The sequence below is a fragment of the Aquarana catesbeiana genome, linkage group LG05 (assembly GCF_042186555.1).
Source record: "Aquarana catesbeiana isolate 2022-GZ linkage group LG05, ASM4218655v1, whole genome shotgun sequence".
In the NCBI taxonomy this organism is placed as follows: domain Eukaryota; kingdom Metazoa; phylum Chordata; class Amphibia; order Anura; family Ranidae; genus Aquarana; species Aquarana catesbeiana.
The window spans coordinates 492,247,178-492,391,356 of record NC_133328.1 but is presented as its reverse complement, the minus strand read 5'-3'; the positions used below and the strand labels follow the sequence as shown (position 1 = coordinate 492,391,356).

Genomic DNA, 144,179 nt, shown 5'->3' with positions numbered 1-144,179 from the left:
TTCTGTCCAAGAAATTTAAATGAAAGCAAGAGAAAATCCTGACTTAAAATGGTGTCTCCATGGGGAGATTGCACCTTTACTGTTGTGAAATTATAATTTCTTCTGTACAGTGCAATATAAAAGCATATGCGGACCCAAATTATTCAATAGTGAAGTATAGGTACCAACATCCCTAGTCATAATTCTAGATGCAAATGATGGGACTTTCAAAGTACCAAATAAGTCTGGAATAACTGTTATTTATAAAAAGAAATCTTTATTTATAAATGATATAAAAAAGTACTCCATTAGTAAAATAAAATAGATTTTGGTACACCCCCCCACCTGTTAAGGGAGAAATAGTGGAAACTGGATTCTTGTAGAGGGAACTATATGCTATGTGCTTGGCGGGAAACAACATTATCATCGGAATACATTTTAAAGGGTACGTTCACCTGTGTACACATTTTTTTAAATAAAATGCAATCAGTGATCACCCTTCTCACTAAATACACAATCAGATTTCATAGTGTAAGGCTTTCTTTAGACAAGTACATAGGAAGGAGTGGACAGAAACACTCAGCTGTCAAGACTCGTTCACATCTCTGCATAGCGGGAACTCGCATTCCCACGAGTTTTTTTTGTTTGTTTTTTTAGCAAGGGGGTGAGCGTTTTGGAGCATTTTCACTAATCACACATAGGGCAGCCCATCCACCTGAATGTGCTACCCTACACACAGCAATCGCTTCAAAGAAGCTACAGAACTTTTTTTTTGAGTGGAGCTTGGTGTGTTTTTTACTGTGATTTTTGGTGTAGCGCCAATTTCACTTTCAGGCCCCATTCACATCTAGCATAGTGGGAGCACACATTTTGTGTCTTGTTTTTCCTGTGACACGCATAGGGTAGCCTGTTGATTTCAATTGGCTGCACTACATGTGGTTAATGGGACATTTTGGCGTTTTGTGGGTTGTGTGTTGTTTGCAGCATTTGCCCCTCGCTTTTTCAAATGGCAAAATATGTGTTTGCTTCTGTGTTGGTATGCTGTTAACAATTAATGGCACTGAAAGCGCAACTAGTAATTTTAGGTGCATGAACATGGCCATACACTATGCAATCTGATTGTATATTGTGTATTTAGTGAGAAGTGTTTACACAGTGTATATTTTGTTCCCAAGTCTAAATGTGGGGGGTGACTAGTTGGTGGATTTTTACTGAGCTGTACCATAACACTCTGATAATACCACCTCTACAATATAATGGTGCTTGGTGGGAATGTACATTTTCTTAGGAATACACATTAAAGACAGTTCGATGTGCTTTGGTCTTGAGTTTGGGCAAAATAGCAGTTTTGAAACGTTTTTACCTGTTTTCTGTGAATTAACACACATTTTACTCCTTTTTTCTTTTTCTTTTTTTTTTTTGAGATTCATCCCTAGGAAATTTTTGACATTTTCCATGCAACAGTTTACTGCTAATTTTGCAGTTGTTAGTGTCTGGGATTCATACTGTAATATAATGCTAAACTTAGTGGTGAATGACAGCCCACTCCCTCCCTCCTTCTTCATGCCCACTAACCAGCTAAACACAATGGGGGCAGGATATTACATCTTGATTGATGGTGGCTTCACCTCTCTGTTATTCTAAGACATCATCCACATGCAAAAATAGAAGGGACGATGTCAAACAGTGTTTGTTTAGTATCACTTTAAGCTAAAAAAAAAAGGCTAAGGCCCCTTTCACACATGCGGACCGTATGTCCGTATTTCATCCATCCGTTTTTGGATGAAATACGGACATACATGCATCCCTATGGGATAGTGGGTGTCAGCGGATGTTCATCCGCTGACACCCGATGTTGTCCGCCTCCGCTCTCGTCCGATTCTGCGGACGGAAGAAAATCCTATTTTTCTATCCGTCTGCAGAGCGGATCGGAGGAACACGGACAGACGGTCCGTGTTCCTCCGATCCCCCATAGGGGAGAGCGGAGATCTGACAGGGCGGTCCCTGCACAGTGTGCGGGTCCCGCCCTGTCATCTGCCTGCTCAGCTGGGGAAAGCGGAGCGATCCCCGCTGAGCAGCGGATAAACACGGGGCGGATCAACACGGATCCGTCCCGTGTGAAAGGGGCCTAAGGGTTTAATGCTACATTAAACTGGCCATACATCGAATCAAATTTTGTCTGAATTCTGCTGAATCAGCTGAAATTCAAGGTGTGAGTGCCCCTGCTGACATCCCCCAGCTCGACAAACTCCAAACTTCTGACAGTCATGGATGCCGCCTGTCAAAATACAATAGATGGCAGTGAGAGACTTGTCCATCTATGCTGTTTAGCATTGATGGATGAATCTATAGATTTCTTTAAGTGTATGGCCAGCTTTACAGTGGCCAGGCACAGAGGTAATCACTCATTACAAAGCTTCCCTGCTAAGTGTGACTGATTTGCACCACTGGGAAGTGGGACCTAGCTGGAAGTATAAAGGATGTTGACCATGAATCACATGACATATGTAAAGTTTTATACACTGTTGAAGTATCATATTATCCTCATTGCACATTGTGTAGGTATGTTCAGCATCTTGGCAGTGTGTTGATGTCTGTATTGTGGCTGGTCTTGGCACTCGTGGGAGACAAAATAGGACAGGCTAATAGCTCCTTAACAACTGTTCTTGAGGAATTGTCTGCCGATCTGCGTTACTTGGAAGAAGTATGTATCTTTGTTATTAAGTACTTGTAAAGTAATGTTGACTTACACGATTGCTGCAAACTGTCTGCTGACTGAAGATTGTCATCGTGATCACCCCTCATAGTCGGCATGTTGACAGTCGATACCTACATGGTAAGTAAAGAGAGAATTAAACAATAATGAAGGTGCATTGATTCAACGGTGTATAGAGCTTCACATATATGCCAAAATCATACACCTAATAGAAAAAAGTCTGCTATGAGTAAGCCTGTTCCAACTTGCTGCCATTGTGGTTTTACTGATAAACCATGGAAATGGCATGCAGGTAAAAGAGGAAGCATTCCTATGACACTGGCTGCTATATATATAATTTTGTGAACTGCCTGGATGCTTACACAAAAGAAGGCAAATGAAAAAGTTATAACGTAAAGTCTTTTATTGCGATCCAATCTTTTAGTGGGGCACAGAAAGTCATGTGATTGCTTTTAACTTTACGCAGGCTGTTTAGTTGTTAATCATTTATATTACAATCTGCCACATATGATTCCTGCTTTGTGAAAATAACTTAAATTCTTCAAACACTTTTATACTACTAAATTGTGCTGAGTTTACAGAAAAGGGGTACTTTGTATTGAAAAATGTATTGTGCTTTGGTAATGCTAATATGTTGTGAACTGATTCATATGAAGTATGATTTATATTTGTAGCACCCTCAAGGTACAGAGAAGGTAAATGTAGTTTGACTCCTGCGTAGGCAGAAGAGCTGGGGTTAATTTGTTGTGGCTAGCTGTGCAGAGCTCTAAAGGCTGGGCCTCTGATACCTCCCCCTGGCTTCTAGAACTGGCAGGATATTTCTGGGACTAAAGCCGCGTACACACGATCGGACTTTCCGACGGGAAATGTTCGATGACAGGCTGTTGGCGGTAAATCCGACTGTGTGTATGCTCCATCGGACAATTGTTGGCGGACTTTCCGCCAACAAATGTTGGCTAGCAGGTTTTCAAATTTTCCACGGACAAATGTCTGTTGTCAGATTTTCCGAGCGTGTGTACACAAGTCCGTCGGACAAAAGTCCAAAGTACAAACACGCATGCTCGGAAGCAAGGAGGAAGATGAGCTGGATGCAGTCGGTCTTGTAAACTAGCATTCGTAATGGAGAGTTAACATTTGTGACGTGGCAAATTATGAAATCTCGAAATGCGACGCACATTCTCTTCTTCTTTAATGGGATAACAATTTTTTTTCTAGTGATATCAAGAATAATATTATTATTTTTTTTTTTTTTGGGCAAGTTATCACAACACCATTATCCCGTAGTTTTTAAGATTTTACATTGCAACTGCCTACTCCCAAACTGTCATTTGAAGTAAAACACATAGCCAAGTATTATTCTCCACAATTTTTTTTTGTGCATTAAAAAAAGCAAACAAATAAAATTAGACATGTTATCTGCCAATAGAACTTAACCAAAAAGTGCATTCTATGCATCCAAAAATATAGAAAATATACCAAATCAAATCATTATTCAACCAAAAAAATTATGTCAAAGCAATAACTCCAAGGCCAATTATAAATAACACGTTATCTCCTCCAATTCCGCAACATGGTTGGTTGACGAACGGCCGTTCAGAAACAAACTGAAAAGTGCGAAATGAAAAGCACGAATCAACACTCACCAAACTTCTACTCACATGAAATTAGCAGAGGGAGCCCAAAGGGTGGCGCTAAAGAGCTGAAAAACAACATAGTATGTCACTACGTTCGTATTTGTTGGCCAACAATTGTGTGGCCGTGTGTATGCAAGACAAGTTTTGGCCAAAGTCCTTCGGACAAAAGTCCACGGTTTTGTTGGCCAACAATCTGATCATGTGTACGAGGCTTTAGAGGGTGGAGAAACAGAGGCTACAGCCTGAATATTCAGTTTCTACCAATCCCTTGGAAGGTAAAGGCCCAGAAGGTGGGAAAATAGGCCATAAATGTTCAGGAGCCTAGCAGTTAGTGAGTAGAGTCCATGGTCCAGTCGCCTGGAGGGGATTCCTGTGCTGGGGGGCTCTGCCCCTAGGCAGAAGGAAGGACAGGAGAGGAAGAAAGAAGGTGCAACTGGGAGTCTCACCCCTTCTTACCAGCCTCAGCTAGGCTTAACTGAAGTCATCCTGACAGACAAAGTCCAGCCTGTGTAGCAGAAAGCCTATACAGCAGCCTCTTGAACTTCAGGACTCACCAGTGAGTAACCCCAAGCCTAAATAGAGGGGACAGCAGGATGCAATATTTTGCTAAGCCATAACTAAGAGACAGTTTAGAGCTAATGCAAAGCTGTCAGAAGCCATTCTACACCTCTAGGTCTGTAGTAACCAGGCGCATTAGCATTTCTCCAAAGAGAAGCACCTGCATTCTACAGTTGGAACTTTTTGTCGCTGTTCTTGCTGTGCCAATAATCCTACGGGAGGGCAGTGTTGTTGATGTTAATAACTAGCAGCCAGAGAGATTAGCAAGTCCTACAGTTCTGGGCATCCCATACTTTCCCATTCCCCATCCAAATGTATCCTCTAAATAAAGAAAAACAAAACAAAAATCCCCTGGACTGATTATTGAGCCTATGAAAACTTTGCAAAATTCCTGTTGCCGGGCTGTATGTAAGGGGAGGGCTTAAAAACCCAGCAGCTCCTACGAGAGTGAGCAGTACATATTCGGGTAGGTACATTTTGAAGAATATTTAGTTCACAGTTGCAGTCAGAAATGAACAAAATATGTATAGTGAGTGAGTAGCAGTTTGTGAATTATTTTTTGCCAAACGTTGTTATGCTTTTCACTGTGCTGTATCAGCATGTTGTTCTTTCAGCAAGCTCCTAGCTTCCCCCAGACTAGTTTGTGACATGCAGTGTGATGTCAGAGGTGAATCAGTGTGAGACATTCCTGCACGGTGATTCATCTGTAGAAACTACAGTCTCAGTCTGTAGTCCTCTGAAATTGAAATAATCAAACAGTGACAGATCTTGGCAACCCGACAGGTAAATACAATAGTTCCCACTGCACCCACTTATGTTATTTCATGACAGTGCAATAGATTTCCTTTGATGATAACCTATCAGTGAAGTTATGCACCCCCACAGCTCCCAATCAGAAATCAACCTTTTTGCTCAGTAGTTTTTGTTTGCCTTAGATTACTGCACATTTTTGCTCATTGCATATGAATATTAGCACATACATTTAGTATCTGGAAAATGTCTCGACTGCAAAGTGTGTTTTAATCAGTTTAATCAATCACTTGAGTACAGTTACAATACAAAGCTAATTCTCATCTTCTGCTATGTAAAACGGACCCACTAAAGATTATTTCACCTGGATTTCTGCTTTGGTGAATGTGTTTAATTTATTAATTTACATAATGGAAACATCTTTCTTTATTATCCAAACTACCAATACCTTACCATACCACCCAACTTTCTACAATGATAAAGAAGCACACCTTTTAGCACATAGTATGTAAGCAAAGAACACGTCCTGCCACAGCCCCAGGTACAAGGACCATGAAGATCTAATATGCAGAAAATGGTTGGCTAAACCTTGATTTTTTTTCCTTTTATATTGTTTTTTCAAAATAACTAATGCAGTAATATAAAGGTTGGAAAAAAAAGTTTAGTGCAGCATAACACGTTTGGTAGTAAAATACATTTTGTATAGAGATGTGCACATCAGACCACAAAGAGGGACATCAGAGGCTGCAGGAGAGACTGAGGAATTTAGTCTCAAAAAAGGGACATTCCCTCCAAATGAGGGACAGTTGGGAGCTTGTAGGCAGGTGCAGTCTGCTGTCTCCACTGCAGGTGGCGCTCAACTGCAGTGGCAAGGCAGAGGGAGAGGAAGTCATGAGGAAGATGGTTAATCTATAGTTTCCTGAGTCACTGGGGCAGTGATCCGATTGGATACTGGCTGTCCATGTGACTCTAGTGGCCATCTTGTGTGTGGCAGAGTCTATTTAAGACCCTGGCCCCTTGGTTTTTACATTCGGGTGTGAGCAGTGTAGGGACAGGTTACCCGTCTGTCAGGGACAGTTTTAGTGGCAGGAAAAGGTTAAAGACGAGAAGGGAAAGCTTAGGGTTCGCAATTTCTTAGACATCTTCCCGTTTGGGTCTGAGACAAGCAGGCCACACTCTGCCCCTGCAGAGAGACTCTGTCGGTTCAGGTGTTACATGCTCCGCTACACGCTGTTCAAATTTGTGAGGGTCCTCTCACACCGTGTTTGTTGTGAAGTCTTTTGCTTTTACTACAATACAAGTTCTACAGATTGCACCTGGACTGTGTGTGAGTTATTATTGCTGCACCACGCTGCACCCACCCACAAGCTATGCCTTACTAACTTTTGCGTTTTTAATTTTAAATTTGAATGATTTTATTACACTTTTAACAGGGTTTTGTCTTATTTTCTGTATGTGTTATTCATTACACAAAAAGATATTTGTAGCTCTCAAGGTGATTGGCTCACCACAGACTCCACTGACAAAGCCACAGTTGCTAATGTGGCTCATTGCACTCCAGTGAAAAGAAAATGAATCATCACACTCCAAGTTTCAGCAACATTTCTTATATAATATACAGAAGCAGGGATCACATATGATGTGTTTTGTACTAAAAAGTGCTTTTTCAAAAAGGACTTGTGCAGTGATTCATTTCTAACCTAAAGCAGTATTAGGCTGGATTCACACCTATGCAGTTTTAGTGCTTTTTGCATTTTGCAGATTTGCACTACAGTCCATCTTACATGGTTTCCTATGGAACACGTTCTGTAGTGCAAATCTGCAAAATGCAAAAAGCACTAAAACTGCATAGGTGTGAATCCAGCCTTACACCCAAAACCAAAAATGTAATATATTGCAGCTTGCCAATCATTAGATGAGGTGACTGCATTTGTTTTCTTTTTTTTTTTAGGTATTTTCTCCTTTGTTTTCACCTGGTGATCTGGCCAGTAACACGCCTCCTTAATTAGAGTGCCCCCCACTCTGGATGAAGGAGCACAGGTGGCACCTTTGGACAGCAGCGTTGTCAGTCTGGGGGGAGGGGAGTGTTAGATGTACTAGCAGATTTAAATACACTAACAAACTGGAGCTAAACTCTAGCTAACTCTCTATAATCAGTTACAGCAAACAGCCGTAACCTTTTCCTTTTGGGATACGGGTTTTATATAAATATTGATAATAGTAAGCACCCCTGCCAGTGTAAAATTGTTTGTCCCATCCTTGTAAAATGATACAACGGGAAGGGAGCTTGTTCTTTTTAAAAACAACAGATTTACTGGGTGTATCACTAGATGAATATAGAAGAAAGAAAGACTAAAAAAGAAAGCAAATGCTGCCATCACACTTAAGAATCGATAAGCTGCAATGTAATAAATGTTTGCTTTTGGGTTTACCATTTCAGAGCATTTCAGCATCACTTATTTAATTTATTACTGTTTTTATATTTAGGGTGAACACCACTCAAAAGTTTTTTTTAGTGAAGAGGGGTTAGAAACTGTCAGGTGTTTATATGCCGATTGGAGAAATGTTCTCTCATTTCCTGTCTCAATGAAAACCAGGACATTGCTGTGAGCTGAATTTGTTTTTCCTTTGTGTTGCCATGAATAATCCATAAGGGAACCAGTGGCACTGCCATCAGTACTTGTAGAATCTCTACTGAAATACATGGAGAATGCATTCCTGGTATTTGATACAGAAAATTTGGCTCACAATGATGTTTTGGAAGTCAGTGGGATAGGAAGTGAGGACAAATCTAATCAAGTGGCATATACACTAGTAAAAGCACAAAGGAGAAGATAACTTTGCTCCGTCTAAAACCATAGCTGGCTGATGTTCCATTCAAATGCAAATCTATTACATATTTGCAGTGACTGCTCACTCTGAATTATTACTCTAGAAAAACGAGGGGATTGAACATATATGTTTCATGTTTTATAAAAGCATAAACAACTGTTTACTGTAGGACTTTTCATGTGCTACATTATCATGAATGTAAAGTACACATGCATAGCTCCCAACTGTCCTTGATTTGGAGGGACTGTCCCTGATTTGTAACAATGCCCCTCTGTCTCTCTTTCCTCCTCCTTTCCCATGGTGGCCTTCTCTGGACTCACTCCCCTAGACCTAGTGGACGCATGCGAGGTGGAGTCTGAATCCTGCTACTATAGACAAGGTTGCTAAACGTATTTCTAATTCCCGCCTAGCCACCTGTTCCCTGGAAACAGTTCCCTCTTAAATACTGTGGTTACCCTCTGACTCTATCCTATACTCTCTATCCCAGATCTTCAATCTCTCCCTCTCTTCTGGCATCTTCCCCAACTCTCTAAAACATGCACTAGTCACTAGTCACCCCCATACATTTGTCCATCCTTTTGGTCTGATCTATATAGTTGTATATAAAATGCACTTTTTATCTTTCAAAAAGTGCTTCCCAGTGCTAAACCTTTCATCCAATTTCTATATTGCTGCATTTGTAAATTTCCAAAGGCAATATAAAGGAATAGTAGTGGTTAAAAAAAAAAGCACTAGTGGGTTTAACTAATCATTTTAGTTTGTATAATTCACCTTTAAGGGGGCGTGGCAGGGTGTGTGCTATGACTACATTCTTTTGCTAATAGGTGTCCCTCGTTCCCATCTCAAAAAGTTGGGAGGTATGCACATGTACATGAGACGTCTGATTGCTAGTCATTTTTCAGAATCATTCCAGCATAGACACTTATGCCTGCATAGATGTACTGCAAAATAACGCAAATTCCTCATGAAATTGTACTTGTTGAATCATAACTTTGAAAATATTGTTTATTCAAGGCAGTCCTAACCTTGAAGCAAGGGGAAATGTATGCCTCGGGTTACATTTTTCATCCCTGGAGGAAGTGGTAGTATGTCTGGAGGGCATTAACACTTCTCAATAATGTTATCAAGGACTTACTATAGAGCCACTGCTGAATGAAGTGTAGCATTCAAATAGTGCTAAACTTTAAGAATACTACACCTTATTCAGCGACCTATGAGTTGCTTCCCTGTACACTCTGCAGTCTGTAAAAAAAAAAAAAAAAAAAGAAGACAGAAGCTCAATCACTTTACAATTCCAGGGGTCTGGTAACACAACAGCATCCATGTAAAATGATAAAGACTTTCTGCTAACATTCAGCTTTTTACAGTGTTTTTTACATCTCTCTTCTACTTCTCCTAACCTCTGGAGATATATCCCCAAAACCTGGGCCTCCTTTATTTAACAGTACCCAACACACCCATCACCCTGTACCCTCTGGCAGCATCTGTAATACACACAATTTAGTTTCTATTCCTCTTCTTCCCAAAACCAGCCTCCCCTTCTCCTGTGCCCCCTGGAATGCCTGGTCTGCCTGCAACAAACACACCTCTGTTCATAAGATCTTGGTCACTAACTCCTTTAATCAACTTGCTGTCACTAAAACCTAGCTTCATGAATCCAACACTGCTTCTCCTCCTTTCCTTTCCCATGGTGGCCTTCTCTGGACTCACTTCCCTAGACCTACTGGACGCATGCGAGGTGGAGTCTGAATCCTGCTACTATAGACAAGGTTGCTAAACGTATTTCTAATGCCCACCTAGCCACCTGTTCCCTGGAAACAGTTCCCTCTTAAATACTGTGGTTGCCCTCTGACTCTATCCTATACTCTATATCCCAGATCTTCAGTCTCTCTCTCTCTTCTGGCATCTTCCCCAACTCTCTAAAACATGCACTAGTCACCCCCATACATTAAAAGCCTTCCTTGGACCCCACCAATCGTAACAACCTATGCCCCATCTCCTTGCTCCCGTTTTCCTCCAAACTCCTTGGACGCCTGGTCTACAACCAACTTATTGAGAATAACCTTCTTGATCCCCTTTAGTCTGGATTTCACCCTCAACACTCCACAGTAACTGCTCTCCTAAAACTTACAAATGACTTCCTAACAGCAACAACCAATGGTCACTATTCTGTACTCCTACTTCTGGACCTTTTGGCTGCCTTTGATACAGTTGACCACCCCCTCCTCTCCGTGGCTGTGCTCTTTCGTGGCTCTCATCCTACCTATCCCACCACACCTTCAGTGTCACTTACAATTCTACTACCTCCTCTCCTCTTTCTCCGTCTGGGTCCCACAAGGTTCTGTTCTTGGACCTCTCCTATTCTCAATCTACACCTCCTTCCTGGGTCATATGATGGCCTCCCATGGCTTTCAATATCATTTATACACTGACGACACCCAAATCTAGCTCTCTACCCCTCAGCTCACTGCATCAGTCTCCTCACACATCTCTAATTTACTAACAGACATCAGTCACTTGCTCAAATTCAAACTGTCCAAAACTGAGTTCATAATATTTCCTCTCACACATGCCTCTTCCCCTGACTTCTCTGTCAAGATCGATGGCACAACCATCAACCCATCCCCGCATGCCAGGGTGCTAGGTGTTTTCTTGGACTCTGAACTCCCCTTTTGGCCCCACATCCTATCACTTTCCAAAGCTTGCCACCTCAACCTCTGAAACATCTCCAAAATATGGCCCTTCCTAACCAACGACACCACAAATCTCCTAATTCACTCCCTTGTCATTTTTTGCCTCAACTACTGCAACTCCCTCCTCATTTGCTTACCTTTAAATAGACTTTTCCCTATTCAGTCCATCATGAATGCTGCCGCCAGACTCACCCACCTTACAAACCGCTCAACGTCTGCTACCCCTCTCTGCCAATCCCTCTATTAGCTGCCAGTCACCCAACGTATTAAATTCAAAATACTAACATTAACTTACAAAGACATCCACAACTCAGCCCCCAGCCACATTACTAACCAAAGTCGCAAAATAGGAGATAGTCGGACAGATTGGAGTAGGGAATTCCAAAGGATGGCAAAGGCTCAGGAGTGTAGTTTAATCTAATTCCTGAGCCTTCGCATTCAATGTACTTTGCGCTTCTAACAGGTTCAGGCTTTTTCTTACAGTCAGCCCACCTGCAGCCTGCATTGTAAATGCATAATAAAGATGAAGAGGCATGTGCCTCTCATAACTGAATATTTCTATGCTGCACTGCACTTATACATACAGTGGAGATCACCAACTATTAGAATCAGGTAGTTCCTTAATAAATATAGCCAAGCTCTGTCCACCCCTCAGCAATTGAGATAACATAAATGCAGCACAGAAATAATCATTTATGGTTCCTGGTAGTGATCATGTTGAATCAAGCGGCCCTGTGGAACATATACCTCACTTTTTCTTATTTTACCTGGCTCGGGTGGATGTTCAGTTTGGCCAGACAGGACTGGACCTGTGCTTACTGTGTGTCTTCACAAATTCTGCCTCTTTCACAGGAGAACCCTGACTGACAGCAGATGCTTCCTATTTGTGGACAAAGTCCACACGTCTGTATTTAGACTTCTATGCCAGAACAGGCTCTTTAAGTGTGAACTGTAACATGATCGACAGCCCAATTGCAAGAATTAGAAGGAAATTACCCTCCCTCTTGTATTGCAAGGGATAAATCTAGGGATGCTGGAATTAGGAGAAATCCTTACCCTATGCCAGGGGTGTCCAATCTTTTTTCCAAGAGGGCCAGATTTGATGAATAGAACATGCTTGAGGGCCGACCATTTTGCCTGACATTCTTAAACCATTAAAATTTGGTCTAAGTGTGTCCATCCGAGCACTAATACACGGCCCAACAAGAATTCTCTTGCCTTTGTGCTGTGTGTGGTGAATAGATGAGCTTGGGCGTGTTATTTGGATATACCGGATTTAATCTGCTTATAACATGCACCTTCACTTTAAAAATGAAGTTTCAGGAAAAAAAATCTTAAATTTTAAATAAAGAACTGTGAAGCAAAATAAGGGTCAGTGCCCATCAATGCAGCCTAATCAGTGCCCATCTGCGGCCCCCACTCCATTGCCATGAATGTGGCCCCCACTGTATTGACATGAATGCAGCCCCCACCGTATTGACATGAATGCAGCCCCCACCGTATTGACATGAATGCAGCCCCCACCGTATTGACATGAATGCAGCCCCCACCGTATTGACATGAATGCAGCCCCCACCACATTAACATGAATGCAGCCCCCACCGTATTGACATGAATGCAGCCCCCACCGTATTGACATGAATGCAGCCCCCACCGTATTGACATGAATGCAGCCCCCACCACATTCACATGAATGCAGCCCCCACCGTATTGACATGAATGCAGCCCCCACCGTATTGACATGAATGCAGCCCCCACCGTATTGACATGAATGCAGCCCCCACCACATTGACATGAATGCAGCCCCCACCGTATTGACATGAATGCAGCCCCCACCGTATTGACATGAATGCAGCCCCCACCGTATTGACATGAATGCAGCCCCCACCGTATTGACATGAATGCAGCCCCCACCACATTGACATGAATGCAGCCCCCACCGTATTGACATGAATGCAGCCCCCACCGTATTGACATGAATGCAGCCCCCACCGTATTGACATGAATGCAGCCCCCACCGTATTGACATGAATGCAGCCCCCACCGTATTGACATGAATGCAGCCCCCACCGTATTGACATGAATGCAGCCCCCACCACATTCACATGAATGCAGCCCCCACCGTATTGACATGAATGCAGCCCCCACCGTATTGACATGAATGCAGCCCCCACCACATTGACATGAATGCAGCCCCCACCGTATTGACATGAATGCAGCCCCCACCGTATTGACATGAATGCAGCCCCCACCGTATTGACATGAATGCAGCCCCCACCGTATTGACATGAATGCAGCCCCCACCGTATTGACATGAATGCAGCCCCCACCGTATTGACATGAATGCAGCCCCCACCGTATTGACATGAATGCAGCCCCCACCGTATTGACATGAATGCAGCCCCCACCGTATTGACATGAATGCAGCCCCCACCACATTGACATGAATGCAGCCCCCACCGTATTGACATGAATGCAGCCCCCACCGTATTGACATGAATGCAGCCCCCACCGTATTGACATGAATGCAGCCCCCACCGTATTGACATGAATGCAGCCCCCACCGTATTGACATGAATGCAGCCCCCACCGTATTGACATGAATGCAGCCCCCACCGTATTGACATGAATGCAGCCCCCACCACATTCACATGAATGCAGCCCCCACCGTATTGACATGAATGCAGCCCCCACCGTATTGACATGAATGCAGCCCCCACCACATTCACATGAATGCAGCCCCCACCGTATTGACATGAATGCAGCCCCCACCGTATTGACATGAATGCAGCCCCCACCACATTGACATGAATGCAGCCCCCACCGTATTGACATGAATGCAGCCCCCACCGTATTGACATGAATGCAGCCCCCACCGTATTGACATGAATGCAGCCCCCACCGTATTGACATGAATGCAGCCCCCACCGTATTGACATGAATGCAGCCCCCACCGTATTGACATGAATGCAGCCCCCACCACATTGACATGAATGCAGCCCCCACCGTATTGACATGAATGCAGCCCCCACCGTATTGACATGAATGCAGCCCCCACCGTATTGACATGAATGCAGCCCCCACCGTATTGACATGAATGCAGCCCCCACCGTATTGACATGAATGCAGCCCCCACCGTATTGACATGAATGCAGCCCCCACCGTATTGACATGAATGCAGCCCCCACCGTATTGACATGAATGCAGCCCCCACCGTATTGACATGAATGCAGCCCCCACCGTATTGACATGAATGCAGCCCCCACCGTATTGACATGAATGCAGCCCCCACCACATTCACATGAATGCAGCCCCCACCGTATTGACATGAATGCAGCCCCCACCGTATTGACATGAATGCAGCCCCCACCGTATTGACATGAATGCAGCCCCCACCACATTCACATGAATGCAGCCCCCACCGTATTGACATGAATGCAGCCCCCACCGTATTGACATGAATGCAGCCCCCACCGTATTGACATGAATGCAGCCCCCACCGTATTGACATGAATGCAGCCCCCACCGTATTGACATGAATGCAGCCCCCACCACATTCACATGAATGCAGCCCCCACATTGACATGAATGCAGCCCCCACCACATTGACATAAATACGGCAGCCCCCACCACATTGACATGAATGCAGACTCACCATTGCTGTCAGTGCAGCCTGATTCATGTCCATCTGCAGCCTTGGAGGAGACAGGGAGGGGGCGGGACGAGCGCCAACAGATATACAGGAGAAATTCCTGTTTACACGGCGGCCTCTTTAATTGAAAGTCCCGCCTCCTATGATGGACAAAACAATTGTCCAATGGCAGCGCAGGAGACGGGACTTCCTTTTACACAGGACGCCGTGTAAACAGGAAATTCTCCTGTATCCTGTACGGCGCTTGTCCCGCCCCCTCCAAGGCAGCCAGCATATCTATCTTTTATGGCCCCCGGCGCTCGGGGATTCGTTGGGGGCCACAAAAGATATATATGTCAAAATTACCAGGCGGGCCGTCCGAAACCGGACCGCGGGCCGCGATTGGCCCGCGGGCCGGACTTTGGACATGCCTGCCCTATGCCATACTCTTTGCACTGCAAGGGTATATATTTTTATTCTAATTCCAGAATTTATGCTTTAAATGCAAATGACCACATTAAAGCGGAACTTTACCCATAACAACTTGATAAAAAACAATGTTCTTTATCAAGGGACATACATTCTACATTAATAATTTTGCTGCCAAAATTAGCGTGTGCTGTAAACTGCCTCCAGCATTGCTCCTGTTTCTTCTTGCTGGAGGCTGCCATTTTGCTAAAGCCCAGAGCCCCTGAACAGCAGTAACTGTTTCAAAAAAGTTACATTCCTGGAAGGCTGGGATTGCTAACTGTCATATTTGATTGTGTCTTCAACCAAACTGTCAAACTATCAAATGGCTGGTGTCATAACTGATCACATGTGCAGCACCATGGCAGTTGCAGATCAAACGGAAGCAGCATCATTGACTGTAAGTGCCTATTCACACCATAAAAACAATCTCCAGTTTCTACATGTGCGTTTTTAATGAGTTTTTTATGTGTTATGCAGTGTTTGTGGTTGCATTGTTGATGCATTTCTGGATGCATTCCAGCACTGCATGTGGTTCGAAAGACTCCTAAAGGATAGGAAGATTTCATTGCGCTTTAAGGCTGTCATCAGATCAGCCTCTACAAATTCGGTAGTGCCCAAAAAATACCTAAAAATATAAAGTAACTGAGTATGTGCAGAGCAGGGTGAGACAGTGTATTACTGGATTTTAATCAGTATAGGCACTTCTTTTTAATGTTTTACATACTATACTATACCTGCAAAAGGGGCCAGTCTGACATGATCTAGCAGGACTATATTTTCTGACTAAAGTTCTACTGAACAACACTGTCAAAGGTTGTAGATCTTAAGCCTGTCATAGACAGATCAAAATCCACCCAGTTCAGCAGGAACCGGACGAATTTTGATTCATCTATTTGTACTGAAGTCGATCGATCAACTTACTTCAGTACAACCAGTCTGTGTTTTTTTGGTACAATCACTGCTGCTGGTTATAACTGGCAGCAGTGATCATTGTATTCTGGTGGCAGGGAAACCTGGGATTCTCCCATCAACACTAAGTGGAGTGGGTTTACTAAAACTGGAGAGTGCAAAATCTGGTGCAGCTCCTGCACAGAAACCAATCAGCTTCCAGTTTTTTTTGTCAAAGCTTAATTGAACACACTGAAGTTAGAAACTGATTGGCTTCTAAGGAGAAGGCCTTCAAAAAATACAAGGTTGAGGGATCATCCTCAGCATTCAGACTTTATAAAGAATGCAACAAGAAATGTAAGGGTGCAATTAGGACGGCTAAGATTGAACATGAAAGACACATAGCGGAGGAGAGCAAAAAAAATCCCAAGAAATTCTTTAAGTATGTAAACAGTAAAAAAGGGAGGACAGACCATATTGGCCCCATAAAGAATGAGGAAGGACATCTGGTTACAAAGGATGGGGAGATGGCGAAGGGATTGAATTTATTCTTCTCCTCAGTCTTCACGAGTGAATCGGGGGGCTTCAGTATCCAAAACTGCAGTGTCTATCCCCATGACACATCACAGGAAGCACCTCCATGGTTAACAGAGGACAGAATTAAAATTAGACTTGAGAAACTTAACATTAATAAATCACCGGGACCAGATGGCTTGCATCCGAGGGTACTTAGAGAACTCAGTCAAGTGATTTCCAGACCGTTGTTCCTAATTTTTACAGATCTACTGACTGGAATGGTACCAGCTGATTGGAGAAAAGCCGATGTAGCACCAATATTTAAAAAGGGCCCAAAATACATCCCTGGGAATTACAGACCAGTTAGCCTAACATCAATAGTATGTAAACTCTTGGAGGGGATGATAAGGGACTATATACAAGATTTTAGTAATAAGAACGGTATCATTAGCAGTAATCAGCATGGATTCATGAAGAATCGTTCTTGCCAAACCAATCTATTAACCTTCTATGAGGAGGTGAGTTGCCATCTAGATAAAGGAAGGCCCGTAGACGTGGTGTATCTGGATTTTGCAAAAGCATGCAAGTTCAGAGGGTGGTGATAAATGGGGAGTACTCAGAATGGTCAGGGGTGGGTAGTGTGGTTCCCCAGGGTTATGTGCTGGGACCAATCCTATTTAATTTGTTCATAAACGACTTGGAGGATGGGATAAACAGTTCAATCTCTGTATTTGCAGACGATACTAAGCTAAGCAGGGCAATAACTTCTCCGCAGGATGTGGAAACCTTGCAAAAAGACCTGAACAAATTAATGGGTTGGGCGACTACATGGCAAATGAGGTTCAATGTAGAAAAATTTTAAATAATGCATTTGGGTGGCAAAAATATGAATGCAATCTATACACTGGGGGGAGAACCTCTGGGGGAATCTAGGGTGGAAAAGGACCTGGGGGTCCTAGTAGATGATAGGCTCAGCAATGGCATGCAATGCCAAGCTGCTGCTAACAAAGCAAACAGAATATTGGCATGCATTAAAAGGGGGATCAACTCCAGAGATAAAACGATAATTCTCCCACTCTACAAGGCTCTGGTCCGGCCGCACCTGGAGTATGCTGTCCAGTTCTGGGCACCAGTCCTCAGGAAGGATGTACTGGAAATGGAGCGAGTACAAAGAAGGGCAACAAAGCTAATAAAGGGTCTGGAGGATCTTAGTTATGAAGAAAGGTTGCGAGCACTGAACTTATTCTCTCTGGAGAAGAGACGCTTGAGAGGGGATATGATTTCAATTTACAAATACTGTACTGGTGACCCCACAATAGGGATAAAACTTTTTCGCAGAAGAGAGTTTAATAAGACTCGTGGCCACTCATTACAATTAGAAGAAAAGAGGTTTAACCTTAAACTACGTAGAGGGTTCTTTACTGTAAGAGCGGCAAGGATGTGGAATTCCCTTCCACAGGCGGTGGTCTCAGCGGGGAGCATTGATAGCTTCAAGAAACTATTAGATAATCACCTTAATGACCGCAGGTTGGACTTGATGGACTTGTGTCTTTTTTCAACCTCACCTACTATGTAACTATGTAACTATGGCTGCCATGCACAGCTGCACCAGATTTAGCACTAGTTTTAGTAAATCAACCCCACTGTGCCCATGGGGAAATCAAACAATTTTCATAATGTATGACTAGCCTTACTCTATATCATGTGTACTTGCCAGTGTTTATATAATGCCTTCTAGTACATGCCTTTCTTATTTTCTTCCCAGATATATCAATAGCTATCTTTATTGTTTTCAGCTGCAACAAAGCATACCGATAACAAAAAGTAATTAAAAGAACCTTTGTACTGCCGTATAAAGACATGCTCAGGACATTATACATGTATTGCACTAACCTGCAGATACTGTAATCACAGGTGTGGCTGTGAGTCATGGTGTCCCCATGGAAACTGTCTGTTTTCTGTATACTCTTTACTTTGTAGCTAGGGGGAAAGTGAAAAAAAGAGACGACTTATGGAATTGGCAAGAACACAATATAAAGTTCTTACTTTACAACTTTTGCAATACTTCAGTGAGAAAATATAATCATTAAGGTTAAGGTGAGAAGGGACTGAAGCAAACAAAAAGCCCTCCAACCAACCAGTGCGTAGCACAGTAAAGTTCTTAGAACTAAAATATTCAAATGTCTCATTCTGGGGTCAACTCACTATCAGATAAACACCACATGAAGTTTTTTCTTACCAGCTGACAGTTGAATGATCCTTACTGGTTGTTAGGATGCCGAAAGGTGCTGGCTCCCTGTCAACCAGTAGTAGCCCTGGGCTGCAGCAGTTTTAATTTGCATATTCATTAAATACCGAGTGACTAGACCAGGGATATGCAATTAGCGGACCTCCAGCTGTTGCAGAATTACAAGTCCCATGAGGCATAGCAAGACTATGAAAGTCACAAGCATGACACCCAGTGGCAGATGCATGATGGGAGTTGTAGTTTTGCAACAGCTGGAGGTCCGCTAATTGCACAACCATGGACTAGACCATGAGATAACAAATGTCTATTTTTTATTTGTGAATTGACATTAACCTCCCTGGCGGTATTCCCGAGTCTGGCTCGGGGTGGATTTTTCATACCAAAAGCGGTATCCCCGAGCCAGACTTCACAGGATCCAGGAAGAGTTTACTTACCTTGTCCCCTGGTTCCTGCGATGTCTCCCTGCTGTGATCGGTGAGCCGCTGTGTCTTGCTCGATTCACAGTGCCGAGCTCCGTTCCCTGCGAGCGTTGCGACGCACGGGGACGGAGTTCGGCGGTAAATTCAAAAGTGAAACACACAGTATAGATACAGTATACTGTAATCTTACTGATTACAATACTGTATCAAATAATGACACATCCCCTTTGTCCCTAGTGGTCTGCCCAGTGTCCTGCATGCAGTTTTATATATATAAAAACTGTTCTTTCTGCCAGGAAACTGGAGATTGTCCATAGCAACCAAAACTGTCTCTTTACATCAAAAGTGGTTTTAGACCAGCTAGAAAAAAGCGATAATAAATTAGAATCACTTGCAGAATTGAGCGATAGTGATTTGTGAGGAGATCCGTCATCAAACACTAAAAGTAACAAAAGCTACAATTCTGCAACTGAGCAAATTTCAGTGTTTTTGATTTGATTACATTATTATATAATTTTTATTATTATTTGTTATAATTATTTATAGTTATTTATTATATTATAATTTTTTATTTCGTTTTTCAAACTTTATCATACCCGGGATGTCTACTAGACTCTTGTTTGGACAGATTTAAGTGAACTATTCCTAAGAATTACAGGCCTACAATATAAAACGCCAAATTTCTGTGCAAAATAATGGTACCGCTTTCAGCACCTAAAATCTGAAATAATCGCCAGGGAGGTTAAGGTAATAACGCAAATTGCAAATGCAGTATTTAGCTGTAGTTATTCACATTTCAAATAGTGCATGCAAAAATTTCACACAAAACGCAATTTGTGCATGCGATTAACATTTGTGAATTGACTCCTCACATATGCCAACAATACAAGAATTATTCCTCATTTCAGGACAGTGAGCAGAGCCTGGCAAATCATTGCTTTACGTCCCAAGTAGCCATCTGCACACCCACAACCGCTGGTGCATAGTGCAGATACAGCCTAAAAATCCATGTTTTCCAAACGTCATACAGCTACAGTATCTCACAAAAGTGAGTACACCCCTCACATTTTTGTAAATATTTTATTATATCTTTTCATGTGACAACACTGAAGAAATTACACTTTGCTACAATGTAAAGTAGTGAGTGTACAGCTTGTATAACAGTGTAAATTTGCTGTCCCCTCAAAATAACTCAACACACAGCCATTAATGTCTAAACCACTGGCAACAAAAGTGAGTACACCCCTAAGTGAAAATGTCCAAATTGGGCCCAAAATGTCAATATTTTGTGTGGCCACCATTATTTTTCAGCACTGCCTTAACCCTCTTTGGCAAGGAGTTCACCAGACATTCACAGGTTGTCACTGGAGTCCTCTCCCACTCACATCACGGAGCTGGTGGATGTTAGAGACCTTGTGCTCCTCCACCTTCCGTTTGAGGATGCCCCACAGATGCTCAATAGGGTTTAGGTCTGGAGACATGCTTGGCCAGTCCATCACCTTTACCTTCAGCTTCTTTAGCAAGGCAGTGGTCGTCTTGGAGATGTGTTTGGGGTAGTTATCATATTGGAATACTGCCCTGCGGCACAGTGTCCAAAAAGAGTGGGATCATGCTCTGCTTCAGTATGTCGCAGTACATGTTGGCATTCATGGTTCCCTCAATGAACTGTAGCTCCCCAGTGCTGGCAGCACTCATGCAGCCCCAGACCATGACACTCCCACCACCATGCTTGACTGTAGGCAAGGCACACTTGTCTTTGTACTCCTCACCTGATTGTCACCACACACGCTAGACACCATCTGAACCAAATAAATTTATCTCTGTCTCATCAGACCACAGAACATGGTTCCAGTAATCCATGTCCTTAGTCTGCTTGTCTTCAGCAAACTGTTTGTGGGCTTTCATGTGCATCATCTTTAGAAGAAGCTTCCTTCTGTGACGACAGCCATGCAGACCAATTTGATGCAGTGTGCGGCGTATGGTCTTAGCACTGACAGGCTGACCCCCCCACCCCTTCAACCTCTGCAGCAAAGCTGGCAGCACTCATACGTCTATTTCCCAAAGACAACCTCTGGATATGAGGCTAAGCATGTGCACTCAACTCCTTTGGATGACCATGGCGAGGCCTGTTCTAAGTGGAACCTGTCCTGTTAAACTGCTGTATGGTCTTGGCCACCGTGCTGCAGCTCAGTTTCAGGGTCTTGGCAATCTTCTTATGGCCTAGGCCATCTTTATGTATAGCAACAATTCTTTTTTTCAGATCTTCAGAGGTACCATGAGGTGCAATATGGCTATGAGGTGCCATATTGAACTTCCAGTGACCAGTATGAGAGAGTGAGAGCGATTAACACCAAATTTAACACACCTGCTCCCCATTCACAACTGAGACCTTGTAACACTAACGAGTTACATGACAAATTTTATTTTATTTATTTATTTAATGTACTTATATAGCGCCGTCAATTTACGCAGTACATTAAATAAATAAATAAAATAAAATTTGCCTCTCTTTGCACTCACAACACTGTTTTGGGATCTTTTTGAGATTTCAATTTGTGTGGGGCACGTGCATTTCATATCTTAATAAGCAATTCTGGTGCTTGTCACAATGGAGTTTTTTTTGTATATGTAAAATCTTAACAAGCCCATTTCTTAGAGCACCTTATCAGAAAGCAGGGTAGAAACACATAATTATTTTGATTTTCTACGTACACTGCAAACTGAGACCATGACACATTTATAGAAATTGAGTGTCCATGTTAGCAGATCAGTAAGTGGATCTTGATCACTGGTTTTGTGCACATCTACGCAAGCATTAATGCAAACTCACTTTGCCAATGTACTCATTTTTCTTCATAGTGATTTATCCCTGTTGAACATGTCCTTTTTATGTTTGCAAGAAAGTTAATTATTACATGAATTAGCAGATTTTACTGCACAATTACTTTATATTCCACAAAATAGGGGACTGTAAAACAACAACAACATACTGTAAAGTATGTTACAATGTTTGGGTATCCTTCTAATTGATCACTGTTATATATAATTCCCTGCAGAATAATCATAAACAGGTTTATATGAGGGCAGTAGGAGTGTACTGCCGGAGCCGTGCAATTTCATCTTTTTCTTCACAGATTACCAATCACATTCAAATTCCAAAGGCAGGAAACTCATTGGTGGCTGTGAAAGCTGTAACTTTGCTAACGTTTTTTTTTTTAAATAAGCTTTATGTGGAATAGAGGAGGGTGTTCCAGCATCATCTGCAGGTGTGTTCCAGGATCACCAGATTACAGACAAAAGGACTGAATTGGACTGGTGCACTGAGATATGTAATATACACATTTTTAACAGTAGTTGCAAGATGCTAGCAGTTTGACCTATTCAGTAGATTTAGAGAGCTTGTTCTGAAATCTAACACTCACCCATAAGAATAATTGTATAAAACGAATTTCTTTTACATGCATTTCAGGGAGTAGGCTTTATTCATAGTCTTCTGGCAAATGTTGAATAACAGTTAAATAATATGTATAAAATAGTTTTGCATCAATGTGTTTTTGCATGTCACACTTACAACCAAATGTTAAATATGGGTGTGACAGTCCTCAACCAGACAGGTATTTCGCAAGAGTGTAGGAAATGCTTGGTTTTTGTAATACAAGCCTCAGTAGTTATTATCAGATTTAAGGTTATGACAATATTACATATTGCTTCTGTTGTGGAATGTTTGGGATTATTTTAAATAGTTAGGAAAATGTGTATAATTACTTTATTTCATATGCAATTGTGCTTGCCTTACAAACAGAAAAGTGGTCAAACTTATTCACCAAAAATTGAACATGTGGGCAATGGTAATACTGGGAAAAGGTTCATTGACCACAAAACTGAATTCATAGATTTGGAGGGACAATGGTTCAGTCACCCTTGTGCTGTGATACATATTATGTGTTACACAATCTGTATTTATGTACAAATATATGTCGTAGGTGATTTTTTTTGTGCCTGTCCAGATGGGTGGAGGTCATTTAGTATTTTGGTTTTTTTTTTACTTTTTTTTTTAATACCTAACTGTATTGCTATTACAAGAAGGTTTACAGCTGCCCATGTGATAGCATTGTGCAAGTAACTACTCTTTATGGAGACGTTGGAGGTCTATTAGACTTCCGGTGTCTCCCCTGTACTGTGCCAAGAACAAAGAGTCCTCTATCTGCTGTTTTTCTGGACAAAGCCAGGGAGGATCTGAGAGCTGTGAATCTGGAAGTGCAAAGAGCAGAGTGCATATCCATTTATTTTTTGTGTTCCTAGGCTTTCAGCAGTTGCTGTAAAGCCTGGGAAGCATGTGGGTATGGGGAGGTCATGTGTAGTGGAGGGACTGGCAATTTCCATGTCTGTAGAAGTGAACAGGCAGCTTTACAGCTGCCCTGCTCACTTATACATTAAAGTCCAACGCCTACTGATAGTGTTTAAAACAACCTTGTAGCTGTTGAGTTTGTCTGAAATGTCTTAATTCCCCAACATAAAGGAAACGTCCTTAGCAGTGAAAGGGTTGGCCTAAAGGTAACTACAGTTCTGCAATGTACTGTAAGTTTTTCAAACGGATTCCATTCTCTCTGTAGAGAGATTGGTGATCTTAGGCACAGGCTTTACATTTGGCATTGAATTATGCCCAAACCTTCTCGGTTCCACACAACCACGTTCGCTCCCTCCGATCCACCCCAAAAGGAGCGGGCATTGTTTTGGGGTGGATCGGAGGGAGCGGACGTGGTTGTGTGATCGGGAAGGAGTAGAGGACAGGCCGGGATCCCGCTGCTCGTATGACCGGTGTCGGTAGAGGGGAGCCCCAGCTGCAGGCAGAGTGCGGGGTAACAGCTGACAGCTGGAGGGGGAGGAGGGAGGAGATCTGCCCCGGACACTGACCGAGGATCTCCGCCAGACACGGCCAGTCTGCACCGTGCACGGAGGTTGTATATTTTTCCCAAGCCCCTTGCCCTAAACACACAAATCATGGTTCTGTCAGCAGAGGAGAGACAGATTGTGCATTCCTATTAGTTAGAAACAGCGATATGTCTCCTCCTCTAGTCACTCCCATCCCCCCACAGTTAGAACACATACTGAGGGAACACATTTAACCCCTTGATCGTCCCCTAGTGTTAACCCCTTTCCTACCAGTGACATTTATACAGTAATCAGTGGCTATTTTTAGCTCTGGTCGCTGTATAAATGTCAGTGGTCCCAAAAAAGTGTCAAAAGTGTCCGATCTGTCCGCCACAATGTTGCAGTCGCGATAAAAATCGCTGATCACTGCCATTACTAGTAAAAAAAAAAAAATAGCATAAATCTATCCCCTATTTTGTAGACACTATATCTTTTGTGCAAACCAATCAATATACGCTTATTACGATTTTTGTTTACCAAAAATGTTTAGAAGAATATATATCGGCCTAAACTGATGAAGAAATTTGTTTAAAAAAAAAAAGTTTTGTTATATTTATTATAGCAAAAACTATAAAAAAAAAAAAAAAAAAATATATATATATATATATATATATATATATATATAATATATATATATATATATATATTTTTTTTTTTTTTGTTTTTCAAATTTATCACTCTTTTTTTGTTTCTAGCGCAAAAAATCAAAAATGCAGAGGTGATCAAATACCACCAAAAGAAAGCTCTATTTGTGGGAAAAAAGGACACAAATTTAGTTTGGGTACAGCATTACATGACCGCGCAATTACCAGTTAAAGCAGCGCAGTGCGAAATTGTAAAAAGTGCTCTGGTCAGGAAGGGGGTAAAATCTTCCAGGGCTGAAGTGGTTAAAAAATTTTTTTTAAAAATAATGAATAGGCTCTGTTGTGCTCTCTCTTTAACCGCTTGCCGACTGGCTCACGCCGATATACGTCGGCAGAAGGGCACGTACAGGCAGAATAACGTATCTGTACGTTGCCCTTTAAGAAGCGTTTTGCAGGTGCGCGCGCGCCCGCCGCGACCTCCGTGAGCGTGATCGCGGGTCCCGCAGACCCGATGTCCACGGGGATACCCGCGATCGTCTCACGGAGAGGAAGAACGGGGGAATGCTTATGTAAACAAGCATTTCCCTGTTCTGCCTAGTGACAGGACACTGATCACCGCTCCCTGTAATCGGGAGCGGTGATCAGTGTCTTGTCACACATAGCCATGCCCCCCCACAGTTAGAATCACTCCCTAGGACACACTTAAAGCCTTCACTACCCCCTAGTGGTTAACCTCTTCACTGCCAGTCACATTTACACTTTAATCAATGCATTTTTAATTGCACTGATCGCTGTATAAATGTGAATGGTCCCAAAATCATGCCAAAAGTATCCAATGTGCCCGCTATAATGTCGCCACCATTACTAGTAAAAAAAAAAATTAATAATAAAAATGCCATAAAACTATCCCCTATTTTGTAAACACTACAACTTTTGCGCAAACCAATCAATAAAAGCTTATTGCGATTTTTTTACCAAAATATGTAGAAAAATACGTATCGGCCTAAACTGAGGAAAAAAAATTTTTTTTATAAATTTTTTGGGGATATTTATTATAGCAAAAAGTAAAAAGTAATGCGTTTTTTTTTCAAAATTGCCGCTATGTTTTTGCTTATAGTGCAAAAAATAAAAACCGCAGAGTTGATCAAATACCATCAAAAGAAAGCTCTATTTGTGGGCAAAAAGGACATCAATTTTGTTTGGGAGCCACGTTGCACGACCGCGCAATTGTCAGTTAAAGCGACGCAGTGCCGAATAGCAAAAAGTGCTCTGGTCTTTGGGCAGCCAAATGGTCCGGGCCTTAAGTGGTTAAAACCCTACAATGCTTTTTTTCTCCATTTACAAAATGTATTTATACATTTAATATTTAATTCAAGTAGTAGAACTAAAACGTATATCACACTTTTGTATAAGATAAGAGCAAGATTGATTTGAAAAGCTTGCTCTTTACAGGCCCTTCTTATCAGTTTAGGAGTGAAACTATTCACACCTCAGATGCAGAAGCTGAGCTCACTGTCCAAGCTGCACAACTCTCGGGTTTCTGTATTAACAGGAATACGGTCAACACCCTCTTCATATTGGTGCATAAGTCATGTGTCCCAATTAGCTATAGCCACTTCCAATCTTTAATCAGGAAGTGAGAAACCAATTATTGCCTATGGTGGTGGGGGAAAAAAAAAAAGGACATCAGACACACCTTTTACTATGGAATCTTATTATAGCCCCTTCTGCATTTGGGTTCTGATTATTTTCACTCTAAAACTGAAATTTTGTGCGAAGCATATTTTATTTATACACGTGTTGCTGACAAAATTGCAAAATTGCATACTTTTCCTTTAAAATTTAAAATCAAAGCCTGAAAAGTGTTCTTGCTTTGTAAGTGAGCATTTTTCTAAATACTGTGCAAAAAGGTTTACTGTTGTTTAAATTTTGGAAACCGGCAAACAGCCAACATACAAGAAAGCTGATACTGACACACCCTCCATGTCTGACAATTAAAAGACACTCCCTTAAAAGTGACCTAGCCGGTTCAGTTGGTTTGTGAGGACGTACTGTGCAAATCATCTGTCATATGTGCTAGGCGAATGGTGCTGATTTTCTCAGGGTCATCATACATTCCTCTTGTTATACATAGGATGACAAATATAACCACAGTAGCAAACTTAAGAAAGGGATAACTGTTGCATCTGGAAGAGTGGTAATAATTTGTCATCAAGTAGTAAAAAATATATAAATATAAATATATAAAATATATATATATATATATATATATATATATATATATATATATATATATATATATATATATATATATATATATATATATATATATATATATATATATATATATTACAGCTGGTAAAATAAAATAAGCAAACCTGACCCTTGTCAGTGCAAATTAACTATAACAAAGTGTCTCATTACCAAGGTGTCACAGAAGAAACATCTCATGATGGGTAAAAGCAAAGAGCTCTCTCAAGCCCTTTGCAACCTTATTGTTGCAAAACCTACTGATGGCATTGGTTGCAGAAGGATTTCTAAGTTCCAGTGAGCACTGCTGGGGCCATAATCCGTAAGTTGAAAGAACATAATTTCACCATAAACCGGCCACAACCAGGTGCTCCTTGCAAGATTTCTGACAGAGGAGTGAAAAGAATTATCAGAAGAGCTGTCCAAGAGCCAAGGACCACTAGTGGAGAACTTCAGAAAGACTGGGAATTAGTAGGTACAATTGTTTCAAAGAAAAAAATAAGTAGTAACAATAGGTAATTGGTCACCATGCAAGAACTTCAGGAAGAAATAGCATGTTGAAGCTTGTTGAAATATTTGCTGCACAACATTTAGACACCATGTTTGGAGGTCAAATGACACTGCACATCAGCCCAAAAACACCATGCCAACAGTGAAGTTTAGAGGTGGGAACATCATGGCGTGGGGCTGTTTTTTAGCATACAGTACTGGCAAATTTTATATCATTGAAGGAAGGATGAATGTATTAAGACATTTTTGAAAAAACTCTACAGCTATCTACCAGGGTGATAAAGAAGAAACGAGGGTGGACATTTCAGCAAGACAATGATCCCAAACACAAAGCCAAGGAAACTCTCAATTGGTTTCAAAGAAAGAAAATAAAGCTGCTACAATGGCCCAGGCAGGGCTAGAGTCCTATGGGAACGGCGTTCCTGCACTTTTTCCACAGCAGGAAAGCCATTCCTGTTAGCAGCCGCGTCCTGCAATTCACATGTGTGTCCTGTCACTGTGTTGTTCCGGAATGAAATGAGGACACACAGCCACCCTATACTAGCTGTTGCCAGAACTGGCTGCTAGGGCTGCCCTGCCTGGCGTCTAGCAACCAGTGATGTCATAATCAGGGTCTCAGAGTGAGGCAGAGAGGAGCAAGGCCTGCACTAGTGCTGCACGTCCACCCACCTCCTCTCCTTCTCCGGCCGCAGCACCCAGACAGAGTGACTTGCAGCCAGGGACTCACTGATGTTTTTTACTCACTGTGTCTCCAGTCTCCCCCCCCCTCCGCCGACCCCCACTTGTCAGCTTCATATATTATTGTCCCCCCCCCGACCCCCACTTGTCAGCTTCATTTATTACTGTCACAGTAATAAATGAAGCTGACAAGTGGGGACAATAATACACGCAGCTGACAAGTGGGGGTCGGCGGGGGGGGGGCAGTAATACATGAAGCTGACAATGTGGTTAAAATTTCATGTCAATAGCACCTTTAGAAATAGATACGGTATTTACCTAGAAAAATGGTGACGCCTTCAATACTTATTTTAACTGGGTTTTGGTTTTGACCACCTGGGCAATCTGAAAGGAAGTTTTCCTCTCTCCCTCCCTTCCTGCAGTCTTCTGGGACACGTCACAGGTCCCAGTAGAGTGTGGGGACCATTCACAATGTGCAGAGCGGTTCGCACATTTGCAGTTGCAACCAGGGTGTGAAGCCACAAGCTTTCAAAGCCAGGTGCCCACAGTTAAATGCCAGCACCGGGAACACAGCAGCAAGGGAAGGAATGGCTTGGGTGAGCACATCGCTGGATCGTGGGACAGGTGAGTGGCTGTTTATTGAATATCAGCAGCTACAGTTTTTGTAGCTGCTGCCTTTTACTAAACACAAAATTGTCTGGAGCTCCTATTTAAGTAGGTTTATCATAACTATGATAAGTTGGAAATTGATTGAATTACTTTTGAACAAAAATGTAAGTGAGCTAAATAGTGCTTTCCCTTTAATTACAAATGCTGAATCCAAACAACATACAAACCAAATAGTGGATCCAAACAATATACAAACCAAATAGTGGATCCAAACAACATACAAACCTAATAGTGAACATTTTGATCACTGAACATTTTTTTCTTTAGAAACAGTTTTGCTGACAGTGTTCTAGAAACAGGCTATTACCTATACATTTTTAAAACTTGGCTGGAGCCCAACATTTTGAATAGAAAATATGTGAACTGACATAGAAGAGCTTCAGGTATAGGGTGGGGTCTTAATCTGTGATGCTATGTTGCACGCATTTTAGAATCGAAAATTGCTCTAAAATTGAATCCACACCTATAAAAGTAAAACATATCTGTGTCTTAACATGTTATCCCAGAATGTAATTTCAGGATCTCTATTCATCTTTTCTTCTTTGCAAAGAAGTGACTACCACACACTTTAAATCAAGGACACACCCAATTTAGGTTGGATCGCTGCTGCCTGACCTTAGTATTTCTGGTCTACAGTATATTGGAGCTATATGGAACTATTCTATATGCATCCTAACGTGCATCTATTGTTACTGCGACCTTTAGGTTATATCATGTAACTAAATGTGCACATAGACATTGCAGTTTACTAAAACATGCAATATACTGTAGGTAATACTGTATGAAAACTGACTTACCAAGGTTAGAAGTTCTTCATCTGCTTGAGAAAAACAAACATTTAATTAGACTGATGCTACAGCAGTCAAAACACTATGATGCATTTAAAGGGTAAATCCAAAAACGCATTCATCTTTGGATGTGGTGGCCTCATTAGTTTTCTGTTTTTAATTTTTTTTGTTCTTTATTTTCATCTGGTGATCTTGCCAGTAACGCACTTTCTGTCTTAGGGTGGCTCCACTATTTATAGAGGTGCAACAGGGCATCCTCATACAGCAGTATTTTCTGCAGAAGTTAGCATTAGAATAACTAGTGGATTTAGATGACCTTTACATAAGTGACTAAGTGAATAAATTAAAGTGGAATTCCACTCAAGTACTAATTTTAGCCTAAATCTACAACCCCCCCAATTCTAAGGCTTTTCTATCTACCTTGTACATAAAAAGATTCCTATACTCACTTATTTTGAATTCACATCAGCCTGGTCACATGATTGGGTCACAGCGACGACTTCAGTGTAGAGGAGGGACAGCCAACCACAGATGCCTCATAGTAAGTCTATGGGTGATGTCATCGCCCAGGCTCTGCAGCCATTTTCAGATCTCTCATCTTCACTGAAGGCAGCCGCTGGAAAAATCATGTGTCTGGACCGGAACACCCTCGGCATAAGTATAGACTGCTTTCCTTTACAGGGTAGTTAGAATAGGCTTAAAATGGAGGAAGGAGTAGTCTTAGGCTACATTGACTTAGTTAGTATTTGACTCTACTTCCACTTGAATGCCTAAATCCATGTAACACTTTTTAGGCAGCTAGAGAAACATTTTTTTTCCCTTTTGGGATAAAGGTTAAATGGTTTGTCTCTACACTCTAACTTCCACAGCTTGGTCAATTAAAGGAAGTTGAAAATCAACAGACTTCATGACAGGATGAACAGGTAATGCAACTATGTTACAGGGGACACACAAAGACTACTTTGTTAGTGACACTGACAGTCTGCATCATATATGTCATTTTTGCCTTAATACCACTTTAAGGATAATGGTACTATTTACATACCTTTATGCAGCGCTCGCTTGTAGTGGTAGAAACAAGGTACAAGCAGGTTTCTTTGGTAAAAGTAATAACATCACGGTTTCATATATGGAGCCGTGGAACACTGAAACACATGACATAGATAAAATCAAGTACATTTCATACATTTTAAATGATGCTATGGGCTGTTTGGCTGGGCTCAAACTTTGTTCTGAGCTTAAAAGCTGATGCTACTGTATTTGGATGCAATTTTTTAAAAAGACTAATTTGAACATGATACATTAGAGAGATAGAACAGCAACTATGTTTTGTTAAACATGAAGCTATGTATAAGGCAATTAGTGGTATTTCAGGGCAGCATTGTAATAACTTGTACTAAGTTCTTCAATGAAAATAACCAGACTGTTGCTATGTACTACATCATATCTCCTGCTTAAAGTAGATCAAAACCCAATCACTAAAATCACATATTATGCTTCAATCCTATTATATCTAAAGCCTTAATTTAAAAATTACTCTTTCGTCCTGCCATGAAAGTCCTTTTTCAGGCTTGCGTGACAACTGTATCTCATTTGAGGTTCTGTGTTGTCACCCTGTCACACATGCTTCTGGTGGACACTACCATTGTCACCATTGTCACTATCAGAAAGCTGTTTCTGGAGCAATAATGTGTTGCTGAAACTGGAATAAGTGTGTGTAGTTAGGAAGTGTCTGAAAGAGATTGCAGGAAATCAGATATACAGAGATGCAAGAATAGTTCAAACAATATATTATTAAGATGATAAATACCAGATAGGATTTAGATCTATTTTAAGAGTTGTCATTGCAGAAAAAAATTCTTCTAAAACACAAATAAACTGGGCAATGTATATCTGTATCTGTAAATTTGTGTGCATCCATGTATGTATGTGAATAGAAAATGATGTTATTTTTGGTATCTCTTTTTTTTGGTTGTTGAATACTAAAGCTGGTCATGCATTCTTACAATATTTTCATTCAATCTATGGGCTGAAAAAAAAAATCTAGGGCTGGCCATGCTCTATAAAGTTTGATTGTACAATATTTATACAATCCTCTTTAGATTTACTAAAACTACTAGTATGGGGACAAACCTAAAATAATCCATTCAACAGTATCATGTGAGCCAGGCCCCTGTATTACACAGTTGATGGGTGATCTAAAAGAGATTGTACAATTAAATTGTATAGTGTCTGTTCAGTCTTAAAGTGATTGTAAAGTCTTGTTTTTTTTCTATAAAAATAACACACGTTATACTTACCTGCTCTGTGCAGTGGTTTTCACAGAGCAGCCCAGATCCTCCTTTTCTCTGGTCCCTCTTCAGCGCTCCTGGCCACTCCCTCATGTCGAGTACACCCACAGCAAGCAGCTTGCCATGGGGGCACCCGAGCTGCAGCTCCGTGTGTCCATTCAGACACGGAGCCCTGGTTCCGCCCCGCTCCCCCTCTCTCCTGAACTAACTTTGACAGCAGTGAAAGCCAATGGTGCTGCTGCTGTGTCTCAGCCAATCAGGAGGGAGAGTCCCAGACGGCCGAGCCACTCTGGATAGAGATGGGGCTCAGGTAAGTATTGGGGGGTGCTGGGGCAGCTGCTGCACACCGAACGATATATGCATAGATGCATTAAGATAAAAAAATCTTCTGCCTTTACAACCACTTTAAGCCTAGTACACACTGTGAGTTTTTTTTTTATTCAACCCAGCAGGCTAAAAAAAAAAAACTGAAGAGCTCATGAAGAGATCCTGTACTAACAATCCGATGTTACTACAGTGATCTCCACGTTGAGCTATTGTTTTCTGACAGGGGGACAGCCATTGACTGCCAGTGCTGATTGGATGCCGATTGGCAGACCTTTAATGGTCATGCCCCTTTGGCAGAAGCCGGACATTCGGCTGGCTTCTGTCAGACTGGCTGCCGTACACACGGGCCAAATTTCAGCCAAGTTCTATTGAACCGGCGGATATCGCTCGATATTCAGTCTGTGTGTATGGGGCTTTACAATCTCCTGCATCGATTCTATTTGGCATAGATGGCTGAATATCCTGCTATGTCTATTGCATTCTGGCAGTTGCCAGAATACCTGAAGAGCAGCTGCATTTGATTGGATGCTAGCACTGTTTGACCAAAAATTTTCTATCCAGCTCCTTTGATTTTTCAACTAAAGGAAATTGGGCGAGAGGGGGTCAAGAGCAAATTTTGTCCAGTTTAAATTTGCATAGTGTAAGGCCAGCTTAAGATTTAAAGCAAGAAAAAAAGCCTAAAATTACTTATACAGGCAATTGTAATAGCGAGGCTGTTGTCAAATGTAATTTATTTACCTGCAATGTCTGCTTTTGGGACAGTTCACACCAGAACTTAGTGCTGGAAAGGCATGATCCGTGCATGTTTCCTGCACTGCATTCAAAACACACGACCTTTGCAATCTGCTGTGGATGTCAATACATTGTTAATGGCACTCTAAACACAGATCACAAATGCAGTGCTTTTGCAGGCACCAGATGTTATACTACCGCAGTACCATGTGCTTTGGTTCTTCATATTTTTCAAAAGTTGTGTATGCACTACTTTTTGTGGGGTCCGGTGTAATTTGCAGCCCATTCAGATGAACGGGCTGCCAAATCACACTGTAAGGGAACGCACAAGTATTGAACAGGAAAGCGGATTGCATTCCTGTGTGATTCTGGTGTTAACGGGCCCTTATGCAACGATAATAACAACAATTTTAAAGTAAACCATATATTACAATAATATTACACAACAAAGGTTTATTTATTTAAAAGTGCTTTATTAAAATATTCTCGAAATACAAAAATATTGCATAAAGGTTTGTTCATAAAAATTCAGGGACATATATTTTGTAATGACAATAAATTCTATGGACAGACTGAAAAAACTTGCCAGTTATGCTTTTTTTGGTAAGGAATTAATGATTTGCTATAAAGTGCAAGTGTATTTTTAAATAATAGCATAAACTTTTAACTACAGAAAAAAACAACAACAATAGATAGTAACACATGCACTTACGGGGCAAGTCGCTCATAGCACAGATGAATGGTATTTTGACATTGTTTAGATTAATTCAGCTTTTCTGTGAATTATGGGAGGTGCAGCTCAGCAACAACTTGAATGCCCAGAATTCACAGGTCCAAACCCCACCTACATATAAAACGTTATGGACTTGTTCATGGGAAACAAAGGGGGCACACACAAATTGTATGCACTGAGCTTCTCAAAGGGTTTTTTTCATATAGTAGTTATTATGCTGACTTTCCTTTTAAATGTATTCTTTCAGATACAGTAGTATACTAAATTAAAGTATGTTAGTATACAGTATTTGCTGGCATTTGCTAGTTTACCTTACCTCACTGTTCTGTTTAGACAATTACACATTAAAATATAACAATTGCATATTGTTAATACTTTATAAACTGCATTAAAGGGACTCTATTACAAAAATCAAAATTTTAAATTAAGATATACCTCTAAAGAAGAAAAGTAAATACTTGCTTCCCCTGCTGTCCTTATTGCAGTACAGCAACTTCAGAGTCTCTGAAGTTTCTGCAGTAAGTGACATGTAAAGCTGGGTATACACATATCAAAATTTGTCTGGTTCAGCAGGAACTTGACGAATTTTGAACTATGTGAAGCCCAGTCTGTTCAACAGAAGACAATCGTTGGACCTGCTTCTGTCGAATGGTCCTGCTGGAAAACCAGCATTTGATCAGCCACTGGAGCCATTGATTTGTTTATTCTGACATTGGAGGCATCCCCACTGTCAGAATAGAGTAGCACTACTACAGTAGTAGAAGAGGAACCACAGAGCACTACAGGGAACACAAGAAACTGACACTCCTAAAAGTGTTGGTTTCTGCAGACTTTGGAGGCGACTTCTCTTTTTCGCATCAGTGTTTGGTGGTGGGGCAGCAGGAGAGGTAAGTATTTAGTACCTCTTGGGTACATCCGTGTTTTAGACATTCATCTTTGGGATAGAGTAGTTTTAAAATACATCTGTTGTGGGAGAAAAATGGAGGCTGCCTGCTGCCTTTTGAAAATACTGGCGGCCTGGCTGAAAGTTAGAGAAAACTCTTTACCTGTCAGGGGAGTAGAGGCTGTACCCTTAAGGCCTAAAGGAACACTGCTGCTGGTAAACAGACATTTAGAGGCAGTTGGCTGCTTTTTTCAGCTGCCCCTGAACTCATCCAATGCTATCTAATGTGTACATGTACACAGGTTCGTTTAATGTCGTTTTTAGGCAGTTGCGTTTAGAGGCTTTTCTTTGAAGGCAAAAAAATTAGCTTCCAATGCTTCAGACACTAAACGCCGCTAAACACAGCTAAAGTACCACGATTAGCCGCATTTCCTTTTATAGACGTTTTTCATTTTTGGCTATTTTGAAAAGAAAAAAAAAACTCTTATAAATGCAAATGTGGCAAAACGTGGCAATGTAAATGCGGCAAAACAGACGTTTTAAACGTTGGTTTTTATCTGTCAAGTTAAATCGTTCAGGAGAGGTTGTAAAAACATCCAATGTACATTAAACCTTACAAAGCATGTGTTCATTTTGTAGAGGTAATTTTAGTAAATAAGGTGTTCACATGGCATACCCAATTATGTACTAACAAAAATCCTCATTCATGATTTGGTATTCAAAATTAACATAGGGTCACCTGATTTACTAATGTTCACTTTGCAAAGTGAACATACACTTAGGCCCCTTTTACACGACAAGCCCACTCAGATCCACCTGTCCGGTTTTCCAGGCGGATCCGAGTGGGCTATCCATTGACTCCCATGGGCAGGCGGATGTAAGTGGACATGTGTGCGCTGACACCCGCTTGCCATCCGATCCGCTAAAATCAGACGTATGTCAATACGTCTGCCATCCGTCTTGGCGTATCAGATGAGATCTGATGAAAATGGACAAGCTGTCAGTTTTCGTCTGATTTCCCCATAGGAATCAGTGGGCTCTGACAGGTCCCTCCCTGCTCAGTGAGCAGAGATGGACCAGTCATCTGCCGGCTCAGCGGAGATCAAAGAAGCAATCTCCTGCTGAGCTGGCGGACTGCGCTAAACGGATCCGCTCCGTGTGGAAAGGGCCTTAGCTAAGTGAACAGCTCCTACTCCTTTCATTAATCAATGCCACTGACTGAGCTGATTCCCTGGCTGTCGGTTTGACAGCCAGGCATCTAGCATTGCCACCTACCTATTTCTCTCATGACAAGTTGCCTTTAAAAGCAACAGAAAAGTAAAACATTCCATCAAAATGTACAATAATTTTTTTTTTAAATAATAATATCAAAGTTCTCTTTCAAGTCTGTAATAAACAAAAATATTCCTGGTCTGACAAACTCTTGAGTAATGAATCCTTTCTGTCTAAACTGTAAACACAGAGAAATAAAACGTTTATTTCAATTTAAAAAAAACATACTTCAAAAGCTATAACATCACATATGACAAGCCAATTTGATGTGTCAAGTTCTCTCTTAACAGTAATTATCCAGGGCTTTGAGACAACCAACTAATTAAATTAATGAACTTGTGAATACAGAGGCATACAGTACATATTTTGAAAGTAAAATATATTTCAATTAAAACAATTGTTAGGTGAGATTACATTGTAGTTCTACACACAAACATGTTCAAACAGCATTAAAAAAAACTTTAAAAGAAGATTTTGTGGTCTATTGGGTTTTATATATCAAACATTCTGTTGCAATAAGCCTCTAGAAAGTTATATGTTGGTGGCATATACAGTACGAGAAGTCAGCCTATGAAAAGATGCAATTTATGTTGTTTTTTTTTTTTTAAATGTATTTGAAGAATTAGTCTACACTGTTGTTCTTTCATGCTTTAGAAGCCTTTCATTTTCTATAAAAGTCAGTTCTCGTAATTGTGGTATAGAGAACTTTACTTTGCCACTCTACTTTTTAGTAAAAATAGTTAAAACTTGACTTTCCTTATATTTACAAAATAATTATTTGTCAAACAGATTGAAATCTACAATGCCTGTATGCCCAAGATGCTTATGTATTAATATTACAAGTTTTTATATAGCTCCAACAATTTAAGAGGCGCTTTACTTATTGTACATTCACATCAGTTCTTGTCCTCAAGGAGCTTACAATTTAAGGTCCCTACCTCACATACATTCATACACATACTAGGGCCAATTTAGACAGAAGCCAATTAACCTACCAGCATGTCTTTGGAGTTCAGGGCAACTTCACTGAAACATCACCAAACATTGGTAGTAGTAAGTTAAGAGAGTTGCACTCGCTCTCTTTTTATCATCGGCACCAGCCAGTCATGTTCCTATAGAGCCTGTGAACTCTCTAGCTCCCAACCTAACTTACTCCCCACTTTGATTGGCCAGCGGAGGTGGCTCCACAGACAGTGTCTTGGTTGTTAGGTAGCGGATGACTTGAAACACCCTGCCTCCTTATGCCTTGCCTTGCCCCGTCTTTCTGTTTCTGACCATCTGTTGCATACAAATTCTCTCTGTGAATGCTGCCTGCTCTGATCCTTGCTTTGGATATCAATTCTGTCTCTGAATGCTACCAGGTCTGACCCTTGCTTGGATATGGCTACTCTCTATGAATGCTGCCAGCCCCGATCCTTGCTTTGGAATTGGACTTTTTCTTTAAATGCTGTCCTGCCTGTCCCTTGCTTGGATTTGGACTACGCTTTTGGAACGCAGCCTGCCCTGAACCTTGCATTGGATTATGGAGTACACGATCGGTATGTTAACGACCCATACATAGATTGCCTATCTTCTTGGGATCATCTGTCACAGGCACACTTGAAGTCTCCCTATGGGATTCTAGGCAGGCATCCCAGTTGTTCAAATATAATGCCCAAATCCTAGGAACATCTAAGTACTGGTAGGCACCCTAGCCTTAAGGGAAATGTGGCTGCTAAGGGGGGAAGCCATAACATCACCACACTATTTTTACAGACTTATGCCCTGTACACACAGTCGGACATTGATCGGACATTCCAACAACAAAATCCAAGGATTTTTTTTTTTTCCCACAGATGTTGGCTCAAACTTGTCTTGCAAACACACGGTCGCACAAAGTTGTCGAAAAATCGGATCGTACTGAATGCGGTGACGTAAAACACGTACGTCGGGACTATAAACGGGGCAGTAGCCAATAGCTTTCGTCTCTTAATTTATTCTGAGCATACGTGGCACCTTGTGCGTCGGATTTGCGTACACACGATCGGAATTTCCAACAACGGATTTTGTTGTCGGAAAATTTTATAGCAAGCTCTCAAACTTTGTGTGTCGGAAATTCCTATGGAAAATGTGTGATGGAGTCTACACACGGTCGGAATTTCCGACAACGACGTCCTATCACACATTTTCCATCTATCGTGTGTACAGGGCATAAGACACAAAACAGTTCTCTTCCAGTACATTTTAAAACCAATATCTTTAGTACTTTAGATAGTAGGATAACATTTTCATACTTACATAAACCCCAGTACCCAACCAAGGAAAAAATTCAAAACACTGACCTCTTGGTAGGTTTGGAACTTCAGCTAGCTAATCAGATTTTGATGACGCCTAGTAAAGAGAATACTGCTTATAAAACACCAAGCTGCGACACCTGAAGAATACAATATGCGGAAGGTCTCTAAACCATTGAGTACTAGTATGAACCATTGACCCTGTGCTAATAGGGGAAGGAGCAGGAACAAAGCACAGCCTCTGCATAAACTAACTAGGAATTCCTCTAAATTTAGCTGAATCGCAGTTCTCAGAACGCTTTCAGTTCAAGTATTTATAGTCAGAAGTAGCCTGATGAGCCTGAAGCAACTGTGGTTTACCTAAATAACTAGCAACAGTAAAATGTGTTTTATTTATTCTCAAAAAGTACAATAAGTTTACAGCACTGCATATGATGAAACTCCACAGTAATCTATCAACAAAAAAACATTTTTGCCTTCGCACTGTACATTATTTATAAGAGAGACAATTGTATTTCTTTATACCACTGTTTGCAACCAAGTGTGCTAGTACTCATTAATATGTATGTCCAGCCAAAATGTATTTTGGTTTAGTTTAGCATAGAATTGGGAAAGGTTTGGGGAAAGACTGTGGGTCTCCACAATGTTGGTTTTTGAAGTTAACATGCTTCTTCATGGGAACATTGATGTGCTGGTCATTTATCTACTCTTAAACCTATTGTGATACCACTGCTGGCTGAGCACCCTGATTGTTTTTAAAATTAGAGGTATGTGTGTTGTCCAGATTAGCTATTTATTGATGTCTTTGTCTCTGTTGCAAAATTTCTCTCAATTCCTGTTTAGTAGATCAATCGTCACCATGACTGTTAAAGAGAGGAAATGTATCTAACAAAGCACCATATAATAGTAAAATGAACAAAATGAACGGTTTTTATCCTTCCTTACTCTATAGAAAACTAAAGAAAAAAAATGTTTGGGCTGGAATTACAGTTAAGTGTTTAAATATGTATTTTCTCATTGGCATATTGATAAAAAAAAATTATAGGAAAGTCTAAAATATTTTTACTCATGAAATGATGTTATTTTCTAGAAAAAATACATATTAAAAGACTGTATAACAAGCTATAGTGATTTCAATACATATCATATTTACATTTGTATTGACTTATGCAAATTGATCCACTTCTCAGGAATCTAAAAAGAATATAAATGATCAGAATTGTATACCAAATGTTTTGGAGTTGATTGATAAAAATTTAGAGCAAAACTAAAGGAATTATTTTTCTCAGCTCCAAGTTTCTTGATTTGAATTCCTATATATATATTTAGGCTACTTAAGAATAAATTATTGTTTTTTTTTTATTTCTAAGTCTATGGACCAAAAATTATTAATAGTTATCTGTTCTTTTGTAAACCATACCACAACTGTAACAAATTTTTTTTTGTCTAGTAAATGGCTAACATTTATGACATTTTTATATTTACAGCACAGCACAAATGTACATATTTTACATTATCTAATTTCTTACCACATACTTGCAGTACAGTACATACAGTATCAAATATAAAGTAACCTTACATAAAAATGAATGTCTGGGGGAAAGAAAAAAATCTGTACTTCTATGCAATACATGCACATTATGTTTGTCCTTTCAAAGGGGCTACAAGCAGGGGCGTTACTAGGGGGTGGCTATTGGGGCTATAGCATTGAGAGAGGCAGAGGAGAGAAGAGAAGCAAGCAGCCAGACGAGCAGAGATGACGTCTCTCTCCGCCCGCTCCACATCAGCGTTCTTTACAGCCGGGCCTCTTCAATTTGGGAGCGAGGTGCGGCAAGCAGCAGAGATGACATCATCTCTCACTGCCCACCCCGCATCACCACTCTCCTGCTCTCACTAAATGGACCAGTGCTGTCAGCCTGCCACCAATGCAGCGTCAATGCACATTTGGTGGCACTGGCTGGCATGGCAAGTGACGATCCACATCAGTTGGCAAGTGACAACCCACATCTGGTGGCCGGTGATGTGGAAAGTGACAATCTGCAAATGGTGGCAGGTGACGTGGCAAGTGACAATCCACATCTGCTGCCAGGTGAAAGTGGCAAGTGACAATTCACATCTGGTGGCAGGCGACATGGCAAGTGACAATCCACATCTAGTGGCAGGTGATGTTGGCAAGTAACATGCTGCATCTGGTGACAGGCGACGGTGGCAAGTGACACGCTGCATCTGGTAAAAAGGAGATGTGGTGTATGGTGAGTTGAACCCACTTCATTATATATTAGAATGTAACAATATAAATAATGCACTTAAATCACCCTGACACCATATCAACCATTATGCCATGATGATTGAAGTGGCAATACCAGCCATCACATGTGAAAAATTGCTTACCACCAGTCCCCCCCCCCCCCCGCGGGCATGCAAAAAGGATGGTGACCGCTGCTATGGGCTCTAGCCCCAGATCTTTTGCAGACCTAGCAACGCCCCTGGCTACAAGTACAGAAAATTACAAGCGGAAATCCCAACAGTATGGTCAGCCTTGCCCTGTTCTTGTCTCCTGGACTACAGAACATTTCCCCCTCCTCATCTCAATAAAATGGGGGAAATATTCTGTAGTCCAGGAGACAGGGCAAAGCTGACAATCAGTTTGGGATTTTGGTGCAGCCAGGTCAGGGTGCATAAAAAGTTTGGTGCCCATTGATTTCTGGCAGATGAACAGGTATTTTTCTGTACTTACAGTCTGTAATGTAGTTATCTTGTTATTTTTGTTTAGTACTCAGTATGCATGAAGACACCAAGTGATTGTAAAAAATATTCCTATAGGTAAGATATCAGTGCTGAAACTGATGTTATGGCACTTTCTATTTCTATTTGTAATTAATTTTCCTGCAGATATAGGGACTGAATGAAAGGTGTGTGTTTAAAGAGTAACTCCACTTACATTGAACTTTTGATATATTTAATTGCTACATGAGCCATTTAGTATTTTATGTTTTTTTATAATACTGACAAAACAATACCATCTAGCTTCCTTATAACCATGCCAAAAATTAGGACAGCCCAAACAATGTCATTTCCTCCTTATGCGATTAACTGACTGCTGCCTTTAGCAGGAAAACTGTCCCAGTCAGTGTTTTGAAAGTAGGATGTGACAGGATTCTATGTATCACTTTATACTGACTAGGATAAGATTGTGTCATTTTTCAAAATAGAGAAAAAATGGAGTACACTTTAAGAATACCATTTAGCCTACACACCATGTTCTTTTTTGACCATATGTAAAAATACATTTATACTGACAAGCCAAGAATATTCCCAGCTTTTGGAAATATCCTCTATGAATATACAAAGCTAAATGACTACTCTGTCTTTTTACATGTATTATTATTCGCAAAGACCACAAACAGCAGTAGGCTTTTTCGACCATTCCAATGTATAACAGACATTTAAAACTCAAATGAAACAGAGTACAATAATTTTGAGGGACCACATTATGTCTTTTGAGAGCTACACCTACCAAATTCCAGAAAACAATTATAGCACTTCAGTACTTTATATTTACATTTACATTTTATATTTAAAACATTTCTTGAAGCATCAAGCTACAGAAATTACGTAGGAAGTGGAGCCTTTCTTAACCAAAGAATGTCTGGGGCTGTGTTAAATTTAAATTAATTAACCACCAGCCTGATGTAGACTGATTAAAGTTTATTTCTAATCTGCGGTTGATGTTTAGGGAAATCATTATATTTGAAGTACACAAATTTTTAATTTTTAGTGTACTGGACTGTGCTGTACGTCCTAACAGAGCTGCGGGTTAAGCTAGGAGATGTGGAACCTACTGATTGCATCAGCAAAGGTTCTGCACTCAACATATGGGTTGTTGTAGCTGGGCCAGACCGTACGGTTTTCTCTGTCACATATATATTTTGAGAGCTACCCATGTCAGGGCGATAGCTTAAACCTCCTTGTACATTGGAGATTGGCTGCCTTAACCTCTCAGTGGAGACTGGTTGCATTACTGTCTCAGTGACTACAACATTCTGGGTATCACTTATGTCTGGAAAGTTGAATGTATTGGAATGTCTTGAGGTACTAGGAGCTACTACACGTTCCCTTAGAACAACATTGGATGCATCAGGTAGACTTTGCAAATTCGGTAATTCTATAATTTCATGGACACCAGATGCTGGTCGGAGGACCCTCTCTGTTACAATGACATTGGAACTATTAGGTACATTGGTAAATACCCCATGTGGGGTAGAAGTAGAGCCAACCACCCTTTCTGTCACAAGAATGCTAGCAGGCATACTTGGCTCCACAGTACGTACAACTGATCTCATGGGGTTCTCAGTGGTTGTGTAGGTTTCAGTTACAAGTACATTACCTGGAATACCTGGTACAGGCATAGCTGGTTTGAAGCTAGTAGGTGGAAAGGCGCTTTCAGTGACAAAGGCAGAACTGTTAGCTGATACAGAGTGGTTACCAGGAAAATTCAAGCTAGGCTCATTAAACATAACATTTGTGTCAGTTTCTACAATTGGAACACTGGGAAATGGCCGTGAATGATTACCCCCAGGTATATCAATCTCTGAACCAATACATATTTCTGCTAATGTTTTAAATTTTGGTCCCAATGTATCCAAAAAGTCCTCATCAAAGTCATCTGCAATAAAACTGCAGCACCCCACAGATCCAGCTGGGCTTCCAACTCCTTCATTGTCGTAGATCAGAAGACAATCATTTGATGGGCGGCCCTCATCCTCATTGGCAAATGCTTCTGCTTTCTAAAATAATAACATTTATACAATTTTTGAATGAATATCAGCAATCACATTATTGTTCGCTATGACTTATTCAATGAAATAAAAACATAAATTATTTCATTATTTCCTTCCAGGTTTGGAGTGTAGATGGAAGGCCCATCCACTAGGATTCTAATGTTTAATATGGCTGGATTTTTTATTTAACAATTTTCATTTTATTGATTTCCTCTTACTACTTATAAATGGAATGAACAAAAAAAATTAGATTTGCATTTAGAGCAAACCTCTAACTGCAGCCTAATTCTGCTCTGATCCTGGGTGAACAATAACAAGTGAAAATTTAAGGGCCTGGGAGTCCAACATCTGTGTAAGCTCCATGTTGGATAGTATAAGAAATGTACAAAGGTAAATGTCTTTCTACCCTCACTCAAATGGTAGTGTTTGGGTCTGGCAACTAGCCACTCAGAGCTAAGCTCTTCGCTTTGGGAAGAATCTTTTCCATGCAAGGAAACAGCGAGAGAGCACAGAGAAGGTATCAGCAGGTGGGTGGTTTATTGTTCTAAGGCAACTATTCAGGACATAGTGATAGATTTTCTTTAGTTGTTTAGGTAAGTAACACTAATGCCGTTTAAACGCTCCTTTCATGAAAATATATACAGTATGTACACTAGTAGCCAGATTAGGCAGAATAATGCTATCTGTTTGCCATTTTATTATTTATATAGTGCAATGACATTCTGAAATACTTTAAAGCGTAGTTGCCCCCCAGTGAAGCTTAGAGCCTAGTTTTATTTCCACAGCTATACAGACATCCACACTAGATGCAAAAAGCATGTTAGCCAATTATCATAGCATATCAAATGTGCAGCAAGCCTAGAACACTAACCATTAAGCCACCATACTGTTTTTCTTTCTTTAATGTTAAATTAAACATGTTTATAACAAAGCAGAACAATATAGATCTATTACTTACATCAGCGAAGTAGTTTTCCACATAAGCCATATTCAAGGTGCCACCCTCTCTGTATGATGGTGGCAGAGTTCCAACTAGTGAGCCATTAAATTCTCTCTCCATGGTATATCTTCCTCCCCCTTCTCCAAAGGTTTCAAAGCCAGTAGTGGAAGTACCTCTTCCAGCACCACCTACACCGCCTACACCGATTCCACTGACTCCACCATATCCACTGATTCCACCAATTCCCCCACTTGCTGATCGGACCGCCATTGCTTCTTCTTTTAGTCGATCTCCATAATTGCCTTGCTGAATCTCTACAAAACAACCAACAGATATATATGGTAAAGCTCAGGGACATCTTTAATATTAATTGGACCCTGGGCAAAGATTTTCTTGCCCCCCCCCATGCAGTTTCCCTCTCCACCTGCTCTGAGACATACAATAAATAGCAGCTAGACTCAAAATCTGTTTACTGAATCAGATCAGGCAGCGATTGCGATTGGTTGCCAGAGGTTACAGAGTATCATTACCGCTTACTGACTGGTTGCTAGAGGTTACAGCACACATTATGGCTCACTGATTAGTTGTTAGAGGTTACAGCACATGATTCTTTCTGTTGATTGGTTGGTAGACATTACTGTACATCAATACTGCTTACTGATTGGTTGCTAGAGGTTACAGCACATCATTACTGCTAACTGATTGGTTACTAGAGGTTACAGCACATTATCTCCACACTGCCTGCACACCATGGACTGGGGAGGTGAGGGGACCCATTAATAGACAGAACACTCCTAGGGATTCTAGAACTCCTGGGATCAGTGGCAGTGCTGGGGGGAGGAGAGGGTGTGACCAATGGTGATGCTGATTTTTTTACAGATTACCATAAAGAGGAGTTTCCTAATAGGGGTTTATACTGACCACTAATGTAATAGGGTTTTACACTGACCACTAATGCAATAGAATCATTCACAGTAACCACCAATGTAAGGAAGGATTTACACTGACCTTAAATGTAAGGGGGACATTCACACTGGCCACTAGTGTAACTGAAAGGATTCTACACCAATGTAATGAGAAGATTTACACTGAACACCAATGTAACTGAGACATTTAGCCTGCGTTCACATTTGTGTGTGTTGGGAATGCATGCAAAACCACAGAAACGTGCTGCCCTTAAGACCCCATTCACACAGGGGCAACACGACTTGCAGGTCGCCTCAGCGAGGCGACCTGCAAACGACTGCCCGGGCGACTTGCAAAACGACTTCTGTATAGAAGTCTATGCAAGTCGCCCCAAGTCGCCCCCGAAGTCGTACAGGAACCTTTTTCTAAGTCGGAGCGACTTGCGTTGCTCCCCTTAGAACGGTTCCATAGCACAGAACGGGAGGCGACTTGTCAGGCGACTAGGTCGCCTGACAAGTCGTCCCTGTGTGAATGGGCTCTTAGCAGATACACAGCAGTACCATTAATTGTTAATGACACCCTCACACATCTGCTGACATGTGCCTTGGCACCGTGTGATTTTGAAAAAGGGTTTGGGATTTTTTCCGCATTTGTAGCGCATAGAGCAGCCCATTGAAATGAATGGGCTGCCCTACACGCTACCTACATGTTTATCCACCCTGTCAGTAAACCTGTGCATCCTAAAACCCATGCTAACCTCTGCACCCGAAACCTCCCCCACCCTTTCCACCCCAATCCACCTCCCCTTTAACTCTACCTACCGCCTCTGCTCATCTTTGCACCCACCTTCCTTACCTCCATACATCCCCTCCTTGCTCACCTGTGCACCCCAATGTGTAATTCCTTCTCTGCCTACCTCGGTACACTCCACACTACCCTCCCCCCAATAATTGGCTTACCTTTGCAGAACAGGCTGATGGTAGGCTTAATGACCACAGTTGTAGGCAGGATTTCAAGCATGCCCCTTTATCTTCCCAGTGGGCAGCATTCAGAATAGATGACGGTGGATATGACCTCGGTGGGGGGGGCATGATACACATCTGAATGCCGCCTCTATTTACATATGAATGCTGCCGGTTTGCCGCTATTTACATATGAATGCCACTGCTATTTACATATCAATGCTGTTCTTTACATGTAAATACAGGGTCTGCAGGTGAGTCATCTTTACACAACAAGAGGGCAGAGCTGGGCAGCATTAGTAACAGAACTTCCCACTGAGATATCAGGACACAGCACAGAACTGAAACCTCAAGGGACAAAGGGAATTTAAACTGGGATAGTTGGTAAGTATGAGGCAGCTGCTTTGGGCCCCACAACAATGACAGGGCCCAGGGCAGCTGCCCCCTTTTTGCCCTGCCTTAAAGACGGCCCTGGTAAAGCTTCCACTAGTAATGCAAATAACACCAAAAGCCAACAAGTCTCATGTTATAAAAGCATGCCACAATCTAAAGTTGATATTTATCCAAAGATATACAGTTTCATATTCATGTAACATTATGAGTCAGTTTCAATGTCTGAAAATTTGTAGCTACCGTAAATGATTTATTAGGAATACATTTCTTGGACTCGAGTATAGAACTATCATGTTACACATGCATTGTCTGTTTGCATTTAATAATTTTGTACCTACTTCACTCCATAGTTAGGGGATGCTCTATGTAGTTAGCCCCACCCTTCTTGTTCATGCTTTAGCCTCCATTCACCACATATACTGTATTCTGCTGGAACTAGACAAACTATGATTTTTGATGTTCATCTGCTATGATTTGCATAACTTTTGGATTAAAGCTTTCTACGATCTTCAAGATGTCATTTGGATCGAGTCACTGTCAGCCATGCTTCTGAGACTGTAAGTTAAGCTATCTCGCTACAACTGGATCATTTATAGAGATCACATTTTCAGTGTTTAGATTGCGGAAATAGAACAAAAACTAACTGATATTTTTCTGTACCTTCCAAGGCCTTTGAAAGAATAGTGTAGTGGACTTACCTGAACCTGCGGAGGGTGAAGTTATAAGCATACTTGTCATATCCTGTATAACAAAAAGAAATTGCTTTTGAAGCTGGTATTTTTTTCACTTCAAGTTCTCAGACACTCAATAATTGTTTCATTTTTTTTGTTTTGCTGTTATGCTTTTTTCCCCCCTTTTTTCTGACCAGGTAAAGGCCTCTGTCAAGCCACAATTGTTCACATCAGAACTTGCTTCTCTCCCCATACATGTCAATATAAATGCACAAAACAAGGTTAAATGCAGGTCCAAAGGAGGTCAACTGTAGGACCAATGCCCCTGTCAATAGACTGTGCATGATCTCAGAAGTGCCTACTTGGAAGCAAATTGCATTTGCCCATCAACAAAAGTACAAAAGCCCTAAAACTAATTTCTCAGCCACAACACATGCTGGCAGGCTAAATTACCCTATACAGGCATACCCCACTTTTAAGTACACATTGGGGTTTATTTACTACAGCTGGAAAGTGCAAAATCAGGCTCACTTCTGCATAGAAACCAATGAGCTTCCAGGTTTTATTACCAAAGCTTAATTGAATAAGCTGAGGTTAGAATCTCATTTGTTTCTATACAGAAGTGGGCCTGATTTTGCACTTTCCAGCTTTAGTAAATAAACTCCATTGTGTACAGTACTTTTTTATATATATGATGGGAACATGCAGTGACCCTAATGAGGAGTTTGACTCCCACCATTAGCTTTCTCTTGTTTATGTTTATTATTACCAATGCAGTAAGAGCACTGTGAAAGCCAAGCAGAACAAGGCTTCTTCCTTTTGCACCATTGGCTGGTTGATTGACCATGTAAGTACACAACTGTGATAGCTGTGACACTTGCTTAATATATTGTTTATACTGATTGCCCTGCCTTTACCCACTTGTGTTAGTTACGCTATTAAATTTGGCAAACACAGGAAGGTAAAGAGACAATTAAAGAAAAAAAAAAGCATTACAGACACTAATGTTGGAGATTTATATCATCAGAAATCAGTTATGACTTAATTTATTAAAGTGGACCCTGGCTAGAGACTCAGTTGAAATTCATGTGTGTATATGTACTGTTTTACTTGCCAATAGATTTGTAATTCTGCACAGTCAGTCTTGAGTATAGCAAACCCCTGTTACACTGCACGGCCAGCCAGGTGACACAGTTATTTCTTGGGTCAGTAATTCAGCTGCCTATGTCCTCTCCATATCTACCTGCCCGCTGGACAATTACCCATCATTTTGATCTCTCTCCAATGATCAGGAAGCTGTCCTTTAAAACATTAATGCTAAACCAGAAAGCAGCAATGTTATAATTGGAAAGTAGCAGAGTAACCTTCTGACTAGCAGAAATGTGTATTGAATGATTAGACAATATTACAAATCATTAGATAAAGTGGTAGGGGGCTTACTATAAATATTCTTAAAAACTTTATCTTTCTCCTCCTCCTACCTATGCTACCTATCTTGTAAAAAAAAAAAGGTCAGTGTAAATACCTTTTTTTTAGCCTGCTTCAGTGTGGGCACATGATCCAGCAGCTTCAGTTCCCTGTGTAAAGGAGGAATTGCTCCTCCCCCCGCTGCAGCCGCTTTCTGACACAGGGGAGCCGGAGTTGCTGTGTCAGGTGACTGGACCGAACATGATTAAAAAGGGTATTTAACCACTTCAGCCCTGGAAGAATTGGCTGCTCAGAACTGCGTCGCTTTAACTGACAATTGCGCGGTCATGCGACACTGTACCCAAACAAAATTCATGTCCTTTTTTTCCCACAAATAAAGCTTTCTCTTGGTGTTTACACACACACATCCCTGTTCTGCCTCTCGTGACTGCAATCGCTCGTGGCCGACGGTCATCGCAACCGCCGGTCACGAGCATCGGCACCCCCGCTGTGCAGCGGGGGCACGTGCGCGCCTGCTATCCTGCTTAAAGGGACCGACGTATAGCTACGACGGTTCCTGCCAACCTCCCGCAGTATAATGATGGCAGCTGGTCAGCAGGTGGTTAAACAGATCTTTTTTATACAGGCTATGCAGGATAGGTAGGAAGAGGAGGAAGGCAGCATTTTAAAAATAATTAAAGTTAGCTTTATCTTCCACTTTAGGTAAAACAGTAAACACATATATTTGAACTGCGTATTTTGTTGTTTGACTGATGTTTCACTTTAATCATTACCAATCTGCCAAAAAACAGTGTCTCTTCATTATTTTGAGGAAATCTATCAGGTATTAGGAAAATCATGGTACTTTAGAGTAGACTGAAAATGAGCTTTTACTGTTAAAATGAAACTACCATTGCAAAGTGATTAGCAATAGAACATTAGCATATTTTGCACCTTTATGAAAATTTCCGATCCAATTTAGAAAGCGCAATAGAAATGGCATAGATTTAAAGTTCTTTATACTATTTAACTCGATAGCACATCGTTAGGATGAATTTGAGCGGAGACTACGAGCCAGGTCTTCTCGTCCACATAAGTGCCTGACCTCACAAATGCGCTTCTGGAAGAATGGTCAAGCTTTCCCATTGACACACTCTTAAACCTTGTGGACAGCCTTCCCAGAAGAGTTGAAGCTGTTATAACTGCAAAGGGTGGGCCAACTCAATATTGAACCCTACGGACGAAGACTGGGATGCCGTTAAAGTAAAATGTGAACAAGGTATAGTGAGAATTACTCCTGCGCTTGTGAAGGCGCTTGTTGTGTAACTAGGTAGTATTATAGAAGGTGGAAAGACTGGAGGAGATTGTAATGTGTGTCCTGCTGCCTCAACTGACCAGGGGTGGTCTGGATAAGACTGTGTGGAAGGAGGTGGATGGAGGGTGCGTGATCAACCGCTTACATCAAAACATGTATGGTTTATTCATGTAAAATGGAATACAAACATATAAATAATACAAATACTACGTTTCGTAAAAACAGGTGACAAAATATGCAAAATATACAAAATATGCACTAAAATGTTAAAATTGGGGTATGCCCATGTTGAGGCAGGTATTTAAAATAGGCTGATGCGTTTCGAGGGTGACCTCTTCATCAGAGCCTGGAGAACAGGAGCACAGCCTATGTCCCAGACGGAGAGACAAATTTTTTCAGGCAGCCACAGCTCCAGCACAACCTAAGGACACCTCCTCCCCCCTCTATCTCCATGGATCACACGGTTCCCTACTCTCAAGGACATGGGCAGGCTGCAGCCGCTCCCCCATACATCTCCGGAGACAGCAGGTACACCTGACAGTCACATACTACCGTAAAAGGAAAATACATATATACATTCCTACTATATTTGTAGAACGCTTGGACGTGGACTGGTATAGAGCTTAGAATAACTAATTATCCATCACAGGACATACCTTCCAACTAGTCACTCCTCCCCATGTACACATGTCGGCCTACCGGCCCGCACAGACTGTGCTCCTGTTCTCCAGGCTCTGATGAAGAGGTCACCCTCGAAACACGTCAGCCTATTTTAAATACCTGCCTCAACATGAGCATACCCCAATTTTAACATTTTAGTGCATATTTTGTCACCTGTTTTTACGAAACGTAGTATTTGTATTATTTATATGTTTGCATTCTATTTTACATGAATAAACCAAACATGTTTTGATGTAAGCGGTTGATCACGCGCCCTCAATCCACCTCCTTCCACGATGCAATTAAAGTTCATGTGCATGTAATGGTAGGCGTCCTAATACTTTTGGTAATATAGTGTATAGATACAAAATCTACTTTAATGCCGCGTACACACGATCGGACTTTCTGACAACAAATGTTGGATGTGAGTTTGTTGTTAGAAAGTCCGACCGTGTGTATGTTCCATAGAACATTTGCTGTCGGACTTTCCGCCAACAAATGTTTGAGAGCAGGTTCTCAAATTTTCTGCCAACACAACTTGTTGTCGGAAAGTCAGATTGTGTGTACACAAGTCCGTCGCACAAAAGTTCACGCCTGCTCAGAATCAAGCAGAAGGAGCCGCACTGGCTGTTGAACTTCCTTTTCCTCGGCTTGTCGTACGTGTTGTATGTCACCGCGTTCTCACGTTCGAAATTTTGGGCCAACATTTGTGTGACCGTGTGTATGCAAGACAAGTTTGAGCCAACATCCCTTGGAAAAAAATCCACGGTTTTGTTGTTGGAAAGTCAGATTGTGTGTACAATGCATAAGGGTTACAATGTTGAATAATTTACTGCAGAGTCCAAGAACAAACCAGTATAAATATAAATCTACGCCATTTCTATTGTGCTTTCTGAGTCACATTGGAAATTTACATAAAGGTGCCAAATATGCTAATGTCCTATTGACCTGTTTCAAATTTCAAGAAGTACATTTTTGAAGCTGAAAATTTGCCTATGCAGGAAGGGGGTGAAAGTATCCGGTATTGAAGTATTTAGGCCCCCTTTTGTTTGTGACAGACTTCAAAGGGTAGCTGTACTTTTAAAGTAAAGCTGTTTATAGATGGGTAGAGTTTTGAATTAAATGTCTTAGGAAAATTAAATACTACGTTCAAATACTTTGAACCGCCCATCTTTAACCTCCCTGGCGGTATGATTATTTCAGATTTTTGATGCTGAAAGCGGCACCATTATTTTGCACAGAAATTTGGCGTTTTATATTATAGGCCTGTAATTCTTAGGAATAATTCACTTAAATCTGTCCAAACAAGAGTCTAATAGACATCCCGGGTATGATAAAGTTTGAAAAACAAAATAAAAAATTATAATATAATAAATAACTATAAACAATTATAACAAATAATAATATAATAATAATAAAAATTATTCAATAAAGTAATCAAATCAAAAACATTGAAATTTGCTCAGTTGCAGAATTGTCGCTTTCGTTACTTTAATGATGACGGATCTCCCCACAAATCACTATTGCTCAATTCTGCGAGTGATTCTAATTTATTATCGCTGTTTTCTAGCTGGTCTGAAACCACTTTTGATGTAAAGGGACAGTTTTGGTTGCTATGGGCAATCTCCAGTTTCCAGGCAGAAAGAACAGTGTTTATAATATAAAACTGCATGCAGGACACTGGATAGACCACTAGGGACAAAGGGGATGTGTAATTATTTGATACAGTACTGTAATCTGTAAGATTACAGTACTGTATCTATTCTGTGAGTTTTACTTTTTGAATTTGGCGCCGAACTCCGTCCCCGTGCGTTGCAGCGCTCGCAGGGAACAGGGCTCGGCACTGTGAATCAAGCGAGACACGGCGGCTCGCAGATCACAGCGGGGAGACATCGCAGGATCCAGGGGACAAGCTAAGTAACATCTACATGGATCCTGCGATGCAATCCGGAGTCAGACTCGGGAATACCGCCAGGGGAGTTAAAGGAATATGAAAAGTGAAGAACAATAGATCAGGGCCTACGGGGGGTGGTAGAGTGTTATATCTCTGATATATGGGCTCCCACTCATGTCTTCCCAGAAGTTATCTTATATGACAGAATGGTATAGAGATTTATCCATGGACCTTGAGCTGGACTCCTGGTGCTCTCACCTCTATGTGGGGCACTATGTTACACATTTGGTGGGATTATCCCAAATTGCAGGGTTTCTGGAACAGTTTTTTTCCCCTGCTCTGCTGAGTGACTGGCCTATTGATACAGCAACAGCCTCAAATTGCCTTAATACTTGAACCCATTTGGGGGATCACTCGACATTCTCTCTCATTCTCCCGACAGATCAACTTCAGTCTTCATTCTTTTCGCTGCTAAAACATCAATAGCAGGCGCATGGAAGAAACCGTCAGTCTCATTAAGATGAGTTAAAACGTAACTCTGCCAATCTCTACACTGGCTCCCGATCGCACAGCGAATTAGATTCAAAATACTAACCACAACATACAAAGCCATTCACAACTCTGCCCCGAGCTACATCACCAATCTTGTCTCCAAATATCACCCGAACCATACTCTCAGCTCCTCTCAAGACCTCCTACTCTCAAGCTCCCTTATGTCCTCATCCCATGTTCATCTCCAGGATTTCTCCAGAGCCTCTCCTATCCTCTGGAACTCTCTACCTCAACCTGTCTGGCTATCTCCTACTCTAGCTGCCTTCAGGCAATCCCTGAAAACTCATTTCTTCAGGGAATCCTATCGCTCCTCCAGCTAATCTTTTACCACTTCCATCAGCTCATTCTCCACAGTTACTACCTTTTGTACCACCTGCCCCTCCCTATTCAATTGTAATCTCTTCTAAACAGGGCCCTCTTAATCCTCTTGTATTGTGTCAGAGAGGATCCCAGTGCAGGATGGTTGCTGGGCACTCTGGAGTGCGCCGCTTCGCGCGCACGATGTTTGGCGCCAAGCGCCCTATTTAGTGTGCTGGGACACTGTGCTCGGTGCCGTCCGATCTTCAGCTTCCTGTTCCCGTACTTCCTGTTTGCCTGTTTGCTAGTCTGATCTCCCTGTGACCCGGCCTGTCTATTGGATTCTCCCCTGCTGTCCGCCTGCATCTGACCCCGGCTTGCCTCTGACTTTGAACCTGCCTGACCCCTTGTACCGCACGGATCTGCCTGCTCTGCTCCTGCTTTGCACCAGTGAACTGGTCTTCAGCCTACCAAGCACCTCCAACCCGCTTGCACCAGGATCTTGGGCCTCATCCCTGCAAGTCACCCGCCAGGCTCTCATACCACTCTGCGCTCTCGTGCCTTCTGTTTGCTCTATCAGGGGCCGGGAACCAGTTACGTACGGGAGGCCTTCTCCTGCTATATCGGGTTCGTCAGTCAGGTACGTGTAACTGTATTTTCTCCCTTTTATATTGTAAAACGCTGCATAAACTGTCGGTGCTATATAAAGCCTGTATAATAATAATAATATCTCCCCCTAAAAGGGGACGTTCCTTTTTAAGTCATCCTCCCTCCCTCCCTCCTCTGCCTAACTTGGCATGTCATTTTAGAGGAGGGGGCCTAGGTTATCTGAGCGGAAGTTCTCCTCTCCCCCTCCCTCCCCGGGACACGTCACAGGTCCCAGCAAACTGTGGGACCGTTCACAAAGCGCAGTGCAGCTCATGCATGCACAGTGGGCAGCCAGCTGTGAAGCACAGTTGGCTGCCCACAATTAGGATGCCAGCGCCAGGAACCCGAAGGCTAATGAAGTACTAGCCCGGGTGAGAATGGCGCTGAATCCCTGGACAGGTAAGTGTCCATTTATTAAAAGTAGGCAGCTACAGGTTTTGTAGCTTCTGATTTGTTTTTATTTTTGTTTTTTTACATACTGAACTTCATCTTTAAGCATAAGATTTCTTGGATCATAGTCCATGAAAAGCAGGAATAATAACAGGGTGTTTGAAAGGATATGGGACCCTTGGGCCAAATTTATGTACAGTATTTCACAAACGTGAGTACACCCCTCACATTTTTGTAAATATTTTATTATATCTTTTCATGTGACAACACTGAAGAAATGACACTTTGCTACAATGTACAGGCGGTCCCCGACTTACAAACAACTTCTACTTACAAACGGAGTGAGAGGAAATCTACCCCTAGGAAGGGAAATTCTCTCCTGTAAGAGTTATTATGGGAAAAATGTGACTCCACTGATGCTTTATCACCAAGGCTTGTTTTCAGAACAACCCAAATTTTTCAAAATCCAATTGTCATTGAGACAGAAAGTGAGGTGAAATCTTCTAAACAGGGGCACAGACAGAAAAACAAATGTTACATAGGTGTTAACCTTTCCCTATGCTATCCAAAAAGCTTAAAAATAGATTTTTTGGCTGGAGCTACACTTAAAAAATGTACCTGTTCCAACTTACAAACAGATTCATCTTAAGAACAAACCTACAGGCCCTATCTTGTTTGTAACCTGGGGACCGCCTGTAAAGTAGTGAGTGTACAGCTTGTATAACAATGTAAATTTGATGTACCCTCAAAATAACTCAACACGCAGCCATTAATGTCTAAACCACTGGTAACAAAAGTGACGCTTGACACCATCTGAACCAAATAAGTTTATCTTGGTCTCATCAGACCACAGGACATGGTTCCAGTAATCCATGTCCTTAGTCTGCTTGTCTTCAGCAAACTGTTTGCAAGCTTTCTTGTGTATCATCTTTAGAAGAGGCTTCCTTCTGGGACGTCAGCCATACAGACCAATTTGATGCAGTGTGTGGCATATGGTCTGAGCACTGACAGGCTGACCCCCCACCGTGCTGCAGCTCAGTTTCAGGGTCTTGGCAATCTTCTTATAGCCTAGGCCATCTTTATGTAGAGCAACAATTCTTTTTTCAGATCCTCAGAGAGTTCTTTGCCATGAAGTGCCATGTTGAACTTCCAGTGACCCAGTATGAGAGTGAGACCGATAACACCAAATTTAACACACCTGCTCCCCATTCACACCCAAGACCTTGTAGCACTAACAAGTCACATGAAACCAGGGAGGGAAAATGGCTAATTGGGCCCAATTTGGACATTTTCACTTGGGGTGTACTCACTTTTGTTGCCAGCAGCTTAGACATTAATGGCTGTGTTGAGTTAAAAAAAGATATAATAAAATATTTACAAAAATGTGAAGGGTGTACTCACTTTTGTGAGATACAGTATATTCAGCTAACCCCTTCTCCGGCGCCACACCAAGTCCCCTAGGTCTCATCGTTTTTCTATCCTGTGTTCTTATCTCTTCTTTCTTTATCTTCTTTTCTGAAAACTTGTCTTTAAGTTCCTTCTTGTTACTCTTTCAGTGTGCCTACTTCGATAAGGTTTAATAATGGTCCAGGAATGGCAGTGTTTGATTATTCTCCTCTTATGTCTAGAGACTCTGTAGTCATTCTCTATATTTTAACTCTGATGATATGTTATAAGGAATGATTCTACTGAGTTTCTGTATGATGTGACATTTCTCCATATACTGTCTTATGCATTTCTACTCAGTAAAACCAACATTCTTGCTTATTTTATGCTATCATCCAAATTTTTATTGAACGATAAAATAGTTTTGGCTAGACATCTACTTTAAAAAATAACTTTACACAGTTTTTCCTGAGCACTACTGAGCTTCTCTAGATTAGAAAATGAAGCTTGTATTGAGAGAAATATGAAGGGTACCATTGTTGACATCTTATTCTAAATAATGCTAGTTTACATGACTGTTCTGATTCAGTGACTTTCTAAGTCACTGATCTGAAGCAAATACGAAGATCAGCAGTAATGTTACTTCCTTTCTGTATGCTTGCTCCAGGTCAGGGACTTAAAGTACCAAAGCCAGAGGCAGCCAGCTAGGCAACTAGCATTTCCATAAGTTGCAGGACTCAGAGCTGTAATCTCAAACCTGGTTTCATTACCCAAAGAGTCATTGACAGCTCAAGAATCTGCACATTTATAAAACAAGTGAGCAATAACCATGTCCATATTTCTGTCCTCACAGATTAACACTGAGGATAATAACAAAAATAGTTACTTACCACATCTTCAGGTTTTGCACCCTCAGTTCCCCACTGATGACAAGCACCTTCATATCCAGCAGCAACAGGAACAAATTGTGTCCCAGCTCCAGCTGCAGCTCCACATAGACACAGTGGTAGTAAGAGAAGAGCCACTGGTAGAGAATAGGAAAATAGGAAATCTGCTGTAAGTATGATATTTGTGTGCAACACATCTGTATTTGCGCATCTTGAAGCCCACACTGGGCTTTTTCTTCTAAATAAAAAGGTCCCCCAGCAGTATGTAGAATAAAAGAAATTATCTCTCATTGCAATACTCACCTCCTATCTGCCACTGTCCCTTGCAGTATTTCTATGGGTCTAAAAAGACCTGCACTAACATAAAGATGCAGGGAATCATAGACTCACCCCTTGAGATGGCATCACCACTGTACCCTGCACTAACAAGGGTCTTTAATATATAGCACACATTTATAATATTCAACTGAACATAACTTTTTTTCTTTGCAATGAAACTTTATACATACAGTATACTGTAACATTCAGTGTGGCAAGTTATCAGTTAAAAAGAAAACCTACACCTTTTCATGTTAAATAAAACCATGAAGAACTTGATGACACAATTTGAAAACAAGATACGTTTTTGTTGCCTTTTTGATCAGCTAATATCAACCTCTACTATCATTAATATATTCCAGGAGATTTCTGATCATACATCTGGCCTAATTTGCAATATATGTAAAGTTAGATTTTCACCCTTATTTCCGATGCTTATTCTAAATCATTATAAATGTAAGAGGGTAATGCAAGGTCTGGTGATATATTTTGATAGTGCAACTGGTGGCAGTACTTCAGACAGCAAGGATAACCAACCCCTGACTTAAGAGCCAATAAAAAAATAAAGCAGAGAATGGGGTTGTTGCAGCCTGCGAGCATTCCTTTTATACTCTTGCCTGTATAAAGTAGATATTTGCACACGCCAACTATTCAGGCCTGTGTTAGACTTGTGTTTTACTATTTTAACCACTTCAGTACTGGGCACTTGTACCCATATGAAGTTTTTATCTTTTTTTCCACACAAATGGGGCTTTCTTTTGGTGGTATTTAGTCACCACTGGGTTTTTTGCTAAATAAGCGGGAAAAAAAACAAAAATTGTGAAAAAAATTGCATTTTTCTTTGTTTCTGTTATAAAATTTTGCGAATAAATAATCTTTCTACATAAATTTAGGTCAAAATATATTCTGCTACATTTCTTTGGTGAAAATAACCAAATCAGTGTTTATTACGTAGTCTGCAGAAAAGTTAGTCCACAAACTATGTTATACTGTATATACCTGAAAATTGATCAATCCCGATGTACATATCCTCTATCTCATTTAGGGGGTACAAATACCCCCAAATGAAATTTTCAAAAGTAGACAGTCCATGGTATTTTGTAAGAGGCATGGCAAATTTTTTGAAGTAGTAATTTATGTCACAATTATTTGGAAAAATAAAGGAATTAAAAAAAAAAAAAATCCCTATTCTTTTTTTTACATACTGTCACCAATGCAGTAAAAAATTATCATATAACTGGTGTGGCGGTGATCAGGGACACTGACTGGTGACAGTATGTAAAAAAAAAATGAAAAAAAATTATATAATTTTTTTTTTGTTCTTTTTTATTACATTTTTTTTCAAACACTGTGACCAGAGCAATACAGTATTACCATAGTAACACTGCACTACTCTGGGGAAGTGATCAGGATTTGTTTATTTACATATTATGATTGCTTATACCAGTGAATTTTATTGGTATAAGCAACTATTTTTTCTGAATGTATCATTCATTCAGTGTCTTTTGTTGTGATTAGCTGTGATTGGCCAAAGCTAATCACATGGTACAGATGGGCTATGATTGGCCTTGTCTGTACCATGTGATCACTGTAACCAATCACAGCTAGAAACACAACTGTACACAATGGATGGCATGAAAGGAAGACATCTCTTGTTTACAATTGTCATGTGATCTGCTGTGATTGGTCACAGCGATTACATGGTACTGGCAGCGGGCCAGTACAGTAATCAGTCCATCGGACACAGCCGGTGACAGATTGCTCCACTGCATGAGAGGCGCATTCTGGGAGGACATCATATGACGCCCTCCCAGGACACTGGTGCTCCCGCCTGGCCATCTTTGTGCTATAGGCCTGACGGGAAGGTGTTATTGCTCCTTTCACACAGGGGCAGTGGGTGCGTCGGCGGTAAAGAGCATCTACTTTCAGCGGCGCTTTACCGTCAATTTTGCGGCGCTATTTGGCCGCTAGCAGTGCTCTTTTACTGTTGTATACACCACTCCAAAGATGCTGCTAGCAGGACTTTTTTTTAGCATCCTGCCAGCGCACTGCTCCAGTGTGAAAGCTTAAATTTTTTAATGAAGGTCTGCTTTATATTGCAATTTAAAGCTGAACTGCAGGCAAACACATACGTAAAATACATGAGGACTGTCTTACTTAACAAAGAATTTATATTTCTGTTTACCCGGTGCTGACAATTACATAGCCCTGTTAAGCCAGGGAAGCCAACTTTTCTCTGCTGCAGCTGATTGCTAACCATGCGCTTAAAGTGAGTCTGTTGCAAAGTTTCTTACCTAGAGATCTCATTCAAGGCAGACAACACTAAGGCCTTGTTCACGTGGGGCAAACTAAAGCGTATGCTCATGGATGGCCATGTTTACCTGCATGAGGATGCACAGATGTTCCATACATCCCTGTGCAGGCAGTCCCATTGATGTCAATTGGGGTGCACGGACACAGCCTCTGTTCCCAATTAGACATGCGGGTGTGTGAGGGTGTGTCTCCAAATGCACACTGTATGAGTTTGACATGACATTGACATCAATGGGACTGCCTGCATGGGGATGCATGGAACTCAAGCGGGTAAACATGGATCTCCACTAGTGTACATTTTAGTATGCCCTGGGTGTATGAGGCCTAAGCAACTGCCTTGCAATTAGTATCAACGTTGTCACCCTGCTGTGTGCACTCCTGTTGGGCATTGGGCTGCCTATCACACTTATCATGTAGGAAGCACAATGGCAAACTGAAGGAGTACATAAGGCAGGCTGACAACATTGCTGCAAGGTAGTGGCATCATTTTGTCAGCCTGCAAGAGGAAGTACTGGCAGGATGTCCCGATTAGAAACTTTGCAATGGATTTACGAAAGAGAGAATTATTTTGAAAAAACTGTATGCCAAATATACAGAAAAACACTTTCAAATTTTGTAGCTTCTGTTGGCTTTCGACCAAAGTTACCTGCTACTTATAGTTCGAATAATTTTCCTATATCAATTAACCAAGCAATTGCAAAAAAAAAAAAAAAATGTAAATATGATTTTTCTTTGCAGATACAAGCATTTATCAACCTAAAACTATAAATATCCACCTAAAATTGTAAATATCAGTTTGCTGTGGTTGCAATGTGATGAGAACTTTAAAGGCCAGTTCATACCAGAACATGGTGTGGGAAACCCGCGTTCCTTGCCTGTTTCCCGCACCGTATTCTGCAGCGAGTGTCAGCGCAATGCTAATGACACCCCAAAACGCAGGTCACAAACATTTGCCTGCAACGGATCACATGGTACAGTATTCGGTTGCTCTGCATTACTTTAATTTCAGTCTGCCACAATTTCAGCCCTTTTAAATAAATAGGCTGAAATCGTACTGCACCCGGATCACATTTGAATCGTACAGGAACGCACAGCATGTTCCTTTGCGATTCATGGTGTGAACCGGCCCTAAAACTTGCAAATGTATGGCCATCATAACTAATGCAATCAATACACAGCCTAAAAAGTGTCTCAGGGTCCCATGTATAGATTCCTAATGTAAGATAAATAAATAACTATTTGTGACTAAGAGGAAAAATATTTTTATTTTAACTGCTTGCTGCCCGCCAACCGTCAAATGACGGCAGGGCGGTGCAGCTCTCGTTCTGGGCACAACCCCGATCTCTGAAAGAGCTGTGTCTGCAGCTCTTTAACCATGTGATCACAGCCGGTCACATGTAAACAAGGAGATGCCGGTAATCGGCTCTAATCGCCTCACACTGACAGAGTGTGAGGAGAGGAGAGCCGATCAGCAGCATCTCCTCACAGGAGACAGCTAGAAATGTAATCAGGGCACTGATCATCAGTGCCCTGATTACAATAAATAAATATAGTGTCACAAAATAGTGCCCACCAATGCCAGCATACAGTGCCCACTAGTGGCAGCAATCAGTGCCCACCACTGCCCACGAGTGCCACCAATCAGTGCCCATTAGCAATGCCAATCAGTGCTGGTAGTCAGTGCCGCCTATCAGTGCTGCCCATCAATGCCCATCACTGCTGTCGATCAATGTCCATCAGTGTCGCCCATCAGTGCCACCCATCAATGCCCATCAGTTCCCATCTGTACCACCTATCCATGCCGCCTATTCGTGCCACCTATCCGTGCCCACCAGTGCTGCCTATTAGTGCCCATCAGTGCCACCCAACAGTGCCCATCAGTGCCGCCTATCAGTGCTTATCAGTGCCACATATCAGTGCCACCTATCAGTGCCCAAAAGTGTGGCATATTAGTGGCACCTCATCAGTGCCCATAAGTGTCGCCTTATCAGAACCCATAAATGCCACCTCATCAATGCCCACCAGTTCAGCCTCATCAGCGCACATCAGTGAAGGCAAAAAATTACTTAGTTACAAAATTTACTGACAGAAAAAAGTAAAAGACTTTTTATTTTTCAAAGTTTTTGGTCTTTTTTTTTTTTGTAAAAAATAAAAAACCCAGCAGTGATTAAATACCACCAAAAGAAAGCTCTATTTGTGTGAAGAAAATGATAAAAAATATGTTGGGGTACAGTGTTGCATGACCGCGCAATTATCATTCAAAGTGCGACAGCGCTGAAAGCTGAAAAATGGCTTGGGCAGGAAGGGGGTGTAAGTGCCTGGTAGGGAGGTGGTTAATTTACCACTTGCCATCCGAGCTACAGTATTTCTGACACTTCGCTCCTACATGTAAAAATCGACTTTGTTTTGTTAGAAAATTACTTAGAACCCCCAAACATTATACATTTTTTTTGCAGAGATCCTAAAGAATAAAATGGTGGGTGTTGCAATCTGTTATGTCACACGGTATTTGCACAGCGGTTTTTCAAGCGCAATTTTTTTGGGGAAAAAAAAAACACTTTTATGAATTAAAAAAAAAAACAACACAAAAGTTAGCCCAATTTTTTTGCATAATGTGAAAGATGACGTTACTCCAAGTAAATAGATACTTAACATGTCACACTTTAAATTGGGTCTGCCCGTGGAATGGTGACAAACCACAGTGCTTAAAATTCTCCTTAGGCGTGGTTTTAAATGCCTTTACACGTTACCAGTTTACAGGAGTTGCGCAAGAGGTCTGGTGCTAGAATTATTGCTCTCACTCTGACGTTATTGACAATACCTTACGTGTGGTTTGATCGCCGTTTACATATGCGTCTGGGAGTAACATATGCGTTAATACTTGCATGTAAGTATGGGGGGAGCTTTTACATTTTTTTATCATTATTCATTTATTTTTTTACAAAAATATTTTTTTTTACACTTTTTTTTTTTGTACTAACTTTATTGCTATCACAAGGGATGAACAACATCCCTTGTGATAACATGGGCTGTGACAGGTCCTTTTTATGGAGAGATTTGGAATCAGACCCCAAATCTCTCCTCTGGCCTCCCATGTAGCTGATCAGACACAGATCGTTCTGATCGGCTACTTACCTGGCAGTTGCTGGCCAGGTAAACAAAGGGGCGTAACCGGAAGTGACTAACTGCTCGTCGGTCCCAGTTTCCAGGGTTACAGAGAGAGAGGAACGACGTAGGTTCCTTTCTCTCTGTACAGGGCAGCCATTGCCGCCAGCAGCATTGTTCCTGGCCTCCGCGATGGGACCGGAGAGCCCAGGAGAGGCAGCGATGGGAGGGGGGGACCCCCATTCCTCCACCTGCAGAAGTGATCCAGTGGCTAATTAGCCACTCAGATCACTTCTGCCTTGAAGAGAATCGCCAGCTGAAAAGATCAATACCAGGATGATGCCTGTAGGTGCAGGCATCATCCCAGTATAGCCACTGAAACTGGAGGGCATCCATGTACACCCTCCTGGCGGGAAGTGGTTAATATTTTCATTATAGCCTATATAATTTTAGAAATTAAAACCAAAATATATATCCTATGAAGTCTCCAAGGGAAATGAAAATACATTTTTTAATCCACTGGTGTCCACTTAAAATAGGTATATAACATTTTCAGATGGAACAGGCATTTAATTAACATTTAAATAAAATGAAAAGTAATGTTGTGTTACTTACACAAAAGCAATAAAAATCCCAAAACCATGAGACCAATTGCAGCTGGGCCAAGAGAAACACTTTTGCCTACAAGTTTTGTGGCATCACAACTTCCACCAGAAGTGCATTCACAGACTGTTATAGTAATGTCGACTGGATTTGGACAGGCTACATTGTTTTTGTCCGAAACAGAGACTCTCACAGTGTAATTCCCGGGACCCACTGCTGGTCCTGCAACCACGTAGATAGCTGTATCTAAAATAAAAAGCATGAATAAATAAAGAGACAAAAAAATAAATACTGTAGGTCATTTGTGTCAAACACAAGGCCCGCGTGCCAAATCTGGCCCACCAAGCCATTTCATGTGGCCCCCCCAACCCAGGGCTTTTTTTCAGCTGTGACGTGGCGGAACTCCATTCCACGACCTACGGCTCTCACCCTCTGCTCCCCACTCATCACTATCACTTGTAAACATAGAAGCCTTCTGTGTTTACAAGGAAGGACAGCTTTCCTCTCGACAGCTCTCCTGCCCTGCACTCACTGCGGGGACAAGGGAGATACAGATGCAGTGTAGGATGGGGGGCATCACATGGTAGGCTGCACTGTGATCCCCATCTGTGCCTGGGTGCACAGATACAAACCAATGATCCCCTGCAAGTGAGAGAAAGAGAGAGAGAGAGACAGAGCCACCTACACTGCTAGAAGGTATTAGATCTGGGTCAGGTAGGTGAGATGAGGTCTGTGGAGGGAAATGTGTGCAGAGGTGGGGGATGGGGAGCATGGTGCAGAGGAGGGGTGGAAGTGAGATGTAGATAGCCTGTGAAAGAGAGCTGAAACCCTACACAATGTGCATGGCACACCCCTAAACCCTGCACTCTGTATGTAGCGCACTTCTCAACCCTTAACTCTGCATAAAGTGCACTCTTGAACTCTGCAATTTGTATGCAGCGCACCTCCGAACTCTGCACTCTGTGCATAGGGCACCCTGGTACTATGTACGTAGCACACTCCTGATCTCTGCACTCTGTTACAGTTTGGGAGGGTTGTGAAGGGGGACAATGGTTGAGTTCCTGCACCTATTCTCTGAGAAAAAAATGTAACGAATTTGAGTTTGACACCCCTGCTGTAGGTGGTCTACATTTTTAAATTGCTGTATAAATATGTTATTTGGTTAAAGTTGAACTCCAAGTATGATCCTTATTGCATACTTATATTGATCCAGCTTGGGCTAATGTAAGTATACATATTTCATACCTGAGGGAGTGCTGGGGAAGCTGACAATCACTGTAGTCGTTGGCCATACTAAACTATCTTTTGGATCATGTGATGGGCAGCTGCTTTTCTGCATAGTGAACACAGGGGGGTCGCTTGCTCTGCACCACCACCATTCACAGAACACCTTGCATTTTTTCAATGAATACAAGGCCTTCCTGATCAGATGAGGTGGAGATTGTGACATCACCGCTCCACCTCGATGAGAATCATTGAGAAAATGCAAAAGCTTTTTAGCCTTTAGTATTTATGAATAAATTAACAAAAAAGTGATATGCTCTTTTTTTTTTTTTTTTTTCCTTGGATTGCTGGATTCCATGCCATAGGATGACAACTCTCTGTCCTTGTCTACCTGTTGTGTATCTGGGTTGCAGACATCCCAACCTGCAAAAAGTCATTTCAGGGAGGTGGTAAACTCATTTCAGGGAGCTGGCGCTTCATGCCCGCAACCCCCCCCCGTGGCAAAGTAAATATTTTCCACAGTGCTTTGGTTCGGGGAAGGGGGTGGGTGGTATGTGGCAGTGGATGGTGGCAGTAGTTTTTTATTTTTAATAATTGATTTTTTTACACATTAATTAGTTTCTCAATTTTTTTCACAATGCTTTTTGGGGGGAGGAGGTTAGGGCAGTGGACAGTGTTTGTAGGGCAGGAGAGAGTGGTGTCAGTAGTTTTTTATTTCATTTTTTACACTTTTTAATTTTTTAGAATTTTTTAAGAATTTTTAAAATATTTTGGGGGGGGCTTTGGTGATGTCAGCACACATATACATGTGTGTATATATATATATATATATATATATATATATACATACACACACAAACACACAAACACACACACACACACACACACACACACACACACACACACACACATTTTTTGTCCTATGCTGTAAGGAGGTGTTTTTCTTAGGAAAACGGAGACTCAACACAGGAAGAACGTTTGTTCTCTAGCGTTTGAGAATTCTCCCATTAAAATCAATGCAATTTAGTCCACCACAAAATGGCCGCCAGCCAAAGCCCTAATTACAAGGACAGATTGTTTAGTGTTGATGGGGATGCTAGGAGCGGAAGCTGTTTGCAGAGACGTCTGCGGGGACAGACTCGGTCTTCACAGCTTTTCCCTGCACCGATCATTCCCGGGAGATCAGGAGGTGCTTGCGGGTGCCGCCGCAGAAATGTAAGAGTCTCTCGCACCTCGCAGGAGACTTGAGATGTCTGGGGTTGTCACTCTGGATCATGAGCTTTCCATGGAGACCACAAGTGGCTATTTCAATGCACATTACGCAGGCATGGTGCACTGTTGTCACTTGTCGCCATCAAGAAACCTGCCCTGAGAAATAATGTGAAACCATCTCTGGAGTGCATGTGTGTAAACAGAAGTGGCTGCGGGAGATCTGCAGCTCTGAGGCACACAAAGGATAAAAAAAAAATTTAAAACAGTATTTATTTTTATTAAAAATGTTAGTTTATGATTCACAGTGTTTTAGCAATGAAAGTATAATTTAAGTAGAATTCAAGCCTAAGCCTAGGTCATAAAAAATGTCCCTTCCCCTTCCAACTCCTATGCTGACTAACCTGTGTAAATAAAGATGTACATACTTACAAGTTTTCAGTCCCCTCTGGTCCGGTCACGTGATCCCCTCTGTCAGCCAGTGGCGGCTGCAGGGGAGAGGAGAGAACACTCAAAAATGTCTGGGAACGTCGGGAGCAGTGACATCACCCATAAGTTCTCATGTCCCAGCCGTTGTTAGTGCTCCCTCCTCTCCCCTGCAGTATCGCTAGATGACACAGGGGAGCCCTATCACATGACTAGACCGGAGCGGGCTAAAAATAGGTAAGGGCCTTTTCACACTGATGCCTTTTTGCTGTGTTTTTAACCTTGCTAAAAATTCAAGAAAAATGCAATAAAATATTTCCCTTTAAATCCTATGGGACGCTTTACACCACTGCTCTGGGAGTGCAGGGTGTTCTGAAAAGTCTTGAATGCTGCATTGTTGGTGCGTTTTTCAAAACCGCACCAAAAACACAGCTCCCCACCACGTACCACAGTTGTATTTTTGGTTTGTTTTTTTTAGCCACATGTTCATGTTTCACAGGTGCATGCCAACCAGAAAACGCACCGGAAACACATAAAAAATGCATATGCATTTTTAATGTGTTCTTTCAATGGAACATTGTGAAAGCATCCTAAATATAGTTATCTTTTTTACACAGATTAGCCATCATAGTTGTTGGGAGTGGGGGACATTTTTAGTACTAGTTGGATTTAGGCTGGAATTCTACTTTAAGTTGGAGTTTGTACCTACTTTAAAGATATGACACCATTTTACATGTGTTTCTTTGTGCTTACTTTTATGCATTGTCATTTCATACCTAAACTTACCAGTTGTATAGCAGAGACCACACCAAACATTTGGATCATACAAATGGACAAGACAAGCATTTGAATGATGTCCATGTACATTTGAAGATGAAGTCACCATACAACCCAGATATAAGGTGAGAACATACTGTATTTAGGACTTACCATTTAAAGGTTCCGTGGACCAGCCAGGGTTAGGTGACAAAGTTATCGTAAAGGGAGTATTACTTGGGTTTTGAGTTGCCTTAATAATTGCTTTTCCATACCCACGACATACGACACGGGGCTCTGTAGTAATCGTTGGGCACGCTCCAATTGATTCTGGGGTTACAGGAGCTACAGGAGCCATGTCTACAAGAAAATTGGTGGATCCTGGTCGAGTAGGCAAATCTAAAAAATTGTATGAAAAATCATATTAGTAATAAAACATACTAATAAATAATAACAATATTAGTTGTGATCGTTCTGTACTAGTTTTACTGCCTCTGATCCTAATCAAAAGTAAAACAAGCTAAGTAGGTAAGCCAGAATAAGCCTCTACTCAGTCATGACGTTAAACAGCTAAATGAAGGTACACAGCTAAATACAGAGTTAAAGGGCATATATTTGACTCTTATGCCCCGTACACACGGTCGGACTTTGTTCGGACATTCCGACAACAAAATCCTAGGATTTTTTCCGACGGATGTTGGCTCAAACTTGTCTTGCATACACACGGTCACACAAAGTTGTCGGAAAATCCGATCGTTCTAAACGCGGTGACGTAAAACACGTACGTCGGGACTATAAACGGGGCAGTGGCCAATAGCTTTCATCTCTTTATTTATTCTGAGCATGCGTGGCACTTTGTCCGTCGGATTTGTGTACACACGATCGGAATTTCCGACAACGGATTTTGTTGTCGGAAAATTTTATCTCCTGCTCTCCAACTTTGTGTGTCGGAAAATCCGATGGAAAATGTCCGATGGAGCCCACACACGGTCGGAATTTCCGACAACACGCTCCGATCGGACATTTTCCATCGGAAAATCCGACCGTGTGTACGGGGCATAACACCTTACCAGACAGCACAGTCAGGACAGGACCTCTCTTTTCCCTAGACTCCTGGGAAGCTCACCTAATTCAAATCAAGTCAGACCTGCTCACCCAAAGCGGGATGCTGGCCCCTAACCACATAATATTTGCAAAAACTTTAATAGCCATAGATGTGGTCACAAGATGGTTACATATGGGCCAATATGCAGTATATCAAAAAGAATACATTTAAATTATACCAGATGTAATAATTCCCAAATTAATAGATCCGTGGTGCCCAACCTTGGCCCGAGGGCCACATGCCTCTGATACTTTCTGTGCGGCCTGTGCAGACCCCAGCAGTCAGTAATGGAAGCATTCAATTGTAAAGAGGCTATAATGACAGTGATAGAGCAGGTTTATGTAGCATGTGTCCAATCTCTCTTTATCTCTTGAATTGAGTCTTCAGTCTCCAATCACCCCTTTTGCATGTCTCTGATTGTCTCCTTTCTTATCTCTGATGTCTCTGACAGTCTTGTGACCATAGGTGTGCGCAGCCCATTGCATTAGGGTGTGCACCCCAAAGCTCAAACACACATGCCTCTCTTGTTTTGTTTGCTTATGCCTTTCTCTGCAGCCTCAGCTACGTGGGACAGTGAATGAATGGGAAGTGCTCTGTGATGAGAGGTATCCTGTTCATTCACAAACTGAAACATAGGAAACACAGTTTCCTATGCTTCAGTTATGAATGGACACAGTGAGCGAGTGTGTTCACTGTGTTCATTTACAAAAGGAAGGAGCCAGTAAGTTACATATTTACTAGCCCCTTTCCCTGCTTTCCATTCTGAAACATCCCCCACAGCAGCTGGGGGGAAGAGGAGAGGAGGGAAGCCAGCAGCACTGTGGGGCCAAGAGGGGGGGGGGGGCAAGGCAGTAGGGGGAATTGGCACTACACATAGTGATTAGGGTGTGCCCAGGCACACCTGGCACACCCCCTGTGCACACCTATGCTTGTGACACATAATGAATATTATGTGTGGCCCTTAGGAGCTGTCAGGAGCCACAGTTCAGGCACCCTACACCTTGTAAGTTGACAGCTACTGGAATAGATAGACCTTATGCTTATTTACACATCATCACAGGTGCATGTAGTGCTCTATTCATACACATCATATAGATTCAGGTCACCACCTCTGCTTGTTGTCACAATTTATCTCCAATGCTGCATCACTATTGCACACTGGTGCCTCATAACATATCTCTTAGTAGGATCTGCAGGGGTTAATATAGCAAGCTAAGGCTCCCTTAAGTCATATGCAGCATATGTAGCAAAGTTCATCTCTCTTGGAAGATAACAACAGGTCAGCTTCAGCACATTTCCACATCAGTACCTCTGCATAAATGCAACAGTTCATCCCCAAGAGCCTTTAAAATGCAAGATCTATTGATCACATCTGCTGTCACAGTTCATTTCTTGGGGATAAATTTATATGTAGCATGTTTGTGCCCCTATAGCAAGGATATGCAATTAGCGGACCTCCAGCTGTTGCTAAACTACAAGTCCCATCGTGCCTCTGCCTCTCTGTGTCATGCTTGTGGCTGTCAGAGTCTTGCTATGCTTCATGGGACTTGATCTCCTGCAACAGCTGGAGGTCCGCTAATTGCATATCCCTGCCCTATAGCATACTGAGGTTTCACAGCAACCATTTTATAGGTACAAGCACCAGCACAGAACGGGTTAATATGGCTTGTTCAGTGATGTACTGCACTTTCTTACTATGCTTTCACCAAGTGCTTGCTTATTCTCCCTCTGCTATCCAAGGAAAAAGTCCAAGTGGCACTAGCAGCAGCTGAGAGTGTGCAATCTTACATAGTTACATAGTTACATCAAGTCCATCAAGTCCAACCTATGTGTGTGATTATGTGTCAGTATTACATTACATATCCCTGTATGTTGCGGTCATTCAGGTGCTTATCTAATAGTTTCTTGAAGCTATCGAAGCTCCCTGCTGAGACCACCGCCTGTGGAAGGGAATTCCACATCCTTGCCGCTCTTACAGTAAAGAACCCTCTACGTAGTTTAAGGTTAAACCTCTTTTCTTCTAATTTTAATGAGTGGCCACGAGTTATTAAACTCTCTTCTGCGAAAAAGTTTTATTTCTATTGTAGGGTCACCAGTACGGTATTTGTATATTGAAATCATATCCCCTCTCAAGCGTCTCTTCTCCAGAGTGAATAAGTTCACTGCTCGCAACCTTTCATCATAACTAATATCCTCCAGACCCTTTATTAGCTTTGTTGCCCTTCTTTGTACTCGCTCCAATTCCAGTACATCCTTCCTGAAGACTGGTGCCCAGAACTGGACAGCATACTCTAGGTGCGGCCGGACCAGAGTCTTGTAGAGCAGGAAAATTATCATTTTATCTCTGGAGTTGATCCCCTTTTTAATGCATGCCAATATTCTGTTTGCTTTGTTAGCAACAGCTTGGCATTGCATGCCATTGCTGAGCCTATCATCTACTAGGACCCCCAGGTCCTTTTCCATCCTAGATTCTCCCAGTGTATAGATTGCATTCATATTTTTTCCACCCAAATGCATTATTTTACATTTTTCTACATTGAACCTCATTTGCCATGTAGTCGCCCACCCCATTAATTTGTTCAGATCTTTTTGCAAGGTTTCCACATCCTGCGGAGAAGTTATTGCCCTGCTTAGCTTAGTATCGTCCGCAAATACAGAGATTGAACTGTTTATCCCATCCTCCAGGTCGTTTATGAATAAATTAAATAGGATTGGTCCCAGCACAGAACCCAGGGGAACCCCACTACCCACCCCTGACCATTCCGAGTACTCCCCATTTATCACCACCCTCTGAACTCGATCTTGAAGCCAGTTTTCAATCCATGTACTCACCCTATGGTCCATGCCAACGGACCTTATTTTGTACAGTAAACGTTTATGGGGAACTGTGTCAAATGCTTTTGCAAAATCCAGACACACCAGGTCTACGGGCCTTCCTTTATCTAGATGGCAACTCACCTCCTCATAGAAGGTTAATAGATTGGTTTGGCAAGAACGATTCTTCATGAATCCATGCTGATTACTGCTAATGATACCGTTCTTATTACTAAAATCTTGTATATAGTCCCTTATCATCCCCTCCAAGAGTTTACATACTATTAGGATAAATGTAACTGTCCCCCCATAGCTTGGTTAGTCGTTGTAGCAGCAGTTGTCAGAAGTTCCCTCCCCATATAAGTCTTGCCATGTGGAGATCAGCTGCAGCATCTGGCACACACAGTGAATAGGCAGGCCTCCTAGGTTGCCACGTCAACTTGTTTCGCCCATGTGATTGATGGGTCTTTACCAGGACGGGACCTATCATTTCCCTACTGCACTTAAAGTGGAAGTCCAGTCAAAAATGAAAATGTTTATATTAATTATATGTAAAATATCTTTATCTTTGACATTATTCGTTTTCTGTATAGCTGATTGCTAAGCTTAGAAAGTCTAATCAAAGCCAGACAATCAGCTTCTTCCTGTTCTTCAGGGACAACCTTATTTCCTTATTTCTGAATTCTGCATGGGGGCCTCTCACTTCCTGAAAATGTTGTCCTTCTCTTCTACACAGGCATTCCTACTGCTCACTCTAACAGCCTCTGCCTTGCCCAGCCCCGCCCAGCCCCGCCCCCATCCACAGTGATGGCACTGTGTGCATAGTGTGATGGGCACTGTGTGCATGGTGTGATGGGCACTGTGTGCATGGTGTGATGGGCACTGTGTGCATGGTGTGATGGGCACTGATGGGCACTGTGTGCATGATGTGGCACTGTGATGGGCACTGTGTGCATGGTGTGGCACTGTGTGTATAGTGTGATGGGCACTGTGATGGGCACTGTGTGCATGGTGTGGCACTATGATGGGCACTGTGTGCATGGTGTGGCACTGTGTGCATGGTGTGATTCACACTGTGATGGGCATTGTGTGCATGGTGTGGCACTGTGATGGGCACTGTGTGCATGATGTGATGGGCAATGTGATGGACACTGTGTGCATGGTGTGGCACATGCCCAGCTGAGGGAGCTATATGTGAGTAATGAGATTAAGGCTCCGTTTCCACTAGTGCGACTTTGAACACATAAAGTCGCATTACAAGTCACAGCTCATTGATTTCAATGGCAAACGTTCCCATCTGTGCACTATTGAAAACCAGAGACTTTGAAAGGTGCCTGCACTACTTTGATGCAACTTTTGATGTGCAGCTTTGATCCAACTTTACACTCTCTGGATCAAAGTCGCAACAAAGCATTGCAGGTACCTCTTCAAAGTCGCTGATTTTCAAAGTCATATAGATGGGAATGGGTACCATTAAAATCAACAGGCTGTGACTTGTCATGCGACTTTGGACACATAGTCGCATGAGAAGTCACGTTTCCACTATTGCGACCCCAAAGTTGCACAATTTAGAGTGTAACTTTGATGTGACTTTGAGCGCAGCTTTAATCCAACTTTACACCCTCGGGATCAAAGCACTGCAGGTACCTTTTCAAAGTCGCATAGATGGGAATGGGTACCATTAAAATCAATGGGCTCTGACTTGTCATGTGACTTTTGACACATAGTCGCATGACAAGTCATCTTTCCACTATTGCAACCGTAAAGTTGCATGATTTTAGTGCAACTTTGATGCGACTTTGAGTGCAGCTTTGATACAACTTAACACTCTCTGGATCAAACGTTGCATCAAAGCATTGCAGTTACCTTTTCAAAGTTGCTGATTTTCAAAGTCGCATAGATGGGAACTGGTGCCATTGAAATCAATAGGCTGTGACTTGTCATGCAATGCAACTTTATGTGTCCAAAGTCGCATTACAAGTCATACTAGTGGAATCGGAGCCTTAGTGTGGTTGCCTGTACTATGATCATTGTAGACTGTGAGCCGAGACCCCAGAGCACTTCCAGCTACACTGCCCCCCCCCTCCAGCTCTCTTCTCCTGTGCACAGCTATACTGTATATGTGCACTGCAACTTCCACCCCCTCTTGTGTGGATGGGGCTTTTTATTTCTTAATTTTTCTCATGAATTAGGATGTACAATGAGACAACACTGGGCGGTAACCTATGATCAGCTCCTCCCATCCTGTATACGCCCACTGGCTACACAGGAACAGTGCCCCTCCCTGGAAGTGATGTCACCAGCTTTCAGTAACCACACCCACTGGCTGATTTTCTGCTCAGAAGGAAATAGAATTGAAGTTATGTGTCGGCACTGGATACTGCAAAATAAAGGTAGAAAAACTGGGATTTTTGAGGCATAAGGCTGAACTTAGCTCACATTAATGATTGCAGGGGAGAATTTAAGTGTTAGGGTGGACTTCCACTTTAAGCATTACAACTTGGTCAGGGCCCCATTCCCAGCCTGCTGATTGAACATTAACCAATAGCTGCCCGCCCACTGTCATATGACTGCGGGACGAGGCAGCTCTCATTCTGGCCGGACGTCATATGACGTGATCGCCCTCCCGAGCCACTAGGGGGCGTACGTGCCCACTGCGTCACTCGGGACCCGATGCGCATGCCCGGCGGCTGCTATGTCCGCCGGGCACCCGCGATTGCCGGGTAACAGAGCAGGACCGTGGATCTGTGTGTGTAAACACACAGATCCACATCCTGTCAGAGGAGAGGAGACCGATGTGTGTCCCTTGTACATAGGGACACCGATCGGTCACCTCTCCCAGTCAGTCCCCTCCCCCACAGTTAGAATCACCTCCCTAGGACACACATTTGACCCCTCGATCACCCCCTAGTGTTAACCCCTTCCCTGCCAGTCACATTTACACAGTAATCAATGCATTTTTATAGCACGGATCGCTGTATAAATGTGAATGGTCCCAAAAATGTGTCAAAAGTATCCGATATGTCTGCCGCAATATCGCAGTCACAATAAAAATCCCAGATCACCGCCATGACTAGTAAATAAATAAATAAATAAATAAAAATGCTATAAATCAATATACGCTTATTGCAATTTTTTTTTAACCAAAAATATGTAGAAGAATACATATCGGCCTAAACTGAGGAAAAAATTTGTTTGAAAAAAAAAAAAATTGGATATTTATTATAGCAAAAAATAAAAAATATTGTGTTTTTTCAAACTTGTCCGTCTTCTTTTGTTTATAGCACAATAAATAAAAAACACAGAGGTGATCAAATACCACAAAAAGAAAGCTCTACTTGTGGGGAAAAAATGATAAAAATGTCATTAGGGTGCAGTGTTGTATGACCGCGCAATTGTCATTCAAAGTGCGACAGCGCTGAAAACTGAAAAATGGTTTGGGCAGGAAGGGGGTGAAAGTGCCCTGTATTGAGGTGGTTAAAGATTGCCACCAAACTGATGAAGTCATCATTCTGCTTTTCTATTCTCTACCATTTTTTCGACCTCTGCTGAATTGGACCATGCTGTCAGTCTAACACTGAGAGCAGGCAGGAGTCATGACTAAAAAATGACATGACATTTAAAAATGAGCCTAGAGCTCCACTGGCTGAAAATATTCATATGATGTACTTTATATTTGCAGACTAAAACAAAATCACAAAGTGTAGATCGAGAAATCTACTAACAATAATCATAATAATAATTGTATTAAAATAAAATCTAAAATTAGAAACTACCAGATGGATTTACAACAATAAAGCATAATACAAGGTACAGCTTATCTTCTTACTGTCATCTGTAGCAAAGATTGTTCCAGTAAATGTTCCGTTGGGTGCGACTGGACCATTCCCTCGTGCCATATCAAGAGTCATTTTGATTTCACCAGTTGTAGAATCAATTATAAACCATCTACTTGAAGTACTGTCTAACGAATACCTATTAGCAGCACACAAAAACAAAAAACAGTACAATAAGGTCCCAAAAAGATCCCTTTATGAGTTTATACACTCAGTTTTAAATGCACAATTGAGCATAGTACATTCAGAAGGTCTACCAAGCTCCTATGGGCCATAAAACACCACTTCTTGTTTCTGCACATTCTGTACAAGGAGAACTATGAGAAGATGAAGCCACTTTATGGGAAGTAAGTTCTGTGTGAATTACACTTCCCTTACTGATGCTCTTCTTGATGTATGGCTGGGAGGAATGGGTAAACTGATGCAGTTATGAATTACAGACACCCAGAGGTGCTTGCACATACCTGCAGCAGCCTCCAAAACTTTCCTGTCAAGGCCTGTGAAGCAAAGTTTTTTCCTAAGCTTGCAGCTTGCTTCCTTCTGCCCATTATGTGATGGACCAGTAAGAATGTGTGTCAGCAGTGCTTAGCTGCACTTATGGGTAGTGTTGGATTTTTTTTTGTCAGAACAACCAGCTACTTGGCCATGACAGGAGGGTTTGGAAGGTGTCTGCACCTTTAGGTGACTGCACTTTCTTTGTGCAGAAGTTTACCTTTCTTTAAGATCTCTCCCCTTGCACTTCTGCTGCCTATGCCACTTTGCAGTGATCTGGACAGTCAATAAATCACCATAACTTTCTTATGGTTGACTAATTTAAATCGAACTTTGTTAAGTGGCGCAGGGACCAGCAGCATGAAAACAATGCACTACAGATGCGTAACTAGAACCTTAAGGGCCCTGGTGCAAGAAACCATGAGGGGCCCTTGCCACCCTTTTACATGTTCTGCAGAGGGCCCCCCTTCCTACATAGTTGCCAACCTTTCCCAAAAAAATTCAGGGACACTTTTTTTGCTATGTGTATAGCAAGCCATTGTAGGCAGAGAACATATTTTAATTAGGTGCGGGACATTTAAATTGGATGCTGTTTAACAAGAGGCACCTAATGCCATACCCCTTTACACATCTCTAAACCCCTCGGAATGCCTCTGTATCCCTCAGCATGCCTCCATACCCCCCCCCACATATCTTTGTACCTCCCAGATAACCCCTGTACCCCTAGCTCACCTTCATACCCTCAGCACACTTCTGTACCCCCTTGCACATCGCTGCACCTCCTACACATGTTTGTACCTTCCAGCATCCTCTGTACCCCCAGCACACCTCCATACCCTACAGTACCCCTCTGCACCCCCAGCATGCCTCTGCACCCCCACACACCTCTGCACCTCCTATAATCTTCTTTATCCCCCAGTATGCCTCTATAAGCCCAGAAAGCCTTTGGAGCCCCTGGTATACCTCTGCAACCCCCAGCACACCTCGGCATCTCCCAGCATCTTCTATATTCCCCAGCAGACCTCTGTATCCCCCAAAGTGTCTTCCTAACCCCCAGCATACCTCTAACACACCTCCACACCCCCAGCACATCTATGTACTCCGCTGCACATCTTTGCACCCTCTCACACACAACTCTGCACCACCCAACATCCCCGTGTATCCCTCTGATCTTTGTACACTCCAGCAAGCCTTCATAAACACAAGCACGCTTCTCTACCCCCCCATCATATCTATGTACTCCACCGTGAAGAGGCGGCGGGGGGACAGATGCAGCATCAGTCTGATGCTGCATCCACCTAAGTAGGTATGATTAGGCAAAAAAAACACCCACACCCCTAACACATCTTTATACCCAGTGGCACATCTCTGCACCCCCAACCCCCCCCCGCACACCTCTGCACCCCCAGCACATCTCTGTATCCCCTCCCCTCTCCACTGTAAGCATAAACTGCTGGCTGAAACGGTAGAAGGACATCCCAGGCACTACAGAACTACCGATCAGATGCTTTCTCCCCACTCCACTGTATAGCAGGCACCAGAGAGATAGTTCTGCCACTGGTGCACAGGGAGAGCAGAGATTTTAGGGTTATGGATCTCCTTTTGAAGAACATCCTGGAAAAAAAATTCTATATATACAGTACACATAGCACCCACAGAGATGCTTAATTAATCTTCCCAGGATTCTTCTTTAAAAGAAAAGTATGTTTTTTTTTTGTTTTTTTTGCCTAATCATACTTACTTAGGTGGATGCAGCATCAGACCGATGCTGCATCTGTCCCCCCGCCGCCTCTTCACTGAGAACCGAGCCACTGAACATCGTCAATGGCTCGGTTCTCTCACCTCCCAGAGCGGAGAGCTGCTGCCTGTCAGTCAGCAGCTCTCCTGCTCTGCTCCTCCACGTTCACTGGAGTGCTAAACTGTGGAAGGGCGGGGAGAAGCTGTCTCAGCGGCTCGCTGAGAGGCTGAGACTGCCATCAGTCCAGGCAGATGACGGATCCAGACTTTTTAAGTCGGGTTGACGCGCTGCCTCGACTGATCCTGGTGAGATCAGCGGAGAGTGGACTGCAGACCGCTCTCCACTGAAAATGGGTCACAGGAGTGCAAAACAAATTGCACTCCTGTGACCCATAGGAGAAGCCCAGCCTAAAAAGCTCAGGCTGGACTTTTCCTTTAAAGCTGAACTCCAGGATCAGCAAATATTGTCTAAATTCAAGTGGCACGTGCACTCCTGCACACTGACCCCCATGCCATTATTTTAACATTTTATGCTTTCTTTATGTATGTCAGTTTTCCTGCAGCAGGTTCTATACACGATACAGATACACCACTTTACAGGCAGACTAAGGGGACCCCCAGGCACTTTATTTAAAAGAATTTTTCATTTTTATTGTTTCACTTTAAGGATCATTAAAATCACTGCTCCTATAAAAACAATATCTTTAGAAAAATAGTTTGAATCGATACATGTCCCCTAGGGCAGTACCCAGGCCCCCATACCCTTTTTATGGCCAATAACTTGCATATAAGCCTTCAAAATGATGACTTTTGATTTTTTAAGTTCGTAGACTTTAATAGGGTTTGCGGCTGCTCGGGTCCAAACTTTTTCCATGTTCGGGAGTTCTGGTGCGAACCGAACCGGGAGTGTTCAGCCCATCACTAGTGTGAACCAAACCTAAGAGGTATGGATCTAGTAATGTGTATGGGCGGAAGTCACCCTGCATGGGGATTTTTATAAAAGCTCCTGGTAGACATTGTATAATGGTATAGAAGGTATAGCTTGATTACGCTACAATAATAGACCTATGATGACATTACACTGCATTCAGGCCTCTACTTGGTATGTACCTTATGATTAGTAAATTAGAAAAATAGGACATTACAAATATGAAATAATGACATAGAGAGGTATAATTAGATTAGATATATTAGATAAAACAAGCTTATTTAAATAGTTTTGTCATAGATCCAACATTCTAAACATGGTCGAAATAATACTGAACAGATATAATGCTCCAATCTTTACAGCTTACACAACATTTGTGGCAGCCTGGCCCGTTTCCTGATTTATAGCTGTAACCTTTCCAAGCACATATTGCAATAATTCTTCTTGGCTTAAACCCTGAGGGATGGTCAGCTGAATATTATTTGGAATAAATACTGGTCCTTCAATCTCATTTTGTACTTGAACATTAATGCTTGTCATTTTTGCTTGATATTCAGACATCACGGAATAATGAAAAGCAGCTCTGTTGGTCACTAGAATAGCAAGGTTGGCCATTTTCATTGATTCATAATCAAGTGCCTATTAAAAAAAAAAAAAGAGACAATGTGAAGTGAGAAAGGAAGACAGAACATCAACCACAGTGTTAACTGAAGAAGCCAGCTTTAGTATTATGAAGAAATACATACCTTAACAATTCTCAAAATGCCTTCATTTGTCTGAGCATCTGTATCAATCACAAACCACCCGCCTTCATTGCCAGACACAATCTCAAACACTGCAATCCAGTTATCAGTGTACATTTCGTCGGCATCAAACACTTTCATCCTCAAGTCAGTTAAACCAATCATGTTCTCCGCAAAGTTGACTGAGTACTGAAGAGAAAGTCATACACATTGTTAAAGCACAAACCAAAAACGCAATTTCTTTAATTCTTATTATTCAAAGCAAATTCATCCATCCATATCTCTATGCTTTATTCTGCTGAGAAATCACTTTGAAAACACCCCCTAGCATTTCTGGCCGTGGCCATCTTGAGTAAGGACAGATGATTCATGTAGCATTTACTTCCTGGAATCCACCTGCCTTTAGTTTAGGCATGCAGACAGGAGGGTGTGCTAAGCTGAGAAAACCCCTCTTGAAGACTCCTGGGATGGATGACATCATTAGCCCAGGCCTGGAAACCAGGAAGAAAGGTAGAAATGTAAAAAAAAAAAAAAAACGTTTAAAACAAGTAAATATGATATACTTTCATATCATACTGACACTAGCAGCATAGGGATTAACCGCTTCCGGACCGTCTTCCACACATTTACTGTGTCAAGGCGGCCCGGCTGCGCGAAACGACGTACCTGTAAAAGCAGGAACGCGGATCTCTGTGTTCTCCCAGTGAGAGCAATCCACACACAGTTAGTAAGCACCCCCTAGGGACACACTTAACCCTTTGATTGCCCCTGGTGTTAACACCTTCCCTGCCAGTGTCATTAGCACAGTATTGCCCTGTACACGCGATAGGATTTTCCGATGGAAAATGTTTGATAGGACCTTGTTGTCGGAAATTCCGACCGTGTGTAGGCTCCATCACACATTTTCCATAGGAATTTCCGACACACAAAGTTTGAGAGCTTGCTATAAAATTTTCCGACAACAAAATCCGTTGTCGGAGATTCCGATCGTGTGTACACAAATCCGACACACAAAGTGCCACACATGCTCAGAATAAATTAAGAAACAAAAGCTATTGGCTACTGCCCCCTTTATAGTCGATGTACGTGTTTTACGTCACCACGTTCAGAACGATCGTATTTTCCGACAACTTTGTGTGACCGTGTGTATGCAAGACAAGTTCGAGCCAACATCCGTCGGAAAAAATCCATGGATTTTGTTGTCGGAATGTCCGATCAATGTCCGACTGTGTGTACAGGGCATAACAGTGCATATTTTTAGCACTGATCATTGTATTAGTGTCACTGGTCCCCAAAAAAGTGTCAAAAGTGTCAGTTAGGTGTCCGATTTGTCCGTCGCAATGTCACAGTCTCGCTTAAAATCGCTAATCGCCAGCATTACTATTAAAAAAAAAATTCCATAAAAATATCTCATCATTTGTAGACGCTATGACTTTTGCACAAACCAATCAATATACACTTATTGGGATTTTTTTTACCAAAAATATGTAGCAGAATACATAAAAAAGTCAAGGTTGATTGAGAGAGTAAAATTCCACTTTAAATGTCTCAGTTCTTGGTTTTTCAGCATAGTATTAGATAAATGTGTTTTCTGGAAAAAGAGGCTTAAAAATTCATAATATAATAAAGCTTACCTGTAGGTAAAATGAATATCTCCTAAACCTATACGGTTTATGCGCTGCACTAGCTCATTATGCCTTTGCCTTACAGGTTTTTTTTTTTTTGTACTTTTTTTTTTGTCCTGCGGGTATACAACCGCTTTAAACAAGCCTAGGTGCCCAGACTATTCTGCAACAAGCCCACAACCCTGGATACACAAAGTACATTACACAGTATCATAAACATAAACACATAAACATCCCACAATGGTTCGATAACAAGGTAAAGTGGACACAATATTAATCACATCTCCAAGAGATGAGCAGACAGACAATAGGTGACTCAATTAACAATGGGAATACACACCTAGGAGGCACACAATGGGGGCAAAGATACAAATAACACCTTAAACAGATTATAGCAGGAGACCCCAGTATCAGGTTGGTTTGAGCTGATTATGTTAACATCTTCTCTGAATTTCACAGTCTAAAGCGGTCATTGCTGCTTTGGGCATAGAGGGACCAAATATGTATCCGGGTCCTCTACTTCCTAAAGTCTGTGTGTTTTGGGGAAACATGGATTTAAATCTGAAGCAAGACCACTCAAGGCTCCCCCAGGCACACACCTCCCAAGAATAGAGCCCCCTCAAAAGCCAGGGCCCATAGTCAGGAGGCAAGAGGCTACCCTGCAGTCCCCTCCAAAAGCCTCTGTCCTGGGTCTGTACAGCTACCATCTGATTTTACTCTTAAAGTGATATGGTATCTGTGTCATGAAGCTTGGAATACTGAAGTATTTCTCCTTTGATTTTATTACACAGTGGGGGGGATCTTCTGCCTTGTTTTAAGGCTAACCCCCTCCAGACGGCTCCATGGTCTGGAAGGAATGCATTGTTCTGTGTTTGACTGTTTGTTTATGTACTTTAATTACCCCCTGGGGCTTCTCTGTGTCATTACACATATCAGTCCTCCTATTCAAGCTATCGGACCAATCCCTGCTGACCCTGTTTCAAGTCCTCATTTGCATGGCCAAGAGGACCTAATTGAAGACTAAAGTGTACTTTACAATTGACCAATAGGAAAGTGGTTGTTGGGGGCGGGGCGTTCAAACTGCTGTGTATAAAAGTGTGTTGTGCGCATCCAATAAAAGGGAGATTCCTGTTTGAACTTACATACAGCCTGCCTGGTGTTTGTTCTGAGCTATCACAACTGGATTCAAACGGCACATAGCTGAAGTTTTAATCCCGGAGCATCAGATGACCGAACAATCAGATGTTGCGATCTGCAATCTGATTCTATAGCCGCAGAGGAGTGTCGGGAGAGTGAAATCGAGCGAGCAGGGGCTCGTTACAATCTGGTATGCACATATTTACCTAGCTGTGTGGCTCACTAGAATGTGAGCTTAGTATCAGTACAACAGTCCTTGACCATGCACTTTCAAAAACAAGCCAGCACTGTCAGTTCCTATAGTTTTGTTGTGGAGTCACAAGCGCTTCACTAAATATAAAGGGGCAAAGCAAATCAAAAGATTCCTTATAAAAGCTCATATTAGCACAAAGCTGTACCCTAACCTACCTCAAATAGCTGCTTACTGAAAATTGCTTCTTATGAGTTGACAATGATCACTGTACATCATTTGCACATTGATAACAAACATGCTTTTTATTTGTCACAGACAGTTTTCCATAGAGTCTGAAATCTATTTATTTCACTGTTTGTCTGCTAAGTAAATAAATACACTACATGAAATGTTGCAAACTGATTTCTATGATTGCATGGAAAAGACGGTTTTTATAAACCAGTAAGTACATTTATACGTTACGGTTTGCAAGTGGTTTACCGGGATTATGACTGAAGCTATCAGCCATAATCCCGAGATCTTTTTTTTCAGCCAGCGGCTGGCCCTCTCATTAAAGCTATCCGAGCGGCTCAGTAGCCCCTAGATTGCTTTCTGAAAGAGGGGACGCTGCTCACCAGTGTTTCTTCGGGCTTACCGTTTTATCCAGCCATCTGAGAAAAGATCCAACGCCATGGCCAGCTGGTAACAAAGACAACGAGAGACTAGATCGCCTCTGATTGCCTTTATGGCCTTTGAGAACCAGAGTGACGCCATGACGTCTCTTACGTTCTAGGGTGGAAGGAAACATATATATATTTTTAAAGCAAAAGATCAAAATAATTTTTTTGATCTTTTGTTTTTAAAGGTTAAGGAGAGATTTGGGGTCTTTTTGACCCCAGATCTCTCCATAAAGAGGACCTGTCATCCTTAAATCTATTACAAGGGATGTTTACATTCCTTGTAATAGGAATGAAAGAGATATAAAAAAAAAGAAAAAATGAAAGGGATAGTGTAAAAATAAAAATAAAATAAATAAGAAAAAACAAAAACAAAATTGTGCTTGAAAAACCGCTGCGTAAATACGATGATCACCATTTTATTTGCTTGGGTCTCTGCTAAAAATATATATATATATAGTGCTTTGGGGTTAGAAGTAATTTTCTAGCAAGAAAAAAAAAATTTAAAATTAAACAAAAATTGCCAGAAAAGGCTTGGTCTTCAAGTGGTTATACAATGTATAATCTCCTATGTAGGCTCCTCTTATGGGAAGTAATATAAGTAGCAACTCGATCAGTTTAATTTATAAAAGTATGATCTAACTTTCTTTATGCATTCCTGGGAAATGTATTTTCTAAAACTACTTACCGAATCAAATTCAAGTACAGGGAAGTTGTCATTCACATCTAGAATTTTGATGTCAGCACCACACTGCCCAGAAAGTGCACCAGCAGCCCCATTCAAGTCTGAGCCGCTAACGTAAAGGCTGTATGCACTATATGACTGGAACATAGAAAATAAGTGAAATAATATGAACTCTTCTAATATAAACACAATTACAGTCTTTTTTCCAAGTATAAGGAAATGAGGAAACTTTTGCCTGTATACCCATTGGCCACATATTGTCCTTTTTAAATATTAATGCAGACATCTCATAAAAGCTTATTTACATGTACGCTTTCACAATATTTTAAGCCTGTATAGTATCAGTAAAACAAGAAAATGTTCTATGAAACAGAGATAATGTTAGCACAAGGGTATTCATTTCGGTGACAAAGCTTGTGTTCCTACAGGTTCCAGTGATGGCTACATGTATGTGATTTATATGGTATGACAGTACCTAGATTATTAATATATTTTTATTATTTCACATATCTTCTTTTATATTTGTGTTCATATTTACTAACAAACCAAGCTGTCCAATGAAAGTGACAGGGAATAGAATAGGACAAACTATAACCCTGCCAGGGGTAAATGAGCAATTGCAGGAACAGCTTCTTTTTTAAATGAATTTGAAAGAATTAATGTCACTGAAAGATAACTATTGTAAGAGCCCCTAACAGTGCTACTGTGATGCTTGTTGGACAGCTTGGTCTGTGTATAAATGTAGAAAAAAATGTATAAAAGGGTAAGGAATAAAAAGGATATTAGAGAATATAATACCATCATGGCATGCATTAAAGGGTATCTATAAAAAAAAAAATACACAGCAGCTTACAAGTTCTTAGATGTGGCATTAGTTTTCTTTTTTCAGGCTATTTTTCCCTATACTTTTACCTGGTGATTCCACCAGTAATATACTTTATGTCCTCATTACCTCCACTGTATTTATGAAGGTGCAGTGTTATCACCCTAGGCTGTTATCCTGATTTGGACTCTTCTCTTCATCTCCATTACATGTAGGACAGAGAGATGTATCATATACAGAACCTAGCTTGGATAGCAGATTACAGTGTAGGTTTTTAGTACAATTCACTGGAAACTACAACAGAATTGTAAGTTTAATGGGTATTCTCTATGCTTCCCAAAAATGGACTTCAATGAAAAAAGGAAACTAATACAGCCACCACATTTAAGGAGCTGCACATTTTTGTTCTTGGGTTTAGATATTTTTTTAGCCACGTACAGCTATGCAACATTATTTGTGACAGTAGTCCTTTAGGGTAGTGGTTCTAAACCTCAATCCTTAAGTACCCCAAACGGGCCATGTTTTGGGAACTTCCCTTAGATAAAATAGCTCTTATCAATACCATGTCATTGATATTGATTTAAAGCAGCTGTGCACAGTAAGGGAAAACCTGAAAACATGGCTGTTGGGGGTACTTGAGGACTGAGGTTGAGAACCACTGATTAAGGGTGCATGTAGAGTCAAATTTTTAATTTTTTTATTTTTGGATAGAATGAGGAAGGGTTAGTATTCTTTTTTTTTCTAGACAAGAATGCATAACAAGACCATAACCAAAGTGAGAGTTCAAATACAAATTTGATTCCATTAAAACAGGTTGATATGCTCCATTGGAAATGTCAATACATTTTAGTGGGCACTGCACATACAGAGCCTGGAGAGCACTGCCATCTTGGCCTCTATTGAATCTGCAACTGCCATGATGCTGCACATGTGATCCTTTATGACACCAGCTGTTGGATGGTTTGACAGTTTGGCTGAGAGTACAACCAATGTGACAGCTAGCATTTCCGGCATGCCGGGAATGTTAACTGTTTTTGGAAACTATCAAATTGATGGGTTTACTTTTGCTTTAAGCCCTGCTGAACATATCAAACTGTTTTAATAAAATAAAACATATATTTGGACTCTCACTTTGGGTGTGGCGATCTACTGTATATCTAAAGCAATAAAACACAACAAGGTTTATAACCCTTTCCCAACACTAAGGCCTCATGCACACTGGACATTTTTACAGCTGCTGTTTTTGGGGTATAGATTTGTAAAAAAAAAGCTAAAAAAGCTACAGCAAAAATGCTGCAAAACTCACTACACAGCTACAGCTTTCTACAGCTAATGCCACTGGCGTTTTTATAACGTCCAGTGTACATGAGGCCTAAAAAGTTTAGGTTAATCATACAATTTAGGCATTTTTATGCTTAGCTGTTATTTATTTAAATAGGTTTTTTTTTTTACAGAATAATATTTGTATTAGATTTGCCAGCTGAAGTTTGATTACATTTTTGACAGTGATGATAATATATGTTTTGCACAAGGCCAAGACTATGAGCTAGACCTTTGCCGAGACAAGGTCATCTAGAGCCCAGGGCAAACATACCAAACTGTGCCCCCCCCCCAAGATGCATGAGCATTATGTGTCAGCAAAAATCCGCAAAGTGCTTAAAACTGCATGATTACCCCCTTAACCATAAATTCCCCCTCCTCCCAGTACAAATCCGCTCCCCCCTGCTGAAATCTCCCCTCCCAGCAGATATGCCCCCCCCTTAACCTAATTTCCCTTTCTAGCACAAATACCCCTCCCCCCAATCAATCCCCCCCCAACACAGATCCACCCTAAATCACCAATCCTAGCCCCCTCCCCCCAAATTTCACCTCCTATAACAATTTTTTATCCCCTGCTGTCCCACAAATCTCCCCCCAATCTCCTTACAGCGCCCTCCCACCTCACATGATACTGGACACTGTCTCTAGAATCCTTTCCAATAAACATTACTGCTAAGATGGGACATTGATTAAGTGTCTGAATGTGCATTCTGATACCTAAATAGAACATTAGACATTAGATACATTAGAAGTTCAGACTTCTCAGCTGCACCCAAGTGTGAGAGATGCTATAGGCAAGTATAAAACTTGCGAGAAAAATACTATATAAAGAATATACCTCTCTGTCGAGAAAATTTGATATTGTGAAGACTTCACCAGTGTACTGATTTATAATGAACATTGGGGGATCCGAAGGACTCTGAGAGAGAATTTTATAAGCGATTTGAGAATTTACAGTATTTTGTTCATCGGCATCAAAAGCAGTGAGTTGCATAACCAGCGTGTCTATTGGAAGGACAAAATAATAAGTCAGAAAACATTTATACATATATATATATATATATTTTTTTGGCTGTAAGGTATGGAAAGGCAGCACAATAAATAGAGTTTGCTTTTCAATTGATATTTATAATTATAATCAGGGTTATATTTTTCAAATAGGTTAGCTAGAAATGCTTGATGATTAGCTCCCTGATTTTCTCTTCTTGTTTTTCTTTCTTGATATTTGAATAGGCAGGTATTTTTAACCCTAAAGAAAATGTGGTTGTCTGGACAGGCTCCACCCATCTTTTGGAGACGTTGAAAATACCCTGTATTTTTAAGAATGGTGGATTATGTGACTTTGGGGTCGATTCACTAAGAGTTAAATAACGGCCAAAACAATGTGGTAAAATACATGAATTTACCGTTAAATACGAAATGCGCTATTTGTTCAATTTGGCGTTACTATTTAATGGGGTAATTTACCGCATTGGCTGGTATTTGTCAAAAAACAGCCTGGGGGTCAGGGACCCCCAGGCTGTTTTTTGGCAATGCTGGTTGCTTAGAAGTGCCCAGGAAGCTGGCTGTCATGTCCTTAACAATGGGTGACTCATCAGCTGTCAACGGGTTCCCCGCTGACAGTTTAATGTAAAAAAAAAAGCCGACAATTGAAAAAAAAAAAAAAAACCAGCATGCCCCCCCCCCCCCCCAGTTCTTACCAGGCCCTTCGGGTCTGGTATGGATTTTAGGGGAACCCCACACCAAAATCCATACCAGACCCTTATCTGGGCATGCAGCCTGACAGGTCAGGAAAGTGGGGGGACGAGCGAGCGCCCCCCCCCCCTTCCTGAATCATACCAGGCCACATGCCCTTAACATGGGGGGTGCTCATGTCGATGGGCACAAGGTCCTCTTCCGGACAACCCTGGCCAGTGGTTGTTGGGGTCTGGGGGTGGGGACTTATCGGAATCTGGATGCCCCCTTTTACAAGTGTACAAAGTGTACAAAAAATCAAAACACGGTTTTTGACTAGTCCGCTGACCCAAAAAAAAAAGTCCGCTCCCGTTGAACGCTTCCTGCGGTCTGCCTGCTCTGCGGTTTGACAGTTCTTATATTGGGAAGGGGTGGGATCACACCGGTGACATCACTTGATGGCCCCTCCCCCATGACATCACCGACTGGTGCATTCTGGATCAGTGACGCCACAAGGGGGTGGGGCCACCAGGTGAAGTCCCTGCGGGAAGCATTCAACGGGAGTGAAACCTTTTTTTTCTTCTTTGGGTCAGTGGGCGGCGTGATTGACAATGGATTTACATCGGGGGCCACTGTTTTTTTCTTTTTACACTCAACTATGTGTGTGTTTTTATGTTTTTTGTACACCTTTTTGGTGAATGGGTAGGGGGGTGGGATCTGGAGGTCCCCTTGTTAAGGGGGTCTTCCAGATTCTGATAAGCCTCTCACCCACAAACCCTGCCAACCACTGGCCAGGGTTGTTTGGTGAAAAAGGCCCTTGTCCCCATCAACCCCCCCATGTTGAGGGCATGTGGCCTGGTATGGTTGAGGAGGGGGGCCAATTTTTTTTTCAATTTTGGCGTGGGGTTCCCCTTAAAATCCATACCAGACCCAAAGGGCCTGGTATGGACTGAGGGGACCCCATGCTGTTTTTCTTTTCAATTTAGCTGTCAGTGGGGAACCCGTTGACAGCTGATGAGTCACCCGGCCCGCTGCTTAGCAACCAGATATTTGTCAAAAAGCATTGTGGGGTCCCCCGACCTCCAGGCTGTTTTTTTTGGCAAATACCGCATGTGATACCGCCAGCAAAACCCTGGTGTTAACTATCGCATGCTTTTTTGCTGGTCTGTTTGTGAATTGGATTTAAGAGCTTTTTATGCAATATTTACCAGGACATTTTTTTTTTTTTTGGTAAATACAGCATAATCTTTTTGTTTTTGTGAATTGGACTTTATTTACCGCATGCAATAATTTGTGCAAATGAGTAGCCTGATATCCTTAGCACATGCAGTAAATCGAATTTACCCCTTTATCTCTTGGATGCAGTGCAATGGTCTGTTAATAGTCACATGGGGCAGAGGGAATATCATAATCCCTGTGTAAGGTCTGACCTGGAGCTCACAGGGATTAGACTCGAAAAAACAAACAGAGCAACAGGGGAGCACATGGAAGGTAAGTATCATCTATCAAGCTTTTAAACCAAATCTAAAAATTGAACAGCAGCAACAAGACTAAGTAATGTATGGTATGGTCCACCAAACACATTTTAATCAAACTTGTCCTAAACTGCTAGTCTATAAATAAAACATGAGACTCTTACTTGCTTGGCATCTCTCTTCCACTGAACCAGCAAATATAGCCTGACCGAATATTGGTGGATTGTCATTAATATCTTGAATTCTGACAGTCATCTTTAGGGGCTTTTCTGCTTCTTGGCCACTTGCGGTCACAGCATGGACTGTTAACTAAATAAACATTGGTATATAAATTTAGCTGTAATTCTAATCACTTAATCTAGCAGTTAAACTAAACAAAACATTATTATTTTCAAACATACACTTCAGCTATTGCTGCATTATTACAAGCAATACCCTTTACCCATATTTGATAGCATGGACACTGATGGAACAGTACTGAGATGTTGATTTTGCATCTTTGAACTAAGTTACAAATGTTAAACAAAGCTGTAGAGAAAGGATATGGAGGTCACCATTGCAGACCTCTACTTCTGAAAATAATAGTTACCTGATTTTCAAGGTGATCCTATGGCTTCAGTGCTTTGATACAAGAATACACCAGGAACTCACACTATAGATTTAGGGATCCTTCACAAGCCAGGGATTTAAATACTCCATATTAGAACTACCCTCCTATTTTCTATATTCTTCTATCTCCACCTAGGTGCATTTATTGGTAGAGGCTGCAGTTCTCCTTGTCTGATTCTCTCCAAAAGCGCAGGAGTCAATATATTTCTAAATATATTTTTACATTCAGTGCTTTGAGGCACTGAATTAGAATAAGTATGCTAACATTTTTAGACACCAGGGAACTATTTTTCTTAGAAGGAGGTACATGTTTCTATTAGTATTACCAAAAAACACACAAGGACCATGGGACAAGGTTGGAACCACTTTCTGTGTCGCCCCTAGAAGGCAGCCTTAAAATAGGAAACTTCCCTGCAGCTTTCAGATGCTTGGCAGGCAGTTCTCATAGTGCCACCTCATAGTGGACGGTAGTGGCACATTGGAGCACAGTAGTTTGAGCTCTCTGCAGCAGCTGCCTGTTTCAGTGGAGGGATCCAGCATTGGGCTCTGTTGGATGCTCTTTGTAATTCAGTACGGTATGAATGAGGCCTAATATATGAAATGTCAGTCTTGACTAACTTTCAGTGAGTTTTTAGTCAGGACCCAAGCAACATCCTTGTGAGAGCATTAAACCCTTTGCCTATAGGGCAGCACAGGATAAGCCTGCTTGATATCTCATACCTTTTTCTTTTACTTTATAATCCTGAACTTGCATGTTATAATTGGTGACTGTTTCCTGATTGGCAATGCTTGAAAATATTTTTTCTAACTCATCAGTGCTTTGTGTTGGGATAGAGCAGTGTTTCTCAACTCCAGTCCTCAAGACGCCCCAACAGGTCATGTTTTCAGGCTCTCCATTATTTTGCACAGGTGATTTGATCAGTTTCACTGCCTTAGTAATTACCACAGCTTTGAGACAGATTGAATATTGGATCAACACACTTTCAAGTTCACGTTATGGATGTTTAGTTGGGATTTTTGGACTATTATTTTCCTTTATCTTTTCTCATTTTCATGTAATAGATGGACTATATGCACTTTCATGTAAACAATTTTGACAGTGCAACGCGTCAATTTTGATTTTTTTTTGGTACGATGTGTACATTTTTGTGAGTGCCGCTGTCTCTCACGGATCATCTGTGTTATTTTCCTTAATATACACTTAGTGCATTATCGTTTTGCACAAATTACTCGGTCATGCAACACTATGCAAACAAAATTTATATCATTTTTTTCACACAAATAGAGCTTTCTTTTAGTGGTATTTAGTCATCACTGATTTTTTTCTTTTCGCTATATAAATGAAAAAATACCGAAAATGTTGAAAAAAACCTATGTATTTGTTAGATTCTATTATAAAATTTTGCAAATAAATAATCTTTCTTCATACATTTAGACCTAAATGTAGATTGCTACATTTCTTTGGTAAAAATAATCCAAGGCAGTGTATGTTATTTTGTCTGTGTTAAAGTTATAAAGTCTACAATCTATGGCATATATCTTTGAAAATTGATCAGTCCTGATGTACTAACGGCCTATCTAATTTCTTGAGGCCCTAAAATGTCAGAACAGTATGAATACCCCCCAAATGACCTATTTTTGGAAAGTAGACAGTCCGAGGAACTTAGTAAAAGGCATGGTGAGTTTTTTGAAGTTGCAATTTTTTGTACCAATGTTTTTTCTTCACAATTTTTTTTTCACCAGTGCAGTACAGCATCATCATATGATTGGTGAGATCAGGGATACTGACTACTGATAGTATGTAAAAAAACATTTAAATCATTTTTTATTACATTTTTTAAACATTTTCTTTACTATATATATATATATATATACAGTGGCTTGAAAAAGTATTCATACCCCTTGAAATTTTCCACATTTTGTCATGTTACTACCAAAAACGTTAATGTATTTTATTGGGATTTAATGTGATAGACCAACACAAAGTGGCACATAATTGTGAAGTGGAAGGAAAATCATAAACAGTTTTCAAAATTTTCACAAATATCTGAAAAGTGTGCCGTAAATTTTTATTCTGCCCCCTGTATTCTGAAACCCCTAACTAAAATCTAGTGGTACCAATTGCCTTCAGAAATCACCTAATTAGTAAATAGAGCCCACCTGTGTGTAATTTAATCTCAGTATAAATACAGCTGTTCTGTGAAGCCCTCAGAGGTTTGTTAGAGAACCTGGGTGAACAAACAGCATCATGACTGCAAAGGAACACACCAGACAGGTCAGGTATAAAGCAGGGTTAGGTTATAAAAAAATATCCCAAGCTTTGAACATCTCATGGAGCACTATTCAATACATCATCCAAAAATGGGAAGCGTTTGGCACAACAGCAAACCTACCAAGACATGGCCATCCACCTAAACAGACAGGCCGGGCAAGGAGAGCATTTATCAGAGAAGCAGCCAAGAGGCCAATAGTAACTCTGGAGGAGCTGCAGAGATCCACAGCTCAGGTGGGGGAAACTGTCCACAGGACAACTATTAGTCATGCACTCCACAAATCTGGCTTTTGGAGTCGTCACTTCCTTCATATGGTCTGGGGCAGTTCTTACAATAGTCCAAGCTTAAGTTCCCTATGTCCTCCGGTGGCCTGGCATTGTCTTGTTTCCGAAATTATTACTGGGCAGCAGTACTAGTTACAGTCTGATGGTGGTTTGCCCAAGTTAGGTCAAACCCAGCAGTCAATCTAGAAGCTGCCATTCTTGGGTCCTATGCTACCCTCACAAACATGGTCTATAGAGGGCTACCCCACAAGCAACAACCCCAATGCGGACTACGGTACAGTATGGGAGCAGGTAACGGGGGCCGCCCCCCCACACCGCTATGAGGAAATCCTAAATGACCACAGCTCTGGTCAGATGAGACCAAAATGTAACTTTTTGGCCTAAAAGCAAAACGCTATGTGTGGCAGAAAACTAACACTAAACATCACCCTGAACACACCATCCTCGCAGTGAAACATGGTGGTGGCAGCATCATGTTGTGGGGATGCTTTTCTTCAGCAGAGATAGGGAAGCTGGTCAGAGTTTATGGGAAGATGGATGAAGCCAAATACAGGGCATTTATAGAAGAAAAACCTGTCAGAGTCTGCAAAAGACTTGAGACTGGGGCAGAGGTTCACCTTCCAGCAGGACAACGACCCTAAACATACAGCCAGAGCTACAATGGAATGGTTTAGATCCAAGCATATTCATGTGTTAGAATGGCCCAGTCAAACTCCAGACCCAATTGAGAATCTGTGGCAAGATTTGAAAATTACTGTTCACGGACGCTCTCCATCCAATCTGACAGAGCTTGAGCGATTTTGCAAAGAAGAATGGGCAAAAATGTCACTCTCTAGATGTGCAAAGCTGGTAGAGACATCCCCAAAAAGACTTGCAGCTGTAATTGCAGCAAAAGGTGGTTCTACAAAGTATTGACTCTGGGGGGCTGAATACAAATGCACATCACACTTTTGGCATATTTATTTGTAAAAAATGTGCCACTTATGTATCACTTTGTGTTAGTCTGTAACATAAAATCCCAATAAAATACATTTACACTTTTGGTTGTAACATGACAAAATGTGGAAAATTTCAAGGGGTATGAATACTTTTTCAAGGCACTATCTATCTATCTATCTATCTATCTATCTATCTATCTATCTATCTATCTATCTATCTATCTATCTATCTATCTATATATATATATATATATATATATATATATAGTTTTACATCCTGTCATTCATCAGAGTAGTTCAGTGTCACCATAGTGATACTGTACTTTTCTAAATGGGTTATCGGGGATCATTTTTTTTTTACACTATTATTGCTTATAACTGTGATGATCACTGTTATAGGCAATAGTTTTAACTGTTGTGAATGGCTTTCATTCATGACAGCTTGCTTACTATTGTGATCTGTGATTGGCTACAGCTAATCACATGGTACAGGGTGCTGTGATTGGCCCAGGTACCATGTGATAGCTGTGGCCCAATCACAGCATCACAGTAGTCAGTGAAACAGTCATGAACAGCAGCCATTCATAACTGTTTTGTTTACATTGTAATCATGTGATTGCTATGACCAATCATAGCAATCACATGATACCCCAGCTGCTCACAGCAGATGGCGACCACTGTAATTCAATGTGTCAACCAGACTGCTGTTGGTGGGCGGTAAGTGGTTAATTGAAAAATGTACTCCATTAACATTTTGTTTACTGGAATAACATCTACCAATCCTATTTTAAAGGGGTTCTCAGCAATACCAGATTTTACCTGAAGGGGGCATTGCAATGAAGTACCAGTGTAAGTTTTAATACACTACATTTAATACAATATATATATATATATATATATATATATATATATATATATATATATATATATATATATATATATATATATATATATATAATATTTCAACAGTTTCCAGAATAGCCACCACATTTAATACTACTCTTCACGTTTTTTTAATTCAGAGAAACTCTCATCAATCATATTTTATGCTGTTAATTTTGTCCTTTCCAACACCATAAACCACCAAAAAGAAACAGAGGGTCTACATGTTAAAGGTAGATATAGTAATCACCAATTGTCATCTAGTAAACTTGATAAAATAATTTGATTTTTTAAACATTTTACTTGTATTCTATCCCTGTCAGAGCAGAAGTGCCAGGATGAATGTCAGGCTGTAAAGCCATTCTATTCCCTGACTAGCCTACGCTGATAACAGATGCTCAAATCTGTCATATAACAAAGTATTTTTTATATTGAGTATCTTATAGCTGCAGTAAGAATATAACAATTTTACTCTCCTTCATTAGCCCAGACAAAATGATGACAATCAGCCCTGAGCTCAGGCAGCAGAAATGTCAGCATCCAAAGTGGCTTTATAGCTTGACACTGTCTTATGTTTCAGCTTTGACAGGGAGATAGTACAACTGTATAGCAGCATATACAGCTACTCCTGTGAAATAAGCCTAAACTATCATAACGATCTAAGAGTAGAGATGCAGAACACATTTCTGACCAATTAACATTCTCACAGAAATACAGTTGTAAGCTTATCTGTGCTTATTTTAAATACAGTTAGAATGTAAAACATAGTAGTTTAACTTACATATAAAAAGGGCGTTTGTTCACGATCAATACGGGCATCAGTCACATTCAAGTATCCTGTTCTAGGATCCATAATAAACACATTGAACGGTGGTTGATCCACACCTTGTCCAGTAATTCTATAAAGTATAGTACCCTTCTTTACCTCCAAGTCAGAATGAACCTTTTAAGACAATAGGTATGAAGACAATGTTATATTTTACAGTAGTATTTACAATGGTGCACTAATACCGTTGGGCAAACGTAAATTAAATTACTACCTCTCGCCTCCAGTTTAGAGAAGAGGAGGATCTGTATGCTTTTTATTTATAAAATTGCAATACATTGTGAGGCACTGCATAATAAATAAACAAAGGGTGCAAATTATAGGCTCCATATAATAAAAAGTACAAATATGTGACACAGGAGACTTCATTAACCACTTCAATACTGGCCACTTTCCCCCCTTCTTGCCCAGGACAATTTTCAGCTTTCAGTGCTGTCACATTTTGAATGACAATTGTGCAGTCATACAACACTGTACACAAATAAATTGTTATCATTTTCTTTCCACAAATTAAAAAAAAAAAGTTTTTCTTTGTTTCTGTTATAAAATTTAGTTTTCTCCTTCACTGACGGGCACTGATGAGGCTGCACTGATGGGCACTGATGAGGTGGCACTGATAAGGTGGCACTGATGGGCACTGATGGCCACTGATAGACGGCACTGATGGGCACAGATAAGTGGCACTGATGGGCACAGATAAGTGGCACTGATAAGCACTGATAGGTGGCACTGATGGGCACTCATAGATGGCACTGATAGGCAGCACTTATGAGGAGGTACTGACAGGCATTACTGATGGGCATCTGAAGGGCACTGACAGGCATTACTGATGGGGTACTAATTGGCACTTTGATGGGCTTTGATTGGCACTTCGATGGGCACTGATTGGCACTTTAATGGGTACTGACAGGTGTTACTGATGGACACTGCCTGGCAGCTGATGGGCACTGTTTGGCATTGTAGTGGCACCTCTGATGGGCGCTGCGCTAAAAATCAATGTGCTGATTATCAGCGTAGACCCACTTCTGACAGGAGAGCCACAGATCGACTCTCCCTGTCAGCGTGAACCGAGGAAAGCCGTTTACCGGCACTTCCTGGTTCATGCTGTGATCAGCTATCATTGGTCACAGCTGATCACGTGGTAAGGAGCCTCCGTCAGAGGCGGTGTGTCAGAGTGACGCAGCACACCAGCAATCGCCGAGCTCCACGCCGGGGCGCCTACGTGTGAAAATGTTGATTGCGATACACATGTTACATATCGTCACGAACACCGGAGTGAGAGCAATAATTCTAACACAAAAGTTCCTCCATAACACTAAACTGATACCTATAGGGGGCTTTTGATTCATCGCTTATAGAAAATATAGTGATGCTGAAGATTGACACCATTTCACGGACGCACAAAAATTTAAGGTTTGGCATGTTGGCTATTTATTTACTCGGTGCAACTGCGTCTTTTATATTTTACCTAAAACTTGGATAATTTATTGCATTTGTTTGCCCTAACATTCACGTTAGTGTGTTTTTACTGAAATTTGGCGTTTCCTAGACCTTTGCAGTAATATCATATGACATAAAGGTGTGTGTTTGTATGTGTATATGTAATAAAGCACTATGGATGAGGTGTGGACAGCAGGGGGGGGGTAGCCTGAAAATATTTGAAACCATGGATATTAACCTCCCTGGTGGTATTCTTGAGTGTGGCTCAGGGTTAAATTTCAGTACCATTAGCGGTAACCCCGAGCCACACTCGGGATTGCATCTCAGGATCCTGGTTCGGGTTACTTACCTTGTCCCCAGGATCCTGTGATGTCCCCCGCAGCGTCTGCGGGCTCTGTCCTCCACCCGATGCTCTGTGTGTCGGGCTCTGTTTCCTGCCAGCGTTGCAAAGCATGGGGGCGGAGCCTGGCGGCAAATTAAAAAAGTACAAAATTCATAACACATACAGTACACTGTAATCTTACAGATTACATTACTGTATGAAATCATTTCACATCCCTTTTGTACCTAATGCTTTGTCCAGTGCCCTGCATGCACTTTTATATTATATACAGCATACTGTTCTTTTTGCATGGAAACTTGAGATTGTCCATGGCATCCAAAAAGTGTCCCTTTACGTCAAAAGCGGTTTGAGACCAGCTAGAAAACAACGATAGTAAATGAGAACACTTGCAGAATTGAGTGATAGTGATTCGTGGGGAAATTCATTTTATTATTATTATATTATTAATTTTTATAATTATTTATAGTATATTATTTCTGATTTAGTGTTTCAAACTTTATAATACCCGGGATGTCTACTAGACTCTTGTTTGGACAGATTTAGGTGTGTTATTACTAAGAATTACAGGCCTAAAATATAAAAAGCCAAATTTCTATGAAAAACAATGTACCGCTTTTGAGACACAAAAATCTGACATAATCATACCACGAGGGTGGCTACATTAGTGTTGTGCTGCAACTCAATGATATAAGCACAGACTTTTGCAACAGAAAAGGTTTATGTGCTGATAATGAGATAACTGCTAACATGCAGTGAGATCTCTCAATAAAAAAGATTTAATTCCTAGTGTATCCATAGCCCAAGTGTAAAAAAAAAGTTGCATTCGTTGATCCCAATACACTTCATACCTTTGCTATAGGATTCCTGGGTCTGTTATCATCTTCTTCTTGCATAGTCAATGGAGGTACGACCCATGTACGCTTTGGGCGTGTGCTATATTGGACTTCCTGCCATGTGATGTTTCCATATTTATCTTTTCCTTTATTTACCTGCAAAAAAATGGGCAATGGCAGAAGGATAGACATGTTATCCTTTTCTTATCCACCCAAAATCAGCATGAACTGTGCAACACTCATTTTATGTATATAAGAACATTAAGACATTTATTCCAACGATTAGCCTTACATTATAACTCAAAGTAAACATTAAGTACACACTAGACATAAAGTTATCAACTATGATTTAGATTCTGTAATTTTATTTGATAAATTCCTGTTTTTTCGACAATATGTATAAGCTATAATGGCATTCTTAAAGTATACCTTTTATGTGCAATACAAAGATCAAAAATGAAACATGACTAGACTTTCATTACCTGCACATTCCAGTTACAGCTACACTGCAAACATATCTAAAAAGAAAAAATAAACATTTGGTTAGTATTTAGGTGGTGTGTTCATATAAATATTTTTCAGCTGGCTTCAGGGTTTTTTTGCGTCTCTGACCAGGAACAGACATGCAGATCAGAAAAGTCAGAGAAAGGTAATCAGTCCTAAAACACATACTTGTTCTTAGTCTCTGAATTAAACCCATGATTAAAAAGTATCAACACGCCTATGTACTTCTCGTGATGAGTATGTAAAGTCAGAATCTTTTGTTTTGTTTCGGATAGAGTAGGGAATGGTTATGCCCCCTGTTTGTTGCTGTTTGTCTATGTCTTGTTGAGGAGTTTCTTTCTTAAGTTCCTTTACCAGAGAAAGAACAGGAAGTAAAAGGAAATCCCCCCCAGAGCAAAGTGATATCTCCTCTTAGACAGTTGTCGCCATAACAGGTATATTCATTGGAAGATTTCCAATCACCTTCTCTTCCTATGACAACTCCAAAATATTGGACTTAACATTGTTTTCTGTACTGGGGCAATGGTCACCACAAAACAAACAACAATACAAAAAACTTTCATGGGTTCTAACCTTTTCGCTTTATATCTAAAAAATGTTGTTACTTCCACGTTAAGGGGCATATTTATAAAGTAGCAAATGTGGCAACTACTAAACATTCACTGCGGATGAATCAATCACTGTAACATCAAACATTCACTAGGAAGATTCCTTTGCAGTGAATGTTGGGTGAATGTCACATTCACAGATTTATATACTCTATATATAAATGCTTATCATATCCATAAAATTTAGAAATCACAAATGACTTATTACTGAAGGCAGATCTTTGTAAATGCAAGGCTTCTAGACACAGGTTTTCAAATTCTTAATACAATAATATTCTACATTCTGTAAACAATGAAAATTGCAGTGTAAAGCTGGCCATACATGGATCAAAATTTGTCAGGTTCAGCAGGGATCAATTTCTATCCATTTGTGGTCACTCTACCAAATGATTTCTGTTCAACTGCCCTGTCGGATACAAGCTACTCGAACAGCGTTGCAGGCAATAGGTTGTGTATTCTGACAGCAGGAGAGTCTCCCTGCTATTAGATTACAGTAGGGCAGTGGGGAGGATTCCCCCGAATTGTGTGGATGGAGGAATCGTGTCATTTTTTTTCCCGTTCAGCCAGCTATGTATGGCCAGCTTTTTCAATCACATTTCCATCAGCAAAGTTACAGGAGTTATAACTATTCAGAAGAAGGTAGAAAACTGCTTGACATGGAAGTTGATTATTATTATTATTATACAGGATTTATATAGCGCCAAAAATGTATGTTGATGTGGATGGGTGTCCCTGCTTGTAAACCCTGTTGGAAATCTGGAAAAAACTTTAGAAAATACATTGGAACCCTATTAAAAACAATGCAATTATCTCGCTTGAAAATTTCTGTTTTTTTTTCTGCTCTGTAAACATCTGATTGATTGGAGATGCTTTTTAATAAGCATTTACCGCTGCTGTATCTCAAGAGATTTCTCTACTTTTTTTTTACAGAAAAAAAATAGGGCAGTTGCTTTTATAAGAATTGCGGTACTTTTCAGCTGAATCCAAGGTAATCATAAAAAGCACCTTTGACATATTGTAAAACAAACAGCATCAGACATTTGCATGTAATAAAATGTTGCCAACCTTGCTGAAGCAGTAATGTTTGTATGAGCTACCACCAGCTCCATCCAACTCAGTTTGGTATGGAACAAATACCAATAGCATGCTGGAATGCATGTAGATAAAAAAATATATATTTTTAAACATCTTATTACCCTTATAGTTGGAACAATACAGGGTTCCTGCTAAGGGTACCATAGATTATTAAAACCATTTTAAAATGATTTTATGTTTTTAAACAAGACCTCTAATCCTTGGTAGGCATTCCCTGTCCCAGTGATTCATACCTGCCTGCCAGTAAATTTTGGGCACCGAGCAAGTCTTCTTTTTGGCTTTCAACCCTCTATGACAATATATAGACCATCACTGCAAGCATAGGTGCTCATTGTCCTCCATAAACATGGAAAATTTTGATCTCTGGCAAATATTAGATGATGACATTTATGTTTATCTTCCTCTTTTATATTGTGTGCCATCAGTGTGAATATTTAGACCAAAGTAATATGTTTGATTTAAAGGAGGGTAGAAATTATGTATTGTCCCTGTGCTCCCTTGCTGCTCTGATGTATTAACACTCTCCCTGTTTTTCAGTATTGCAGCGTTGGGTTGCCTGAGTTGCCAATGGTTAGGTCCCAGCCTTCTCAAATAGAAGTAAGGTGCAGCTTGGTGAACCCTGTGCACATAGATTATTGGATGTTGTGAAACATTGGATTGTGGAGAATGTAGGGAAAGTAGGAAGTTTATCCATACTGTTTTCCCTAAAGCAAACTTGCAACAATGTCTAGTATAAGCATGTTTTTACTTTAAGATTTCTTTAGCACTGTACATCACAATAAAAAAAAAGCAAAAACGCTGTTTACAAAATTTACAGATAAAAAAATAAATAAATAAATAAAAAAAGAGAGCACTGGTGAAAATTTAGAACAATTGCCAATAGCCATCAATCAGGCAAATATTCTGATTGGTTGCTCAGGATAGCTTGTCATATTTTTGTAAACCATCCCTTTTCTATATAGGTGATCTTGCTCAGGTGTAAGTGGAGATAACGCTGGGATGTGTACTGTCTGGGCATGAGCAGACCTGACATGAGAAAAGCAATACACACCCTGTACCATGAATCATAGATGAGATGAGCTGAGCCAGATAGCCGGAGGCATGTATCGCACACCACCCATTATTACCAGTGCTGTGTTTCTGAGACAAGAGCATTGAGTGGCAGCCTGGCTGTGTAGGTGAGGGAGTGATGGAGGCAGAAACATAAAAAAAAATAGTACTAATACTTTAATCACATTTTTATCCACAATGAAGTAGCACACATGGTGTAACGCTGCAATAAATGTTGTCTTGACATATGTCTTTATGTGGAACATATGTGAATTCTCAACAAATTGTCATACATTTGCCAGTAGTATAAACAGGCAAAAAACACAGATGACATAATGACTGAATCACACTGAACTCATTGTTCCCATAGTGCTTATTCTGCAAGGAGGAAGAAATTGTACAATGGGAGTTAATCAGTCTCATTATCTTTGGGTATACAGAACAGAATTCAAAAATCAGAAGCCATCCCACAGGAGATTTTACATGATACTTTCTAATTTATATACATTACGCAATTATAGGTAATTGATTTCTAGCAAATGAATGACTTATTCCTAATCCTAAAGCTAGTCATTCATAAGCAAACCAGACCATCTATTCTTTATTGATACAGTAGGCCTGGATGGCAGCAGATTAGTTTTTTTGGTTGACTCTGTATGACCTATAAAGGCATTTTATGCATGGACTGTACAGCCCTGGTACAAATACATCCTCTGTATTTGTTGTTTGATTCTAAATGTTATTTGTTACGCTAAGGTGTTCAGCGTGGCCTATGCATGTGCCAGTTATCTGCACAATAGGTAAAAAATAAAAAATTTGGACAATAATCAGGCCATGTATGGGTAGCTCTTCAAACTGGATCCTCAATTGATGAATACTGGTAATTGAGATATATATCGCATGAGATAGTAAAATAGTCAATTCATCAAAGTAAAATATCGAATGTGAGTTAAATACCGCACATTTGTTAAAATAGTGAGAAAAAAACAAACAAACAAAAAAAAAATTAGATAAATCATTAAAGTCAATTCACTAAAAACACACACACCAAATTCACTAAAAACACACACACATTTGTTATTTATCAATGTGAATACGAACAAATTAAGAAAAATGAAAAATAATAACAAGTCCCAATGAGTGAATCATGTGACATATGTAAAGTCCTCCAATGCACAGTGAAATCTCAGGAATTCCTCCAGTGAGAAAATTAGTGAAAAGACAAACAGCAAAAATTGATGAAAATCCTGTGACTTTAAGGACGGACAGAGTGAATCCACCACTCTGCATTGGAGGACTTTATATATGTTACATGATTCACTCATTGGGACTTGTTATTATTTTTCATTTTTCTTAATTTGTTTGCATTCACATTGGATAATATGTCAATCTGAGAGCGCAGCTCCTTATTTAACCTATCTTCGTGTGTTTCACTTTGAGTTGCAGCTATAGTTTTAGGTTTATATACAGCGCAGTCTTTTTATATATATATATATATTCGTTATTCATCACCTGGTGTTCGCTGGCGGTATTTTAGAAAAGTACAAAATAACAATTAGGGGAACTCTGCACTGGCCAGGAAGTGAAAAGTATACAATGTATCAGTGTGAAAATGTTCTCCTCTGAGCCCTGGAATGAAAATAAATTGTAACATTTCATCAGAGGAAGATCGTTTTTGTGAATGAAAACACCCTTAAATGTTTTCATAGTTTAACAATATTGCTGTGTGCCTTCTGGTGCAGTGTTTGCTTGCAAAAAAAAAGAAAAGAAAAAAAAAAAAACGAAAAAAAAAACCCACCAAAAATAACGCAAAATTTAAGTGCTAAATATCACAAAACACAAATATTTAACAAATAAATTCAATAAATAATGCATGTTTTTTTTAGTGAATTGACTACTTTTGAGATAAATACTGCATGAGTTATTTTAACTCAAAAATTCATGTGGTATTTATCTCTTAGTGTATTGACCCCAATTTCATTTGTTGCACACAAAGCGGATTTATATTCTTTGTGGCTATGGAGGATTATATTTATATCCTTTGTTGCCATGGAGGAATATATTGATATAAAAGTTTTTGTTTAAATATTCATCCCAATGAAAACTGAAACCCGTTTATAAATAAATCTAGATAAATGGATTTATACTAAAGATGCAAAGAGGCTGAACTGCAGGTTCAGTTCAGACTACCTGCATGTTTGTTTCTGTATGTACAGTTGCTTTGCGGGAGCTTTTAACTCTTTATTTGGGCGCTGGCTAGGTTTAAAAGCACCTCGCTAGCGGCTGAAAAGCGCATCTAAAACAACGGTAAAGCGCAGCTAAAACTAGTGGCGCTTTACCGCTAACGTGGCAATGATGTCAGTGTGAAAAGGCTCTTGGTAATGAGGCAAGGAAAGGAATGACACCCTGGAGCTGACAAAATCAAATACAAGTCAGCAGTGACAGCACTCATATGCCTTACGTGGTTCAATAAATATTATTGTTGCAATTTCATTATTGTTAAATGGTTACAATTAACCAATGCAGTATTATTTAAGTGAGTTAAATAGATCATTTTAACAGCTACTCTCAGAGGTTCTGGTGGTCGTAGACACTTCTCAAGTTCCCCAGTCTTGCCGGCCGGCAAGACTGGGGAGTGTTGAAAGGAGTGTACTAATGGTAAGAACTTCGGACAACAGCCTGTAAAATGACAATCCCCTTCTGATTTTCGTACCGTGTGTACAAGGCTTTAGACCCCTTTAACACTGGGGCGGTCTTCAGGCACTTTAGTGCTGGAAACAGCCTCTGCTAAGCGCCTGAAAACCACCCCCCATTCATTCCAGTGTGACTTTTCACACTGGGGCAGTGCGCTTGCGGGACGTTCTGAAAATTCCTGCAAGCAGCATCTTTGGGGTGGGTTGGGAGTGCTGTCTTTAGCGCTCCCAAAATGCCCTGCCATTGGAATGAATGGGCAGCGCTTTCAAAGCGCCTAAAAAGCGATTTCAAAGCACCACAAAAACGGGAATTTTAACCCTTTTTTGGTGGGTTAAAAGCATCCTGCCAGCGGGTGAAAAGCGACACAAATGTGCCGCTTAAACAGGGGTAAGGTGCCGCTAAACTGAGCAGCGCTTTACCGCTAAAGGCCGCCTCTTTCAATGTGAAAGCAGTCTAAAGATAAAATATCTTTCAGACATAGAGTACATTCTTTTTAATGAGTAAGGCCCCTTTCATACTGGACGGTTTTCAGGCCATTTAGCGCTAGAAATAACCTCTGCTAAGCACCTGAAAACTGCCTCCCATTCATTCCAGTGTGACTTTTCACACTCGGGCAGTGCGCTTGCTGGACGTTACCAAAATTCATGCAAGCAGCATCTTTGGGGTGGGTTGGGAGCACTTTATTCAGCGCTCCCAAAATGCCCTGCCCATTGGAATGAATGGGCAGCACTTTCAAAGAGCCTGAAAAGTGATTTGAAAGCGCAGCAAAACAGGAGTTTTTAACCCTTTTTGGGGGGGCTTAAAACCACCCCGCTAATGGCTGAAAATGCTGCTGAAACAAGCGTCGTTTTATCGCTAACAGCGCTAAAGGGGTCTTACAGACTTGCATTTTAAAGCAGGAAGCTGAACCTGCATATGTAATTAGCCATATGTGATATGACTGTGCTCAGTACATAAACAATTACAAATCATACATGTAAACAAGGCTTTTAAAAAAACATTAACATATACTGATACCATTATTATCTTTTACATGTATATTTAAAATAAATCATAAACCAATACTACACAATTGTACTTTTTTGTTGAAAAAAGTACTTGTTTTCTCTTTTTTTTTACCTTTTGCTGCAACTCAATGCTGCTGATATCTTGCAGCCTCTTTGCAGCCCCCTCTTGTCTACATGCACTCCATGGATGGCAGCATAACATTTCTTACCCTATACTGACAACAATGGGCTATGCTTGCATAATATGTGCTGAAATGGTCACTTGTAGTCTTCATTAAAAACCTATGTGACAGGGTGACAGTACAGAAGTACTAAGAAGTACTAATTGTCACCATAAATGGGAAGTACCTGCACAAGGACCATGGCAAGATCACCCGGTATTATTTTATAATAGATGCATGTTTAAAAATATACTGATGCTTGCTTTTGAAATAAAATTAACATGTTAAGGCTTATATGAGACCTTGTTTGTGTTGTCACCTTGATCTGTGCATGAAAGCCCAGCTGATCAATATACATGTATATTTTTGCAGTCTAAAAAACATATGTGGGAGTCCTACATATAAGCGCAGTCTGGTATAACAAAACCGGAAATTCTTCTTTAATAGGAGAGGCAGAGCACATTTACTCACTTTTATAGGACATGCCATATATAATTGATACCTAAGTAGGTTTACTGACTCTTTATTGTGCTTATGTTTATTGGCTTTCTGCTTTCATCAGCAATCAATTATAAGGGAGTCTAATGAATAATGAGTAAGCTGTGCGTTCCACCCACCACTCCTGTCATTGCAACGAACAATGTTTTGTCTACGTAGAGTGTAAAATAAAATAATGTATACTGTTTTATGAAAATTGGAAAGCCATTGGCGAAATGGCATTAAAATCAAATGTGTACAGGAGTAATATCATGATGAGAATGAGTTGCTTTCGCTTTTGCGATTTCAGCATATGTTTATGTTGCTTTTGTATTGTAAAATTTAGTAAAAGGTCATTTTTTTCTCAATGTTTCACAACTTTTCTTTCTTGTAATTCTAAACATTCATTTGTTAAAAGTTTTTGTTTGTGTTGAAACATGAGGCATGTGGTATGGTACTCCATAGGTTAATGCATGACCTATATGTGTAGTCTAAGAACTGACACTTCCTTTGAAGAAACTACATATCTTACAATCCCTGGGTCTTTCTGCGGGTGAGAGCTACACTGTAATTAGATCTGACACAGACATGCGGTTAGTGCTCCCACATATGTGATGGAAAGTGAGGAATATATTGGACACTGTGTGACCTGGACCAAGCAGTTGCCTGTCCCTTTAGCTAATATGGACACGCTAGGTAAAAGCATACATGAACATAGGGAAATTGATCAGCCGTGGCATTACAAACTGCAGCCATAACATGTGAGCCTGTCATTAAAAGGTAAGGCAAACAAATGCCACAGGGAACATAACACACTAATACCTAGTTAAAACAACAGAAATATTTTAAAGCATACTATGCCTTTAAAGAAGCATACAAATTATTTTTCAACACTGTAACAGAAACATAGAGACCCATCAACATATGTATTCAAAGTCTCTGAGAATTCTTTAGGGGGCATAGCAGGTACCATATGATAGGATAACATATTTGTTTGTTAAAGTCAGCCTGTCATGAAGCTGCCATTGCTGACATCTCCTTCTGAAAATATCAGTTCCCTGACCATTACGCTGATCTAGTGGCTTCAATACTTTCTGAATCACTGACCAAGAACAGATATGAGGATTAGGAATTCTGATTTGACTCTGACTTTCTTGCTCCTCATACTTGTGGGTTAGTGGTTCAGAAAATATTGAAACCACTGAATCAGAGGAAAGCCAAGAAACTGCATTTTTTAGAAGAGGACTAGCAATAGCAGCCTCCATATTCTGCACAATTCCTTTAAATCATGTCTGTAGACTATACAGACTTGTATGTGTATTATTCCAGTTTGAGAGGCACTCCTGCCCCCAATGTCCAGTTTCACCAGCTATGGATTGAGATTTGGTGAAGTTACTGCTGTGCTGCTCACTGTTCTCTGTGCTGGACGCTGGGACTTAAGGAAGCTAAACCCTACCTCTATCAAGATGGCCATCTCCACAGACAGAAACAGAACAGAAAAAAACAGGGTAAAGTCAGTAATTGGTAAAAGATCAGTTGCAATGAGACCAGAAGTAATACTGGTGACTGATTCTCTTCCCTTTGTCTACCTTTTTTTGGACACAACTTCAATAGTTTAGTTCGTCTTTAAGCTGGACCAGCTCAGCATTGCAGTCTTGAGACAAATGCATGTCTGGGAGTCTGAAAGTTGCTGCTCTTTGCTGTCTAGGTGTCTCCTTTGAGACGATTTGTCTTAAAACTGGTATCCAATAATTCCTAAAGTAATTTAGAGGACCTGCAAATGTTTTTCCTTACATAGCCTCTTTTCCAAAACAGCCACTGAAACCCCCAAATATAAGTGTCCCATATCATAGTTACAAAGGTATATAGTAAGGCTGAAAAAAAGACATAAAGTCCATTAAGTTAAACCAAGAAAAAAAATACACTTGAAACCGCCATATACCAAAACATATACCCATGGGTGATCCAGAGGAAGGAAAAATACTTTAGAAAGCATGGTCCAATTTGCTCCAGCATGAGTAAACAATCAACAATCTCTGTTGTTACTACTTATACAGTAAATGTTAATAGCCAGTTAGATTCTGTGCATTCAGGAATGCACCAAGCTTTTTTTAAAATAGTTCCTGGTGAATTCTATTTCACATTTTCACAGCTTATTTAGAAGAAGCCCTTTTGTATGCAGAGGTTAAACTTCCTTTGCTCCAGAAGCAAAGAGCGTCCCCTTGTCCTTTGCAATTACATTAAATTTAAAAACTTTGCACCAAGGTCACTATATGGATATATGCATGGTGATCATATCCCCCCTTAAACACCTTTTCACAAGCGAGATTAGCTACAGTAACCTTTCTTCTTAGGGGAGGTCCTCCACAGTTGAAAAGTAAGTAAACACTGAGCTTTGGGTACACCGCCAACAACCTTAGAACATTCAGCATATGAATCATTAATCACTAATCTCTGAATATGATCGTCAAGCTGGTTCTCTGTCCATTTACAGACTGAATTTTCCAGGCCTATATACTTCAGTTTCACATACTGCATGTGGGGAACTGTGTCAAATGCTTTTGCCCAAGTCCAAGTATACAATAACCACAGTCACTCCTTTGTGTACCATTTTGCTTACTCCTCATATAAACCTCATATAAAGAAATCAGATTTGTTTGACAACTTTGGTCTTTCATAAATCCATGCTCACTATCTATTATAACAAATAACGTTTTTAGTAAAAACTTTTCTAGGTGGTCCCTTACCACACTCTCAAGTATCTTCAAGACTATAGAAGTTAAACCTACAGGTCTGTAAATTGGTAAAGACTTTGATTCCTTTTTAATGACATGCAGCACTTTGGCCTTGTGCCAATCCATTGGTACTAAGACAGTCACTAAAGAGTCTCTAAAAATTAGAAACAATGGGACCTTGGTGCTAGATTATAAATGCCACTCAAGCTGAGGAAGCCAAACTCCCACAGTCACCAGGGAGAAAGATGCCAAAGGTGCTCATCCAAAGTGATGCATGTATAAAATCAAAGCAGTGCTGCACTCCTGTCCAACCAAGCTAGTGTAAACTTGAAAACGACCTCAGTCCATGAGTCTCTGCCAAAGTCACGCCCCCTGACATGTTTTGCTCCACCCACTGGAGCCTAATTAATGCCTCATCACTTTGAGGTGATAAGCCATCTTGGCCAGGTGCTTTATTCACCTTTATTTTGTCCAACTGTTTCTGGGCCATTGTGGTTAATTTGAGGCTGTGACAGTACTATCCCCAATATGGACTAAGGGGTCTACATGCTCAGACCTGATCTTTTTATTGTCAACCTCTTCCCGCCAGCCATACGCATAAATGCGACCTCTCAGTGGGTAGGCCTGAATGTAATATATGTGGCCTGAATGTAAACATTCAGGCCACATATTCAGGCCAGGTGGTGGGAAGGAGTTAATATAGTGTTTTTAAAGAATTTTTGAGTGTTTTCCATTTGCAACCCTCTTTTAATTTTTCGCAATCTTGCTTTCTTTTTTACCTTTTTTTTTATATTCTTTCAACTTTCAAATAATGAAAGTTTTCTCCATATACTGTGTGTGTGTGTGTGTGTGTATATATATATATATATATATATATATATATATATATATATATATATACACACACACACACATACACAGTATACACATACATTACTTTTTATTAGATTTTGAGTGTAATACAAAGTCATACAAAGAAAGCCAAAAAAGGTACAAAACGCTGGCACCAACCATGCCCAAACAAGTAAGTTGCAGTGCTGAACTCCCTAAACCACCACATTTAAGTATGCACAACAGCTTCAAATATTAACAGTTCAAGATGACTCACAGAGGCCAGCAGAAGTAATACATATGATCCAAAACATTCTAAACCCTTAGTATAGACAGAGAGCAAGTAACCATATTCCAGTATAACCAATAGCATAAGGGGGGATGTGCTGAATTGGGATCAAATAAATAACCATAGGGAGGGACAAGAGAAACCTGAAAAAGGGTTTTCGGTATCTCTTAGAACCAACACATAATCATTTAAAGAAACATACCCACCAAAAGAAGGGAATTTCAGGGTAGGACAGTTGAGTCTGGGATTTCCAGCCATGATGTCCAAATTTTTATCAAATTTAGTAGGCTAACCTCTACTGCTACAAGCAGCTTTTTATAGCAGTCATACAGAATTTATCATTGCTTTCCATCTGTCTAAGGTAGGTGGGGCTTGAGCTTTTCATTGATGGACAATGCCTTTCCTAGTGTGAAATAACAGAAGGCCAAGCAGAGTCCTGATCCCTTTTGTTTTTTGACCAGAGGCTCCACCAAGCCCAAGAGACATAACCTAACATCTAAGGGGACCATAGTGATGATGAGATCAGTAATATATTGCAGAATCTAAATCTAGTAAAGTGTAATGGCGAAGCAGGACCAAAAATCATGTATGAAATCAGCAGGGGAAGACAAGCACCTCCAGAAAGCAGCAGAATGTTTAACCGAAAGCTTACTTAGCCATGCTGGCGTGAGGTAACTGCAAGGAACTATTTTAAATTGTATGAGTCTATTTCTGGTCAAAATCAATTGTTGAAATGGGTAATCCCAGATATCGTCCCATTCTTCAATGTCCAGAGACACAAGATCTCGGGACCATTTCGATTTTTTATAATCTTTTAAACGCCCCATTCTTTATGGCATTTAACATTGGACACAAGCCACATTGCCATTTGTTTATAGGTTTAAAAGTAAAAGCTATCTATCTATCTATTTGGGCGATTGAAGTAAAAGTAAAACAAAAGAAAAGAGAACCATTGAGGTTGATTTACTAAAGGATTTGACTATATTCACAACCTGACATGAAACAGGATGACTGGTTATTTTGGGTAATAGCAAGATTATTATTTATTTTTTTAATCAGCACCATAGCTGTTTATTTTTCCTTTCCCTGTTTCAAATCACTTGCTATTGCAATAAAACAGAACAAGTAGTTGCAAACACAGTTCTAATATCAGCAACTAAGAGGATATAGCTCACATGCCAATACCATGTTGTAATATTTGCATTGATGCACAAAATGCTCATGTTTGTCACAAAAAGGAAAATGTCACACAGAATGCTTATTCATATTACAGGAAATAATAATATGTGTTATGTTCATATCTGTCACAACACAAAATGCCACAAAGAATATATACTGGTATCACCTGAAAAATGCCAGAGGAAATTCACGTGTTTATAAAACAAAAAGCAATCTTAAATAAACAGAATCCGAATCAAGAAGGCATTACATACCTATTAGCAATGCAATAGTAATTATCACATGGTGGTGAGCAAAAAAATGGAACACTCATATATACAATGCTAGGTTGTAAAAAAAAATGTGTTAGTTGTAACAGAGATCAATTAGCATTATGCTTTTATATGTAAGTTCCAAGATACTATTTGGCCTTGGAATTCTGTATATTCTGTATTTTATGTTGCCTTAAAACTCTTGTTAGGTTGTCTGCATATGTCTTTCTCCTTTACAATGTATACTGCTTGCATGCATACTTGGGAAACCTGAGGCTTACTGTGTTGGACCTAAAGACATACTGTATGCATGTCTAACCCCTTACCAGCCAACATTTGTTTATCTGCAGCCTTCTCACCTCTATATACTCCTAAAACACAAGATCAAAGGATATTTCTCAGCAGTAGAAGGCAGGTGGTGGTGATCAGACATCACACACACTGCAGAGCTAGAGCACAGAGCTCAGTGAAACCTGAAACCTGAGTGAGATAATGGGTACATACCCTCTTAGCAGGCTCACAGGGATACATACACAGCTGAGGCTGTCAGTCACCTGCTGTGTGCTGCAGGGGAGGGGGCATCACTTGGGAAGCTGTGGAGTCAGCATAGAGTATTACCAGTGCCTCATGCAGATAGCAGAGGGAAAATAGATCAGAAACCATTGACACTCAGTGCTTTGGATTGAGGCTAGTACACATCATAGAAGGATATGCCTTGTTCATTTTTCATGTTTACAACCAAAACCAATGGCTGAGAGCACTGACCCCAATAGAACAGCACGGGAGCTTGCTGTACTAACATCGGATTGTTTGCACATTGGCTCCGACCTGAGTTGTCAGATTTTTTTTTCATTCAGCCTGCTGGGTTGAACGAAAAATACTAGTAGTATATACTAGGCTCAAGTGTCTAGGAAAACTCTCTACCTTGGTTACTGGCTCTGACCTTTTCACAACCATAATTTCCTCACTTGACTGGGTGTAATAGTTGTTCCTTTGGAGCAGCATTCATGTACAGACCAAGCAAGTAAAATAGGCATTGTTTTAGCTGGCCCAAGATCAGTTTTATTGGCTATTTATAATTCCCTGGCATGGTAAAAGGGACATGCTTTTTAAGACTGGTATAAAAACCAAATAGCACACCAACCTTTCACTAACCCAAAGTTGCAAGGCAAGCTGGTTAAATAATTCATAGTGCCTGTAATGTATAGTTGATATATTACATTTTAGTGTGTGTGTGTGTGTGTGTGTGTGTGTGTGTAGGAATTAAGCAAAGAAAAGTTTTGGCTATATCACTTTAACTTAATAGTATGATTTGAGGATGTAAGGTTTAATGGAATGCAAAAAATAATTCAGTTCATTTACTTATTATGCCAAATATTCAAACAGTAAAATGAAAGGCATTGTGATACTGTATATTAATGAATGACTAAAGCTGGCCGGTGACGGATTGAAATTTGTCCGGTTCAGCAGGGACAGGCTGTATTTCGATAAGTGTGTGGCCCTCACTGATCCCATTAGTTAGATTGACTTTTGTCGAATGGACAAGTTGGAAAACTTTTTTCTACTCTTTGAAAGAGACTAAAATAAAACAAAATAGTTGAAGGAAACCTTTTTGTTGTTTTTCCTAAACATCGTCTGCATGAATATCAAACAGCCTTGAGTATGACAATATTACATTATTTATTGTCTTTTCAATAGAATAAAGTAGAATAGGGTGACCTTTAATCACAGAACTCATGGGGCATATTCACAAAGAGAAGAATGCACCAAACATTCACTGCAGTTGAATCAATGCATGCACCAAAAAGACACACCTGCAGTAAATGTTTGGTAGATGTCATATCCAATGCTTTATAAAAATAGCCCATAGATATTTTGTAGAATTGCTTTTGTTATTAATAGGCCTTTGCAATTTTGCAGTTTTGTGTTGGTTTCTATTATGTTCCAGTGAAATGTTTCCACATAGCTAGATGTTTAACGGTGCTTTCATACCTGCATGATGTCTATGCAGTAAAATGTAATACTGAGTCCTTGATGCCCTCTGAGTTCACAGGACATGGTTGTCAGAGCAAGCTCCTCTTCCTAGCAACTAGACATGTGCGGTTCGTTTTGTTCCGAATTAAAATTCGGACAAATTTTCGTTATTTGGAAATTCGGATGTATCCAAATTTTCAAATTAGAATAGTCCCGAATTTAAATGAATCCGAAATAACGTAATTCGAAATTCAAATTGTTCTAGAATAGTTTTCGAATACTTTTTGAATTTTAATAGTTTTCAAATTCGAATACTTTTCGAATTCGAATAGTTTACCAATTTCCAAAGAGAATAAAATAGAATAGAAAATAAAGGAATAGAATAGAAAAAAAAAATGTTTTTCTCTATTCTATTGCTTTATTTTCTATTCTATTTTATTCTTTTAGGAAATCGGAAAACTATTCGAATTCGAAAACTATTCGAATTAGAAAACCTTTTCAAATTCGAAAACTTTTCAAATTTCAAAACTATTCGAATTTGATTCAAAAACTATTTGAAATTGTTTCGAAAACTTTTCACATTCGAAAACTATTCGAAATTGATTCAAAAACTTTTTGAATCGATTCGAAAACAAATAAACAAAACAAATTCTGAAAATGAATGAAACAAATTTAACTAAACAAATTTATGTAAATAACGAATCGAAAGGAAAGGAAACAAAATACATTTTTTTGTTGTGCACATGTCTACTAGCAACATCCTGGAACTCTTGGAATGCAATTTGGTTATTTGGTTATTTCTTCAATGCCCGACCTTTTAGCTGTTGGGTCAACCAACCAGAATTCAGTTGGACAATGGCACAGCAGTGTCTTACATCAACCATCAAGGAGGCACCGAAGTCACACTGCTCAAAGAGGGCAGGTTTTTCACCAGGGAATCTTGGACCTTCATAGTGGATGCTCTGATGACTCCATGGGATCAGTTTAATTTGATCAAACTTTTCCTCCTGTAAAGCATCTTCCTTATCTGCTCCACAGGATTAAGATGGAGGGCATTTCAGTTATCCTCATTACATCAAACTGGCTTGGGAGAACGTAGTACTCGGACATACTGGACAGATATTTGGTAGACTCTGGGCCCTCCTGGATTGCTCAGACATTCTATCCAAAGGCCCAAGACACCATCCTGCTTATTGATCACTGGCATTAACTGCATTGCTGTAACCTTGAGTACCATCAAGGGACAAATCTCCGTCTTGGCTATTTTGTTTCAGACATTGTTGGCCTTCCATCCTTTAGTCAAGGCCTCTGTGTAGGATGCCACATACATTGCTTCCCTGTACATTCCCTTATAAATCTGTGGGACCTTAACCAAGTTCTCTCAGCCCTTCAGAAGCTGCCCTTTGAACCTATTTAGGATATTTATTTGTCTGACCTCGCTCACAGGGTGACTCTTCTTGTTACTGTCACCTCTGAGCAGCAGTCTCTGAATTAAAGTCCTTGTCCTGTAAAGAACCTTTTGTAATTTTACGCAGTGTCAAAGTTGTCATGCATGCTAAAGAATTTTTTTCTCTAAGATGGTTTCCTCTGTCCACCTCAACCAGGACAATATTTTTTCTTCCTTTTGAACTGCTTGAAACAGTTTTCTTTCCACTATCTTGACATGGCATGCTCTGCGAGAGTCTACCTTTCAGCTATAGCCTCCTTTCTGCAATCAGATTTGTCCTTCCTGAAGGTTCTCACAAGGAACTGCTTCTTAGTCCACCATTTCTAGGTGGATTAGATAAGCCATCATTTAAGCCTATAGCGTAAGGGATAGAGTTCCTTCCTTCCCTGTGAAGACACATTTTACCAAATCAGTGCTTCATGGGCTTTTCATCACCAAGCTCCAGTTTCTCTCATGGCTGTCACCTGTTCTGTTCACACATTTGGTTTTACCAGGTGAATGTGCAGGCCTTGAAGAATGCAATAATAATTCTGTTAATCAATTTGACAAAAACTCTATGACTAACTTGAATGTTTGACAATGGGTCTTGTGACTAGGAACACCAACAGTTGTGCATTCCAAGTTCTCTGCTGCAAAGGCAAGTAATATTTTTACGACAAGGGGCATTTTAGTTTTGGACTTAGAAAATCATTTTGTGGTTACAAAAGGGGTTAAACTATGCTGACTGATTGGCATTCAGTTAACCCAGGTAGAGCCCTCTCCATGACTTCCTGTTGGTCCTTGCTGGTCCCTCCCCTGACAGTCCCCTCTTTGCCCTTCTACTTCTCCACCCTCATACTGAAAACTACCCACACTGGAGTTTTATATTTACAAACTTATTTCTTTATACTTGCACTCAGTCTATCCTATCTTATCTAAGCCTAGGTCAGAAATGAGATTTCTGCCGTAACTTTGTACTAGTTTTATCAAAGTCGAAACCTACTTTTGATTAAATAACTGTCCGGCCATATTTGACTAAAAAAAGAATGGATAAAAAAAAAAAAAAACCCAGGTAGAGCCACTTATACAGCATCAATAAGGCTCCTTTCATATGGGCGGCCAGAGGTGGTAAAAACAGGCCGTTGATTTGTGTTTTTACTCCCCCCTGACCGCCCACCTAAAAATGGATAGGGTTCCACTCACATTGCAGTACACATTGCCGTGGCAGTGTGAAAAGAGCCTAGAAGGCCTGTGAAATCGGTCATATCACCATATTACCAAATTTGGCCTGTGCACCAACAGACAAACTTTTGCTGTTAATTATTATAGTAATGACTAAGCGCACAGTGGGGTTGATTCACTAAAGACAAGTAGACTGTGCACTTTGCAAAGTGCAGTTGCTCCAGAGCTTAGTAAAAGAGGTAAAGCTTCACTTTGCAAAGAATACCCAATCATGTGCAAGGAAAAAAAAAATAAAACATTTTTGCTTGCACATGATTGGATGATGGAAGTCAGCAGAGCTTGTGCTCATTTACTAAGCGCTGAAGCAGCTGCACTTGCAGAGTGCACTATTTTCCTTTAGTAAACCAACCCCAGTATTTTGTATACTTATCATGTATCATGGCTTTTTTTATGTCAAAAAAATTTGAATCTTTGTATGCACTTTGTGCTATGTTGGATTCCAGAATAAATTAAATTAAAAAAAAAACAGTAAGGCTTTAAATTGTTTCAAATTTATGAAACAAAGAAAAAAAAATGTTTGTTTCTCCAACATTTCATATTCCTGATATGTGCCTATTGTACCATGTTTTCGTATGAGAAAGCATCCTGTTATCTTTGTATTGCTTCCTTTATGTGAAACTCTTGTTCCTGCCAGTCCCTCTGCTTTCCTATTAAAAACTGACCACATTAACCAGGAGAGTACAACGTGGTCAGTTCTCTAGCTGTACTGGGTACACAGCCTGCTCTCCTCCAATGATCAGACTTGTTCTGACATGCCCCCTCTGCACAGCCATTCACTGGGAAGTTCAGTGAGCTGCTGCCTCTCCTTCCCCAGCTCTTATGCAGCTGTGAACAGAGGGAATGTGATCAAAATGTTTTGTCTTTTATTACTATTTTAAACTGAACGGGTTGTTTTACAAGTTAATCATTTACAATCACTAAGTGAGAGCTAAAGAAGACTTTAGTGTGTCTTATGTTTCTATGTATGTAATAAAAAGGCATATAAGACCCACATTCCCTTTTGACATGGGTTTTATATTTTTATGAGGCCGTCCTCATAATTTCATATCACTGATCAAACAGGTTAGTCAGGAAGACAATAGAAGTGGATGTAGTTCCACTAATACACTCTCACAAGAAGTTCAAAGAATACATGACATTACATTTACATGTGTCTTCTATTTGATGTCCAGATATTACTGGGACCTTTCTTCCAGGCCTGGAAGAAAGGTTCCAGTAATGTCCAGACATGACCTCAAACTAACTGGAGGGAAGTTCAAAACTAATCTTAGAAAGTATTATTTTACTGAAAGGGTAGTTGATACTTGGCATACGCTACCAGCAGAGGTAGTGAGACAGTCAACAGTAAATGGCCTCAAACATGCTTGGGATAAACATAGATCCATAGTCAGACAACAAAAAAACAAACAAGACAGCAAAAAAAAACAACAAATGGGCAGACTCGATGGACTACTTGGTATTTTTCTGCCATCACTTTACTATGTTTCTATGTTTCTTTGTCAGTGGTTTTAGATTTCAAATTAACAATTTAAATAAATATGGGTATTTGATTATGTGGGAAACCTGAACACTGGTGCAACATTGGTGAAAAGAGTGTTGAACCAAACAACCAAAACCAAAAGTTAGACTGCTGACATTTAAAGGGAAACACTGCCTTTTTCATATCTTGAATGACTTGTACTGACTCAAAACTTCTGTTTTTATGTTTGCATAAGGAGTACACAAGACTATTCAGCCTTTTCTATATATAGAAATATAATGTCCAGAAGATATGAGGTTGATTTATTAAGGGGAAATAGATCATTTACCTTGAAAGTGCAGTTTCACTTTGCAAGGTAAGTGTCCTTGGAGCTTAGTGAATGTGGTGAAGCTTCACTTTGCAAAGAATACCCAACCACATACAAGGAAAAAACAACACTTGATTGGATGATGGAAGTCAGCAGAGCTTCACCTACTTTTCTAAGCTCTGGAGCAAATTGCCTTGAAGAGTGCAACTGCGCTTGCAAAGTGAAGAGACTCTTCGCCTTTAGTAAATCAGCCCCAAAATGTGTCTAGTGCTAATTTTGACACAGGTGGCAGTCCCTACAGATTCAGGTGTTCAGTAGGTGATTTCATATAAAAGAATATATAATGTATGTACTATATAAAAGAAAAATAAACAAATAATAATGTTGCCCATTGAGGGCAAATGAAAAAAAACAAACATATCTTGAGAACCAGAGTGCAGAACAGCTTTGGCTATTTAAAAAAAAAAAAATTAAAGAAAAGGAAGCCGCATCCAGGCCCGTTCACATCTCAGGATCTGGGATTGCAGACAGAATCGCAGCGTTCCCAGTGCTCCCAAAATTGTGTGACAATCAAAGCAAAATGTACTATGAGCATTTGGGTGCCATTATCCTTCAATGGCACCCCAAATGCAATGTAATTCTGCTGCGATTGGCGCACGGCAAACCACGTCTTCACAAGTCATGTGAAGCTTGTCAGCAGGAAAAGGAGCAGGAGCTTCTTTTCGACTGGCAAACTTGAATAGGCTGCCCTATGCAACCTGCAGAATTGCGTAAAAATCACAGTATCAAAATCACCAAGCGGGAATGCTTCAAGACACTGGATTCACATCACTGTATTGGATTGTTTTTTATTTATTTTTTATTTTTTCCTTATTTTTTCCATTTTGTATGGACTTTGTCACACAATATATGCTCACTAAAAGGAATTTTTGGTTATTTCTTTTTATTCACTTGTCACAGGGTGATAGAAGTTTAGCAACATCAACCATTTTTGTTTAAAATGATTAAGTTTGTTGTGATATGAATATTTTTTAACATTATTGTTTTTATTTTATTCACTGTTTCTCTTCATTGAGAGACATTGTTTTATTGTATTTCTCCACTTTATTTCATGTTATTTAGTCTTAGCTCCACTATTTATTTCACTATTAAGTTTTTATTGTTACCATTGTTTGCTTTTCAGGTACACAATTTGTCTGCAGCACTGATTTATTTATCTTGACAGCAACAGCGTTTGCTCTCACGATACATAAATCAGCGACTCCAGCGCTGTAGGAGGTGATTTCACCACCACAGTTAAAAAAGAAAAAAAAAAGGTTTTTTATTAGAAGTGGGTGGATGCAGGGCGGTATTCTAATGGTGGGCATACCCACCGATCAATCTCTTTTTTCGTTCAGCCCACAGACTGCAAGAAAAAAAAGAACATTTTAATATATGCCCAACAAGGACCAGCAATGTACTGGTATGTTGCTGGACTTTGAGTGGTTATACCAGAATGATGCCTGCAGGTTTAGGTATCATCTTGGTATTGTTCTTTTCAGCCAGCGGTCAGCTTTCATGTAAAAGCAACCCTAGTGGCTAATTAGCCGCTAGGCTGCCTTTACAAGCAGTGGGAGGGAACGCCCCCCCTCCCGCCGTCTTCCATGGTTTTCTCAGGCTCTCCTGTCCCACCAGGGAACCTGAGAATGCACGTGAGAAAACAAATGAGAGCTGCAAAATGCTCACCATGCCTCTTAGCAAAGTGTCTACTTTCTAAAATGGGGTCATTTGGGGGGGTTTTGTGCTATCTGGACATTTCAGGGCCTCTGGAACTGTGATAGTTAGTGAGAAGTGAAATCACCATTTTACACCCTTAGTAATCCTGAAGACGGTGATTGGATTTCAGGGTCCTGTGTGCGGCTAGGCTCCCAAAAGGTCCCACACATGTGGTATCCCTGTTTTCGGGAGAAGCAGCAGAATGTATTTTGGGGTGTAATTTCACATATGACCGTGGCATGTTTGAGCAATATATCATTTAATGACAACTTTGCGGAAAAAAAAAAAATTATTGTGATTTTCCCGAAACTTGTGGCGAAATATAAAATGGACTCAACATATAGCAAATAGCTTGGGGTGCCTACTTTCCAAAATGGGGTCATGCGGGGGGGGGGGGTTGTGCTATCTGGACAATTCATGGTCTCCGAAACTGTGTAAGGTAGTGAAGAGTGAAATCAAAAATTTACGCCCTTAGGAAGCCTGAAGGCGGTGCTTGATTTTCGGGCTCCTGTATGCGGCTAGGCTTCCAAAAAATCCCACACATGTGGTATCCCCATAATCAGGAAAAGCAGCAGAATGTATTTTGGAGTGTCATTTCACATATGCCCTTGGCATATTTGAGCAATATACCATTTCAGTGACAACCTTGTGTAATTGTTTTTTTTTTTTTTTTTCCTTTTCAATCACTTATGACAAAAAAAAAAAATATTTATTGTGCTCAACATGCTTCTGAGCAAATTCCTTGGGGTGTCTACTTTCCAAAATTGGGTCATTTGGGGGGGGTTGTACTGCCCTGCCATTTTAGCTCCTCAAGAAACAAGACAGGCAGTCATAAACTAAAAGCTAAATTCCAGAAAATATACCCTAGTTTGTAGACGCTATAACTTTTGCGCAAACCAATAAATATACGCTTATTGAATTTTGTTTACCCAAGACATGTGGCTGAATACATTTTGACCTAAATAAATGACTAAAATTAAGTTTATTGTATTTTTTTTATAACAAAAAGTAGAAAATATCTTTTTTTTTCAAAATTTTCAGTCTTTTTTCCTTTATATCGCAAAAAATAAAAACCACAGATCTGATCAAATACCACCAAAAGAAAGCTCTATTTGTGGGGAAAAAAAGAACGCAAATTTTGTTTAACCACAACATTGCATGACTGAGCAATTACCAGTTAAAGCAGCGCAGTGCCAAATTGTAAAACGTGCTCTGGTCAGGAAGGGGGTAAAACCTTCCGGGGCCGAAGTGGTTAAAGACCTATTGTAATTACACTTATTTTTCAGATTTTCCCCCATATTGAAATTGGTTATTTTTACAGGGATCTTTTTAAAGTAAGCATTTGGGGCAGAACCAGGATCTTTCAGCACCAAGCTTGGTACAAGAGGGTATACTACTCTGGAGCAGGAGAAGGTATGTACACATTTGAAAAGGTAACGTACTTTTAGAGTAACAGCGGTTATATGATATATGTATTTATCTATCGTGTATATATGCCCTTCTTGTATTTTTTTTTTACTTGAATAGGTTTTTAGTCTAGCCAACGAATACTCCTTAAAGAGGTGTTCTGCCCCCTTACGAAAAAATTAAAATTCAGCAGCTACAAATACTGTAGCAGCTGACTTTTAATATTAGGACACTTACCTGTCCAGGGTTCTCGCGATGTTGGCACCCAGCTGATTTTGGCATCAACTGTTGGGTGCTGCCGCCGCCATTCTTGGTAAGGGAAGCCGGCTCTGAAGCCTTGCGGCTTCACAGCCAGTTTCCTACTGCGAATGCGCAAAACAGGCATTATTTTTTTTAATTGGCCGGCAGTGGAGGAAGGAGGATGGGGGGTGAACATCCGGAAGTCAGGAAAGGGTACCTGTCAAAAACAGGTACCCATTCCCCCCTGAAACATGCCAAATATGGCACCGGGGGTGGGGGGGGACGACGACAGATAAGCGGAAGTTCCACTTTTGGGTGGAACTACACTTTAAGTTTGATATGTCTCAGGGCAATATTGGACAGACTTTATTTGTTATGGGATGCTTACGTGTGCCTGGCCTACTATAAGTAAAACATTACATTTGCACTACAATCTTTGCTCAAAGTGCACTTGCCATTTGATGTTATTGAGTCAGGAGTAGTGTTAGCACATAAATGCAAATTCTCTATTGTGCCTTTTACATTTTGACTAGGTAACCCAGTGTATACCTGGCAATAGGCACAACACATTTCCAAAATAACTCTGGCCAGACCAGATGGCTCCTATCTCTAGGAAGCGGCAGATACCATTGATGTAACGATGGAGGAAAACACTACTGTATATATTCTGAGCATGTGATAAGTTTTACAAAGAGTAAATCATTCACACGATTTACATGTAAAAATGTCTAGTGCTGAAGTTTGTTTTTTATTTTAAAGATTGTTTTTATTTGAAAAGGGATGTTCGAGAGTTGTAAACCTTTTTGCAATGGTCAGTCACTTTCTAAGGTTATTTGTACTCCAAATCTGACCTTGACTCAGTAAATAAATGTGAGCTGGACAATCATATTTCAGATTCCACATATAGTCCCTGCATACAGTATATGACATGGTATTGTACAGGTTTAGGAAATTAAGGTTCTCCCCTCCCATATTTACAGGCTACTGAGATAACTGCAGCCTTAAGCACTGTTCTTAGGAACAAATAGTAGTTTCTTCAAACTATGAATACGATGGACTGTAGAATTTTGTGTCATGTACTCATTAGAATTTGTTACATACTATACTTTTGAAAGACTGTCATTTGAGGACATGGTATTCATCATTGTTCTCAGCTTGTTGATTGTGTAGTTAAAAACAAGTTTTGGATTTAGCTATACATTGACACCTCTTTCCTCTTGCACTGGTGAAGCAATCTCATTGAGTAACTTACTAGTTTGGGATAATATAAGCAAAGGGCTAAACACTAAAAACACATACACAAGTCTGTGTACATGTAAAAATCTTTATTTTAGGTAAAATTTTATTTCTTTCACCACTTAAATAGTAAAAGCAGAGAAAGGTAAAACCTTTTTTTTTTTCATCTGTCCCCCTATTTGGGAATTTTCCCTCACTTCCTGTCAGGACTAGAAATGATGTGAAAACTCTTGAATGGGGGCACAAACAAAAAGAACAATACATTTCTAGCAGAGTGGGGAAGGAGCAGAGATTATAACAATGATTTTTTTGGCTTTCATGATGACAACCACACCTTTCCATTTTTGTATGCTTACATCTCCTTAATGAGGTCACAGACAGACATAAAAACCTAACAGATATTTTAATTTTTCTCAACCCTATCTGGTGTAAGACTATAAATGGTGAAAGAAAGATAATCAAGAGCATTATTTTTTTCCTTTAGGTGACATGTTGTGTTTGAACCTAACAAAAAAACTGCTGCTTTAATAAATACAGTTTTCCTCTGTTAAAAAAGAAAAAAAAAGAAAAATCACTTTAAAACTCATATCCTCGCTCCGTTGCACTGGCATTTGAAAATAACTCATGGAAGAGTGCCCTGTTTTGGATTTGAACCTTTGTTCTAATTAGGCTCATGAGAACTCTGTGAGCAAACAGTGCCAAAAACGTAAATACAAAAAAAGTGTTAAAATGTACAGGACTGTAAATCATCTTCTGACCCATGTTTTTGACATCCAAATTCCCAAATATTTATCTTCCCCTCTAGGGCTTCCTAGAGGGGAAATCTTCCCCAGAAGATATTGGGGTTGATTTGCTAATGGAAAAGTGCTTGATATAGCAAATATATGTTCACTTTGAAAAGTGAATGTGAGTGAATAAGTAAAGCTTTGTTCACTTTCAATACCTAATCATGTGTTAGAAAAACGTTACCCTGACGTTACGCAAATATGCGGCCTTCCGTTTGAAGGGATTGTACCAGGGTGATGCCTGCAGCTGCAGGCATCGCCCCGGTACCGTTTTTTAGAGCTGACGGTCAGCTCTCTTGTAATGACAACTGATGAGGCTAAGCAACCACTTTGCTGATATTACAAGCAGTTGGAGGAGACCCCCCCCTCCCATGGCATCCCACGGCTTGCCCGGGTTCTCCTGTCCTATCGGCACGCCCGACGGCTGGCCGAAGACCCGAACAAAGTCTGAATCGGCTTTGATCGGGTCTCAGATCTAGTAACTCGAAAGCGATGTCATGACATAACTTCTGGTTTACTGAAGACTTAAAGGCGCCAAATTTTAAAAAATGACAGTATTCAAAACTGCCAAACTTGGTGCCCGCAGAAGTGAATGCATACTTAAGTCGCGCCCGCAAATGTAAACAGTGTTCAAACCACACATGTAAGGTATCACCGCGATCATTAGAGCGAGAGCAATAATTCTAGCACAAGACCTCCTCTGTAACTCTAAACTGGTAACCTGTAAAATATGTTAAAGCATTGCCTATCAAGATTTTTAAGTACCATAGCTTGTCGCCACTCCACGAGTGTACGCAATTTTGAAGCATGATAATTTTTCACATTATACAAAAAAATTTGGGCTAACTTTACTGTTTTTTTTTTTTAATTCATGAAAGTGTATTTCTTCCAAAAAAAATTTCATTTGAAAGACCACTGCGCAATTACAGTGTGACATAAAATATTGCAACAATGGCCATTTTATTATCTAGGGTCTCTGCTAATATATATATAATGTTTGGGGGTTCTAAGTCATTTTCTAGCAAAAATATGGATTTTAACTTGTAAGCAACAAGTATCAGAAAAAGGCTTATTCATGAAGGGGTTTAAAAGGATAAGTTCACCTTTAGAACAAATATAATAATAAATGCATAAGATTTTGAAGTTTAACCGCCTGCCGACCAACGCACGCCGATTTACGTCGGCAGAATGGCACTGGCAGGCAAAAGGGATTACAGGTACGTCCCCTTTAAGAACCGGTGTCGCAAGCGCGCCCGCCGCGGTCTCCGTGACCGTGACCTTGGGTCCCGCAGACTGGATGTCTGCTGGGTGCCCAAGATCGTGTCACAGAGAGGAAGAACTGGGAGATGCTTTTGTAAACAAAGCATTTCCCCATTCTGCCTAGTGACAGGACAGTGATCACAGCTCTCTGTCATCGAGATCAGTGATCGCTGTCCTGTGTGTTGAAGTCCAGCCCCCTCACAGTTAGAATCACTCCCTAGGACACATTTAACCCCTTCACTGCCAGTGTCATTTACACAGTAATCTATGCATTTTTATAGCACTGATTGCTGTAAAAATGACAGTGGTCCCAAAATAGTGTCAAAAATGTCCGATGTGTCTGCCATAATGTCGCAGTCCCAATAAAAATCGCAGATCACCGCCATTGCTAATAAAAATATTAATATTGAAAATGCTATAAATCTATCCCCTATTTTGTAGATGCTATAAATTTTGCGCAAACCAATCAATATTATTGCGATTTTTAGAATACATATCGGCCTAAACTGAGGAAAAACATTTTTTCTATACATTTTTGGGGGATATTTATTATAGCAAAAAGTAAAAAATATTGCTTTTTTTTAAAAATTGTCACACTTTTTTTGTTTATAGTGCATAAAAATAAAAACCGCAGAGGCGATCAAATACCACCAAAAGAAAGCTCTATTTGTGGGAAAAAAAGGACATCAATTTTTTGGGGGTACAACATTGCATGACCGCGCAATTGTTAGGTAAAGCAACGCAGTGCCGAATCGCAAAAAGTGCTCTGGTCAGGAAGGGGGTAAATTCTTCCGGGGCTGAAGTGGTTAAAAATGTGCATTTATTTTTAATTTTTTTTACACAGGTGCCTGCAAAGCACTGGACCAGAGATCAGTGGATCGCAGGTACAAAGTCAGGCACCTGCAGACACTGCCGACAACTCTCTGTCCCGTACCTCCATAAAGGCAGACAGTTACTAAGCTGCAGGAAGTGTCAGTAAACTGCAAGGGCAATGATCAACATGCTCGCGGTGAAAGATGGGACTTGTAGTTTATTTATTCACAGATCTCTGTGAATGAATGATGCGGCTATGTGGGTGGAGCCCCACACACCCGCACTTGTTTTAAAATGTGACAGGAACTGTTCAAGAAGAACCTCCAGCCCGCTGTCACAGTAGAATGTGTTTTGTAGGTGAATGGGGGGTGTGATTACCAATATATTACATGTTACACCCTAAATACGGGTGTAACATCTAACATGTCACTAAAGATGAACTTATCCATGTAGTTTGTTAAATTCCCACCTAAATGATACTCTTTGCCATATCCAGTAACAGTGACTTTGCAAAATCAACATTCACATTGCTAAGTGAACAACATCGACTACACTAGTCAAGCACACCCATTGGTTTCCTCTCTCTTTCTCCCATAGCCATGTAACATCTACTTCACTTTAATGTAGAGCAATCTGCTCCCTGTTTCATAAATGTAAAGCTTCAGAGGAGTATCAAAGTAAAAAAAAAATACCAAATTAAGAAATAATAACAAAACACAATACCACACAACACAAGATACTTATGATTGTAGAAGGTAAGTGAAATGTCAAGTGTTCAAAATAATGTACAAGAAACCTGAAATCCAACTCTCTGTCATTACTAATCCATGATTGACAAATACAAATACTCACACTGTCATGACTTTAGAACCATATTGGCTCACACTTACAAAGATCTGAATCATTAGTGTGTAACTGCATTATCATCCATTGGGGGGAAGGCAAAAATCTAAATTGCATTTGTGAACCTTCAAACTGTGGACATTGTCTCTAAAAAAATATATCATCAACTGCTTGGTGAGTCTTCCCTTATAAAACTAAACAGTAATTACAAGTTTTGGGTGTAGCTAATTCAATTCTTAACATGCCCAGTGTTTACTGCTTTGTTTTTTGTATAAATGACTTGCAAGGTATGTGGAATTTATTTTACAAGGACCTGTTTTCCTTGCAAAGTTTGACAAAATTGTAACAATAGGAATGTGGATGCTGTTGCTACTGACCTCCTGAAAATGCTAAATGCCTGGCCTTATCTGCCTTCAATACTTTCAGAGCTAGTGAAAAAGAAAAAGTATGCAGCCAGTGTGGTCAAATGTGGGAACTAAATCCAAGTGATAGAGCTTTTAAGGACAACATCACTTGCTTTTCTTCTTTTTAAGGGCTTTTCTTGCCCACTTTTATTAAAAGAAAACTCAACAAAGTTTTGGAAATCAAAATAAAGAATTTTTTTTGCAGAGTTTTTCAGCATTTCTCTCTATTGCAAAGAGATACGCACTCAGCCTTCTGGCTTACACATACAACACTGCTGTTTTGGCCTTATACTTCCAGATCCAGGTTTCTTACAGACCATTTTCTCACCAACTCTGTATGTACAGCTAGCAGTCCCTTGATGCTCTGGCTCCCACCTATCTCCTAGTCCTCCTCTGTTTGTTGGGGTGGAGCTCAGAACCATGATCATGTCTCTTCAAAATGCCCAGCACACACCTGTCCAATTAGTGTGTTGGTGGTTCCAAAAAAACAGGACCCAGGATTGGAGCATTCATTCCATCAAAGTCTCAAAGAAATCTCCAGGCTCCAGGTCCCAAACCAAATTTTGCCAACCAGTGAGGAAGCTGATATATATAGTTGTTGGCCATTTTTAACTTGTTTGTGGAAGTGCAAGCTCCAGGGCTGGTTTCCTCTCTTTCCTTCACAACATGGTAAGCCATAGTACATGCATGCAAATATCAACAGTGTGGCAGTTCTAGGTTAGTGACTTGCCAAGATGCAAAGGGCCAAGAGACTACACCCTCAAAAACATGTCAGCAATGGTAGGCCTGTATACCGGAATTGCATTGACCGATTACCACATGTCTTATACAGGTGACGCTGACTGCAAGCATTGTCCAGCTTTGTGATCTGGGTCCATGGGTAGTAGCTGGGCAGTAACTGGATCTTCTGCAAATCTCATTTGGTTCAAGCTTGCTAATGTGCATGCATACATACATTAATGTCTTTTACTAAGAAAACCAGTACCCGCCTCTATTTTATTATATTATCTTATTCTTGTCCTGCTATAGTGTATCGTGTGTGGTTTTAATTATATATGTAGACCATAGGTTGTAATATGTTCTATAGGCCAAAAAAATATAAAAGCTTTGAAATGGGTAGGATACTTCCCTTACTAAGATTTAAAAAGTGATTATTTCAATTATTTAGAACATGCTATGACTGCACACATAAATGTCAATTGCTTCACAATTGAATGATTAATAATCAATAATTTATATTTAAACAGAATGCCAAGAACCTGTGAGCCAGTTATGTACAATCTGTATGATTTACATTTACTATATAATACAGTAAGCAATGGAATAATTAAACATTCAACATACTGCCAGTTTACCCCGAAGTCCTATCAGTCACTGTGCAGTGAATGCAAATGCTCCACAACACAAAAAATCTATGTACCTATTTTAAACACACCATGTGTGAAGAAAAATATATAAAGGTTGACATTTCTAACCTATCCTTCTGAAGATGCTGATTGCCTGGCTATTGATTTTCTGGTTTCAATATTTTATAGGTCAATTACCCAGATGCAGGTGAAGATTTCTAACTTTACTTTCTCCATACTTGTTCCAGGACTGTAAATCTACTGAACTCAGAGACAGCCAGGCACCTAAGGTCACACAACCTTTAAAATAGAACAGTTTCTTCTTTGGGAGCCTTAGTAATGAATTGTTTCTTTGTTTCACAGTAGTAACATGTCATGCTTCTACATCACTTTGAAAACAATGAAGGCAAACGTAACAATTTTTAATAAACAACAAGTACCCTGTTAGTATAGTGCCATAAAAACACGGAGTATAGATAATCCACCATCTTTTTTGTGAACATTCAGCAAAAACTAGAAGTCAGGTGTTCTGGGTCTTGCTCATATAGATGGATTTGAAGAAAAAGTTAGCAATGGCTCTGAGATTCAAAGTGAGCTATATACAATGTAAAGAGGCTTTTCCTTGCACAATAGGGACAATGCTCCTGCAAAGCTGAGTATATCACTTGCTTTTGTCTGCATACTCCACCATCTATGCAATGATGTGACCAGCATCTTCAATGCATGGGAAAGGTTTAAAGTACATTAACCCATAGCAAGCAATCAGAGTGCACCTAAAATTTGACTTTGGTACAATGAAATCTGCTTGTATGCAATGGTTTTCTGTACTGAGCACATCATCTTTATTCAAAAAAAATTTTAAATCCATCTCTTGTGTTTCGCTGCGCAAAAGAGCAATTGCATTTCCACAACATTTTAATCGTTTCAAAATTAACCAGTATATGCAATTATACTATAGGTTCAGTGCATACACATTGCTATGCACATATATATCATATATTTATGCAGTGAATTACCATATTTTTAATAATAGGAATACTTAAAAAAAACTGCAGAATTTTCTTAACTACACCAGAAAATAATATGAATATATTAGAAGTTATTGCTTACCAGTAACAGTATGAAGACATTGAGATGGGTAAACAGCCTCCAGTCCATTGTGAGTTGTATGTGTGCTACCCAGCACTCTCCGCAGGGATTCTATTCCTTTCCCAGTAGTTGGAGTGTAGAGTGCTCCCTCCTGGCTTCTTTCACACTTAGATGTTAAAAGGTGCCTTTCCTTTTGCGAGGGATGAACTAAGGATGCTGTACAGCACAGTCTATTTCTCCACCCATAATCTTGGGCTGGTCTCACCTGAAACACATGACAGCATCATTATTCTAGCTGGATAATTGACTATTCAGACACACCTTGTATCTTATTGCTGTGAAACCGTCCTAAGAAATGTATTATGACAAATTCACAAATGAATTAGACAAGTCCGATATTTGTGTGCCATGCAGACACACACACACACACGCATACACACACACATACACATACACACACACTCACTTTCTCACTTGCCCACCCACTTAAATTTGGTCTAAGCAATTACATTGTGCTTACACAGATTAGAACTAGAATTATTATGACTGGGAATTCACTGGTAAACTTTATTTACAATTATTTTTGGATAATAAGATTTTTTCCAGACATTTGCATATTTACGGTTTATCAGTGTTGTATGATGTCATTTCTCTAATGATACTAAAAAAAAAGTGGAATTTAGGGAAACTCCAAAAAAAAACCCAAGTATATCAGTCTTATAAGTGATGCAAAGAGCAAAGATGTGGTAATGGATAGGAATAAATGAAAAATCCCCTTGTTCTAGCTACTAAAACATGACCTTTCTGGTTTGGGTATTACACCATGCACATTATTTCCTTACATTTTAGCCAATCCGTAATTATTTTTATTTTTTTTTATGTTTAAGAAATGGCCAATGGACGTTCTGGACCACTGGTGCCTCAAAACAGATTAAAGTCCTTTGTCGACAGGCTTTTGTTTTCTTCAAGGTTTTGTATGCCAATACAAGTCTATATGAATGAAAAACCTGCTTGAAGTAGGTCAAATGTAGGTCAGAAGGAGGTCATCTGTCAACTGAATACACCATTCTATGAACCCTCAATGAGCTCAGAAGTATCTCAAACTCTTGATGGACGACATCAACACAAGCCCAAAGCCCCAGCCTACATGTCTCCACCAAACCACACACCCTGATGCATTTTGCCCTACGAAATGCATCAGAGTGTGTGGTTTGGTAAAGACACGTAGTCTGAAGGCGATCCTTATTGTTTCTTCACCTGGGCTGGTTGGGAGTAGTGGCCATTCTTTCCTCTTTACATTTATTAGCCCTTTAGATGGGTAGCAGGACAAGTCTGCACCTCATGCTTTGGGACACAGGGATATGCTTTCACCTCTACTTTGAGTGGCGCCAATTCAATATAACAGGTTACAAGCCCAAAGCTTGTTTACACAGGCCCCAAGGTGGTACATACATGCATATGGGTGGTTTGTGCTGCCTTCTCACCCCCACTTGGTGCTGGTGAATTGCTCACAGTCTGACCCAGTTTTCTGTCTTCTAAAACTAGGGTTTAGTAGGTCTAAATTAGGAGGAGAAGAACTCTTCAATACATTTTTATTTTAATATATTCAGATTAATTATTGAGCTGGAGAGTAGTATTTTGGGACATTCTCATATGTCATCAGGGGTCTGTACACAGTGCACACATCTGAGTGCAGGACTTGTATCAAGAGGACAGGTGGTGTTAACAAATTTTGGGTGTAATAAAATATATTAAAAGAGGAAAGTAAAATCAGCTTGGTGATGGCCCATGCTTTAAGAAAAAAGAATTCTGGTATGATCAGTGTCACATCGTGGATCTCCTATGTCAAACAGTTACTGTATACAAATTCTAGAAATTAAATTAAAAATAAGTAAGAGTATAATGCATAGGCATCGACAGCCCCAGTGAAATTAAGCTTGCCACCAAATGATTGCTGTATTATCATAGACACAAAAAATGCATAAATGTAAATGCCAGCGTTGACAAGAAATCCAGAAAGGACATCATTGTTGGCTTCAGACCATCTTTTTTGAAGACTACAGCATTATTCCTAATGCCATATGATAGAAAGGTAGTATCTATTGGGGTCATTTATATGCCTATGTGTTACTTTGGGTTTAGTTTACTCATTTAGTATATGCCTATAATCATTGGTGATTAGTGGTGTATGTAAACTGCCCATTATTCGTCTAGTGGCCACTTACCCCGTCTTCTTTTGTTAGTTGTTAATTGATTGTTTGAGTTCACTGTGCAATCCCTTAGGTATGCTTATAGGTATCTACATGTGTCATATGTGTGTCATAGAGACACAGCTTAGAGCTGTATACATTTCCAACATGATGGTGTGCATTGGTGCACATCAGAAAATGTATGGATACATTGTTTGTAATGATTTTGTTACGTGGATAAATGTTATAAATTGTCCAGTCTAATGAAGATGGTTCATAGCTCAAGCCAAGCTAATATAAGTATGGATCTTTAACCAACGTTATGTTTCTTAATTACACCTATCCTATCCTCTTTGTAAAGCATATACAATATACATAATTAGTGCAACGTTGTTTTGTTGACATTTGTAGACATTGAAAAAAGTCATATGCAGGTGTAAATTTTTGACACTGCAAATTTTTTTGCTAGTTTATATAGCTTTTACAAATTACCCTTGGCCTTTTATACAGACTTAGATTTGTTGAAGGATCACAACCAAAAATGGCACATGGTGGGGGTATGCATCCCCTTGGTTTTTTTATTTAACACATATTTTTGGGAATTGTAAAAATATATTTGTAACACCCTGATGTTTAGGCAGGGTTGCTCCTAAATCTACCTGCCAGGTGTAGTTACCTTGGCTCATTGTTAGGGATCAATTGAGTTCACCCTAAGTCTGGAATTGTTGCACTTCTCTCTTCTGCCACTAGGTGGCTGGGTACTTGGTGACAATAGATAAGAGAAGGGCAAAGAAAGGACAGATTATGAGTATATGGGGCATCTCAGCCAATGGGCAGGGGTTTTCTTAAATCCCTTGGCCTTCTGGGAGAACCTATATATATTTGGGTGAAGTCAGTTGATCACTGTTCTGTGCCACCTGGACAGCGGTCTGGGTGGACGTGTGTTGTATTGCCTGCGCTTAGGGGCAGGAATTTGGGCCTATCCTGGGCACATCTGACTCCTAGGCTGTCTGAGGGCCAATCCAGAAGCAAGGAGCAGCATAGGGTTGGGACTGCGACTTGCAGTCCAACCAGAAGTGACGGTTCTGCCGGCTGGAGAACCTGACGTGGTCAGAGGTAGAGAGGAAGCTGTCGCCAATAAAAGACCAACCACCTTACTATCAGGGACCACAGTGAATAGCTGAAGCAAGTACCGGAGCAGTATTCTCACCAACCAGGATGGTGAAGAATTGGGGAACTTCAGCAGGTGTCAAGCCAGGGACCACCCAGCCAGCAGAGGTGATGCTTGCAGAGCAGCCTTGTGTGTCATGCCAGGGACCAAGCAGGCCAGTGGTGTGAAGCTTGAGAAGTGTCTGGAGTGCCAAGCTAGGGACACAGCAAAGAAGCGGGGGTGACGCTTGAGGAAGTTACTAAAGTGCAGATTGGAAGAGCTCAAGGGTTTCGTTGGCAGTGAATCAGCAAGTCTAGTGAGAGAGACCGGGAGCTCAGTGGGTTGAGAACCTACAAGAACTGAGTGTAGAGAAAGTAAAGGAGTTTGTTACAAATTGTGTTAGGAACTGTTCTAAGATTGTTGCCTTAGGAGACAGCTTTCCTACACATGCAGATGTGGTGTCTTGCCGGATGCCTTTCCCTGCATGGCTGTCTACCTGTAGAAGTCTCGGAGTCTGCCAATTAACATTGCAACTACCTTAAGGGTGTCCTGGCCCTAAACCCTCTCTCCCAAAGTTCTGTTCAAGAGAAATAAAATGTCTTTGCATTCAAGAAGTGTCTGGCGCCCATGCATATACCTTCCGCTACACCCACTATGCCTTAAAACCCAATCTATATGGAAGGATATCAGCAGCTCTTGGCTCTGGAGGTTCTCATAGACTAAAGGAGGCCTGGGACCTTGCTAAATACTTATGTAGGGGGAAAACATAACTGTCATCTGGCCCTGCTTCTGACCCACATAGATCGCATAATAAAACAGCATATATGGATGAACTTTTATGCCTAAATAGTGGTTTAGCAGTGGATGATCACATATACAGTAGTATACAAATGGACCAAGTAGCGGTTAACAAAACGGAATAAAACTGAATCTGAAAAATCTCTGCGGCTGTTCAGCAATCACCACCATAATAATGGCAACAGAACTTTTATCAGCCAATCTATACCTTCCTAAGATGAGAAAGAGAGTGATCTATTTTAGCACAGATATGTACAGAAAAGACACAGACCTGCCATGTCCTCAGTTACACAGACAATGATTAATACAGAAATAATTATTGGTTTTATGCCTATTTATCTGTGTTTGGCTTCATAAAATAACAAATTCAATGGTTTATAGGTAGGATGAAAAATGTAGGGATTTATTTATTAATGTTTTCACACAACTTTCACCCAAGATTCATGCTTTGGGAATTGAATCTTATGTGAGTATTGGAGAAAACAATAAATAGTGATTAAATACTATTATTTTTTTTTACAGATCACTATACACCAGACTGAAAAAGGAAAAACTAAAGAGGTAAGAGTGATAAAGAGATTTGGTTCAGAAAAAGGAAAATTCCCTCAAAATGAGAGAAGAGACAGTTGGGTTGCTATGTTAATCTGTGACCTCTTGTTTTTCCGAACAAAGGTGTTTCTCCTTTCTGAGGCCATTTTAAAGTGGAACCTCAGTCATTTTTTCATCTTCCCATCTATTAAATCTTATGCCCTTGTTGTTTCAACTTTGGATAGTAAAACATTTTTTTCTGCCAGTAAATACCTTATACAGCCCACTTCCTCTTTGTCTGGTCATTAGCCTAGGCTTATGACATCATGCACAGCTCTCTCTCACTCTCATGAGAGTTTGCCAGGAAGGGGGGATGAGTCATAAGAGGGCCAATGAAAGCTGCAGGGCTGCATAGCTGGAGGTGTGCCTCTGTGTGTCTGTGTAAAAATCCAGGAAGTGAACAGACAGCAGCTTCAGCTGCCCACACTTAAAGCGGGATTCCGGCCTTAAAAAAAAAATTAAAGTCAGCAGCTACAAAGACTGTAGCTGCTGACTTTAAATAAGTACTTACCTGTCCTGGGTGCCTGCGATGTCGGCCGCCCGAGGCCGACCCGTCCCTCCGCTCTCGGGTCCTGGCACCACCATCCTAGGTAAGGGAAACAGGCAGTGGAGCCTTGCGGCTTCACTGTCAGTTTCCTACTGCACACGCGCGAGCTGCGTGGTGATCTGAGAATGGCCCCGTGGTGTTCTGGGAACACACACAGTTCCCAGAAGACAACGGGGCCGCTCACCAAGGAGCAGAACACGCCGCGGAAAAGGAAGAGGCAGATTAGGAAGACTGCCTAGCAACAAGGGTTTAGGTAAGTTTACATTTTTTTTTCAAATGTTTTCTTTTTATTTTTTTAGGATTTTTGGTGAATTTTTTTTTCAGGGTGGCCCTCCACTTTAAAATGGATGCAGCAAGACTCAGTGGAGGGAGATTTCTGCAGCATTCTGGGCAAGTACAGAACCATAGTATATATAAAATAATATGCAAAGTGGTTGGAGTGAAGCTTCAGAATGGCATAGTTTTTTTATTACAAATTATGTGAGCAGACTGCAGTTCCTTTTTAAGATCAAAGCAGATCTCTAGTAAAGATAGGAACCATGATCAAAGGATGTCTTGGGAAATATGAAAATACAATACCTAGGGTGCCTACATATAACTTAAAGCGGAAGTAAACTCTCCGCCTATGAAGCTGTTTTATAAATAAGCCAGTATGACAATGTATTTCAACACACTCCACATTAAGGATAACCCCAAATCATTAGTTTCTTACTGTTTTGCAGCAAACATCCTTTCTGGGATAAGCCAGCATAATTTTAACTATTGACTTCACATTGAGTCCATCTTGCAATTTACTTCCGCCCTTTCTGCTAGCCGGATCTTTTATCTTGTGCATGCGCATTGGGTTCCTAGCAAGCCTCGTTCTAGTTCTGGGATCCCTATGGTAACTGTGTCCCATGGTTCATCCCCTCTGCAGTTAGGTGCGATGTCCCGATGTTTACACCCCCCCCCCCGTGATCTGTAAGGTCGCAGGGGGTGTATCAGTAGACTGTAATATCGCAGGATCTCTGTGCTGTGTCGCACAGAGCTGATGTGACAGGCGCAACATACATCTTTATGGACTGACGGCACAAAGAGCGTGCCGTGAATTGGGTTAAAGATGTGCATGCACCGGTGATGTCACCAAATGCAACAGTACAGATTACAAGAAAACGGAGCAAGTAGGATGACATTTGCATACAGCCATTTTAACTGTTTGTAGTGATGATCCATGAGCATCCCAGAAGCCCTTAAATCTGGGGTTCACTAACATGCAAATATTATTATTATTATTATACAGGATTTATATAGCGCCGACAGTTTACGCAGCGCTTTACAACATTAGGGCAGACAATACAAGTACAATACAATTCAATACAGGAGGAATCAGAGGGCCCTGCTCGTTAGAGCTTACAATCTAGGAGGGAGGGTCAAGTTATACAAAAGGGTAATAGCTGTGGGGGATGAGCTAATGGAGAAAATAGTGCAGTTGTTAGATGGAGGCAGGATAGGCTTCTCTGAAGAGGAAAGTTTTCAGGGATCGCCTAAAGGTGGATAAATTTGGAGACAGTCTGACAGATTGGGGTAGCGAATTCCAAAGGATGGGCGAGGCTCGGGAGAAGTCCTGGAGGCGGATATGGGAGGAGGTGATGAAGGAGCTAGAGAGCAGAAGGTCTTGGGAGGAACGGAGGTGGCGATTAGGTTGGTATTTTGAGACTAGGCTAGTGATGTAGCTGGGGGCAGAGTTGTGGATGGCTTTGTAACTTATTGTTAGTATTTTGAATTTAATTTGTTGGGTGAGTGGTAGCTAGTGGAGGGATTGGCAGAGAGGGGTAGCAGACACTGAGCGGTTTGTAAGGTGGATGAGTCTGGCAGCAGCATTCATGATGGACTGAAGGGGGGGGATAGTCTATTTAAGGGTAAGCCAATGAGGAGGCAGTTGCAGTAGTCGAGGCGAGAGATAACCAGGGAGTGAATCAGGAGCTTTGTGGTTTCATAGGTTAGAAAGGGACGTAGTTTAGAGATGTTGCAGAAGTTGAGGCGGCAAGCTTTGGAAAGTGATTGGATGTGGGGCCGAAAGGAGAGTTCAGAGTCCAGGATAACACCTAGTACCCTGACATGTGGGGACGGGTGGATGGTTTTGCCATTGCTCTTGACAGAGAAGTCAGGGGAAGAGGCACGTGGGGGAGGAAATATTATAAGCTCGGATTTGGACAAGTTGAGTTTGAGGAAGTGGTGTGACATCCATACAGATATGTCGGTTAGTAAGTTAGTGATGCATGAGGAGACTGATGGAGTGAGTTGAGGGGTGGAGAGATAGATTTGTGTGTCGTCAGCGTAGAAATGAAATTGAAAGCCATGAGAGGCTATCAGCTGACCCAGGGAAGAGGTGTAGATTGAAAATAAAAGAGGTCCAAGAACAGAACCTTGGGGGACACCAACAGAGAAGGGAAGAGGAGTGAAGGAAGTAGAATTGTAAGTCACACTGAAGGTGCGTTGGGATAGGTAGGATGAGAGCCACTGAAGAGCACAGTCACGGAGCCCGAGGGAGTGAAGTTTTTTGAGGAGGAGGGGGTGGTCAACCGTGTTAAAGGCAGCTGAAAGATCCAGAAGTAGGAGTACAGAATAGTGTCCGTTGGTTTTTGCAGTTAGTAGGTCATTTGTGAGTTTTAAAAGAGCAGTTTCTGTGGAGTGTTGAGGGCGAAATCCAGATTGAAGGGGATCAAGAAGGTTGTTTTTAATGAGGTGGTCACTCAGTTGGTTGTAAACCAGGCGCTCAAGTAGTTTAGAGGAAAAAGGGAGCAAGGAGATAGGGCGTAGGTTGTTAAGATTGGTAGGGTCCAAGGACGGCTTTTTAAGTATGGGAGTGACCAGTGCATGTTTTAGAGCATTGGGGAAGATGCCAGAGGTGAGGGAGAGATTGAAGATGTGGGTTAGAGAGTGTAGGATGGGGTCAGAGGGCGACCGTAGCATATGAGAGGGAATAGGGTCCAGGGGACAGGTGGTTAGGTGGGCGATAGAAAGGAGTTGTAAAATTCAACACCTACCTAATGACCCACATTGATTTACTTTAAGTATACCTAGTAGGTCATCTTCTTGGAATCTCTTTTGATAAAAACTGATGAAAGGTTTATTATACTAAAAGGTAAACTAAATTGCATTTTACCATCTTGTATCTTTTGCAGGCTCAGTGTTGAAAATATCCAACACAAAATCCAAAGCTACACTCAACTTTGGTATCTTACTTTGATAAAATGATGACATCTTAATCCCCAAATAATTGTCCAGAATGTAGACAAAAGTAAATCTGTTAGGTTGCCATGATGTCCTTCATGAGTCATTTCTTTGAAACACTAACCCAGCTTAAGTATGCAGATAAAGATCTCTGACAATTTTTAGGTTTTCCTACTATACACACTTGGTCCATGGTCAATGACACAGAAAATGTTCAAGACAGAATCAGTATAACAGGTAGGCAAGTGGTATAAGTTAAGACCAGCAACAACAGCCCCTATGTTTCTTTAAGCCCCCTTTTCTGTTCCGTGGCGGCTCCAGACCTAACTATCCTTTTAAGACCTTATTGACGTGAGTGTACTGATCTGTGTACCATGTGAAGTGCCATCTTCACCTGCATGGAGTTGCAGCCTCATGCAAGCTGCCCATTCAACATATATAGGAGAATATGGTTTAGGTTGGTACTACATCTATATTTTCATACCAACATTAGACCAAAATATATTCAGACTTTACAGGTACCACACAGGGATACACATATTGATAAAAGCACTCGATTTTTATTGTCACTTATATAAAATATTTGGAACAAAACATTAAAAACCCTCCCTTCTAGATTGTAAGCTCTAATGAGTAGGGCCCTCTGATTACCCCTGTATTGAATTGTATTGTAATTGTACTGTCTGCCCTAATGTTGTAAAGTGCTGCGCAAACTGTCGGCACTATATAAGCCCTGTATAATAATAATTAAATAGTTTCAGCTTGATACACAATTTTTCATGCACCGATCCACTTGACATGCCTAATACCATTGCCTTCAGGAATACTCATTCAAAGGTGAAATGGCATCTCAGCTTAACTCATTTTCCAGGCTTTTTCAGGACAGAACTATGAGATCACTTTAAGGCCCGGTTCACACCAGTGCGATGCCAGACATCGCATGTGATTTGCACCGCATTGCTGTAAAGATCACATGCAATGTCTGTGTGATGCGATTTCAGCCATACAAATTGTATGGCTGAAATCGCATTGCATTCACACCAAAGTGGTGCCAGACCCTTTTTTTTTTGGTCCGCACTGGAATCAGATCGCATGGGAGTTCACACCTATGCGATCCAATTCCTGCACCATTTCACAGTTACACTTTGGGCTGTCATTAACTTTACATTGACACCCCCTGTGGTTCGCAGATCTCAGTGTGAACCACTGTGCAAATCAGGTGCAATGTGGCAACCCGCACTGGAATCGCAGGGTTCTCGCATTACACCAGTATGAACCAAGCCTTAAAGGTGTTTTTTTTTTTTTAAATAACAAACATATCATACTTATCTTCACTGTGCAGTTTGCATTTTCACAGTGTAGCCCCAATCATCATCTTCTGAGGTCCCCCAACGGCGCTCGCGGCTCCTCCTTGCATCGGTAAACCCGCTAGGAGAAGCGCTCTCCCTGGGGGTTACCTTGCGGGTGCGCTCCCGAGTCCAGCATTTGCGTCCATAGATACAGAATGCTGGACTCGGCCCCACCCCCCAGCATCAGCATCATTGAATTTGATTGGCAGCAGCGGGGAGCCAATGGCTGCTCTGCTATCAATCTATCCAATCAAGAGCTGAGAACCCCGGGCAGAGAGGTACATTGCATCTCTGCGTGGGATCGAACAGGCTCAGGTGAGTAAAACGGAGGGTTAGGGGGTAGGTCAGTGTCAGAAGTTTTTTCACCTTAATGCATAGGATGAAAAAACCCCTTTAAGATCATGTAACAAAGTTTCTTAGAAATCAATACAATCATTCACAAAAATATCCATATGTCAACATACAATATAAAATATGTGCTTAACAGTTTTGCAGTGCTATATACTGTATACTTATATCAAAATCAGAACTACTTTTAAAACCACTCCCTGGGCAGACACAGAGGCAAGTAAAGATGATGCCAAATGGAGGTCCCTCACAGATGAAATATACGTCCTAATCAAAAATGTATATAAGGATATACTGTACATCCAAACATCCATTAAGTAGTCAATGGTCAATAAAATAAAGCCCCTCTAAAATATAAAGCCAGTAACCACCACCCACATTTATTTTTAATGTTCCAAACCATATGTTGTTATCTCACCTCATTGACTATTGTACTACTTCTCGATATACTTTCTTCATTCAGGTTATTAATTAGCCTGTAATATTCTCTCCTGTGGCTATAACAACCTAAATTCAGGACATGTATGCACAAGGAGCGGCATCAATAATAGGGGTAAGATAATATATTCATACTTTATATATTGTTGCTTGGTTGTAAATCTTTTATATTTGCATTGATAAGGTGGCCTTACATAGATCGAAATTCAGCCAATTCAGCAGAGACTGGCCAAATTTTGATCCATGTATAAGCAGGCTGGTTGTACAGAAATTGATTTACTGATCGACTTTTGCACAACCAGCCTGTCAGATATTTCTTGATAGATCAGTGCTGCAGGCTATAGCTGGCAGCACTGATCATCATATTGACGGTGGAGAAGTCCCCCTGCTGTCAGAATACAATAACTCAATGGGAAGGATTCCCCTATCCACATCAAGTGTTTAGATGGCGGAATTGGGTTGAATGAAAGAAAAAAATATGAATAACATATGGGCTGCCTTATTGTTTGTATTGCCACATTAGCAAAAAATGCTCTTTATCAGACGCACGATTCTTATGCCTTTAAAAAAGGCATGAATCATAATGCAAAATGTGTAGTTAACTGTTATGCCGCGTACACACGGTTGGACTTTCCGACGTAAAATGTGCGATTGGAGCTTGTTGTCGGAAATTCCCACCGTGTATAGGCTCCATCGGACAGTTTCTATCGGAATTTTTTGTCGCACAAAATTTGAGATCTGGTTCTCAAATTTTCCGACAACAAAATCCATTCTCGTAAATTCTGATTGTGTGTACACAATTCCGATGCACAAAGTTCCATGCATGCTCAGAATCAAGCAGAAAAGCCGCACTGGCTATTGAACAGAATTTCCGACAAGATTTGTGTGACCGTGTGTATGCAAGACAAGTCTGAGCCAACATCCGTCGGAAAAAATCCACGGATTTTGCTGTCAGAATGTCCCATCAATGTCCGATTGTGTGTATGGGGCATCATTTTTGCAAGTAAAATTTTAGTTAACCCTGATTTTAATAAAAGGTGTAGTTAATGAAGTTTTTGAAGTATACTACGAAATCTATGGTGAGTAATTATCTCCTTCCCCTGAAGCTGCCCTTCTGTCCATCCTACATGGATCATTGCGTAGACAATATCTTGTCTCCTCTGACATTTTCTGTTGGCAAGTCGGCACTGTGGAAATTATGTAATTATGTTAATGGAAGAACATCTAGCACAAGAACAAGACTGCAGAAAAGTTCTTCTCACTATGGTCAATTTGGATTCTATATTCCTATTTGGATGCCCTTAAGAATAGGCTAAGAACTCTAATTTTGGCTTAATCAGCTCTCTCTTACTGAACTCCACCTTCTTTTGCTCGTGGTGGCAGCAAACTTAACTAACTTACTACTAGTTCTCCTTGGCTCCTTCTTCTCTCTTTGTTTCTTCTTTGTTTTTTCTTTTGTCAATGCCCTAATCAACGTACACTATATTACCAAAAGTATTGGGGCGCCTGCTTTTACACGCACATGAAATTTAATGACATCTCAGTCTTAGTCCGTAGGGTTCAATATTGAGTTGGCCCGCCCTTTCCAGCTATAACAGCAAAATCCATAAAGACATGGATGAGTGAGTTTGGGCTGGTGGAACTTGACTGGCCTGCACAGAGTCCTGACCTCAACCCGATAGAACACTTCAAATATTCCCATAGACACACTCCTAAACCTTGTGGACAGCCTTCCCAGAAGAGTTGAAGCTGTTAGAGCTGCAAAGATTGGGCCAGCTCAATATTATACCCTAAGGACTAAGACTGGGATGCCATTAAAGTTCATGTGAGTGTAAGGGTAAGCGCCCCAATACTTTTGGTAATACAGTGTACTTTATACCAGTTTCATGGTTATATGGGTGTTACACTACCTTTGTTTGAGGGTTGTGTTTCATGTGCTTCTCTCTGCTGTACATTTGTAGAACACTATTATTATTATTGTTATAGAGGATTTATATAGCACCAACATTTTGTGCAGCGCTTTACATATGAAGGCAGATAGTCAGAGGGCCCTATATATTAGAGCTTACTATCTAAAAGGGAGGGTCAAGTAATATAATAATAACTGGGGGGGATGAGCTGATGGAGAAAATAAAAGTACAGTTGTTAGGTGGAGGCAGGATAGGCTTCTCTGAAGAGAAAAGTTTTCAGGGATCACTTAAAAGTGGATAGAGTAGGGTATAGTCAGACAGATTGGGGTAGGGAATTCCAAAGGATAGTAGGGTGTAGGCAGCTGTAGTGCAGGGCAGCCTAGTTGGCTGCAAGAGGTAGTGGGTTAGCAAGTGTATATTCTCACTTTCCAGCCTATGTGATATGTTTATGTGTACATATGTTCAGAGCTGTTTGGCCTCTATAATTGTCTCCAGCACCATTTTGGAGAAGCCTGGTGTTCTGATAGGACAAGCAAATCTCAGGAGATTTGGCCGGCCATTTTTGGGGGGATACTTTATATAAGAAAGCCCAGCCATGTTTAGTTCAGTTCACATGTGAGCATAGACAGGGATAGAAAACTCGCTTTTCAGGGAGAGTTAAGAGAAGATAGGGAGAGTGTTCCGGCCTGTGAAGGATAGCTCAGAGTTCCTACGGAGTCCTGTATCAGCAATCCTGGTCGGATGAAAGACTCCCCATTGCAGATAATAAATCCGGTGTCCTCGCTGTGAGGGAGGGACAAGCAGAGCAGATGCCTATATCCATCTGCTGAAGGAATACTGTTGTACCGGGTAATGTGTGTGAATAGCAGCCTCTACAGATACGCACCGTGTGCTTGGGTTAATACTGTGTTAGTCAGTGGAAAGTGCCTATAGTGCTGACAAATACAATTACCGCTTACATCAGAAGTGACTGTGCTGTGTATCTGTGCCTCCATGCTTGGAGTGAATACTCTTCCTACTACCGTCTCTCAGGTAATAAATGTTGCCTGGTTTAGAAAGTCAGTACGTGTGATTCCCTCTGTGAAAACGTTACACTCTACCCAGTAGTGTATTTAGGTTTTGTGCTGCCCTAGGCCTGACTAAACTCATGCACCCCCTAATTTAAATATGATCCATCCCTTCCTGTCAAGGCCACACCCCTTGCTGTTTAAGACCCGCCCTGAAATTTTTGAGTGGTGGCACTAGTTCTGAGGGCCTGGGGATAGGGGCAATGGATTCCCTTAATTTGCATAGATTTCCTCTCACTTCCTGTTTGGCTATGGGACGGGAAGTGAAGGGAAATCTCTGCAATGGGACAGGGATGGTAAAAAATAAACTGACAGGGGTTATAACCCTCCCTTACTCTATCCAAAATGAAAAAAAAAGTGTTGCCTATAGTTCTACTTTAAGCACAAATTTCTGATCATTTTATGGAGAGGACTAAGAAGATATAACCATGCCAATAGTGCAGCAGAAAACATATAGCACAGTGAATAAGGTTTGTGGTCCAGGATGAGAGGACAGTCAAAATTAGAAGAGGCGCCCGCCCACAGTTGCGGAATGCCAGCCACCCGCATACCAGAAGCAGTGAGGCTGCTTTATGGGGGCGCTAGACTGATTTTCCCCTCAGCCCAGTCCGCCCCATAAGACTCGTGCTACACTAACAGTGTAGTGCAAGCCGGCAGGGACTCTTTTCGTGCTGCCCCCCTGCAAAGTGCTGCCCTAGGCCTGGGCCTTGTCGGCCTAGGCCAGGATTCAGCATTGACTCTACCCCCGCTTACAAGGGGCTCGGGAGAAGTCCTTGAGGTGAGCATAGGAGGAGGTAACAAGGGAACTACATTTCAGAAGGTCTTGGGAGGAATGAAGAGAACAATTTGGTTTATAGTTTGAGACTAGGTTAGTGATGTAGCTGTGGGCCAAGCTGTGGATGGCTTTGTAAGTTATTGTTAGTACTTTAAATTTAATTTGTTGGGTTTCAATCAATGAACAATGAAAGAATTGGCAGAGGTATATACTGTAAGTATTTGAATTGGTTTATTGTGATATACACTGCCTTCTAACTTTATTCTCATATTATAGAATTTATGGATCAAACTATTTCTTCTCTTTTTATACTTCTGTTTTCGTATGTACTATAAACTTTCTATTACGGTTAGAATAATACAAATACAGTACTCTGCAAAAGTTTTAGGCAGGTGTGAAAAATACTGTAAATTAAAGTGGATGTAAACCCACTTCCATCATTTCTAAATTACTTCCATAATGCTGATCTATAAGGCTATACATGCCTCCTGCATGTATCCTTACCTGTCAAATATCTCCCTTTTAGCTGTTTGGAGCCATGCAATATTCCGGATTCTGTGGGCAGGTCTGTTGTCCAGGGCTCTGTGGGTGGATTTGTGATGTCAGTAGACTCACCGCCCACCTCTACACTCCCCTTGGCCAGGCATCAGTATTTCTTACACTGAATTTCTGCTGTTCTTGTGGATTATGCCTCATGATCACTAACATCCAGTCAAAACCCAGGAAAGTCACCACATGACTTCAGCATGCCCAGTCATGCTGAGGTGTGGAGCAGCCAATCCTGGGAGAGCTGGAGAAGAAAGGAGGAGGGATGTGAAGTACACAGGATGCCTTTCTTACACTCCTGCACGAGATAAGAAAATGATCTGTCAGTCACAGCAAGGGGGAAGAAATGGACACCTATTTCACTGTGTGTCTGTTTTTATCTTACTGAAGAAAGATAAGAGGATTGATCAGAGCTGGATTAACTCTTCGTGGCAAGACTGGGCACAGATGAATGTACATCCTCTGCTGTAACAGATATGAGTCTTAATTAAAAAAAATGTTTTGGGGTTTACAGCCACTTTAAGAATGATTTTAGAAATAGAAGTGCTAATGGTTTATTTGTATCAATTAACAAAATGGAAAGTAAACAAAACAGAAGAGAAATCCAATATTAATATTTGGTGTAACCACCATTTGCCTTTACATCAGTAAATGTATCCTTTAAAGACTTAAAAGGGGAGTTTGGGACTTTGAAAGAGACATGTGGGTCATGTCTTCATCCCTGAATCTGTGTAAAAAAAAGGGGGGTTTGGGACTGTGAATGAGGTGAGTACACATGGCTATAAGATGAGTCAATATCAAAAACATGTTTTTATTGGTGAAACAAGAAACATGGCGAAATGACATGATACATGCAGCATTGAATAAAATTGTCAATCACATATTACAGACCATATATATAAAAAAAACATTAATAGCAACCAGCCAACCAATATGTGGTGTGGAACAAATCCTGCATGAAATAAAAAAACTTAAAAATACATAATAAGTGGTGAACTCAAGATAATGTAATGAGTAAAGGCATCTGCAGGAGAATAAGTGCATGCAAATTAGCACTACGCATTTTTTGGATAATACCACTCTTCAGGGGCGGGTGCACACAAATCTATAGAACAAAACATGAGTAGACTAGTATGATCCAAAGTTATACCCCTCAACGGGGAGGATATGTACAAAAAGAAAGGGAGAGCGTTATTCATCCCTATAAGTACTTACTTCATAATAAGTCTGGAACATGGGAGACGAGGAGTCAGGCTCGATGCACATCTATGCATGTGCTTTTGAGCGTTTCTGCAGTGCTTTTTGTGGTGCTTGTTGCGTTTTTGGACACACGTTTTACTGCGATTTTACCGCGATTTTGCCACAATTTGCATTTTTTTTTACACTGTATATAACTGGTTGCTAAGGAGGGGGCCGGGAAACCGGCCGCCGTGTCCTTAACAACCGATGAGTCATCAGTTGTCAGCTGGCTTCCCGCTGAATGTAAAAAAAAAGAATTGCCGGCTAAAAAAAAAATCGAGAGAAAAAACAGCGTGGGGTCCCCCCCAAGTCTATACCAGGCCCTTGGGTCTAGTATGGATTTGGAGGGGACCCCCACACACCAAAATTAAAAAGAAAATGGCATGGGGTCCCTCCAAAATCCATACCAGACCCTTTTCTGAGCATGCAGCCTGGGAGGTCAGGAAAGGGAGGGGAGGAGCGAGCCCCCCCTCCTGAACCATACCAGGCCGCATGCCCTCAACATGGGGGGAATGGGTGCTTTGGGGCGGGGGGGTTTCCGCCCCCCACCCCAAAGCACCTTGCCCCCATGTTGATGGAGACAAGGGCCTCTTCCCGACAACCCTTGCTCGGTGGTTGTCGGGGTCTGTGGGCGGGGGGCTTATCGGAATCTGGAAGCCCCCTTTAACAAGGGGGCCCCCAGATCCCGGCCCCCCCCTTGTGAATGAGTATGGGGTACATTGTACACCTACCCATTCACTAAAAAAAGTAGCGTAGTGTTAAAAAATACAGTAGACAGTTTTTGACAAGTCTTTTATTAAAAATCTTCTATTTCTTCTCCGCTTCTTCCTTCCCACCTTCCTCGATCTTCCTCTGCATCTTCATCATCTGGTCTTCTCCTTCTCCCCCTGCTTCTTCTTCCGCTCTTCTTCTGTCTTCTTTATCCGGTGTTCTTCTTCCTCTGCCACCGCTCCAGCCGACGACCCTCCTCCGATTCTGCATTCCTCTGATCTGTCGGCGCCGATGTTCTGCATTTCTTAAATAATGATGGGTGCAATTACGTCATCCTGAGGCCATGCCCCTTGTGACGTCACAGACCCATCATGCCCCGGGCGGTGATGTCACAAGGGGGCTCCGGAAGACGTAATCCGATCGCCACGCCCCCATCGTTATTTAAGAAATGCAGGACATTGGCGCCGACAGATCAGCAGAATGCAGCATCGGAGGAGGGTCATCGGCGAGAGTGGCGGCAGAGGAAGAAGAACACCAGACAAAGAAGAGTTGAAGAAGAAGCAGGGGGGAGAAGGAGAAGACCGGAGGATGAAGATGCAGGAGAAGATGGAGGAAGACTGGAGGAAGACCAGAGGAAGAAGCGGAGAAGAAGAAGATTTTTAATAAAAGACTTGTCAAAAACTGTCTACTGTTTTTTTAACACTATACTACTTTTTTAGTGACTGGGTAGGGGTACAATGTACCCCATACTCATTCACATGGGGGTGCCGGGATCTGGGGGCCCCATTTTAAAGGGGGCTTCCAGATTCTGATAAGCCCCCAGACCCCGACAACCACCGGGCAAGGGTGCTT

At 40.8% G+C, this 144,179-nt stretch overlaps 1 protein-coding gene and 1 long non-coding RNA gene across 2 annotated transcripts; one reads left to right on the top strand and one right to left on the bottom strand.

Moving 5' to 3' along the window:
- Positions 1-36,169: 36,169 nt before the first annotated feature.
- On the bottom strand, positions 36,170-126,698 carry LOC141145132 (desmoglein-4-like). Its single transcript, XM_073631515.1, has 16 exons — positions 126,481-126,698; positions 96,454-96,489; positions 95,987-96,127; positions 93,311-93,472; positions 87,708-87,852; positions 85,233-85,399; positions 82,255-82,389; positions 77,959-78,144; positions 77,580-77,851; positions 74,049-74,194; positions 66,475-66,699; positions 62,698-62,931; positions 56,350-56,483; positions 46,938-46,980; positions 43,997-44,292; positions 36,170-43,044 (listed from the first exon to the last, which is right to left on the bottom strand). Exons 1-16 carry the CDS (start codon positions 126,526-126,528, stop codon positions 42,025-42,027), a joined length of 3,390 nt encoding a protein of 1,129 aa, XP_073487616.1. The 5' UTR covers positions 126,529-126,698; the 3' UTR covers positions 36,170-42,024.
- Positions 80,703-132,123, top strand: LOC141145133 (uncharacterized). Its single transcript, XR_012244517.1, has 4 exons — positions 80,703-80,907; positions 118,358-118,449; positions 131,119-131,157; positions 132,056-132,123. It is a non-coding gene; the product is annotated as an uncharacterized lncRNA (long non-coding RNA).
- Positions 132,124-144,179: the final 12,056 nt, after the last annotated feature.

Coding starts and splice junctions, on each gene's coding strand:
- LOC141145132 (XM_073631515.1), bottom strand. CDS start 126,528: ATGGACTGGAGGCTGTTTACCCATCTCAATGTCTTCATACTGTTACTG. Junction 96,128..96,453: donor GCTGTAACTGGAATGTGCAG/GTAATGAAAGTC, acceptor ATTTTTTTGCAG/GTAAATAAAGGAAAAGATAA. Junction 56,484..62,697: donor GGGATTTTTATTGCTTTTGT/GTAAGTAACACA, acceptor ATTCTCTACCAG/TGGCTCTTCTCTTACTACCA.